The sequence below is a fragment of the Chionomys nivalis genome, chromosome 4 (assembly GCF_950005125.1).
Source record: "Chionomys nivalis chromosome 4, mChiNiv1.1, whole genome shotgun sequence".
Classification (NCBI taxonomy): Eukaryota; Metazoa; Chordata; class Mammalia; order Rodentia; family Cricetidae; genus Chionomys; species Chionomys nivalis.
This window is the reverse complement of record NC_080089.1, coordinates 76823150-76967328: the sequence shown is the minus strand read 5'-3', so window position 1 is coordinate 76967328 and position 144179 is coordinate 76823150. Positions and strand designations below refer to the sequence as shown.

General features: G+C 45.7%; 1 protein-coding gene across 4 annotated transcripts; it reads right to left on the bottom strand.

The window, feature by feature from the left end:
• Nucleotides 1-60294: 60294 nt before the first annotated feature.
• On the bottom strand, nucleotides 60295-127692 carry Elovl5 (ELOVL fatty acid elongase 5). 4 transcript variants are annotated; one of them, XM_057768444.1, is made up of 9 exons: nucleotides 120089-120243; nucleotides 114367-114493; nucleotides 82797-82862; nucleotides 79077-79264; nucleotides 69509-69586; nucleotides 68487-68658; nucleotides 65002-65126; nucleotides 63314-63448; nucleotides 60295-62178 (listed from the first exon to the last, which is right to left on the bottom strand). In XM_057768444.1, exons 2-9 carry the CDS (start codon nucleotides 114386-114388, stop codon nucleotides 62035-62037), a joined length of 930 nt encoding a protein of 309 aa, XP_057624427.1. In that variant the 5' UTR covers nucleotides 114389-114493; nucleotides 120089-120243; the 3' UTR covers nucleotides 60295-62034. The 4 variants fall into 4 exon arrangements, with proteins under 4 accessions (XP_057624427.1, XP_057624426.1, XP_057624429.1 ...); XM_057768443.1 differs by lacking the exons at nucleotides 114367-114493; nucleotides 120089-120243 and adding an exon at nucleotides 127505-127692; XM_057768446.1 differs by lacking the exon at nucleotides 114367-114493 and having other exon boundaries at nucleotides 120042-120243.
• Between the last annotated feature and the right edge of the window lie 16487 nt (nucleotides 127693-144179).

Below are 144179 nucleotides of genomic sequence, written 5' to 3'. Positions count from 1 at the left end.
CACCAGGCAACTAGTATCAACAAAGAAAGCTAGAGCAGAAGAAAATGATGGGTGATGTTATAATGTTATGAAGAACGCCCACTAATAAGTACACTTAGAATGTTGACTAAGAAAAATAGAGCCAGAAGTAGCTGGAGGAGAACTGAGGTCTCGAGATGGGGCAAAGGCCAGCAAATCAGCTTCGAGTCCCCATGCCTCCTCATGTAAACCCGCTGCGGGTAGAACCCAGGCAGCAGCTGTTCCTGGCATGGGGAACTGCTGACGTTTTCTTCTTTTTATGTTTACTTACATTTTTAAAGATGTGTGTGACCTTTGTAACAGTCTGATACTTGCCTTTTAAGTCAGAGGGTCGCAACCCAGGAGTCGCAACCCCTTTGGAGTTGCCAAAGACCATCAGAAAACACAGATACTTACATTACAATTCAGAACAGTAGCAAAATTACAGTTATGAAGTAGCAGCAAAAAGAATTGCATGGTTGGGGGTCACCACCACATGAGGAACTGTATTAAAGGGTCGCAGCATTAGGAAGGTTGAGAACCACTGTCTTAAGTGACTATAAAGCAGCCACCTACTTTTTATAGGTGCTTTATCTCTGCATTTTTCAGATGTTTTGTCCTTAGGACCAGTTTATTATCTAAACGTAATACAACTCTCCAAGAGCTTTGCTTATATGGTTATATATGATAATATTTGCCATGTCAGAAGATGGAAATTAACCTTTTTTTTTTTTTTTTGAGACAGGGTCTCACTATGTAGCCCTGGTTGGCTTAAAACCCCTATGTAGACCAGGTTGCCCTCAAACTCAAAGAGATATCCTGCCTCTGGCTACAAGTGCTAAGATTGAAAGTGTAGATTGATTGCTATGCCCACTTGAAGTAAACATTTAAAAATATTTTGTAATATAAATGAACACTGGTACTCATTACTTTTGACAAAAATTCCCATGAGTGGGTGGGTGGGGTAACAATAGCTTCAAAACAAAAATAAACAAAGAAGTACTAGTTTTGAAGATTTTCATAAATGTCTTTAGTAACTGACCCGTCAGAAGGCAAGATGATCCCTCACGTAGGCGTTTGTTTTCAGCATACTACAAATATCATCCATGTCCCATGGTCTCTGGAGGTGCCTACCTCACAAGACTTGTAGTGAAGAAAGGCAAATACCATCCCGGTGTGTCATGAAAATAGCTTCAATCTTAGCTCCAATCTCCTACAAGGGTGAAAGAGTGCCCCCCCCTCCCAAAAAAAAAAACAAAACAAAAGAAGAAGAAAAACTTGGGCAGCATTGTCCCTTTATGTTATACAAGCTCAAACCCGGTCACAGGCAAGTCTCGCTGAGCGCTCATAAAGACACTCGGAGGTTGGTGTGTTTGTGAAGAAGGACCCGAGCCCCCGAGGGGCCAGCCTCAAAGATCACCTGCTCAGATTCCTGTCTAGACCTTGATTCCAGATAACTTCAGAGCCACTGCAGAAGCTTTTCATCACACACCTTTACCCAGATAAACAACTGTCCAGAACACTCAAAAGGGTTTTCATCCAATGATTAGGATAGCTAACATTCTAGAGTGTGGTAGAGAAATGGAGACCCATAGAATCCCATAGAAGGAAGCATGATACATAGACGTGATGTGTAGACATGGCATACAGAGTGCAGCCTGGGAGGCAGGGAGTGGTTTGTGCTTTACTTTCCTCCTTGTGACTGGCAAAAGGTTTTTCTTTCTACAGCTTGGGGCTCTAGGGGCTTGCCTCATCTGCAGCAAGAGATGCTATTTGAACTACCTGAGGCACGGAGTGAACCCATTGATTGATTGCCCAAGATGTTGGCTAACGGGAGGTTTTCATTTGCCAAAAATTCCAGTCATCCAGAAGGCCAGGAACACGACTGAACTCAGATCTCTGTTCTGTTTTTTTGTGTTGGGGGTGCAGGATCAGGGCCTGGAGTCGGCTAGGCCAAGGCTCTCTCCAGCTACATTCTCAACCTGTGCTCTCCCGTTGAAAGGGCTGAGCTCACAAAGCAGCCTGGAGTCTCGTTTTTAATGAAAGCTATTGTCACCATCTATTTTCTAACTGCTTCAATTTTGTCAGCATCGACCACTTCAGACGTGAGGTCAGCGGACACATGGAGCCAGAGGGCCCCATGGGATATGTTTTGGCCATTTACTGACATAAAGCACGTATGAGGGAACTCTGGGAAGCAGGCGTCCCAGGTGCCCATTTACATGTTATTTACCTTTTGTGGCCTGCTTCGTTGTTGTTGTTTTGGTTTGGTTGTTATTGATTTTGGGGGGTGGGGGGAACGGTCTTCTGTAGCCTGAGTTGGCCTCAAACTCTTGTCCTGATCCTCCTTCTGCTACCATTTCTCAAATGTTGGGATCACAAGACTGTACCACACCTGGGTTACTTACCATTTCTTTCCTTCCTTCCTTCTTTCCTTCCTTCCTTCCTTCCTTCCTTCCTTCCTTCCTTCCTTCCTTCCTTCCTTCCTTCCTTCCTTCCTTCTTTCCTTCCATCCTTTCTCTTTTATTGTGTTAAAAACATATAACATGTCAGATGTGGTGGCAATATCTATAATCTTAGAATTTGGAAGACTGAGGCAGGAGGACGGCCATGAGTTTCAGGCAAGTCTAGGCTACAGAGTAAGACCTTGTCTCAAAAAAATAAAAAATAAGAAATTAAATTAAAAGTTAAAAAAAATCAAATGTAGAGGCTTCTGACATGGTTAAGGGGTCAAGAGCACTTGCTGCTGAGCATGGGGTCCAGAGTTCTGATCCCAGCACTCACCACACATACTGGGTGTTTTGCACATGCCTGTAACTTCAGCTTGGAGGGATCTGACGCCTCTTTCTGGCCTCCACGTGTGAAGGTGCATATAACCTCTCTGTCTGTTTCTCTCTCTCTCTCTCTCTCTCTCTCTCTCTCTCTCTCTCTCTCTCTCTCTCTCTCTCTCTCTCTCACACACACACACACACACACACACACACATTTTAAAAGTCTTTTAGAAATATATACCTATATCACAATATGTCCCCTTGAGCCATCTCAAGTACATTGGGAGAGACTTCAGCACGGTCACCCTGACGCACTGTTGCTACCCCCACCATCCACTCCAGACCCCTGCAAAGCTACAGCTGTCCACACTGAACGATGCCTCCCATTTCCAGCACCAACCTTTCTATTTCCTGTCTTCGCGAATCTGACCACTCTGCGTGTCCTGCGCAACTAGAATTGCACAGTCTTTGTCTTCCTGTGGCTTCTTTCTACCCTGGTCACACTGCTGTCCAGTCTCATCCACACTGTAGAGCGAATCAAGCTTTCTGTCTCTGAAGACAGAATAAGCCCCTTGGACATATAGACCACACAGCTGATCCACCCATTGACAGAGACTCGAGTTGTTTCCACTGTGGCTTTTGTTTACAAGTTTGCTCTTCAAGGGTCCTGGAGTGGACCCAGGGAGTCTGCGTGTTAAGCATTTGTTCAACCACCAAGCTACATTCCCAGATACAAGGTCAGCTCTTGAATACTGCCGACGAAGCCAGCTAGTATGTCACCCTTACACAAAGAAGCAGCGCAGAGCAGGTTATAGTACTCAGGGATCAGAGATGTACGAACTGAGTTATGTCAAATTTGAGAAAAATTCCAATGTTTCACAAAGGGACCACATTTTAGTCTTTGCTCTCTTTTCTTTAAAGAGGTATTACTAAACTGCTAGTTTCATAATATCAGGGACATTACTACTTTAAACTTCACATTCCATGTAATACCAGCCCAGCCCAGCCGATTCTCCATCACCTGGCGAGCCCTCTTCCCAGCAGGATGGGCTGAAAGAGATTTTCTGAGAGAGAGAGAGAGAGAGAGAGAGAGAGAGAGAGAGAGAGAGAGAGAGAGAGAGAGAGAGAAGTTGATGGGGATGGGGGCACTCATAATACAGTGTACAATTCAGAAATGTTTTTATCTAATTCACAACAGCCTTAAAAGAAAATGAATATTTGTGCTTTATTTACTTATACTGTGGGGGGGGGGGACCTGAAATCAGGGCCCTGTGCTTGCCTGGCTACCACTAACTTCTCAGCCTCTCCATGCAATTGCACAGACAAAGCAGTGGAAGATCTCAGTTGTCACTGTCGGGCAATGTGGGGTCAGGAACATCAGCTCTTTCAGTGACCCCCGTCATCTCAGGAGCTGTGACTGAAGAGGGAAACCACCTCACTACAATGAATATAAGCTAGAGACCATGAGGTCCTTTTGAGCATGTCATGTCATGTGACGGTCATAGCAGTGAGCACTTGTAAATGTGTTTGTGCGAGATCTAACATGTATGCTTAGAAAATAATAAAGGGACCCACTGTGTCCCATCAGGGATCTAGAAACAATTAGAGGAAATGAACAAAGAGATGAAAGAAAGAGGATGTAAAAATCCCATGCAAAGAACATCGTTTTACAGGCCAGTCGTGGTGGCCCAGACTTGGTGGATTCCCTAAACTTACTGATGAGCCAGTCTAGACAGTTGGGAGCTCTGGGACCTGTGAGAGACCCTGCCTCAACAAATAACATGGAAAGTACTAGAATAAGATACCTGATGCCAATCTCTGGCCTCCACCCATGTGCACACACAAGTGTGTGGGCACCCACACATGTACTCACACACACGTGTACTATAGACTAACGTACAAAAGAATAAAATTAAAAGAAAAACAATTGTTCTTGGGTCTTCGTGCTTAGAGTGAGAGATTGTGATGGCTGATCCAAGCAAGACTGCCCACAACAAAGCTGAGGCTATCCCCGGAGAGCTGCAGATGCCCCGGACTTTCTCCCCTGAAGATGGTAAAAATTTATGGGAATGCCTCATTCAGTAGCCTCAGGATGCCTAGCCTGCCTTCCCTCTATCACCATGTGAGCCCCATCCCAAATGAGATTTCTCCTCTGACTCATGAAACCTTGACTGCTGGGTGTAGTGGTACAGACACTGAGGAGGCTGAGCCAGGAGGATTGCAAGTTCAAGGTGAGCATAGCAAGACCGTGCACATGTATATGCATTATATATATATAAGCATTGGCTCTATGGTAGTGTGTAGTTGTTTTTTTTTTATTCTTTGGGGGCCCACCATCCAGCTCCCAAATAAATACACAGAGACTTATTCTTACTCATGAATGACCGGCCTTAGCTTGTTTCTCGCCAGCTTTTCTAACTTAAATCATCCCGTTTCTCTTTAACTACATTTTGCCTCTGTACTTTTTCTCTTACTTTTTTTTTTAAACCTTTCTTTATTCTATGTGTTTCTTTCCTTCTTACTCTGTGGCTGGCTGTGTGGTTGGGTGACTGGCCCCTGGCGCCCTCCTCTCCTTCTCTCACTCCTCGCTCTTCTCTGAGCCTAGATTTCTCCTCTGATTTATTCCTTCTGACTGGCAGTCACACCTATTTCTCTCTCCTGCCTAGCCATTGGCTATTCACCTCTTTGTTAAACCAATGAGGTGTTTCAGGTAGGCAAAGTTAAACAAATGTAACATAAAAGAACACAGCACAGCCTTGCATCATTAAACAAATATTCCCCAGCATAAGTGAATGTAACACATCTTAAGCTAATATTCCACAGCCGTGGTGCCGCTGGGTGCAGCAGTAGTCAGAAAAGGATGAGAGGAAGGGAAGAAGGGAAGAGGACCAAGACCATAAGCCCAGCAGCCTGGGCTACTTTTACCTGCGCATGGTGGCATGGAACTGTCGTCTGGCACGTGGGCAATAAGGGCAAGATGATCAGGAGTTCAAGACCAGGCCAGTTTTGGCTATATTGTGAGTTCAAGGGCGGTATGGGCTACATGAGATTAAGTATTGAAAGAAAGGGAAGGGGAGGGAAAAAGAGGAGGGAGAAATAAGAAATAAAAAAGAGAAAAAAGGAAGCTGTCTATTTTAAACTTTTGGAACTGGACAGATGGCTCAGCAGTTCAGAGCCCTGGCTATTCTTCTGGACAACCGGGGTTCAGTACCCAGTACCCACACAGCAGCTCACAGCCATCTGTAATTCCTGTCCTAAGGAATCCAGTGCCCTCTTCTGGTCTCCTCAGGTACCAGGCATCCATGTGGTACACAGACATATGTGTAGACTAAACACTCATGCACATAAAATAATAAAAATGTAAGAACCTGTAGTTGGTCTGCCTGCGCACACTTTCTTCCCCACCCAAATACTTTTTTTTTTTAAAACACTACACAGCATTTAGAATAGTCCTGGGTATGGCAGGAGGGTGGGGAGGAGACCTTGGTAGAAGAGGAATTTGAGAGCAGTTTGGGATGACAAAGCAGACACCCAAGAGCCATCTGCTGCAGACTGAGCCAAAGCACATGTGGAGGGAAGGAAGCGAGCTGGGTCACAGACTTGGTGGAGGACACCCTGACTGACAGGAAGGCCAGTGGAGACAAAAGCACCAGCAAAGGCTGAAGAACTGAACAGTGGGGTTTTATTCCTGCGTTGTGTATCAAGCAATAGTCCCACCCCGGCCCACATTTTCTCTTCGGGAAATGAAGAAGCTTTAGATTTGAATATATTTGGAATTTGAGGCCATAAGAAAAAGGAGAGACTGGAATGGGTACTCAGCTGCAATCAACTAAATTAAATCTATATCTAGTAATGAGACATGGGGACTTCCACCAGCTCCATCCTTGGGATGACTTCGAACTTGTACTTTGACACTTCTGGCTTTCGTGAGGACACTGTGACCCTGGAAAGAAGCCAGGATGGCTGAGGGCTCCCAGAGAAGAAGACATCTCTCTGACAGATGTTTCACAGTTTAGGAGCTGTTCCATTTCCTTGTCTCTTGAGGACTTTTTGATCCTGAGCTGACTGCTAAAGTGGGTGCTTTCTCATGAAAGAGTCACCCCCAGCAGTGAAGGAGTGTAGGAAAGAGGGAGGTGGGGAAAGGGAGAGCTACTGGGATAAAACAAACAAATAAAAAGCAAAAAGACCTTTGGTCTGGTCACGGTTTCAAGGTTTTACTGATCGTGTGACCCAGGACCTTAAACCTTAAAAATCCTCCAGTGGGTATGAGATTGACACGTTTGCTGCTGCAGTCATTGGCCACACGGTGGCACCCGTGTTTTGTGCGGTGACTCAGCTGCAATTCTTCCTGTGGCCATCGGGAGGAGTGCGAGAGCAAGCTGGGCTTCCCCGGAGGTAGCAGTTCCTAAGCAACTCTGCCTACAAATAGTTTCGCTGCTATTGGGATGAGGGGAAGCAGGAAGCAAATATTTGAGTCAGTGAAACATTAAGACGATTCTGTGCGCATGGAGAGGGTTGGGAGTTGGGTGGGGAGGGGAGTGAGTGGAGCTTGCGTCAGAACAGGTGGAGGAGAGAGGACTCTTCCCGGGTCAGTTTTCTCCTACTACAGCAGACCCAAGGATGGACTTCAGGTTTGACTGTATCTTTACCCGCTGAGCCATCCATGTAGATCCAGACAGGCTCTCTCTCACTGAATCCAGAACTAACTGGCTAGCTAGGCTGGCAGGCCGGCGAGCTCTAGGACTTCCCCCGTCCCTACCCACCTCCACAGGAGCTGGCTCCCTGAGGATATGAACTCAGGTCCAGATGCTTGCACAGCAGACTCTTTCTTTACCAACCGAATCATGCATGAGCCCAGTCAAGATCACTCCTTTGAATATGAGCTCATTACCTGCACCATAACATTGAGCTACCACTCTAAAACCAAGTTCAAAGATACCACTCCATCCTTCCACAGTCCAGTCAGGCTGATACTAGTAGCTAAATGTACATCTCCAATACATCTCTCCAAAGGTCTTCAAAACGCCACCCCGTGTGTAGTCTTAACTTCCCACCTCTCTGAATAAATGAAGCCACCAGGCAGCCCTTCCTCAAATACACCATTACGTCATGTTCATGTGGCCTGCCTTCTTGTCCCTTGTAGTAAGGCAAACAGTTATGGCTCTGGAAAGCATCCCTTTGTAAGCCTTAAATTTAAAAAGAATCCTCATCTCCATGGGAACAGAGCTCCCCTAATTTCTACCTTCTCCCCATGGGGATGCTCTCGTTTCTGTCGGTTATCCCCACTAACACGCAAACCCACAGTTTGTTATTCTGGTCCTCCCTTGGCCCCAATATTCTGTCAGCGGAGGTCCCATTTCTTTCTTCCTCCTCTGATATTCTTGGGAATTTCCATGTTCACCACTGACCGCAGAGCTTTTGAATCTCTTTGTTTCATCCTTACAATTAAGCTTTCACTCAGATCATTCCAAAGAAAATGTGGGACTTCACGGCCTCATCCCCGAAACCCGTGGTCAGCATTGTCCAGCGCTGTCCCTGCCCTGACCTCATCTGCAGAGTGTGCTGCTCCACTTGGGGACTCCCAGCGACCATCATCTGGCTCCCCCTCTGCCTCACTCTAAGGATGCTCCCTTTTCTCCCCAGTCTACGAATGGCAGGTGTTAGAAAGTTCAGTTCTCAGGCTTCCTCCCGAACACAAGCAGTACTTTGATGAGTACCACTCGGTGCCATGACTCCAAATATACTTCCTGATTTAACCAATCAAACTTCCAAACTTCATGATTTAACTTCCGACCTCCAACATCTCCACGTGGTTGCTTAGCTGACCCCAGAACTGATCCCCCTAGCCCACTGCTCTGCCCACCTTTCTGCAACAGTCTCTGGCAGCCCCATTCTTCCCGTTTCTCAAGCCACACCCCATATCAAATCCCATGGGAAATCTTGTTGGCTCCACCTTCAGAACAGCTCCTTCACCTTGCACCTGTGAGGTTTCACCCCGAATCCCACAATCCAGCATCCAGTGTGATCCTAGAGAGGCCAGAGCATTCCAAGCTCTGCTTAGGACTCAACACTTCCCCCTCGCTTGTCAGAAAAGAAGCTCAGATTCTCAGAGAACCATACAAGACCTCTCATTGGATTCATCCAATAGAAAGACAACATGACCCCTCATCGCCATATTTTACATTTCTCTGGAGCTATAATAATAAAGTCAAAAGGACGGGGTGAAGTGTGGCCTTAAAACTGGAGGAAGAGGCCTGCAGAAGTAGGCACGCACAGGGAGAAGAGCTCTCCCCAGTAGGGACAGCAGCATGGCCTTGCCATAACCCGGCATCACCTGACATCACCTCGCGGTCATCTGTTTTGAAATCCCGACCTCCAGAATTCATTTCCTAAGGGCGTCTTCCATTCACGTAAGAGAAGCTACTAATCATTGTCTTTTATTTATTCTTAGATTTATTCATTTTATTTTATGTGTGAATGTTTTGCCTGCATGCATGTATGTGTACCACGCATGTGCCTGGTGTCTCCGGAGATCAGAGCATTGGAATTCCTTACACTGGAGTTATAGATGCTTGTGAGCTGCTATATGGGTACTGAGAATTGAACTCTGCAAGAACAACAAGCATTTTTTTTTTGAGCGGGGGGGGAGGGGTGCGGGACTTTGAGGCAGGGTTTCTCTGTGTAGGCTTTGGTATCCTGGAACTAGCTCTGTAGACCAGACTGACCTCGAACTCACAGAGATCCATCTGCCTCTGCCTCTCGAGGTCTGGGATTAAAGGTGTGCACCACCACCGACCGCCTTGCAACAGGTGCTTTTAACCCCTGAGCCTTTTTTCTAGCCTTAGCCATTTATTTTAGCTGCTTGGGCAAAGAACTTGGAGTCCAGGGGCACATGCCTTCTATTTGGGGAAAAGCACGGGGATAATGTACATAGCAAACACTCACATTAAGGTGGCCTGTTATCAGTCACACACCACACTTAACCTTGCAAAAGGATGCCACATACAGTCAATACATTGGTGGCATTGTGCCGAGCTAAGATTAGATTGTATTACAAACGCAATAAAAGGGGGTATCGAAGTACACGTAGGAGGTGGCCCTGCCCTCTGGAAAAGAGGAGCTGGTGTCAATTTCCACTCCTAAGTAGCCAAAAACCAAAAACTATCCCAACAAACTGATTTAAAAATCTATTCCCCACAGAGCTCGTCAGTCCTTCAGGGAGAGCAGAGGCATCGCAGGCATCTGTAAGTCACAGCATGGAAGCTGCCCAGGTTCACACAGACAAGTTAGTTAGGAAACCAAGCAAAATTCTCCCCTGAAGACAAAGGCTTGGTGAGAAGGTTTTGCACGCACCGGTGGCTATCTCAGTCAACAGTGCAGTAGGATGTGGGGCAGAGGAGGGACACACCAGAGAAGGTCAACTTAGAGAGTCTTCCCCCAGCCACTGCACTCGGAAGTAATCATCGAATGACCCTGTAAAGAGAAACCAGAGACCACTGTGGGCCATTTATAGATAGACACTTATGCGTGGGGATTAAATAATAAGAGGTTTTCAAAAGGAATGAGAAATAAGTGAAATGTATTTTAATAATAATGTTTTTAAAGTCTTAAAGCTTTATTTATCATTTATTTATCTAGGTGTTTATTTATTTATTTATTTTTGCATGAAAACTGGTGTGACCTCTCTTCATTAAATGGATGGTCTGGAATATTCCATCCAAAGGCACTTACTCCACCTTAGTGATACCTGTATCCTTCTCACACCGATCGAAACACTGCCCGTGCATGTTCAACTCGCTTTTCTGGGCTGGGGAGTGTGGCAGCTTGAACAGAGGCAGCAAGTGTGAGAACCCAGCTCTGACTTCCCTGGCTGACTCTAGTACAGCTGCTGGGGACCCATCTATCCTCCTTCTACGGCCAATGAGGAAAAAGGCAGTAATATGCTTTAGTTAGCCCAATACCACAGAATTGCTGTTGTTGTCAAATGTCATCCAGACAAAAATAATGAATCTTATGTTTGCGTCCATTCAGCCTTTCAAATGTGAGGTGCCATCTCTTTGGACCAGCCACACTTCACGTACTTAGAGCCACATCTGGCTAGAGGTCTCTGTGTTGGCTAGAGGTGTGGTTGGAGCTGATAACCCTCTGTTTATCTCTCAGGCTGAAATCCAAGCCGCCCCTACCTTGCTCTCTGTTCCAGCCCTCAGGAAGGCTTCAGCTTCAGGGGTGTAGTGTAGCAAGCCTTGGTCTGTATGATCTTTCTGTGGGTGCCCACACAGTTATCTTTTTCATCTCTGTCTGTTCACATGGCCCAATGATTCAGATGGCAGCCATTACACTTCCCACTTGAGCCTCGAGGTTCTCTTAACCATTTGACACCCTCCCCTCCCCTCCACACATATCACCTCCAAAAGATGATATATTCTGTCACAGCTTCTCTGCTTTCTCTCACCAGAAGACAAGCTCTGGTGGCAACGTGGCCTGAAACCCACAACAGTACCTGGGACACAGTAGGCACCCCGTGGACACTTCTAGACCGAATGGATTAATGAGAAACTCAGTCTATCTTCCCAGAAGGTTTTCAAGCCAGGGCTTGGAGCCAAGATCTCACATAGCACAGCAGCGGCAGTGACCTTAAAGTGATGAAATGAGAGCCATCGAATCTACCAAATCTACCCGCTGTCACTGTGGGAAAAGGGCAATGCAGCAGAAGGCAAGGCAGGAGGCAGCTGCTAAGTGTCTACCGTGCTCTGCAGACAAAGCTGTCACGAGAACATGGCTGCTTAAAGGTTGGGGGTTTGTCAAGAGGGACACTGTGTGCTGTGACGGATTACTGGGGACGGAGTAACAACAGCAGGATAGGGACCCCACGCTAGGAACAGGTGGCGTGGTGGAGTCTCTGGAGGAGGTAAATAGGGCCCTGGCGGCGGAAGTGGGTCTCTCCTTAGACTTCATGATCATGGGGGTGGTTCCCTGGCTGCAGTAAAATGAAAGGATTACATTGTGTGATGTGAAATGAGCAATGAAACTTTCTTTACTCATTTGTATGTGTGTGTGTGTGCATGTGCACATGTGTGTGAGTACACGCTCAAATGCGTCCGTGCGTAGGCCCCTCCATCTGCTATGTCATCCCACGGGCACTCAGCCACGCCTTTTCATGCACATGTTGTCTTACATTACATGACATTACATGGTATAGAAGCCATATGACCTACATATGCCAAAACTCCTTACTCTCTGGCTCCTTAGAGAAAGTCTACTGCCGTCTACCACAGTTTCTCCACACTCCATTCCCACACCCCCCTGTTCAAGAATATCATCTTATCTTGTATCATTATCTTTTGTCCCATAAAGTCACTCCCACTCATACATCAGACTGCCTTTGCTTATCTGGTTTTTAGGAAAGAAATAGGGGAGACGATGAAGGAAGCAACAGCAGAATCTTGGGCTGGGAGCAGGAAGGAAAAGGAGAAAAGAAGAACTCACAACACTTCACTTTGACTGTCACCACCAGGAGGCAGTATTCCCCTCCACAGCAAAGCCTACCACCTTGTTGGACATAGTAGTACATGCCTGTAATCCCAGATTTAGAGGAACTGGTTCTAAGTCAACCTGGATTACAAAGTGAGACCATCTCATAAAGTAGCGACAAATTCTGTCTCCTTTAAATCTTTCAAACCACCCTGTGGCAGTTTGAATGTAATTGGCCCCATAATCTCATCTCATAGGGAGTGGCATTATTAGGAGATGTGACTTTGCTGGAGTAGGTATAGCCTCGTTAGAGGAAGATGGGGGTAGTCCTTGAGATGTCCTGTGCTCAGGATACTGCCCAGTATCTGAATCATCTTCCTGTTGCAAGATGTAGGACTCTCAGCTATTCCTCCAGCACCACATTTGCCTGCATGCCACCCTCCCTGCCATGATGATAATGGACTGAACCTCTGAAACTGTAAGCAAGCCCCCCCAATTAAAAGTTTGCTTTATAAGAATTACCTTGGACATGGTGTTTTTTTACAGCAATAGAAACCTTAACTAAGACAGAAGTTGGTACCAGGTATGAGGTATTGCTGTGATAGGGTGGAGCATTTTTTTTTTTAATAGGAATTTGGACTTCGGTACTCTGAGTTATGAAAACAATGGAATGTTTTAAGCACCGCTTAATGGGTCATTCTAGTAGGAACATGGAAGGCAGAGGTGCTAAGAGTTATTTGAACTGTCAGGGGGCTCCAAGAAGTTTTAAAGGAGAAGAATTTTAGTATGTTGCCTAGAGATCATTCTTGTGATAGTTTGGTGAAGAAAGTAGCCACCTTTGCCCTTGTCCAAAGAGTCTGTCTGAGGCTAAAGTGAAGAGTTTTGGATTAATTCTGTTGGCAGAAGAAATCTCAAAACAGCCTAGTATAGACTCTGTCATATGGTTATTATATTAACTTTAATGAAGATTTATAATGAAAAGGAACAAACTGAGCAGGGTAAATTACAAGATGTAAATTTTGAGGAGAAAAAGAGCACCAAGAAGTGGAATGGAAGATTCCTGTGTTCAAGAAGATAAACTGATTAAGAGAGAGAATAAGGGGAGTGTTGACCTAACAGCAAGATGCCACCCAGCTAAGTTTCCAGCTGTGAAAAGGAATTAAAGAAAAGCTTAGAGTCAGGTCTTTAATCCCAGTCTGGTCTACAGAGCAAGTTTTAGGACAACCAAAGCTTAGGCAGTGAAGGACAGAAAGTTGGTGATGATGTAATTGAATAAAGGGGCCATGGTCCAGCCCCAGTAAGCTGCAGAACTTGACAGGTTTGGCCACATGCTTCTAGCTTTAAAGTTAAGTATAGCAGAAACAGGTTATGGAATTTCCCTCCTCACCTAAAGAAAGTCGCTGAGACAAGCATGTGTCAGGGGTGTCCCTAAATGGAGGCCTAGTAGAGAGGCCATTGTGTGAAGCTGTGAAGTTGAAGCCTGGATTGCCTTGGGGACCCAAGATATTGGAGATGCCAGAGTTGTGGAACACCTGCCAAGAAGAACTGCTAACAGGGGGTGGAACCAGCCCAAGAGAAAGAAATGTGTTGCAGTCAACAAAGCTGGAAAGTTGGCGATCTAAAGAGCATTTTGACATCAGACATGGATATACAAAGTTAGGAGTTTGCCCAACTGGTTTTTGGTCTTGCTTTAGTCCCATATTTCCTCATTGTGCTTCTTTCCCTACATTTTGGAACAATAATGTATATCCTGTGTTAGAAGTATGTGATCTGATTTTTGATTTTAATTTTCACATGGGATTACAGTTAGAGTATATGAATCTGTGTATTGCCATGTGGCAGTGGCTTACCGGCAGTTTCCACATGTCTTACTCTAACAGCAGATCCATTGTGTCTCCCTGTCTCTGCCTTCATTCTCCAAACATTTTATCCAGTTCCCTTCCTCTGCCTACCTAAGCTCTACCCTATCAACAGGGCAAGGCAGTTTCTTTATTCATTAACAAATAAAGTCAACACATAGACAGAAGGACTTCCCACACCACGTGACCAAGAGCACCTTGAGGGGGAAAGGGTTTTTTGGCTTACCTATCCTGAATCACAATAAATTGAGGGAAGCCAAGGCAGGAAACCAAACCAAGCAGGAACCTGGAGGAAGAACTGAAGCAGAGGCTATGATGGAGTGTTGATTATTGGATTGCTCACCATGGCTTGCTCAGCCTGCTTTCTTATAGAATCCAGAACTGCCAGCCCAAGGTTGTTCCCACTCACACTGGGCAGGGCCCTCCCACATCAATCACTAATTAAAAAAAAATGCCTGTAGGTCTCCTTACAGCCTCATCTTTTGGAGGCATTTTCTCAATTGAGGTTCCCTCCTCCCAAACAGTTCTAGCCTGTGCCAAGTTGACATAAAACTAGCATCACAACCTCCATCTCTACTCTTCTATGGATGTTCTTGCTTCATCTCTCTCTCTCTCTCTCTCTCTCTCTCTCTCTCTCTCTCTCTCTCTCTCTCTCTCCCTCCTCTCTGTTTCCTAAAAGGATAGTGTCACTCCTTGGAAGAGTATATATTTCAACAGGAGATATTCTATTAGGTTCTCTAGGGTGTAGAGAGCCCAAGGGTCTTCTTGGAAGGGTGAGAAGGGGTTATGAATTAGAAGATGGGCTGGAGAAATGGCTCGGTAATGAAGAGTGCTTGTTACTCTTACTGAGGACCTGAGTTTTGTTTCTAGCACCCCAATTTTTTTTTAAATGGAGAGAGATCTAAGAACTAATTAGAAAATGATGGCTGCTCTGGACTGAGCCATCCCAGACAGGTTCACAGTAGAAGACAGTGTGAAGGAAAGAAGGCTGTAGGTAGGTTGAATACGACAAAAGGAGTCATTCAAAGGGCGGATAAGAGAATCTCAGGGGACCGCTCCCTAAATTTGCTAAGCACAATCACCGATCACAGCAGGAGTTATCCGAAGAAAGAAATCTATTCCCAAAGTGTGTAAGGTCTGGATATGGTGCTGGGCACTGAAATGGAGCCCCACTCACACTCAGCACGTCCATTTCAAGATGATGAGGAGTGTGATTTGTTTTTTTTTTTTTTTAAAGCTTCCTTGTGGGCACCAAAACCTGCATTTTACATATTTTCTGTGTCCTGAAATAGTCTCACTTTGAGTTTGGCAACCATTTGAAAATGTAAATATTATTCTAACTCAAGAGTTCACAAGAGCCGGCACCAGACTTTCTCTATCACTGTGGAAATTTTCAACAAACAGACAGTTCTGGTTAGGTGGGAATCGCCCATCCCTTCCTGGCCTTTGCACCACACAGTTACCACAGCTCACACCACAATTCTCACCCATCTCTCCATTGGCATAAACTGCCAGAGTCTTGGTTCTGTGTGACAAACTGACCCTCATTGTGGATGCTGCAGGATGGAAAACATTGGGTATCAGTGAGTCTGGGAACAGGCTGACCAATAGGAGGCCACATCTGGTCAGACTGGAGCAAAAGTGGGGTCTCCCCTGTCTGACTCAGGTCACACAGGAGAGATAGAGTACAGTACATCTGTGGGGGTGGTGGGTGGAGCACTTAACTCAGGAGAGGTCAATTTAGAAGTTCTTCCAAGCTCAAGTGGGGGACCCGTGGGCACCCAGCCTCAGTCAACAGCTCCCAGGACCTCTTGCAATTGGATATGTGGAGGGATTGCAGTGGGACCGTGTCTCTCCCGAGAGGGCCACACACCTGAAGTGGAGGCTATGACACAGGGGTAGGGGTCTCAGGTCTCACCTTACATCCTGGTGATGTGAAGTTCTCATCAACCAAACTTTTCTGTGCCGCTACTGCCTGGCTCGACCAATCTTTTAAATAGTTTCCTAACTGGCCATCTCTCTCCCCATCTCTCCTCACCTCATTTCTGTACTAAAATCTGACACTCAGGAGGAAGAAGCAGGGTGGTTGTTGCAAGTTCCAGGTCAGATTAGTCTATGTAATGAGTTCCAGGGCAGCCAGGGCTACAGAGTGAGAATCTGTCTCAAATGATAAACAAGCAAATGCCCTAAATATACTTTAAAAAAATAGTAAAAAATCCAAGTGCATCTGGCCCCATCCATGCTGCAGTGGAAAATACTCATTCCGTAATGGGATCCTAGTCCTCTCTCTCACCGATTTCCCTCAGCTACCAGAAACCAGAGTCGCCTTCTGGGCTCAACTCTAGGCAGACTCCTTTCTTCCCACTCCACTTGCCAGATCTCTGAACATCTCCCCAGCAACGGCCATTTCTCTCCTAATCTCTCCTCACCTCATCAAGTCGCAGACATTACTGCATGTGTGCCCTCTTCCATCATCTCCCTGCCTCCAGCCTGGCAGGGTTACAAACTCTCAAACAGTAGCTATAAAAACCCTTCTAAACGGAAACTGGGTTAAAACCGTCCATCTCCCGGCTTTCACTCTGAGCGAAGTCCCTCTAATGTGGTGGTTCTCAGCCTTCCTAACGCTGAGACCCTTTAATACAGTTCCTCATGTTGTGGTGACCCCCAACCGTACAGTTATTTTCATTGCTACTTCAGAACTGCAATTGTGCTGTTATAAATCATAATGTAAATCACTGATGTGCGACCCCTGTGGCCTCCAAAGCTTTACTTATTCTTGCTCTCAACCCCTCTTACCCTTGACTGTGTCTCTGGCTATCCTTTATGTCAGGCAGCACACTGGCCTCTACCCTGCCTCTAGAATCAAAAAGGCCTTCCCTTCCTGGGCCATGGCGCTGGTTGTCCCTCTATCCACAGTGCTTTTCCCTGGATAGCTGATAGTTGAATGGTTGGCCCGCCACCTTCAGGCTGCTGTCCTGTCTGTCCTCTCTTCAGTGGCCTTCCTTAGCCTCCGGATTCCTCTGCCTCGGCTGCTTGGCATTGCTCTGTCAATGCCTGACAAACTGAACATGCTTTGCTGATCAGTCAGTGTAGTAGAATGTGATCTTTTGCGAACCAGTGTGTTTTGGTCTGTGTATTCATTTTATTTCGTTCCAAGTATGTGTAGCCCTTAAATAGCCTTCCCCTGATAATTGTTGAGTGAACAAGGTGTGTGTCGCCTGGAGCACACCGTCTTTGTGTTTCTACTTCCTTCCCAGTGCTGACCATCCATCCCCGTAACTCGTGTTACCTACCGACTTTAAGTCATCAACCCACTTAAAGCCCAAGTTGCACAAATCACATTAAGTTGAAAGCTGAAACCGGGGCTCTAAGCATACATGGGATGGTAAGATTTATTGTTTGCTTATCGATCAACTTAGCAGACGTGCTTTGATCTGCAAAGGACTTGGGACTGCCGTTTAGGGTGAAATAAACAGGCCATGGTTAGGTAACTGCCCTAATTTGATGGGTGTCCTGAAGAGTCCAGGATTCCAGCCCCTCGAGACAGATGAGTGGTTTGCTGAAATCTGAAGGAAATTCCCCTAGCCCAAGGTGCTAGCAGGGAAGGGCTTAGTTTCCCCATCAGCCACCAAGCAGTAGAACAGCTGTTCGGCTGTCCGTCTTCTTTCATTAGTGCAGTTGGACTCTACCAAAACGCAAAGGACTCCAGCCTGCTCTGTCCTAGAACAGGCTGTGCTGGTTAAATCGGCACCGACATTCCAGAGGCCTGAGGGTATACCTCAGTGACAAGTTGCCCGAGTGGCATGTGCAAGGCCCTGGGTCCAATCAGCAGCATCAAAAGCTTAAATAAAAGTACACTATTGCTAGAGATGGAAACAGATGTGGAAGGACACATGCTCAATAAACACTTGTCATCGTGTTGGGCAGCTTGCTGTTCTGGCTGCCACTTGAGTAAGGACAAGTGTATCTCAAACCTGGTTGTGTTCTGGAATCAAGATCTCACCAGTTCGCAGGACTGTATGTAAGATGAACTGCTCCAGACACCTGCCTCCCACAAGGTTCTCGTTCTTCAGAAGAGCTACCTGTCTCTCAGAGGTTGACCTTTCAGGTGAGGGGAGAAAGCGGAAAGTAAGAAATGGCAGCTGACAGCTCGATTCACCCTTGGTAATCACAAAGCGAAGTAGTGCAGCCAGTGGGTCCGAGTCCAGGCTTCCCGGCCTGCAGCCAGGGCTCCCCTACCAGTCTGACACAGTGTGATGTCACAGCAGGCATCTGTCACCCAGTCAGTGCGTGGGTGCGGCCACCTGCGAAGGCTCCATGAAAAGGGTGAAAGCTGCCAAGGCAGTTTAGCAGGAAGCATGCTTCAGGGACAGCTGCTTCATTTCCAGTTTGGTTGCATCCCCTCATCCCCACCCTGCACTTCTTCAGGACAAAGCTGGCTTTTCTGGCTTGTATATCTGTGAGGTAGCGGAGGCTGGGCTGGACCCAAACCTAACTACCTGGGTTCAGGAGAAAAACTAGTGCTCCCAGCTCCCATCTGCCCGGCTTAGCATCCATGTCAAGAGGGAAAGTACACAGAGAATATGGATACTGTATGCTATTGTGTTGTCTTAGAATTGTATGACTGCTGAGGGAGGAGGATATACAGTGGTGTGGTGAGAAGGGGGAGGGGAAAGCAATGAACTGTCAAAAATGTTCAGAGCAGCCCTGGGCAGAAAAGCTAATCACACCCAGTCAAAATGTAATAAGAAAAAAAGCATTCTTGATCCTAGACTGAACTCCGTCTCCCATGCAAACCCATTAGCTGAACGTAATTCTTAGTGTTAATGTCATCATGCCCCCCCCCTTATCTGTGGCTCCATTGTCTGTGGCTTCAGTTACCTGCTTAAATGGGGTCTGAAAATGTTAAACGGGAAGTTCCCAGCATAACCGACCCCAGTGCTTTTATATAAACTGCATTTTATTCTGAGCAGTGTGGTGAATCGCTATCCTGCTCTAACCTACTCGGGATATGAATCACTCCTGCTTCCTGTCCACCTCACTGTGCACTCTCTGAGGCCATTAGTCAGCTGGCAGTACCACCACAGCATCACAGGGCTTATGTCTGGGTCTCGTGTCAACCCAGCTTCAAGTGTTCACTGAGAGCGGTGAGCAGAGAGGAATCCTAGGCCTCAGGACAGTAAAATATCTTAGAGTATCCACGAGTGCCTACTGAGGGCCGTCATATGTCCTAGGGACACTGTAACAAAATGAAGGAAGGAAGTCTCTAACGGTGATGGATACACTTTCCAGTCAACAAACTCACGGGGGGGGGGGGGGGGGGACGGGGACACACGGACGTTTTTAGGTAACATGAACTGTGAAGAGAGGATGTGACCGGGAGTAGCTTGACAGGGAAGCTGCTTTGCCTTGTGGCAGGGGAGGCTTCTCCAGCTGACATTTTGCTGAGGCCGGAGTGGGAGGAGCCAGGGAGAAGAGTGCTTATGGAAGCACAGTGATTCCAAAGCCAGGAAGTCTGAGGGACAGAAGGAGGCCACTGCAGCTGAAGCACGGGAGACAGCAAGTACAACCCATGATGATCTGGGCCAGGAAAGAAGAGTCGCAAACCTTGTTAAAGGTTGGATACTGCCTAACGTCTGTGGAGGCCACCGAAGGGGCAGCAACTGGCTATCATTTCTGTTGTTAGGACAGAATACAAGAGACCCTGGATTGTATGGTCAAAGAGGCTTATTTATCTCATACTTCTGGAGGGTGGAAGTCCAGGGCTGGTCAGCCACATGTGACAGGAGCCTCATGTTCCATTTTAATATGCGGAAAAACAAAAGGACCGTGACAGAGAGGACAAAGAGCAAGGGGCAACCTGACCTTCCAACAACCTGCTCTCACAGTGACCAACTCAGTCCCAACAGTGGCATTCATTCCTTTTTTGGTAAGAGCTGCCAGAAGTGACTTCTCTTCCTTCCTTCTGACCATTTACGAGATCTTCAGCGGGGTGGGATGGGGCTATGGGGAGTGGCAGGTGGACCCCTGCAGTCTCACTGATGCAGAATAGAATTCTCTGTATGAGGAGGAGAGCATACTTTTTGGGCAAGAAATGCTCGAGAGATTTCTGCAATACTCAAGTGTTGTAAGGAGGGATGCTTGTTTGTTTTCCGGCCGCCCAGTATCTCAGACCCGAAATAGATGATGTGAGATTCCTCTCTGTATGCTGTGAATACCATTGGTGAATAAAGAAACTGCTTTGAGCCTATACCAGAGCAGGACAGAATAGAGGTAGGCAGGGGGGGGGGAAACTAAACTGAATGCTGGAAGAAAGGAGGCGGAGTCAGAGAGAAGCCATGGAGCTGCAGCCAGAGAGAGACGCCAAACCTTGCCAGTAAGCTACAGTCATAAGGAAACGAACAAGTGGCCCTCCATACAACACTCAAGGATCAGATTGATCCTTCCTGAACATATGAAGACAGTGGCTTAGATCTGGAGACCAAAGAAACTTCAAGACAAGGCTGTAGATTTTCGTGGGTAAGCAGCTATGGGTAGATACGTAGGCCCAAAGGGCTTGTAGTAAAGGCGACTAAACCTGCTCAAAAGTGTCTGTGCAGAGCTAAGTTGCTGGCCAAGGACCCATCTTACCAGTGTAGATGTTTATTTATTTATTTTAATTTTATTTGAGTGAGTGCTTTGCTTGCATGTATGTCTGTGCACCACTGGATCACCTGGAAATGGAGTTCCAGGCAGTGGTGTATTGCCATGTGAGTTCTCCGAGTTGAACCTGGGTCCTCTTGCAAGAGCAGTTTTAAATGCGGAGCCATCTCTCCAGCCCAGTATAGAGCCTTATAATAAGGTTTGCTTCCTGTGGAATGAGCGGAAGAACCATGAGCTCTCGGGGAAACGCTCAATAAGACAAGAAAAGTATTTTAAGCGTGATCTCCAAGTCTGCACAGGAGCTACAGGTGGATAAGAGACTGCGGACACCACTGAGGGGGTTTGGTGTCTAAGCCAGTGTCCTTCCTCAGGGACTGTCAGAGAGGGCCTGGCCTGCAGAAACCGACACTGTCAACTGGCCCAACGGTCAAACACTGAAGCACTTTGGAGAGAGAGGTTGCCCATGAGGGCAGACTCACGTGATTTGGAAAGATGAGTTAACAAGAATATACTAATGTGAGGGTGTAGTAATTCCTGCCTATCCCAAGCAGATTGCTAAGGCTAGAATATAATCACTTGTGAGGATTTCCCATGGCTCACTCATCTGTCCCTGTGTTATCTATCAGACACCCGGTGCTCCAGTCCTTGGTGCAGCCTGCTCCCCACTCCGCTGGAGAACACATGACACAGTAAGTGAAGCAGGACAAACAGAACATGTATTCTGATTCAACCATGTGAAAATTCCCTAAAACTAGAGAAAGACTAGAAAGGAGTATGGAAAAATGAAAACATTTGTAGGTTTCTATGCATGTGTAAAAGTCTAAATGAATCCTATTACTTATTTAAATTGAAGGCCAGAAAGTTTGTGTTGTTGCTTTGAAACTATGTAGCCCAGGCAAAGAGGACTTTTGACTTTGATCCTCCAGCCTCTGTCTCCCTAATGCTGAAATTATAGGTCTTCATTACCATATTCAGTTTTCTGTGGTGCTGGGAATCGAACTTGGGGCTTTGTTGATGCTAGACAAGCACTCTCCCAACTGAGCTACATCCTCAGCTAAGAAGCTCAGGTTTTCAGGCAACTGTTTACTAGCAAATGACAGTCTTAATTCACCTTTGTTGTCCTGGCCAATGTCTCCAATCCAGATATGACAAGTCTCAAGTTTAGACTGTGATGGGGTCTGGGGTTTCTTCTACAGAGAAGAGTTGCTAATTTCCAGCTAAGCCTGTGAGAGCAGGTAGTAGAGAGGCCCTGGGGTGAGAATCCAACCAAAGTGTATTCTTAAGATGGGCAGGCATAGATCAACAAGGGAAGATACAATTTGTCCACTCTAAATGTCGTGGGAGGTTGGGCTGCTCTTTCAGTCCCCAGAGGGCTGAGAAGCTGAGGGCTCTTCACTCAGGCCTACCAGAGAGACTGTGGAGGGCCGCCACAGGGCCTATGCCAAACTGGAATTCAGGCCAGGTAGATCTTAGATGGGAGATGTTGGATGCTGGTGATGGGGGCGGCTTTCACTGGAGAAGCAGTGCCTATTGCCTTTTCTTTGAGTGAAGTCTTGTCCTGTGACTTGTGCTGACCAGTTTGACACAGGCTTGGTAGGGTTCGTGTGATTCCTGAGACTGAATGTTAAAATAGCCTCAGGCCCTGACTTTACTGTTAGAATGACATGTTAGAAGGTAGCTGACATGGTCTAGGGTCACTGTGCTGTGGGAAAGGGCTGTATGGTAATGTACTGAGGACTCAGGAAAGAATGTAAGTCAGGAGACACAGAGTGAGGCCCTCTATGCTCTTCTTGCCTGTCCTAGCAATCAGGGAAGTGAGTCAGGGGCTTCAGTGACCTGTGGAATGGTACTTACATTCCTAGTTCATGGAACATGAAAAAATTATAGAATTATGTAGACAGAGTTTCTGTCCTGCCCGATCCTGTAGCCATTAAATCCCAAATAAACACACAGAGGCTTATCTTTGTTATAAACTGTTTGGTCTATTGATCAGGCTTATTACTAACTAGCTCTTACAACTTAAAGTAACCCATAATTCTTATCTATGTTTAGTCATGCGCCTTGTCACCTTTTCTCAGTAAGTCATTTTGATCTTGCTTTCTCTGCATCTGGCTGGCGACTGAGTCTGCCTTTCTTCTTCCCAGAATTCTCCTCGTCTGATCATCCTGCCTAAACTTCTTGCCTGACTACTGGCCAATCAGTGTTTTATTAAACCAGCATGAATGACAAATCTTTACAGTGTACAAAAGAATTATCCCACAGTAGAATTGATATTTAACCATTATGTTTTGAGTATTTTATCCCTCAACTGCAACTCACCGCACTGCTGAAGGCGAGGTCTTAGTGATGTTTGAGCTTTAGCAATAAGTAAGATTCTCAGCATGGCTTCACACAGTGGTCTTCGAGCTGTGCCTTGCAGAGCCATCGTTGAACTCATACAGAGGAACAGAGGTAAGAACTCTGACACAGTACAACAGGTGCCAAAGCAACAGACGGAGGTTGTTCACCTGAGCATGGAGACCGTCTTGGAGACTTGAGGTTTCAGTGGTTGTATGATGAATTTATAGTATCTGAAAGCAAAGAGATTTGAGGGATAAGGGAACACATACATGGACAGCCCAAAGCATTCTGCAAGCCTATGAACTTTCATCCTTCTGCCACCGGTCTGTCATTTGACTTTAGTTTTCTGGTTTGCAGAGTGTTTCCCCCCAGCTATAGTAGAACATTGCATCAAGATAAAAGTTTCTAGAGGACCCAGACCTCCACTTCTGCTGCTCTCCTAAATATACCACATGCAAGGTCACACCTCCTTCCTGCAAGGCCTCACCCCCTCCTGCAAGGCCCTGCCTCCCTCCTGCAAGCTACAGCAACCAGCCAGGCTTCTCCCTCTAGCTTCCTCAGAGAGAGATCAAAGTCGGAGAATAGTGCCTGCAGTTCCATGCTAGCAGTTTAGTGTCCACGTCTGTTTATGCTCACTGAGTTCCGTGAAAAGGTTTATACTTTTAATGAACCAGGAACATAACATGGGGAAAGAAAATTAGCCTGTGCCATTGTTGTGGAGCTGGAGGCTCAGAAAGGTTGCCTTTCGACGTAAACAAAAATTTGCACTGCCATTGGGTAATAGTAGCAAGAATGATGAGCCTTCTGAAGAGGGATGGATTCTCCCTCTGGCCCATATCACTCAGAAAAGAAAGCCTAGGTTCTTAGGGGGCCTTGTTGGTGGAGGGAACACACATTCTTCCAGTTCAAGCCTGTCTTTGAAGAATAAGGCGTGGGGTGGGAAGAGTTAACACTTGCACAAAGAACAGTTTCTGGAGTGCTGAGCCCAGGAAGGTGGGACTGACCACCTCCCCTCAGTACCTTTCTGTGGGGTGTTACACATGGTGGCCTTAGAATCAGAGGGCCCGAGTTCTGCTTGCAATGTGAGCTACAACTAACAAAACTTCCGAGCCCAGTTTCTGTCTCTCCCACTATATCGCGAGTCTAGTATCTCATTCCGGATGCTAAAACGCTGAGGACCAAAAGACAGGCAAGGAGGAGAAGAAAGGAGGGGTCATCGTGGGAGGCAATGAAGGCAGCAAGCTTACGAAGGCGATGGGATCTGAGCGGAGATTCTTCTGCATAAAGGGCACAGAACACAGGAAGGATGTGCACAAGCTACTGGACACACGGGCTTTCCTGTTCTTCTTGCTTCTCTCAAAACCAGTGACATCACAAATGGCAGTGGTGCAGGAGAGGAAGGTTACCAACAAGGCTGGCCAGGCTGCTCTTCTGCATCTTTACCAACAGCGGGGTCCGAGCTGCCCCTGAAGCCCTGGGGAGCCGCCACTTGTCCGACACATGTCCTTTAGCATCCTCAATTCTCCCAACCTCTGCAGATTCCCCTCCCCCTGCCCCCTCCCCACCTAGGCTTGTTCTCAGCTTTGGATGGGAATGTCAGCTGCAGAGGGCAAAGGAGTCGAGCTATTAAGCGCTCCAATCTCGCTCCTTGCAGACTGCTTCAGTTTTGGAGAAAGCATTATTTTTAGAATTCCTACTGGCTTTCACCCCATCGCCTGAACGATAAACTCCTAGCATCTCCTGGATGTTTAACCCATTGCTCCCTCCAGTTGCTCCTGGGAAAGTGAGCCCTATCTCCACCCAGAGACTGAGATAAAAAAACAAATGGATTTCAAGCCCCTCTCTCTCACCCACCCCTCTTTCAGACCATTTCCTTCAGCCTCTGGCTTATTAGAAGCAGCAGCTCTGTGGTAAGTAATGCTTGGCTTTTTTGTTATAAATTGAACTCAGAGTATCACACCAGCTAAGCATGCAATCTAATCACCGTCAGACCCAAACCTTCAATAATGTTTAAAGTCCACTTTCACTCTCTTGGTCTTTTTTTTTTTAAGATTTATTTATTTATTATGTATACAACATTCTGCCTCCATGTATGCCCGCACGCCAGAGGAAGGCACCAGATCTCATTACAGATGGTTGTGAGCCTCCATGTGCTTGCTGGGAATTGAACTCAGGACCTCTGGAAGAGCATCCAGTGCTCTTAACCACTGAGCCATCTCTCCAGCCCCTACTCTCTTGGTCTTTAAAGCAGGTGACTTGGTTGAGTTATAAATAGATGATGGAGGTACTTGCCTGTGTCATCAAATACAGAGGCTCCGGGGGTGTGATGGTGGGTAGGGCTGCAATCTAGAACTCAGGTGGTGGAGTGTTAGCATCATGAGTTCCAGGCCAGCTTCCTGGCTCAACGTAAAGGGTTCAAAGTTTATGCTGAGTTACTGTCCTGGTCAGGCTTTCCATTGCTGTTAAGAGACACCATGATCACGGAAATTCTTATAAGAAAAACCTTTAACTCGGATGACTCACTTCCCGTTTAAGAGGTTCAGCCCATTATCATCAGAATGGGGAGCATGGTGGCGAGCAGACAGGCATGGTGCTGGAGTAGCTAAGAGTCCTACATCTTGCAGGCAACAGGAAGTCAACTGACACACTGGGAAGCAACCTGAGCATAGGAAACCCCAAAGTCCACACCCACAGTGACACCTCCTCCAACGAGGGACCACACCCACTCCAACCAAACTACCTCCTAATAGTGCCACTCCCTATGAGCTCATGGGGGTCAATTACATTCAAACCACCACAATTACCCCCTGACTAATCATTTCATTTTGGGGGTGTATGTCTGTGTGTGCATGTGTGTGTGATGTATGCACACACATGTGCAAGAATACATGCGTAGAAGCTAGAGAGGCTGTTAGGTGCCCAGTTCTGTCACTCTGTTTTATTTCCTTGAGACGGGATCTCTGAGTGACCCTGAGAGGGGATTCTCGTTTCGCTGTTTCATACGTTGGCCTAGTTGTCTGGATTAGTTTCCAGATTTTCCCATCTCCACCTCCCATCTCGCCACAGGAACACTGGGATTGTGGACGTACCATCATGCCCAACTTCACACAGGCCCTGGGGATTCAAACTCAGGTCCTCACGCTTGCACAGCAGCCCACGACCCATTCTCAGCCCCCTCTTTAAAACAACGTACACACTGCTTTCACATTGTGTTTGGGTGTGCATGAGTGTGTGCCATGGCTTGAGTGTGTGCTATGGCATGAGTGTGCCATGGCTTGAGTGTGTGCCATGGCTTGAGTGTGTGCCATGGCATGAGTATGTTCCATGGCTTGAGTGTGTGCCATGGCTTAAGTGTGTGCCATGGCTTGAGTGTGTACCATGGCACGTGGGGGGATATTTATATCTAAAACCAGGACTAGATTGCATGGTTGTAGTTAGTAGTTCTTAACATTGATTTATTTGAATAAACTTGTTATTTTTCAAAAAGAGGTAATTATGGTGACTAGAAAAAGAACCATAAAGGAGTTAGGGTTTCTATTGCTGTGAAGAGATACCATGATTATAAAGAAAAACATTTAATTGGGTGGCTTACAGTTCAGAGGTTCAGTCCATTATTATAGTGGGACATGGCAGTGTGCAGGCAGACGTGGTGCTAAAGAAAGAGCTGAGAGTTTTACATCTTGATATGGAGTCAAAAGGAAGTGAACTGGGATACTGGGTGTGGCTTGAGCATATATGAGACCCAAAAACCTTCCTCCAACAAGCCCATACCTACTTCAACAAGGCCACACCTCCTAATAGTGCCACTCCCCTTTGGGGGTCATTTTCCTTCAAAGCACCACGGTTTTGAGAATAAATACAAAATCTCAGTGGGCCAGATGAAATGGTGTGCACTGTAAAGCCAGCACTTGAGAAGATGAGACAGGAAGTTTTAGATCCAAGGCCAGCTGGGCTCCATGGCAAAACTTGATATCAAAAATGAAACGACTTCAGTAGATCTAAAACTAAATTTTCAGTAACAAATGGACGCCTTTGGTCACGCTCCTCCCACTGGGTAACGTGCTCTAAGGAGATGGCTCACCACTTAAGGCTGCACTTTCAGAAGACCCAGATTCAACACCTACATGGTGGCTCACAGTCATCTGTAACCCTAGTTCCAGCGGATCTGACTCCTTCTTCTGACCACCTCGGGCACTGGACACACATGATGCACAGATGTGCATGCAAGCAGCCATACAAGCATTAAAAATCTTGTTAAAAACTTGCAACAGATGTGGTCATACCCATCCTGGCTTGGGCTTCAGTCTTCCAGGTGCCAGGGATTCAGGTGGGCATCACCATGGTTACGAATTTAAACAAGCGTGTCCGTTCTGTTAGCTCTCCAAAGCAGGTTTAAAATAAAGTTTGGACAGCCCAGTCTTTAGTCAGTCACAGAAAGAATGTCTCTATTTGTTTGAAATGGCTCATGCCAACAGAAATTAACCTCCAAGATCTAAAAAACACAGCGTGAAGCTCTGTGATACAGATGACTTTAGGCAGAGGACAGGTGAGAGAAAGGTGCCCATGTGCAGTTTTCAGGGTCACATGTTGACACGATGGTTGTTAAGAACATGGGGGGAATGTTTGAAGAACTCATCATGAGACACAGAGATAATCTGATGTGGGGGTACACGTCTATAATTTTAGCACTCAGGGGTGCTGAGTTAGGAGGATCACAAGTGTGGGAAGCTGAGGTAGGAGGAGTCTTTACTATTAACTGTATTTTAACTTTAGCTATTATATTGAGTTTGAGGTAAACATGGGCTACATGATAAGACCTTGTCTCCAAAATCCTGTCTTAGGTGTTTATTGCTGTAAAGAGACACTATGACCTCAGCAACTCTTAAAAAAGGAAAACATTTAATAGAGGTGGTTCACTTAGAGTTTCAGAGGTTTGGTCCGTTATCATCATGACAGGGGGCATGGTGGCCTGCAAGCAGATGTTGTGCTGGAGTAGCTGACGGTACTATACCTTTCAGGCAACAGGAAGTCAACTGTCACAGTGAGCAAAGCTTGAGTCAAAGAAACCACAAAGCCTGCTCCCCGCCCCCCATGGCACACTTCCTCCAACAAGGCCAAACCTACTTCAACAAGGCCACACCTCCTAATAGTGCCACTCCCTTTGTGATTAAGGGACCAATTACATTCAAACTACCACATACCTTGTCTCCAAAACCCAGTATGGTAAAATAAGAGATGACGCACTAGGGGTGAGATTTACATAAAAGTTATCAAAGCTGCTGGGCAGTGGTGGCACACGCCTTTAATCCTAGCACTCGGGAAGTAGAGGCAACTGTGAGTTCGAGGCCAACATGGTCTACAGAGCAAGTTCCAGGACAGGCTCCAAAGCTACAAAGAAATCCTGTCTCGAAAAACAAAACAAAACAAAAGGTTATCAAAGCTGTGCATTGCTCTTACTTGCTTTGTCTCTCACCAAACAATACCTGTGTCTGTGTTCAAGAAGAAAGAAATGTTTGTCAAGAACACCTTCATCCTGATGCATAGGATGAGGACACACACGTGTGCGCACAGACACAATTTCTTCAGTTCTCTAGGAACCGCTAGGAACAAGTCAAAATAGACTTGTTTGAGATGATTTCTGCGACAATTCTCATGACCTCTAGGTAGATCAAAGCAGCCTTGGCCCTCCGTTCTTGGTTCCCTTCCTCTCGTGGCTTTTGCCTCTCGCCTTGACTTGCAGGCCATGGCCATCGTCCTGCCCTCCTGGGTTTTTCCTGCTCCCTTCATCTCCAGGTTTGACAAACTCTGATCTTTCCTCTACATTTCATTCAGATGCAACCACCCTTTCTACACACCTTTCTGGACCATCCTGTCGCTCAAGTTCCTGGCCCCCCTGTTCCCACACATGCTGCAAGCCTTGTACCTCATGGACGCTCAGCATCCGAACAATCTTTCTTTATTTAGTGTTTCTTTTATCATAATGCAAAGTCTGCCACACAGACACACTGGCCTGGCCCTTGGCTTAGCCATTGTTCTGTTGCTATGAAGAGACATCATGTTGGGACTTGCTTACAACTTTAGTCAGCGGTCATCCTGGCAGGAAGCATGGCCGCTTGCAGGCAGACATGGTGCTGGAGAAGTAACAGAGTTCTACATCTGATCTGCAGGAAGTAGGAAGAGAGACTCTGGGCTTGAAATGGGCATTTTGAAACCTCAAAGCCCACCCCCTATGATACACTTCCTCCAACAAGGTCACACCTCCTAATCCTTTCAAATAGTATCACTTCATGGTGGCCAAGTATTCGAATCTAGGAGCCTACGGGGGCCGTTCTCATGCAAACCATCACATGTCATTGTGTGCCAAAGAGGGTGGACAGGTTTCCTCACTAACACTGCTCCTGGCAGGGATTTGGCAATTTGAATATGAGTAAGGAAAAAAGTGATGGTTACTGAGCAGAGGACCAATTTAGATCCTGATTTTCTGCTATGAATTGTCTATTTACCCCGGAATGCTTTAAATTATTTTACTGCATATAACAATAACTGAAATGGATTAAACATTTAACATTTCTATAGCCTATCTTTAAAAATATTTTATTGTATTTTAGTTGAGTGTGGTGGCATCCACCTTTAATCAGGAGGCAGAGACAGGGAGATCTCTGAGTTTAAGGTCAGCCTGCTCTACAGAGTGAGTTCGAGGACAGCCAGAGCTACCTAGGGAAACCTTGTCTCAAAGAAACAAGTATCATTTCTTTGAGAATTTCATAGAATATATTTATATAATATTCACTTGCTTCCCCAAATCTACCTTCCAAATATACCACATCTCTCTTCCCTTACACTCTATTTTCCCTCTTCCTGAAACATTTGGAGTTCAATTCATGTTTCCAAATGCACTTGGATAGAGAGCTTGCCAGGGAGAGTGTTCAACGTATCAGGGCCCACATCCTTAAGGAAAATGGACTCTTCTCTCTCAGCAGCTATCAAGTTCCAGCAGTTCCTCGGCTGGGGTGGGAGCTCCTTCCTACTCCCCACATCTACGCTGAGAGTGTCTGGCTTGAGCTTCCCTGGGTCTTTCTTGAGATTGTACCTGGGTCTTTAGCCAAGGCTGACTTGAACATCAATCCTCCTGCCCCTGCCTCTTGATGACTGGGATCACAGGCTGTGGCATGCCTAAATGGGCTTCAGCAGCACTGTTCCAAGTCCTGCAATTCAATTGCAAACCCCTAAACCCATTCCTTACTTCTTTACAAGCTACCTTACCAGATTTTGCCCGTGGTCATCTCCTTCAGGACCAGTGTCACATTTCCAAAGTTCTAGTGGATATTTGAAGGGAAAACTGTAGGGCAGAGGCCCACTGTCCTGGCGGGTTTGGGGTGTCAACCTGACACAAGCTAGAGTCATCAGAGAGGAAGGAGCCCCAGTTGAGGAAATGCCTCCATGAGATCCAGCTGTAAGGCATTTTCTCAATCAGTGATCCATGGGGAAGAGCCCAGTCCATGGTGGGTGGTGCTATTCCTAGGCTGGTGGTCCGGGGTTCTGTAAGAAATCAGCCTGAGGGAGCCATGAGGAGCAAGTCAGTAAGCAACACCTCTCCATGGCCTCTGAATCCGCTCCTGACTCCAGGTTCCTGTCCTGTTTAAGTTCCTGTCCTGACTTTCTTCAGTGACGAACAGTGATGTGGAAGTGTAAGCCAAATAATCCCTTCCCTTCCCAACTTGACTTTTTGGTCATGGTGTTTCATCTCAACAACAGAAACCCTAAGTAAGACACCCAACAAATCAGCATCTTTTTAGTGTTGTTGTTCTTATTTTTGAGTCTTATTCTGCTGTCCAGGGTAGTCTTGAACTTACAGCAATCCTCCTGCTTCAGTGTCCCTAGTGCTGGGATTTATAGATGTGACCTACCATACCCAGCCCGAGTTGACATCTGAGGCTGACTTTTGACACCTTCTAATGAACCAAAAAGACCAATAAAAAATTTAAAAGTTATAGAGAATGCCTTTAATCTCAGCACTCAAGAGGCAGAGCCAGGTGGACTTCAGTGGGTTCAAGGCCAATCTGGTCAGTCAGAGCTACATCATGAGAAAGAAAAGGAAAACATATTCAAGAAGACGAAACCTGCTGACATTGCTCACACACCCACCTCCACCCACCTTTCACTCCAGCCCTGCACAACTTGCGCAAACACCCACCTCCACCCACCCTTCACCCCAGCCCTGCAAGGCTTGTCATGTGGACCCGAGTCTGGGACAGTGCGATCTGCAAGTCAGCAGGGAGAGAGAAAGGAACAATTTTAGAAAGATCCTCTCAGGAGACTTAGCAGGCTTCCTTTGAAGTAATGAGTCTAATGAACTCTTGAACTGGAGAGTGGATGTCCTGATTTCGCTGATCATTTGAAACGCAGTCTTGACAGTCTCTGTGTAGCTTAGTAGGCAGAGAGAAAGAAGTGCTTACCAGAGGGACAGAAGTTGTGCAAAATCTCATTAGCTGCAATCTCAGCCTGTTTTGGTCAAGAAAAAAAAGGAGATACATTTTTGCTTTAATCCTCATGTAATAACAGTAACCATTCATTGGGTATAGTATGATATTTCAGGAGACAAACACAGGGTGCAGTGGTCAGACAGAATAATTGGCTTCTCCACCACCGTGGTTATTAAAAATCTTTCCTTTGCATTGGGTATTTTCAAAATTCTTCAGTGAATATGGTGGCACAGATCTGTAATCCCAGAATTAAGGAAACAGAGGCAGGAGGATCATGCGTTGAAGCCAGCATAGTCAGACCCTGTCTTAAAACAGAACAAATCCCTTCTTTTCTACCCACTTTGGAATATATAATAAGTTATTGTTAACTTTGTAGATAGAAATTGTTGAGTCAACCCAGAATGTTTAGTCCGATGCTATTTTAAAAAAGTCCCTGTATCAAACATAATTAGTACATTCAAATGAGCACAAATACTTAGAACATTTTACCTTAGCCATCAGCTCTGGATTTCAGACAACCAGGCTGAGTCTTGCATGGTATTTGGTACAGACCTTCTGAGCTGCGTGATGGGACAGCACTAGAACCCAGTGGTAGTTCAGTCTGCCTTTGTCACCCTGGCCACCTCACTTCACTATGAACTTGGTTTCCCACACTTGGAAGACCACTCATTACTCCGGATTAATCCATATCCAGATAAATGAGATATGTTTTCTGGTGTCCCCAAATGCCACTTAAATAGCCTTCCCCTTGGGCTAGTGAGATGACCCAGCAGGTAAAAGACCTGACTTTGCTCCCCAGAACCCAGATGGTGGTAGGAGAGAGCCGAATAATGGAAGTTGTCCTCTGATCTCCATACATGTCACATGCATGCATGCGTGTGCACGCGCACACTCAGAGCTATATAAAATATATTTAAATGTTTAAAAAAGTTCTTAAATAGCCTTCCTGAATCTCAAAACACATGGAAGTGCCTCCAACATCCCACCCTGGAAAATTCCAATAAGCAGTCACCAGCTGGCTGACTGGTCTGCAGCCTGGATGGCCCCATGACTTGCAGGCCCTTGGAAGCAACAGGGCCGTGCCACTGTGACTGATCAAGGGGAAGGGTGAGTGCTCAGATCGCTAGCCCTCACCTGGCACATTTTCAGGGAGGATGGGCTGTGAGCAATGGTCTCAGAAAGACTCCTCCAGGCTCCTAGCTCTCTGAACAGAGCCCATCCCCACCTCTGGCTCTTCTGCATCTCTGTTACCTGCTTACCTATTTCCCTTCTGGCTAGTGCCCGCTTGCTCCTTGGTGGTTCCTATAGAAGATAATACACCTAAGTCATTCCCCATCACCCTCAACCTTCTGCACATTCTTTGTCTTTAGAACTGGGTTTTATGCAAGGGAACCCCAAAGCCCATGAGACTAGGTGAAGGATTCCCAGGCATGGACACATCTGACTATTGGGGTGTCTATGACACTCCAATCCTCTTAGCCTACTTATTCACAACTGGTACAGGTGAGGCTAGTGATGCGCTTCCAGTCAATTGAGAAGCATCTGGGAAAACCATACTGTGACATCTGTACCGTGTGCCTGAATGCCACTGTCACCTTTTGAAAACAGAACAATAATCTAATCTTCAGACAGGCTGAGTGAGGCCAGCTGAATTGCCTGGATCCTGGGGGACACAGTGTGCCGCTGGACGTACAACCCAGAGACATGCTGTCTCCTTGACTTCAGGTTACCGTTGACCGGGAAGCCTAAAGCATCTTCACACTGGTGTGGTGCACTGTAGGAACCGTGAGGACCTCCTGCTTAGAACTGCACTGCTCTGGTTTCAAATCTTAGGTCTTCCACTTGGCCGTTGTTATTGTGGGAACAAATTAACTCAGAGCTCAGAGGCTTGAAACACAGCGCCTCCACCTTGGCAGCACATTCCAAGAAGCCCTGTGGATGCTGGAAACAAAGTGTGTAGACTTCCGTGCAGGTAAAATACCCATACACATAAAGACAAAGGAAAGCCCCAAGCCAACGTGAGCACACACTACTTAGCAGAGGCAGCACCAGCTAGCCTGGCGAAGGAGGCAGAACAGTCAGTAAAGGGTTATTATAGAACAGTCTTTTTATCTCAGAACTAAAAAGCTAAAATCATGGCGTGAAAAGCAACGTACTAGCAATCACTAAACTGGTTCCACGGTGTTTTGCTTAAAAACTTTTCCTTACAGATGTGTTCTTATTTATGATGTGTGTGTGTGTGTGTGTGTGTGTGTGTGTGTGTGTGTGTGAACCGAGGCTCTCTTCAAGAGCAGTATGTGACCTTGACCACGAAGACATTCCAGCCTCTCCTTAATTTTTCAGGGCGAGGTCAGAGCAGGCAAGATCCTCACAGAGCTGCGGCCACGCAAAGAATTTGGAGTTCAAGAGAAACACAAGGTCTACATCCAAGGAAGAGTAGATTTGGGACCGTGGTTTTATTGATTGTTTGAGGGTCAAAAAAAGAACAAGAGCCAGATCCAAGAGAAGGTGAGCACGCGCCAGGACTTTACAGCCTTGGCTGTACCGGTAAGCTGGGACAGAGTCTCCATCCTTGCGTGGACCTGCTCCGTTTGTCACAGCAGGGTTCGCAGCGTCGCTGGACTCCATCTGTCCGACTCTCTGCCTAGACTGTGCCATCCCAAGCTATCGGAATCTGGCAAAATTGCTGCAGGCCAGGCGAGCACGCGCCAGAAGGTGGAGCCCGAGAGTCTGGAGGGGCGCTTTGCAGGAGTTAGGCGCCACTAGGACTGTTGAGCGCGGCTTGCTCTCTCGTGTGTCCAGAGCAGCTCAAGGTCGGGAGAACTCTAGTTTATTCAGGCTTGCGCTGTGGGTGGCTGCTCTCTATTATGCCAGCCCAGATTATCAAAGGCAAGTTCACCTGGGCAGGTGACACGCTTGTTTGCAATTTAAACAGTTTGGGACCTCTTCGCTTACATGGTTGCTGTACTCCATCTAGGTTAACTGCCTGTTCTCCTGACCCTGGGGTTGCAGAGAATGGAAAGAGGACGACAGCGGAGAGGGACGGAGGCAAGCAGGCCATATCCAGCCTGTGTTGATGCTTCTATGTGATTTAGAAAAGCTGCAAACCGGAATGTCCCGTTGGGGCGTCGGTAACCGGATTCAGTAGATGGCACCGGCTCTCCAGCAGTCCTGGGAGTGCAGAAGGAATGTCAGCCCAACACAGCCTGGCACCTTGTGCAGTGGGCACCTTCAGGGTTTGTGGGGACAAACCCCCGGTCAGACACACACGGCTTATTATAAATCCGTGATGCAGGCTTACACGCAAGCATGCGTGTGGCAGCTTGGGCACGGTGTACAAGCGCTGTGAGGCAAATGAACTTCCTGACAGGCCGGATTGGAACTCTGATGCAAAGAATGGCTAGAATACAAAGGCCTTGGGTTCCAAAGGGATGGAGACAGAGGGCATTCCGAGGGTGGAAAGGCACAAAGAACCGCAGCTAGAAGCGAAACCCAATGACCTCTCTGGGTCTAGCTGGATAATTTTATTTACTGATAAATTCAGTGTGTAGGTGTGGAGGGAATTCGAAGAGCTATGTTTTAGAACTTAGAGTCTAATTTTTGCCCCGAGGCTGGTAACTACGTCCAGCTCAGGAGCTGTAAGCCATGAGGGGCTGGGTGAATGCCCGGCATTGGGTTTTATGCTAAGAACTTCCTTCATGGTCCTGGAAGGCTGGCCATGCTCATCTTCTTCCTAGGCAGGCTAGGTGAGCAGTGCCACCATGGGACACAAGGGGAGAGAGGCTCAGGCAGGTACCACTCAGTGCATGCAGATGTTCCTCAGCCAAGGAGCATCTGAGACCTGTCACAGAATTAGATGCTGGGGAGACACATCAAGTATTTGCCAAAGCAAATGCTGGTTCACGCTTGGAAATGCGCCTTTACAGCAAAAAGAAGAACAGAAGGAGGAATAGATGAATTTTTTTGTTTGTGAGACAGGGTTTTATAGAGGTGAAGCTAGCCTTGAACTCCTGATCCTCCAGCCGCCAATTCTCAGATGTTGGGATTATGTGTGCATTGGGACACTTGGCAATGTAGTGTTTTTATATGACTCTAGGATGTCAAAACCGAAAGGAAATGATATTACTGTTGCCCACTCCTGGATGTTCTGAGTAATAACAGACACATCATTCATATATCACATATTTACCAAAAATTAGTCATGGCTTTAATAGAGTTGCTAATTACACTGTTATAATCAATATTTTTGAGTCTCGGTTTGCTAATTTTAAAAACCTTTTTACTATTTTGAAAAACAGCACCAAAACAAAGAGAGGGCAGTAACTGAAATTGTCAATTTAGTTCTTTTCCAATTTTTTTAAACTGAGGTGGGGGTTTTATGTAGCCGAGGGAAGACCTTTGTGGCCAGGCCTTGGACTCCTTGATCCTCCTGCCTCTACTTCCTAGAGCTGGGATTACAAGTGCTCACCACCATGCCTGGCTTAAAGCAGCCCTCCTTTAAACACGCTGGCATCCCCTGCTTTCTTCATCGCTGGGACAAAAATGTCTGACCAAAGCAACTTGGGGGTTTATTTTGCCCACAGTTTGGGAGGAAGCCCATCACGGTGGGGAAGGCGTGGCAGCAGGAGTGGAGGGCTGCTGGCCACTCTGATCTGCAGCAGGAAGCAGAAGACAACTGATGCTGAATCTTAGCTTGCTTTCTCTCTTTTACTCACTCTAGGGCCCTGCCCCACAGAGTGACACAGCCACAGTCAAGGCAGTTCCTCCCTCCTCGGTTAGCCTAGCCTAGGTAATCCCCTCACGGGCATGCCAAAAAGTTTATCTCCTAGGTGACTTCAGATCCTGTCAGGTTGACATTACCCATCACTATACTTTAAAGTGTGTGTGTGTGTGTGTGTACACGTGCACATGTGCATGTGTGTGCCACTGGTGATCAAACCCAGAGCCTCACATGTCAAGCAAATGCTCTCCTACTGAGCAACATCCCAAGTACCTGTATAACTAGTTTCTAGTTGACAGAGATAGGGTGTGGTGTGATATCCCAGTCCATGAACACAACGTATAATGATCAGAACAGGATATTTGATATATTTATCATTTAGATGTATATTGTTACTTTATGACTGGAACATTAAAAGCCTTCTCTATTTTGAAGTGTATAATTATCAAAGACTGGACATGGTGGCACATGCCTACAGTTTCATCACAGGCATGGGATAGGTCTTGGAGGGACAGAAGCCAGAGGATCACAAGTTCAAGACTAGCCTCAACTATATAGTGCATTTAAGTCAGCCTGGAGTACATGGGAACCTGTTGGAAGAGAGAGGGAGGGGATGGAGAGATGGCTCAGTGGTTAAGAACACTGCTTGTCCTTTCTGAGAATCTGGGTTTGATTCTCAGCAAACACATAATGACTCACAAACATGTTTAACCTCTGGTTCCTGGGGGATCCAAAGCTTCCTATCTCCGTGGGAACCAGTACAAGCACACATACATACAGGCAAAACACTGGCACACATAGAATAAACATAGTGTTTTTAAAAGAGAGGTGGGAAGGGAAACGAAGAGGAGGAAGGAAAAGAGAAGGGGAGAGAGGATCAGGCTCATGAGAGCTGAAGATCAGGTGGACACACATATATGCAGAGATGGATTAAAGCTACAAAGAGGGCCACCATTCGAGTCAATCATCTCACTACTGGACTTATAGTCAAAATAATGAAAACTAGCACATTAAATAGTTGTCCTGTGATATTTATTAGACTAACTCAAATTTGGAAATGAATCATGAGTTTTTCATATCAAGTATTGTAGTTAGGGTGCATATGATACATTATTATTATGGCAGAGGCAGGCGGATCTCTTTGAGTTCGAGACCAGCCTGGTCTACAAGAGCTAGTTCCAGGACAGGCTCCAAAACCACAGAGAAACCCTGTCTCGAAAAACCAAAAAAAAAAAAAAAAAAAAAAAAGATAATTTATCTTTTAAAAATATGTTTGTGTGTTCTGCTGTTGCGTGTCCTGTGCACTACATATGTGCAGTACCCGAGGTGGCCAGAAGAGGGCATCAGATCCTCTAGAACTAGCGAATGGATGGCTGTGAGTTGCATAACTGGATCCTCTAGAAGAGCTGCCCCTGCTCTTAACCACCGAACCATCTCTCCTGACCAGACACTTTAACCTATGTCATTAGTTTTTTGTCATTGTCGTTTTGTTGTTTTTAACCTATGTCATTTGTATCATGATTTCCAAAATCTCTTAAAAGCCTTTTGTAAAGAGTTTCTGTGTTTCATGTGTACAATGTATGAACCTGGTGTATGAACTTCCAGTCACTGTGACAAATACTCCAAAGAACGGAGATGGGAAACTTCTTTGGGCAGTTTCATGGTTGGCCATGATGGGCCTATGACAAGACAGAACAGCATGGCATGTGGGGCAGGCTGCTCGCCTCATGGTGGCCGGGGAGTACCAAGCAATAACATGACTACATTGGGAAGCTTCCTCCTCCTCCTCCTCATTTTCTTGCACCCCACTCTGTAGGTTGTTGTGGCCACATCCAGAGTCTTCCACTTTAGGTAATCTTCTTGGGAAATGCCCACACAGACATACCAGATGGTATGCTTTGCTAACCTAAGTCTCTTTCAACCCAGTCAAGATGGTAACAAGATTAACTGTCACACACGTACAGACACTCAAGAGTGACAGGCCTAGAGTCCCAGCTGCTTGGAAGGCTCAAGGCAAAGGATCATTTCAGCCAAGAGTTCAAGGCCAGCCTAGGCAACATAGTGAGAGTATCAAGCAACAGTAAAGCCCGGGTAAATGACAAAAAGACCCATAAACTATTGTCACCATTCTTTAGTGTAACTCCAGAATTGTAAGGTGGAACATGAAGAGAAAGGATCTGCAGCATCCAGTTCCTCAGAGAGGAAGGTTTTGGAAGGCTTGGAGCCCTTGTTGCCCCAGACTTCCTCAGGTTCCACTATCTGTGTGGAGTCAGCAGGAAGCACAACCTACAAACCTTTGCATCATCGGTGATGTTTGCTTTTGTTTGGAGAAGACAAGGCCAAGGACACGGACGTCTCCTGGGCTGGTTACTATGCCAGAACAGTGTTCAGGGTCAGAGCTGGGTGACAAGAGACAGAGGTCTTATGAAGCAAGAGGTCCAGGCTTTATAAGGGACAAGAGGAGACAGGAGGATAGGAGAAAGAACTGTGGACACAAGACAGAGGAGTGACAACTAAGCCATCAGAGAAAGGACTTGGGACCCTGAGACAGCCGGGCCGTCAGTATCTCGAGTTTAGACATCAGGTGCTGTGGAATGGTTTTCTGTTGTTGTAAGCCACAGGTTTGTAGTGTGACCATCTGAGGCAGGTGGGATCAGTTATGCCCGTCACCCATGATGAGTACCTCCCAGGCCTGACGGTGCAGCCACTCTGCTCTGAGCATGCTGCAAGCATTATCTCATTCAAACCTTGGAGCTGCCTAATGGTGGCCGTCATCATTATGCTTAGGTGACCCATGATGAAATAAGTTTCAAACAGGCCAAAGGACGTGACCACATGGCCAGTAAGTGGTAGGGGTGTGATTCAAGACCAGTGTGTCTGACTCCAAAGAGTTCCTCTCATCTCCCATGAAAGCATCCCCGCCTGGTCACATGTTCTTGTGAGAAGCAAAGCCCATGCTATCTTGTGGTTTCTTGTTCTTGTCCCTCTACTTAGGTCCAGCTTTTCTTAAGCCTATATTATGTGTGTGTGTGCGCGTGTGTGTGTGTGCATGTGTGTGTGTGCACACATGTGCTGGTGTGTGCATGGCATGGCACTCGTGTGGAACTCAGAGCGCAACCCACAGAAGTCAGTTCTCTCCTCTACCATGTGAGCCCGAGGGATCAAACTCAGGGTGTCAGGCTGGGTGACAGTCACCTTGATCCCCCGAGTCATCTGACCACCCAAGGTCTAGTTGGTCAAGCACCTCTTCTCTGGCCCTCCGCTCTTTACCATCGCGTGAGATGGGAGACACAAATGATAATCAGGCATCTCTTTAGATGGGCAGATCACAGGAAAATGGATTTCTTGCTATAAAGTGATACATTTGAGATGGAGCTTTACATAGCCCAGGCTGGTTATGATTCTCCTGCCTCCCTCTCCTAACTGTAGAGAAGTGTTTTCTGCAGTCACACAAAGTTCTCTGCATCTCTAGGTCATTTGGCCTTATCGGCAAATGTGGCCAAAGTGAGTCAGAAATCTGGGAAAACAAGATGCCCTTGTGAAGGACAACAGGAGGTGCCTTTTACTGGTAACTGTTTTTGCTGATTTTGAATTTGTGTGAAGACTATCTCACTGTCACAGGGGAACTATTTAAAGGGGAAAAAAGGCTTATTTTCTTAAGTTTTAAGATGTTCTCTGAGTTTAGGAACCTCCCAGAGTATTATCCCTGGGCTCTGGCTGACAGCATAATTTAGGAAGTAAGCATTTATTTCTACTTTCACCCTGTCCTTCAGGAACAGAAGACACTGTTCTCTTCATCAACAAGCTTAAAATCTCTCTCTCTCTCTCTCTCTCTCTCTATCTCTATCTCTCTCTCTCTCTTTCTCTCTCTGTGTGTATGTGTGTGTATACCAATCCTAGATAAGATTGTTAGTTTTGTTAATCTTTTCTTTCATACAAAATCCACATCATTTTACAGGTGGAAACGTGGAGTTTTGGTGAATCTAGAGGATTTTCTCTAAGATGATTCAATCACACACACAAATATAAAGGCTGTGCATATCCTTATGAAAACCCAACTATTCTATTTAGTGAAAGCCAGAACCATTATACAAAGAGTTTCGAAGCCAATTTTAATGCAAGTCACGTGTCCTTCCCATTGATCTGACTCAAATACAAAGCAGGGAGAGTCCAGGTTAGTGAGTAGGCTCTGCATGAGTGATTGGCTTCACTACAGGAGCACAGGCCTCTTTTCCAGTCATTGCGGTGCTTTCCCCAATGTGAACCCCCAAGTGTGACCCACGGGGAAGAAACACAGTCCTCAGCCCGGACTGATCCTACATCACCTGGTTCCTTGGGCCCAGGCTTTCAAGGCAGTGAGATGCTAACCTCTCACTGAGATGTCTCTGAACTGTACTAACTGATGGGGATGGGAGCAGACAGCACCAGGGCTGCCAATCATTCAAAAGGCAGCCTAGGGTTGAGGGGCATGTGTGCTGGTAGAAGGCAACAGCCTAAACAAAATGTTAGTTCACCCCGCAGTTCCATTCTGATGAACTTTTTTTTGTCCTAAGTTTGCAACCTGTGGGCCTCAACCCCTTTGGGGAGTGAATGACTCTATCTCAGGGGTCACCTAAGGTCATTATAAAACACAGATATTTATGTTACAATTCATAACAGTAGCAAAATTAGTTAGGAAGTAGTGATGAAATAATTTTATGGTTGGGGGTCTCCATGATATGGGAAACTGTATTAAAGGGTCACAGCATTAGGAAGGTTGCGAATCACTGCTTTATACAAATGAAAGGCGTCCTTCCCCTCTCTTTTCTCTAAATTAAAACCTGCTCTGGTGGTGGTGCATGTCTTTAATCCCAGCACTCGGGAGGCAGAAGCAGGGGGATCTCTGTGAGTTTGAGGCCAGTATGGTCTACAAGAGCTAGTTCCAGGACAGCTAGACTGTTACACAGAGAAACCCTGTCTTGAAAAACAAAACAAAACAAACAAACAAACAAACAAAAAGTTGCTCTGGGGAGATCAGAGTTCAGCTGCACTGTGGTGAGCAGCTGCTTTCTGGCAAACTTGCCTTTGAGGACAATCTGCACCTGAAGCCGGAAACCACAGTCACTGTCACTTCAGGGGCCATGGAAGATGAGCAAGAGGTAGGACTTGCTCTGGGGGCAGAAGTCCTAGCCAGCAAGAAAGCTGGTGATTTATCAAGGTAAGAAAGGGAGGGCAAGGGGCTAGGAAGAGACTGGACTTGGTGGAAAGAGCAGACAACCATAAGAGCTCATGCTAGAAACTATCTGCTTCTTCCTTTGAGAGAAAGACTAGAGAAAGCATGTAGGCGAGTTGCATTTACTTACAATTACATTTATCTATCTGGACATGCCTCTCTCCATCCATCTACTTATCCATCCAATCATCCATCTACCATCCGCCCATCCCTCCCTCCATCTAACCATCTATCTATCCACCCACTCATCCATGCATCCATTCATCCACACATCCATCCATCCATCCGTCCGTCCGTCCGTCCATCCGTCCGTCCGTCCATCCATGCCACCTCTATATCTATCTATCTATCTATCTATCTATCTATCTATCTATCTATCTATCATCTATCTATCTTTCTATCTATCTATCTATCTATCTATCTATCTATCTATCTATCTATCTATCATCTATCTGTAGTGGGAGCTGCGGGCTGGTGTTCCTGCCACCCAGCTCCCAGCCGCCTGGCTAGCTCATGCCCCAAAATAACAACACACAAACTGTATTCTTTTAAACACTGCCTGGCCCATTATATCTAGCCTCTTCTAGGCTAATTCTCATGTATTAATTTAGCCCATTTCTAATAATCTGCGTAGCACCACTAGGTGCACTTACTGGGAAAGATTCAGCATGTCTGACCTGGTGGCTGGCTGCATCGCGTCTGGCTCTGAGAGGAGCTGCCCTGCATCTGAGCTCACTTCCTCTTCCTCCCAGCATTCTGTTCTGTTTACTCCACCCACCTATGTTCTAACCTATGAGGCCAAGCAGTTTCTTTATTAATTAACCAAGGACCTTCCTCCATCATCTATCTATCTATCTATCTATCTATCTATCTATCTATCTATCTATCTATCTATCTATCTATCTATCATCTAGCTATCTAGCTATCTTCTATCTATATCTATCTATCTATCTATCTATCTATCTATCTATCTATCTACCCACCCATCAATCTACCTATGCTTCCATCAATCTATCCATGTGTCTTTTCTATTGCTGTGACAAAACACCACAAACTTCTTTGAAAGTGTGTCTGAAGATACAACATAATAATGCACTGACTTTATGTAATTCTAAAGTTTTTACTGGCTCTTTAATTATAAACAAGAATTCATGCACATTCATTGTCTTTTTTTTTTTTTAAGACATAAAGATGTTTTCACCCAGTCAGTGCTTGGGTCCTTAAGGACACAAAATTAGAGGAAAAACAAGCTAACAGATACACACTCAGCATCTGCTGGTCTGTTGGAGAAGAAAGAGTTGAGGCTGCAGGTTTCAAGTCTCCAAGAGGGTTGTTTCCTGTTTGCTGTCATTTTTGCCTTGTCTAGCTCATCTCTTGCTCTGCTTATTATCCCCATTTCTGTTGTCACCTCCCAGCCTCCACCTTGTGGCTTTCCCCACTGAACACACCTTCCTGCTGCCTGATGCCATCAGCAAATGCTTTGTATTTCTGAGAGAGTATTTCCAAGGGCAGCTAATAAAGGCTTCTTGTCAGTGTCTGAGGCTGTGTCCATGACCTCTGACAAATCCCTGCACCATTTTGCCTATGGGTACATTTCCACAACAAGTGACCCCAGAAATAATCTTCAAGATGATTAACAACGAGAGGATCTTTAGAATCCTTTCAGCTCTCTCTCCATTACAGGGTCTCATAGAGCCCAGCTGACCTTGAACTTACTATGTAGCTGAGAATTATTCTGAACTCCTGATCCTCTGAGGGTTGGGATGACAGGAATGTATCACCATTCCATTTTATATGCTGTGGGAGATGGGACCTAGGGGTTTGCGCATGCTGGGCAAGCATTCTACCCACAGCTACATGCCCAGCCCTTGGCATTTCTTGCTGGATTGAGTTACCATCCTCCAAATCTTCTATCAGAGGTTGTTTTGTGATTCTAACAATTGCGAAAAAACCTGGGGTGAAAATCATTGTCAGACTACAATACCAGAAACAGATGGCAGAGGTAATAAAAGTCGTAAACCTCAACCAAGTCTGAGCATCAGTAACCCAACTCCCCCCAACACACAAACCATCTATTTGCTGCAGGTTCTAAAAATAGTTTCCAATGCTGTCCTTCACCTTGACAATTATTTTTGTCTTCAGTTCTAAATGTGAATGGCCCGGAGCGGCAGAATCTGTGCATTGTTTGGAGGAAAACAGAGAGTCCATTAATCTGAACACTGGCCAGTTCTGACTGGTCACCATCATGTGCTCATTCCGAAATAAACCTGGGCGCACTTTTCTGGGATGATTAAGTAGTTTTACTGACAACCTCAGGGCTATTAAAAGCACAACACCCTTCATATCTGAGACAAGGTGGACGTCCTCAAGGAAGGGTGCAGGTGACATCTATACAGAGCAGCTCAGCTCATCCACCCGTAAGTTAATTTACTCAAGGATAAAGACACATATGCAGCAAGTCAGGGTCTTCTAGGAGGAAAACAAAGAAATAAAAACAGCGCACAAGGAAAAATGCCACAAAGAACAGGAGTCCAAGGAGAGGAAGGAGGTGGGAAAGAGGAGGCTAGGGAAAGCCTCTAAGGGTCAGTGGCACTACAGTGCAGGGACAGGCCACCCAAGTATGTGCAGCGGAGCAGAGCAAAGGTTCCAGCATTGCAAGCAATTCCTCTAGACAGCCTGTAGCTGAGTGTGGCTGGATGTGTGAGAGGGAGGAAGGCAGATCTGAGAACGGGTGGCCAGCTCAGGAATAGCATACAGGGAGGGATGTACTGGACTTTATTCCCCATGAAGCAATGACCCAGAGGTGGCTGGAAGGCAGAAGGAAGTATTTGTTAGGTATTGCAAGGAAAAGGTCCAGGCCTTGTGCAGTGAAGCTGTCTCCCAAGCCCAGCCTATGGGAGGCTTCACCATTCAGGCGAACTGTTCCAGCACCCAGTCAACTAGAAGCAGACTGTATTTACTTACCACTGACTGCTGCACAGGGATCAAACATTTTGAGTCTGCCCATGTGAATCACGTGAATTGGTATATTGTTTCTCTAGTGCCAGAGATCTTTGTCAAGGAGGTTAGGTTGGTGGACAAGGAAGGTCACATGTTTGCTGATGGGTGGAAGTATTTAAACTCAGCTCTGACTGGTTAGAAGGCCTCTTTCTCAATGTGCACGGTGGTGTTTAGTACTTCTCAATTCCCTCCATCCATCAGAACATTTCTCAAAGCCAGAGTGATCTGAAGTGTATTAATTTCAGCATTTAAGAAGCGGAGGCTGGGGGATTTTAATTCTGAGGCCAGCTGGGTGACCCTGCTTCAGATAGATTTTACTGAACATCTGGCATGTACTGGGTGCTATGCTAAGTATACAACACTGATGGAGGGGTGAGTGACACGGTTCCTTGTGTCTTGGAATTGAGTGTGTTGTCTAGAATCTGTGTGATCTCCTCCAGGATGGTCTAAGAACCCCCCCTCCATACTCACACATACAGTACACCATTTTAGATGTTCAGAAACAGATTTATCACATCATCTTTCCCAATAAAGACCTTTGCCAGCTACTAGGCAGAATATGATGTGGCTGTCATCTGTGCCTGTGTTAAATCATCTGTCAATACATTTGTCATTTTGTGACACTCTCATGTAGCTCAGCCTGCTCTTGAACTCCTGGTTATCTTGCCTCACTGACCAAGCTTAGTCCGTTTGTCTTGAATTGACACTTGATGGAGGAAGGTCATTGGCTAATAAAGAAACTGCCTTGGCCCATTTGATTGGCCAGCCGTTAGGTGGGTGAACAGAACAGAATGTTAGGAGGAAGAGGAAGTGAGCTCATACGCCTTAGCTCTGCTCTCTGGGGCAGACACGATGCAGCCAGCCGCCAGGTCAGACATGCTGAATCTTTCCCGGTAAGCGCACCTAGTGGTGCTACGCAGATTATTAGAAATGGGTTAAATTAATACATGAGAATTAGCCTAGAAGAGGCTAGATATAATGGGCCAGGCAGTGTTTAAAAGAATACAGTTTGTGTGTTGTTATTTTGGGGCAAAGCTAGCCAGGCAGCCAGGAGCCGGGCAGCAGGAATGCAGCCCACAGCTCCTACTACAGAATGGCTGCCCAACGTGTGGACAACTGAATCCACAGAAAATCTGAGAAAGCTTGGGAAAGAATAAAGCATGTTTTCTTGGTATAAGCAGCATAATACCATTGCATAATAAAGCAGCAATTTCTCGGGTCTGCTTATACCTCCTGCTTAACTACCAGCCAGTCAGCTCTTTACTAAATCAATCAGAAGGTGCCTTGTCAAAGACATATATCTACAGTGTACAAAAAGATTATTCCATAATAACCAAGTATTCAAACATATGAGCCTAGGGGGCATGCTCGTTCAAATCACCACAGTAGACAACATATAAATTTGGATATCTAAATTATACTTGAAAAACTCTTCAAAGGGCACAGTGTAGCTACAGCACTTGCTGTGTGAGTCTAGCAACTTGTTCCATCCTACAGCCCACATGAAGGCGGAAGGAGAGAACCAACTCCACCAAGTTGACCTCTGAACTCCACACGCAACCCAAGACCGGCACATCCCAACACTCATGCACACATGCATACAAAATTAAAAACAACAAGAACCCCAAACAAAAAATGTCATAGAGATTACACTATGCTACAGGGTTAAAATGAAAAGTCCTCAAAATAGGGCACTGCCTGTGCTGTGCTGGTGATGCAGAAGCAGGGCCAGAAGCTGCCACATCTCCTAGTGCCCCAAGAGTGCCAGACCAAGGGCAGTTAAGTGAGGTGGGGTTGAAGAACTGTGTCTGAGGTGACAGCAGACAGCTCTATGGTAACCTTCTGAACTTTAAACATTAAACTTCCAGGAACAGGTCATGGGGCTCAGGGTGGCTCAGTGTACAGTGTGTCCTTCAAGGGTTCAAGGCTATCGGCTCAGTCCCTAACACTGATACAGCAAATGCTCCAGCATCTCTCCATGAGCTTTAAAACTGCCTGCATGAGTGGCTAAGAGCATATACAGTTCTGCTATACTCAGAGAGTACAAAATCCTGAAAGTATAAAAATGAGTAATGTCTGATGAGACTGATGTGATTACTATGATTTGATCAGTTTGCTTTATATGTGCGCTCATGCGCACGCGTGCGTGCGCGCATGCGCACGCGCGCGCGCGCACACACACACACACACAAAATCAAGATATATTATAGTTTATTAAATGGCAAAGCTTTAAAGATCAGGTATTATGATATTTGGGTACTTGAGGGATTCTCCTGCCATTTCTTTCATCCATGGATCAGGCATCCTCACTTGGTAATGTGGCTTTCCCCGGCAATATGGACACAGGTCTAATGTGTCCAGAGGCACCAGCTCTCTGATTTCTTTCTCTCGCTACCATTGGAGCAGGAACCACTCCGTGATTTCCTTGACCAGCCATTTCCTCATCCACAGTGAGAAGGCACCAGTACCTAGATAGTGGTTTTCAACCTTCCTAACGTTGCGACCTTTAACACAGTTCTTCCTGTTGTGGTGACCCCAGCCATAGAATTATTTTCATTGCTACTTCGTAACTGTAATGTTGCTACTGTTATGAATTGTCACGTAAATATCTGATATGTGACCCCTGTGAAAGGGCTGTTTAACCCCAAGGGGGTTGCGACCCATAGGTTGAGAACTGCTGACCTAGACAGGACCGTAGGCACACGAAGCAAAGGGCCTCTGCACCACCCTCCGCAGGAACTTGATTCTCTTCAAAAAACTTCCTGTCTGAGTCAGGGAGTCCTGCCAGCAGCTTGGATGGCCTCTGGGAGCACCACTGACAACCGCAGATCTGAGGGAAGTTCCTGTCTTTAGGACACGCCCATACTCTTTCAGCACGGAACGCAAATTCCAAAGCTTCCCTCTTCACTGTTCTATCCCCACCTCTGCTTCCAAAACTGCATAGCTAGGGGCTAGGACCCAGTCTATGTTCGCTTGCTCTGTAGCCCTCTTGATCTCATTTCCAAAAGGACCACATTTGTAATCTACAGGCAGCACGCCAGCAATCCTAGAAGTTGAGAGGCTGGGGCAGAAAGATCACAAGTTCAAAACCAAATAGGACTACATGCCGCGTCGTTACCCCCTCTCCCCATCCTGGTAACACAGGAGAGGCAAAGGGGTCAGGCGGGTGCTATCAGGGTGAGGGCCAAGGTTTCCACGGTGACTCATTCTTCTCCTACAGTTTAACAACTGAAAAGGCAGGAGAGTGAGGTTTGAGCACTCTGCCAGAATTTGATTGAAAGCAGGAGCACACAGCAAAGCACACACAGACAATTTTCACAGTCAGAGGTCCGGAATCCCAGTCGGCCAGGAGTTTCGTGGGTTTGGGAATGAATTCTCTCTTCCCCTGAAGAGGTTGGTTTGGGCTCTTCGGACTGGAGAATCCAGACAAGAGTAGTTGATTAGTTCCTACTACAGGATCCTCCCACCCCTGATGACACCCTATTTGAAGATCCCCTTGAACACCTCCCTTTGGAAGAGAAAGGGGAGAGCTCACCAAGCCTGTCCTAGAGAGGCCAAAGCAGCAGGAAGTTGGCCATGCTATATGTCTAAGTAGCCTAGACCCTCAGAGACTCCAAGGCTTCCAATCTGTCTTTGAATCATACAAATTCAAAGCTGCCTGGGATACATTACATGAGACTCTCTTAAAAAATGAAACAAGCCGGGCGGTGGTGGCGCACGCCTTTAATCCCAGCACTCGGGAGGCAGAGGCAGGTGGATCTCTGGGAGTTTGAGGCCAGCCTGCTCTACAAGAACTAGTTCCGGGACAGGCACCAAAGCTACAGAGAGACCCTGTCTCGTAAAACCAAAAAAAAAAAAAAAAAAGAAACAAATAAAAAATCCAAAACCAAAGTCAGAAGTTAAAACATGCCGTGATGATGGCTCTAGAAAACATCATATTGAGTGAGGTAACTCAGACCCAGAAAGACAAATATCACATGTACCCACTCTTAAGTGGCTTTTAGACATAAAGCAAAGAAAACCAGCCTACAATCCAGAATCCCAGAGAACCTAGTCAACAAAGAGGATCCTAAGAGAGACATACATGGATCTAATCTACATGGGAAGTAGAAAAAGACAAGATCTTCTGGGAAAACTGGGAGCATGGGGACTACAGTAGAGGGTTGAAGGGGAGGGTAGGGTAGGGATGGGAGTAGAGAAAAATATATAGCTCAATAAAATCAATAAAAAATAGTCATAATAAAAAATGCTTTGATGAAGTTATATAAACTTCCCTATAAAATGTATTCTAGGGCTGGAGAGATGGCTCAGTGGTTAAGAGCATTGCCTGCTCTTCCAAAGGTCCTGAGTTCAATTCCCAGCAACCACATGGTGGCTCACAACCATCTGAAATGAGATCTGGCGCCCTCTTCTGGCCTGCAGGCAGACACACAGACAGAATATTGTATACATAATAAATAAATAAAATATTTAAAAAATGTATTCTATGAAACATTAAAAATGAATTGAAAAGAGAACAATTAGTAGAAAGATATTTAGTCCAGGGAGATGGGTCAGTAGTTAAAGTGTTTGTCATGGAACAGAGTTTGGGTCTCCAGCACCCACTCCAGATGGATATGGTGGTCCAGCTGTCATTCCAAAGCTGGGAAGGTAAAGATCAGGGATCTCCAGAGCAAGCTAACACACCAGGCTAGCCAGATAGGCAAAATCTGGGTTCAAACGAGAGACCATACCTAACCACTGAGCGAGATGTCTAAAGTTACCTTCGGGCCTTAATACAAGTGCATACATGTACACATATTTGTACACACAAGTATCCCCATAGGAACATGCATACACATGTACACTCATACATATGAAAAAGGCATTTTTAATTAATTATTTTTATTTTGTGTGCATTGGTGTTTTGCTTGCATGTACGTCTGTGTAAACTGGAGTTATAGACAGTTTTGAGCTGCCATGTGGGAGCTGGGAATTGAGCCTGGTACCTCTGGAAGAGAAACTAGTGTTCTTAACCTCTGCGCCATTTCTCCAGTCCCAGAGAACGACACTTTAAAAAATTTAAAAATTATTTATATTTTTTAGTTGGCTGTTCAGGCTGCTTTTCTGAGAAGCACTCAGACAACTCCAGAAGGGACCGCTGACCAGACAGAGGCCAGGAAATCTGTGCTGGAAGTCCTTATCTCTCGGTGCATGGAATATGATGTCAGAAGCGTGTGGGGAGCAAGATCTCTCATGCCTTCCAGAGGAAGGAGCGAGAAGGAAGTAGATGGAAAGAACTGGGGCATGCCTGCAACCGCCGCATTCACGCAGTAGATCCTGGCGTTCTGATTCACCGTTACAATTACGTAGCATGCCATTGTGAGAACAGCTTTTCTGGGAATCATCTGTGATTAGGCAATTCCCACATTCACATACTGTGAGTCAACTAAGTTTAAGACATCTAAAATCTCTCTTTAAAATCCTTTATGAAAAAAGGTAGTAGTAACTACATTTCTAAGACAATTGACTAATACTTTGCTTTGGGCAAGAGTGACTAATGTCTATCTTCTTGGCTAAAGTATCATCTGGTAAGAAATGACCCTGACAGCTATCGTGAGGCTGTGTTAGAAGTTCCCTACATCCTGACTTAACTTCAGCCATCTGGGCTAGTGTCTTAGGTAGGGTTTCTATTGCTGGGAGAAGACACCACAACCATCGCAACTTTAAAAAAAAAATTTACTTAAAAAAAAAACTATTCTTTCTCATTTTACATACCAATCCCAGTTCCCACTCCCTTCCCCCCCATCCCACTCCCCATCCACTCCTCAGAGAGGGTAAGGCTTCCCATGGGGAGTCAACAAAGTCTAACACATTGCTTTGAGGCAGGACCAAGGCCCTCCTGCCCACTCTAGCTAGACTGAACAAGGTATCCCTCCAAAGGGAATGGGTTCCAAAAAGCCAGGACAAACAGTAGGGATTAATCTCTGATCTCACTACCACAGCAACTCTTACAGAGGAAAACATTTAATTTGGGTGGCTTACATTTTCAGGGGTTCAGTCTATTCTCATCACGGTGCGACATGGTGGCGTGCGGGCAGACATGGTGTTGGAGAAGTAACTAAGACTCCTACATCTTTCAGGCAACAAAAGTAGACTGTCTCACTGGGCGTGACTTGAGCATATATGAGACCTCAAAGTCCACCTCCACAGTGACACACTTCCTCCAACAAAGTCACACCTTCTCTAAAATAGTGCCACTCCCTTTAGGGGCCATTTTCTTTCAAACCACAGCTAGGCATCCAGGGCTCTTTCACAGTTGAAGAGAAAAGCAAGGCTAACTTTCTCGAGGTCCCCAACAGAGGCCTCGGCCCTACAGGGCGCTATGCTGCCAGCAAACCTGAATGGATGGACCCCACCTACCATGCGTCCTTTCAGCCCCAGTTCTAAAATAAGGGTGCAATTCTGTGTCTCGCTTGGGGCCATCATCTCTCTCCTCCTCTCCTCAGGGAAGCAGCTTTGCTTGCAGGATTTGGCTGCTAGCTGACCATTTCCTTGTAAGGGCATGCAGTGACTTTTGGCCTTGTTCTTAAAATACCTTTAACCCAAATAGCAAAGGGCAGAGAGCCAAAGCTTCACACTTGGCCAACCCTACTTCATCAGGACTCAACGATGCCTGAGGGCGCAGAGTAGGGCCCACACATGTTGGAACTTGGTGTTGACACACCGTTACAAATGAGCATCCATTTCATTGGGAGGAAGGCATGGAGCTTGCTGAGAAGGGCTAGCTTGGTTAAACCTTTGTCAAACTCACGAAGGAGAGTCACATCCGTGTCTGTTATTTCAAACAATAACACTAGCAGCGTTGACATAATCATTGAATAATTTTTTTTTTTTTGCTTACAGTCAACATAGAGCTGGCTTATTTACAAACCACACACCACCTATCCCCCTTCAGGTGCCTAACAGGTTCAGACTTCAGACGTCATCTCTTGGGTTAGGAGGGATTTTCTGACTCATAAGCCTTCCATAGGTTTGCAGCTCATGTCCAAGTCATGGCAATTTTCACCAGCACCAGTTCTATGCTCCCCCTCAGCACCGACGGTGAGGACAGGAGGCACAGGCAGAATGATTCTTTTCCAACATGATTATCCCTTCTCCTCCGGAAGGCTGAGTAAGACACACCTTTCCTCAACGAGAACACACCAATTCCACCCTCCTCTCACTTTCCCTATGAATTTTAAAAACTATCAGTTTCACCCACACGCGCACTAACTCCATGCCATGTGTCTCTGCCTTCTACACATTTGCTAATGTGGGCTCCTGGACTGGAAATGCTGGCTCCCAGACAACCCCCAGCCTGCATCACCATCAACCTAGACTGTCGGAAAGCTCAGCCGAAAAGTCCTTCATCATCTTGACTGGGAGAGCCCTCCCCTGCCTGAACTCCTAGGAGCTTGCACGAGCCACAAACCGTCTCACACTTAGGGCATCAGTGTATGTGCTTTTGATCCTAACCGAGAGAAAGCTCCACTGGGGCCTTCAGTTTGCTTCATCCACTCAGCGGAGACCCTTGCGCTACTCACTCCCAATAAACAACCGCACAAGTTTGGTCAACACAGCGATGAAACTGGGCGACAAGACAGGGTCCAGACTATCTGGGAAAGGAACAACTGGCATCACATCACTGGCTCTCTGCCTCTGTTTCTCATCCCTACAGCTCCTATCCTGGACATCTTCCATGACCTCAGACCAAAGCCAAGTGCAGATGTCCTATGTGGACTGTGGCAAAGACAGGCCTAAGAATTACTCCTGATAGACGCTGAAAGGAGAAAGACAGATGAGGTGCAAAAACAAAACCCCATCAAGGATGACAGACAGGAGTTTTAAATCTCCCTGGAAGAGGTGGTAGCCAAAGAGACAGCCAAAGAAACCACTGTTTCTCCCCTGAGATCACCACTCAAGTCTAGAAGTGTAGATAACAAACTGGTTAGGTCGGTCCAAGAGGATAGTGGGATACATTTGAGTGTCTGTCAGACACCTCAGGCATGGATTGAACCTGACTGGAGTATTGCTGTCAGAACTCTGGAGAGACAATGACCAATGGGCCAAGTTGCTATGACATTGTCTTCCAAAGAGCAAGGGAGATCTTAGAAACATTAAGAATGTTTTGGGGCTGAATGTACTGGGGCTGGAGAGAGGGCTCAGTGGCTTATGAGAGGGCTTACTAAATGACCTAGGTTCAATTTCCAGTATCCATATGGCAGCTCACAACCACTTCTAACTCCAGTCCAGAGGTTCAAATGGCCTCTGCTGGCCTCTGTGGGCTCCTGTGTGCATGTGGTACACATAAACACACCAGGGCAATACACACATGCACATTAAAACAAACAAAAAGAATAGCAAATCTAGACGATGGAGATGGCATATAGGCAGGTTCTGTTTGAGTCTTCAGGAAATAAACTGGGCAAAATCAGATAACAGCTTCAAGAAGAGCTAAGCGATACCCAAATAGTTATGGATTTTTAAGCCAAGGTAAAAATGGAGAACTTTACAAAGCAAGAAAGTTCAGAAATGCACCCCCAAGGGATTGATTGTATCAGCAGGGAAATGCCCTATTCCCAGAGGGAAGGAATGGCAAGCGCACACTGTGGGAACTATGGCTTATGAGAGAGAAGCCCAGAGAATCTGCACTGCTCTTTCAGTAAGAGACAATTTACAGATCAGAAAAAGGCGAACGGGGAAGACAGGAATAGTGATAACTGGCAGAGGGAAGAGAGACGCCAGGAAAAACCTCTTTCTCAGCTCTTGACCGGGCAGCCATGGTGCACCATCGTAAAAGACCCTTGCTGAGTTGGCAGCTAGGTGTCCGGAAGCCTGTAGCCCATGTGAACTGTCAGCAAACTCAGAGCAAGTGTCAAAGATGATGCATCAAAACCCAACCAGCAGAAAGGCTCAAGTCTGCAGGAAAGAAGACCCAAAGAAGGAAAAAATGCAGTGTTCCATGAGGCAGAAGTCTGGCTGGAGCCAGACTGCAGGGGAATATCAGCTTGGGTTCCATGTGGTACATCTCAAAGCCAGAAGAGGATTGCCTGGGGGCAGGGCAGCCACGGAGTGGTGACCTGATTGGTAAAGATTGGAGTACCATCTGTGAACCCAACCTTGCAATGACCTGCGTGGGGCTATGCCAGCACTCCCAACTAGACTCCCAAGGGGCTACTGAAGGGTGCGCCCAACATCAGTGGCAGGACCACACACAAAGCCAGCCCAGAGGTGAGAAGATTATTTGTGCCGACTTCCTGACTCCTCTGAGACTCAACCTTACAAAGGAACACCCAGGGGGTGTGACAGCCACCTAGGGTGTGACAGACTTAGAAGCCAGGGAAGGAATGCAGAGACTCACACTGGAACCAGCAAACAGGCCAGACTGTGCTCATAGTCTGTTGGGAGGCCTTGCTGGTCAGAGGTTGCAGTCCATCATGGCCTGGCAGCTTTCTCTGAGCTTGGCAGCATGAAGGACTCCCTCTCCAGTGAGCTGCCTGCTCTCTGCCTGCTCTTATTTGGAGGATGTCTCTAGGCCCTGATACCTGACCCACCTCTAGTGTGACCCTCGGCATGGGTCCCTGCTAGAAGCTTTCCGCTTGCTGCCCAGATGCTCACTAAGACCTCCACCAGGAGCCCTGCTATAGGACCTCGCTTCCATATGAAGCCTTATGATAGGAGTGTGTTACTTAATGAAAATTAGGGTTTTGTTCCAGATTTTCCAATCCTATATATTTCCTATACTCTAGAATAAAGGTGAGCTGCCCACTGAAGGCATCTCCCAGAGGGCTGTCTCTGTTGTATCCACAGCCGTCTGAACCCCGCTCCCCACTCTGGCTCCCTCCACTCTAGCAGATGATGGCAGCAGCAGATGATGCCACGGAAGGAGAAGCACAATCGTCCACAGCCCTCGGCAGCTCTCCACTGCTCACGTTTATTCTCCCCTGTGTAACATTATTTAATATCCAACGGCAGCCAGCGTGGCTGGCCAACTGCTGTTGGTGTTCTCTTCCTCCCCTCCTCCTTTAAACAGTTTCTCCAAAGAACAAAGCCCTTGTGAACCTCTTGTAGCTCAGCTTCTCAGTTTGCCTGTTTAACTTCACCCTACTTTTGGCTCAAACAGGTCTTATCTCCGCTGCCCAGTCCCTACCGATCCCCCTTCTATTCCTATTGCTCCCCCCTTTATTTCTATTTTCTCTCTCTGCTTTTCTCTACAAAGCCTGTACTAATCACTGGTCTCACTCTGCTTCCCTCTTCCCCCTCAAGCCTGCAGTGACTAACAGAGCAGTGCACAAGGCAGTACCAGCGTTCCTTACTTCATGAAATGACTGAAGCTAACGGGTGAATGTTTTCAATTTGACTGTATTTTTATAGTGGGCCTACCCTTTCGATAAATGAGTTTTGTGGTTTTTTGTGTTTGTTTGTTTGTTTTTCCAGACAGTAATCTATTCTCATAGAGTACTGGGAATTGAGCCTGGTGCCTCGAACACCAACCTAGCAGAGAAAATGACACCACGCCTACTACCATCAAGTCCCTCTTGAAGGCACTGCAAATACTTACACTAAAATATTTGTAAAACTCCAGAATGAATTCTAAGAGAACACACACAGAGCAAAAGGAACAAGCAAGCCCATATTTTAAAACCATAAATAATCAATTCTATTTTAATTCTTGGTAGTTTCATCTAATCTACTTTTATTGGAGCTCCATTGTTCTGGGATCGATACAATCTTTGGAGGAGTCATGCTGTCTTATATTTTACTGCCTGGGTTCTTGTATTGGAATTTTTGTATATAAGATAAGGTGTTGAATTTTTTGTGTATCACCAATTTTATTAAAAATATTATTATATATAAAGATACAGATTAACCCCAACATAATAAAAGTAGGTGATTTCAGTACCCCAATATTACCAATAGACAAACATGTATTAAGCAACATTATAGATCAAATGGTCTTAACAGACTCCTACGGAAAATCTCATCAAATACTGCAGAATACATAACTTTTCTCAGCAAAACTCAAAAGCAGTGGATGGGAAAGAAATAAGATCAGGGCAGAAATTAAATAAAATAGGAATAAGACAAAAAAAAATCAATACCAAAAAAAAATAAAAGCTGTGAAGATAAACAAGATCCCTTATCCAAACCAACCCAAACAGAGAGGAGTCAACTTAATAAAATTAGAGACGAAAAGGGAGACATTACAACAGATACTAATGCAGTTCAGAAAACCATAAACATGTAAGTTAGAAATAATATTCCACAAACCTGAAAGGAAGAGATGAATTTCTAGATGGGGACTGACCTACCAAAGCTAAGTCAAGGGGGAATAATTTAAAGAGATCTGAAACAAGCAATGAGGCTCAACTAGTAAAAAACAATCTCCCAACCAACAAAGTCCAGAACTAGGTAGATCCGCTGCCCCATTCTACCAGACACATTTACTCTTTCTAAAAGGAAGAAACATCAACACTTCTCAAAGTGCTCCAGAAAACAGAAAGGAAGAAATGCTACAAAGCTTTCTGCAAAACTAGTACTGTCCTAATGCCCAAACCAGGACACAACACACACACTGTGAGAGCCAGAGTTATATTTTAAGTTTTAATTATTATCCTAAGACAACCAAGAAGCAAAAATGCCTCTGACCTATAAGTCCCTTGCCCAAAGACAGAGCGTTCCTGAAATGCTGGCGCTGTTGTCTATGGGAGAGAAAAGCTGCATGTTTTCACTCCCCAAAACAAGCTTGTTTGACCCATCTGCACCAGATGTGCTTGGTCATGTGGGCAGGAGGTTCACAGGCAGGAAACACGTCAGGATGTATACACTTGCCCGTGACTGTACCTCATGGGAAGTGGGATGAACTGTGGGGTTTTTTTAAGCCCCTGCAAACCACAAGGGGTTATTTTCTGGAAATCCAGAGATAGACCTGGCCAGAGCCCATTCATCTGTCCAGTATTTAATTGAAGCTTGCTTCAAATTTGACTTTAAACTGTGGTAGTGGTTTTATTGTCAACCCGTGGGGTTAACAACAACAACAACAAATTATAGACTAATCTCCCTGATGAAAATAAAGGCAAAAATTCTCAATACTTTCAAACTGAATTCAAGAACAAATTAAAAAGATCATTTATCACGATCATGTTGGCTTCATTCTAAAGATGTGGAAATAATCCAACATATTCAAATCAGCAAATGTAATAAACAGATCAATAAATGCACTCAAGGATCATCTCAATAAATACAGAAAAGGCTTTTGATAAAATCCAATATCCCATCAAGACAAATGCCCTGAAGAAAAGGGGGTAACTTTTTCAACATCGTAAAGGTTTTATAAACAAACCAATAGCCACCATCCTACTAGGTGGGGACTCAATGCACTTTCACTGCAGTGAGAAGAGCATGTGCTTTCTCCACTCTTTGTAAATAAGTGCTTTAAGACAAGAAAGGAAATAAAACCAACAGCCTTCCTGTATACCAAAGGGAAGCACAGGGTAACGGTCTCATTCATAAAACAAAACATCCACCTTGGAATATAAATAACCAAGGAAGCTGAAAACACTAAAGAAACTGAGGGAAACACTGTGCTTATGAATTAGAGGAATCAATATTGGCTAGACTACCAAAAAGCCCTGTACACATTCAATGCAACACCAGTGAAATTACAATGACCTTCTTTATCAACACTGAAAAAAAAAATCAGTCTTAAGAAATTCACATCTGCCAGGCGGTGATGCTACATGCCTGTAATCCCAGAACTCAGAAGGTAGAGGCAGAAGGATCTCTGTGAATTTGAGGCCAGCCTGACTATAGAGTGAGTGAGTTCTATGACATCCATGATAGAGACCCTGTCTCAAAAAACAAAAACAAAAAACAGACATACAAAAAACTCAAAACAAAAAAATCCCTCCCCCCCCCCCAAAAAAAAAAGAAATCACCGTCCTTGACGTCCACCACCAACCTCCAACAGCAGATTTTCCACGAGACCCAGCTGAACTGCTCCGGGTGTTTAACCAAAGGAATCCTAGTCAATATTTGAGAGATTATGTGTATCCCATGCAGCACCATTCACACAAACGTGTCATGAAGCCAAGCTGGGTGCTGAAAATGTAGCGTGTGTGTGTGTGTATATACAAAATGGAACCTTTTAATTTTTAATTTTTTTAGTCATAAAGAATGAAGTCATGTCACTTTTAGGAAATGAACATATTAAGTGAAGTAAGCCAATCTCAAAAAGACTCAAACTGTATTTTCTTTGTTTCTTGGGTTTTTGCAGATACATAAATCATACTCATTTATACACACACAAATATATGTCATGAAAGTAGAATCACACTGTCTAGGGAACAAAGAAGACTAAGGGGAAGGGGCATAAAGGGAATGAGGGAATCTGGTCAATGTATAATATATACTTGTATGGAAAAAATTAAATAATAAAAAGGGAAATCTGGTAAAATTGGGAATGCAGACTGAACATTTTGACTCGTAAGGCTTTCAACTCTGATTCAACAAAAGAAACACCATCCCTCTGTGACAGGGAACTGGAGCAGTCAATTAAGGCCCCAGGAGTAAAGGTAGCAGCTTGTACTTGGAAGCCATGATTGGGGTGCTTAGAGAAGATCAGTCTTAGAGGCTAAGAGTCCCTGTGAGCCCCAAGCTGGACTTCTCCAATTAGGCTACATCACCTTCCATATGAGTAGGAAGGCTGCAGGGGGAGCGGGGAGGAGGCTCTGTCTGCACAGGGAAGAGAACTCAGTAACAGAAAAGGACTGTGCTTGGCCTGGCTCTCTTCCCTTGTCAGCTGAGGAGAGAGACTGAGCGCAAGCGCCAGGAGACGCAACTGAACACTGTCTTGGCAAAGGTCAGCGCCTAGAAACATAAGAAAGGGAACCTATGCAAACAATGGGGCTAACCTTCCACATGTTTTGATAACCTGGTAAGCAGAAGACCAAGAAACCAGTCAGCTCTGGTGTGAGGATGGCAGGCACAGTCCAGACCACTGCTGACGAGGGAACTTTAGACTGTGGTTCACCAAGCTGGTCTTTCCAGGAAGATGGGCTACTACTTCCTTCTCTCCTTCCTGTCCACTGTCTTCTCTCCTCTCCTCACTCGGCTTTTTGGATGAGAGCGTTTTCTATGTGATGCTGGCTGGCCTGGAATGCTAGGCTGGCCTCATTTGCCATCTTGCTCCTCACTCTGCCTCCTCTGTGCTAATATACTAGGCTATCTTGCTATAACTCTAATATCTGGGTCTTATATTTACTTTTGTTCTAGACATAAAGGGGAATCTGATCTGATTCTTTATTACCACTAGCCAATCTCCCCTCGGTAATCCTTTAACATGCCAATGTAGTTTTCAGGTGACATTTCAAAGTACTATTTATATAAAAGCTCCAGCCTATATTTCAGGCCATTGTGTGAAGGGAACAGGAGAACCGGGTGTTTGGGCGACCAGTCTCATTGTGAAAGAAGACGAGGCATTTAGATCATCCACCTCACTGTAGACAAGAATGAAAGATAAAAGCCTGGGGTAGGTTGGGAGGGGCAGGGATGATGGAGCAAACATATTACTCTCCAGCAGAACTCAGCAATCCATGGCACACGCCTTCTGTTTTGTACACGGAGCGTTATGACAGCCACACCCACTCGTTTACATGGCTGTGGCTGTTCTGTACCCCACAATGACTCAGTCGAGTGGCTTCCATGTGAACTGAAATGGTGTCCAGCCTGCTCCTCACAGAAAAATGCTCACGTACGGTCTACAACGAGAAAAGTAACTCAGCCAGATGAAGGGAGGGGACGGGAGGCCAGGAAGAAAGGACGAAGGAGTGTGTTCGAAGCTGGAATCTCTAGTGGGGGCGGGGCAGGAGGAGCTGGGGTTGGGAGACACTGCTTCATCTCATGGGGTCCTTCCTCGTGGGAAGTGGGATGGCAATCCTTGGTTGTCCACTTGACTACATCTGGACTTAACTAAAACCCAAATGGCTGGACACACCAGTGAGGGATTTTCTTTCTTAAATCATTCGGGGACTGGAGAGATGGCTCAGTGGTTAAGAGCACTGGCTGTTCTTGCAGAAGTCCTGAGTTTAAATCCCAGCACCCCATCTGCAACTCCAGTTCCAGGAGCGCCAACACTTTCTGACTTGATTGGGCACATGCTACACACACACACACACATACACACACACACACACAGAGGCAGGCAAAACACACATACACATAAAATAAATATAAAAAAATTTAAAAAGTTGAATTAAATAATTTGAAGTGGGAAGACCTACTTCTAATATGGATCTTTGGGGTGGAAAGATCATTTTTAATCTGGGCCACACTTTTTTTGCTGGCAGCCTATAAAAAGGACACAGAAAAAGGTCCTCTTCTCTGTGCCTGCTTGCTCTCATTCTGGCTAGCAAATCCATTCCTTCACTGACATTAGATCCTACTGCTTTGGGATTCCAGTACACACTAAAGAGCAGCTGGGATATCCAGCTTCATGGGCTCAACAACTACTGGCTTCTTGGGTCTTCCATTTGTAGACAGCCATTGTTAGGCTAGATGGACCTCAGCTTGTAAGCCAGTCTAATCAATCTAAAATAAAGATGTATGTATGCATCCTTCTGTAAGTTCTGTTCCTCTAGAGAGCCCTGACTAATACAGCCACTGTCACACGGTGTTATTCACATCCACTCCCTAAGTTCCTATAAAGTGACAGAATCGACCAACCTCCAGTCTTTCGGAACGGGCTGCCCATCGAAAAATGAAAACACGGAACTGGTAATCAAAATTGTTTTAATGATTAATGTTTAGACATTATTAACAGTGTGGGTATATCCAGATGAGCTAAGCGCACTTTGACAGCACACTACTGAATGTTATAGTCTTTGTACTGAAATACGTAAAGACACCTGCAAACTGGTACCGAGGATGAAGACACACACAAATAGACACATTCTAAATTTGATAAATGTAAACAGATGCTGCAACTCCTTCCAAACAGAAAACCCACAAGACTAATTAGGACCAATTGGCTCCTTATAATATGAATGTGCAAAATTAAAGCATGGTAAACTGATATTTACATAAATATCAAACCCACAATTAGTTTATACATTGTCAATCATCTGCGAAGATGTGTCGTGAGTGGTTCAATGAATTTCTTTTTTCAATGCAGAAGGTATTCAAAGGCCAAACTTTCAACACTTTAAAAAAAAATGACACACATAAGAGTCCCCATCTGTATGACCACTGCCTCAGGTGCACGAGGCACGATTTTAAAATAAGCAGTCTGTTACTTTTAAACAAGCGCTTTAAACCAATCTTTAGATGCTAAGCAGAAAAAAAAATTACAGACTCTGCCAAGCTTTACACTGAATAAGCAATCACTCCCCAGATGCCCGTTCCTTCATGCTCTAGCTATGTCTTTAATTTTACCTCAAAATACTTAAGGTGCTTCCTGGTCTCGTGGTGAATTAGGCACATTTAAAAAGGAAGTATATGTCAAAATAGTACTACAGAAAAACAATACAAAATTTGGACCCAGGTAACCAGTTCCCCATCGTTGGTCCATGTGACTGTCACATAATGAATATCTGGTCACCCTTCCTGAAAGGTATTTCTCCTCTTTCCAAACGGCGGGAAGTAGAGTGGACTTCTGTCTCCTGCATATAAACACTCAGCACTTCCGAAGTGTAAAGTGGCCTGCTCACCCTCCTATAGTCACCCTAGACTCAGGAGGGGGGTAGGGGGACCAACAAGAGATATGTAAGTGTCTCAAGACATCTTTGGACCCTTTCCCCACCTCTTTAAACACACTAATAGTGGCACTCAAAATAAAAAAATAAGATCTGTTAAAAAGTTAAACTGACTGTCCCACTAGACTTGGGCCTATTGATGAAAAGCCAGCATTATAAAACCGAAGGTGCCGTCAGATTCTGCATCTCCAGGACACTTGAGTCACACATCACACTCTAGTTTCAGAAATCACATATTCGATTTTTTTTTTCTAAACAGAGCTATTACAAATGAATACAAAGTTGAAACATACCCTAATTAAACTACTAAGCTTTGGGCCCTGCTTTTTTTTTTTTTTTAAGTCTTAAGGCATGTGTGTTTTTCTACTGTTAACAACATTGTACAAATTTACATTCACAATCACATGCATGGTCTACACTTAAAAAAAAAAGTTTGGATTACAGTGTTTTAAATTGTGAACCACAATTCAGCACCTATCATGTTAGAACTAATAAGGCAACAGCAGTGTCGTATACTACAATAACACTCTCTTTCCACAGTCTAGTGCAGGGGTCGAGGAGAGCCCAGAAATGTGAGAGGTTGTTTGCCTACTTGTATAATCTGTATACATATTCTAGGGACTTTGAACTGATGAGAAAGGTCCTACGTAAATCACACTACAGTAGGCCAGACTAGTGACAGCAGCTGTTACGAGCGAGCGTCAGGGCACAACTCATACTGTGCTTACAATCACACGCCGTGGTCTGCAGGGTTCGGCTGTGCCGTGTCAATCCTTCCTCTGCTTCCTCTGCTTCGCGCTGCTTTCCAGGGAGGTGAAGCTATTGCTGTGTCCGTTGATGGCAGCCATGGACCCGTTCTGGTGGCCCTTCAGGTGCTCTTTCGTCCGAGAGGCCCCTTTCTTGCTGTAAGTCTGAAATGGACAAGGCAGGTGAGTGCTGGCTAACCAGGAGAACTGTACCAGGCTGCACCTAATGGGGCCTGCTTTCCTTATCTGATAAATCTTATCAAGGGATTCCTGTGCTCAAATAACCATTTTCTACTGCAATCACACTTCCGTGTTTTGATTTTTTGAGGTTTAGCTTATAAATTCTCTGACTCCTAGGCCACAACAGAAACATTTATATACAATAATTTATATATAAATTTATAAAAACATTTATATATAAAATTTATATATAATACAGAATTAATGTCCATTCTGCTTCGCCTCACAGGACCTAGATGGTGGAGCGACGGGCTGTGACTAAATTGGCTTTTCCCACTGGATAGTAGTTCCTGTAACACACAAGCCATTGCTTGCCATTAATTTTTTTTTTTTTTCTTATTGCCCCAGCTCCTACCTCAGCTCTCTTGTACTGAGTACTATGCTGCTAGGAGCAACTAAAAAAAGGTCCCATAGTCAGGGCCCAGCAGACCAGGAGTCACCAAGTCACAGGCAAAGAAGAGAAACAGTGGCTGAGCCTCCACGGGGCTGTTCCACACTACTGGCCCCTTCTCAGGACCCATTTTCTTTGCCCTTCTTCCTGACCTCCTGCCCAGGTCAGTGGGGGCTGATGTCACTTGGCGCTGGCCACAAAAGCAGGAGAATCATCAGTGTGTTCCAGGTGGTCAGGCGCCCCAGAGACAGCCTGTGAACACAAACCTCTACCACATGCTGTGACCAAAATCACGCCCTGAACTTGAGCAGTGCGCATGTAGGAAGAGTGGGACAAAACGGTAGGTTTCAATTCCATCAGAGGACTTCGATGGAAATGTCACTTAGCTCTCTAATAAGCAGGGCAGTGGGGCTGAGACTCTGACTGAAAAATCACCTCTTTATATCTCTGCACTAGGCCAGAGGGCAGGAAAAAAAGCGCCCCGCTAAACGTGGCATTTCCCACCTGAGTCCCAAGATGCCCAAGTCTCAGTATCGAGAGCAAAGCGGGCGGTTCCTCCATCCCTACAAAGGCTCCTGCAGAGCACAGGGCCAGCACCCAGCGGTGGCTCCACACAGCCCTACTGAGAGAAAGGCTGACGGTCAGGGGTCAGCTCAGGGTGAGATTTACCTGAATATAGAAGTTTGTGAAGAGCGTGATCAGGGAGATCATGTATCCGATCTGGAAATACAACCACCCGAGGGGGAAGCTACACCGCCAGAGGAGTCCGCAGCTCGTCTGAATGATTGTCAGCACAAACTGGACCTGGAAGAGCAAGGCCAGCGCTGAGCAGTAGCAGAGAACACACGGGGTTCCAGCTGGGGCACTGGGATCAGAGCACCCAGCCAAGTTTTGGAGCCAGCATTTGCCGGCCTTTCATAACACCTTTGATCCTAACCCCTGTACGTCTGTCCCCTCTCTCCTCAAAGCTATTAAAACACCTTTCTCCAAAATTCTGGGACTCAGCACAAAGAGATACCAGAGAGAGGAGTGAACAGTGTGTTTTAAGGGTCACTGATTGCATGTGTCACACATGATCTGACACACTTCCTACTCCGTATGTGTTCACTCTGACGTGGTGAAAGCTGTCCTGAACATGGAAACTCTTCTTGGCCACAATGCTAGTTCTATAGCAGACTTCTAATGGGCAACCTTGAAAAACAGGTGGGTCTGCACAGAGACACGCTGCAAACGTGTTAAAGGCACGTGACGACTAAAGCACCCCCAGGAGGAGCAACAGGAATGAGGCCAGCGCAGGGATATCTCAGAAATCCCACCAGCTCTCTCTTTCCCTCTATTTCTTCAGGCTAGTTCTTGGAGGAAAAAACAGAGCTAGGCAGACGACACAGAGCCCAGCAGGACGTCAACGCCCAAGGTTCTTCCACATTCTGTCTGACAGAGCTGTGACTAGGCACAGCTCCGTCTCTGCATCCTTCCCTCTCTGCTACCAGAGGAGACCAGAGAATAATCACCCTTCCTCACAGGTGAGAAAAAGATTAACAAGGACCCCCGAGCAGCTGGCAGAGGTGATAATGAAACACCAAATGCAGAAGGAGCTCAAGCTTCTCAGATTGTTATTTTTAAATTTTGAAAAATCAAGATTGATTCAGGGGGAATCTAAATTAGATTCATTTGGAACAAAGGGATGTGGCAAGCCTGGGCTGGAGGGCTCAGTTCCTGTCCCTGCAGCCAGCCTTAGCCTCCTGCCTCAATGTGTTCACCTACAAAAGGGAGAAACCATTTTGTGCTTGGCATCCAGAACAAAACAGGCCCGTGTGGAGACATAGTATCATTACTAATTAGCTCAGGAAGCTTTCACGAGGGGGAAGGACGGTGTACCTATGATATACTGGCAACTGGCCATGGCTCAAGAAAGCATGGTGAAAAGAATCATGGACCAGACCATTACTGGCCCGCTTCTGCCAGGGCCCATCATGCGGGGTGCTCTGCTCCAGGGGGCCAGAGTCATCACCTTGAACCTCAGCCAATAGGCTCCCTGAAATTCCTGGCAACACAGATAAGCAGTTCTCATCTTCATTTTGGAAATGAGAGGGCATACACAGGTACACGTGTGCACACTATGTGTGCTTATACACACACGAGTAAAAACTAAGACTGACCTGAAGGTGGGAGCTCAAGACTTGAGGCATCCCCAGTTCAGAGCAGTCTCCCCGTCCTCTAGAAACAAGAGCATCCCCGAAACCTGCCTATGACAAGCTGAACCACATCAACTGGATTCAATTAAACAACAGTATGGCCTGGAAGAGGACTGTGTCCAGCAGGGAGCCAGTTCTGGGCACAGGGACGAAGTTACTCACCAGCTGCCCCTGAGTGATGTATTTTTTCCACCAGAGGTAGGGACGTATGGAAGGAACAGAGGATAAACCATAGTACGAGTACATGAGGACATGGATGAAGGTGTTGAGCGTCGCACCGAAATAAGCTGCAAGAACAAGGGAGAGGGTGCATGAGGGTGCATTACAGGTCTGTAAGGAAGAGCTGGGGGAATCCAAGACACTTTTGGAGGTAGAGAACTTCCTCTCGACAGAGGACAACAAACACCGCAGCTATCCGGACTAGTCGGACGTGTAATGAAAAGTCACTTTCCACTTGAGTGGGCCCATGACTATTTGTGCCCCAGACCTGGTACCTGCATGTGCGGCTGGCAGACCGGGAGGCAATCTCCTCCCAGATGCCTACGATGTACCATTCTGAAGACCGGGCGAGGATAAGCAATGGACAGAATGCTCTAAGAAGGCTGTTGCCACTCCTTTGCTGAGGTCTGGAGGAGACTTTGAAGTTATGATTACTCCCCAGGACTACAGTTAGGGTTTTATTTTTTATTTTTTTATTTTTTTTTTTTTGGTTTTTCGAGACAGGGTTTCTCTGTGGCTTTGAAGCCTGTCCTGGAACTAGCTCTTGTAGACCAGGCTGGTCTCGAACTCACAGAGATCCGCCTACCTCTGCCTCCCAAGTGCTGGGATTAAAGGCGTGCGCCACCACTGCCCAGCCAGTTAGGGTTTTATTAACAGAGAATCTACAGCCAGTTCCTTCAAGATAAAAGATCCATTTTATCACATGACTTTCAATTTTCAGTACAGTATCATTTTTTTATACTTTCATCAACAGTAAATAATGAACCAAAGCTCCCCGCTCCTTTCAGACACACGGGATTATATTAGTAGGAGTTTTTACTGGCTGTGATAGAAACTGGTCCTATAGCCTTGCATAGGTCATGTATACTCTCTAGTTTTCAATGGGCCAGGTGGGGCTAGCTGTCCTGAGATACCTTGAAATGTAAAATATTCTTCAAATGTAATCAATGCAGGGCTGTCTTCGGGATAGCTTATCCGCAGGTGATGAGGGAGAAACACTAGTTCAAGAGTGTTTGAGCTCAACCCTCCCTTCTAGGTCTCACTCTTCTCCCAAGTCCAAAGGCACTGCATTTAGGAAATCTTTTCTAGTTATAAACCAAATGGAGCCATCAGTCTCGGTGGGCAGAGTTCATCAGCAACCATGTTGGGGGACAGGGTGCGGCCCATGAGCAGATCCAAAGATTCTCAAATTCCTCCATGGCAGGATTAAAAAAAAAAAAAAATCACATGACTGAGATATCTGCTGGAATCCTAAACGAAACCTGAAGATGCACTTGACAGCACCAAACCCATCCTTAAAGAACTAGTAAGCTTGAGTGGATGCTATGGAAACCGCCCTGCTAGCCCCACTCAGTAAGAGCGTATGGGAGCTTCATGACGTGTGGTGGAGCCACGAATGTCTCGCTCACCGACGCACACCTACTGGATGAGACAGATTCCATCACTTAGCAGGCACACGCCTTCCACACTAGACAGAAAGGGCTTGTGGGAGTTGGTTCTCTCCTTCCACCACATGGGTGGTCTCAGGCCATCAGGCCTGGCAGCAAACACCTTTACCTGCTGAATCAACTTATCTGCCCACCATCCCCCGACTTCTTACTTGAACAAAGCAAGACACTGGCTGCAAGAAAAAGGTTCTGTGCCCTTAGGCTACATGAACTCATTGAAAGCAACCCAGGTCCTCTGCAAAGTCCTTGCCTATTTCTGTATCTTGAAGCCACTGGTTTCCTCAGACAGGTTCAGAACTTCCGGTTTTACTTTAAAGCCTTTGACCCAATTAGGATTGATTTTTGTGTGGAGCAAGAGATCTGTGTGTCTTGTTTCACTGATTTACACTTGGATTTCTGGGTTTTCCAGAACCATCTATTGAAGAGGCTTGTCTTTTAATTATTTCAATTTTAAATTAGCATACAAAGTAATGGGTTTCATCGTGGAATCTTCATACATTTCTGTCAATGTGCTTTGTTCTCGTTTGTTCCCTTCCCCCTCCCTTAAGCTCTCTTCCTCCTCTCTCATGACCCTTTTCCTACTTTTGTGACCTACACATGAACACATACAGATACAATTTTATATTTAGGTTCACATATGATATACAACATGTGGTATTTGAGTATGGTTCATTTCATTTTGATGTGAGAATCTTCTTCTACACGCTGAAGATGTGTCTCTGCCGAGGCACCTTCTGAGGGGTCTAATACAGCTTTGAATGGCCAGCAGCTCGGTTGGAGAGGCTAGGCGGGACCCCCAGGCAGAGACAGGAACTCTGGGAAGGAATCAGCAAGGCAGAGATTTGCTAGGCAGACACTGAGTGAGCGAGAAGCACCATGCACCATACTGAGCAGAGGTAACGATCCACGTGGCAGAACATAGATTAACAGAAATGGGTTGAGTTTTAAGAGCTAGTTGGGAAGAAGCCTAAGCTAAGGCAAGTCATCCATATTTAACAGCAAGTCTCTGTGTCACTATTTGGGAGCTGGCGGTCTAAAGAAAGGCCGGCTACATCCTGTTGCCTCCGTCTTCCTACAAATGCCATGATTTTTATCTGTATAAAATTCCACTGTGCACTGTATATTTTCAGCTGTGTTGGCCACCCAGGCTGGTTCCATTTGTTGGCTCTGGTGAAGAGAGCAGCAGCAGTAATTCTGGATGTGCTTGTATCTCTGTGGTACGCTGACTCGGAGTCCTTGGCTCTTTACCCAAGAGCAGTACAGCAGGATCGTACGTACGGCAGTTTTAGATTCCTTCTCTTGATAATTATTCTGACCAGAGCAAGACAGGCTCTCAAAGCAGTTTCAATTTGCATTTTCCTGATAGCTAAAGGACACTGGGTGCTTTTAAAAAGTATTTATCGGGCATTTGCGTTTCCTTTAATGAACTGTGTGTTGAATTCAATAGTCCATTTACTAATGAATGATTTGTGGGGTTTTGGGTTTGTCTTTTCAAAAAAACAATGACGGTTTCTGCTGACACCTTTGTCAAAGCTTATGTGGTAGCTGTGTGTTTTCTGGTCTTGCAGTCTACTCTTTAGTCTGTATGTCCCCTTTTGTGCCAGTACTAAACCGCTCATGTTACTATGGCTCTGTGGTATAATTTGGGACTGGACCTTGCGATATCTTTAACACTGCTCTTTCTGCTTAGGATTACTATGTCTACTATATGTTACAAGAAAGTAGAAAGGAGGGGACCAAAAAGGGTTAAAGGGAACATGAGAGGGTAGTGGGAGGAGGGACAAATGAGAAAAAGTATAATGATTTGAAAATGTCACAATGAAATAATTAATAATAATAATAATAATAAATAGAAAAAGAAAAAAGCCTGAACACAAATTCAAAAGCTTAACTTGGAAATTTACAGAGACAACATCTTCCCTGAGTGTCTAAGCTTCTGGTCTGTCTCTATCACATGTCCCCAAACACCCTAGTACTTACAATGGCCGCAGGGAACCCAGTTCATCACAAACCACCAGATGTTGAACATGGTGGCGTGGTGGTAGACATGGAGGACTGTTATCTGGTGGTTGTTCTTGCGGAGGATGAAGAAGAAGGTGTCCATGAATTCTATGAGTTTGGAGAAGTAGTACCACCACAGGACACGGATGACCTAAAAGCAAAGGGTTTATGGTTTATAAAATCTCCAGTGCTTTTCTGGAATGTTACCCGTGACATGTCGTACACACATATACCCAACACAAAAATAAAGCCAGCGAGTCCACTAGCTCCTGGTACCTTCCAGAGCCTGGGCTCCAGCCACTGTTGGCGCCTTTAATGGATGAACATGCTATACTGGGAACCCTGAAAACAGCTGCAGGGAATGCCTTCAAAGGGCTCTGGAACTCTGGCACACTCTTAACAAGAACAGGAAGGTGCACACCTGCAATCTCAGGACTTGGAGGCAGAAGCCAGAGAATTGAGAGGTCAGGATCATCTTTAGCCACGCAGAATTTGAAGCTATAAAGGACCCTATCTCAAAGTGAAACTAAATCCAAACAAAAGCACCAACCGGTATGTCCAGAGGTAATGTTGGCCATGCTGAGCTTTTGACTGTCAGCCTAAAACTCCGGTCCTTAGAGTGGAAGTTGGATTTTATCTTTACTGTCACAACCCACAGGGCTTATTCTATATTATTCTAAAGTCACTTACAAGAGTGACTTTAAATCTGAACATCTCTTTTGTGTATGTATGAAACCTGATAAATACAATCTTCTCTTGTCAACTGCTCACAAGAGCTTCTCTTCTTCAGAGAGGGAGAGGCCTAAGTTCTTCATTCTGTTTATGTCTTTTCTGTTCAAATATACCACACACCCAGCACTTCCTTCTTTCCCTTTTCAAAACGTCAACAGAAATGATCACGATCGAGAGGGTATGGTCTTCTTCATCTTTTGTATAAGTTCTTTATTGAAAAACCAAAGACACCCAGACACACCCACCCACCCCCACCTCTGAAACAGTACCTTCATGTCTGCCTCTCCTGCGGAGTGTGTTCCCTGACAGAAGAAGTTGTATTTGCCTTCCCACACACCTGTCACCAGCTAAAACAGAGAAGAACAAGTCGTTACTGTATCAGGGCCCTGTTCAGCTTCATCCTTTTGTGAAAAGTTACTTGTGGCTACACTGCGGCGAATTCACTCAAAGTAAAACAGTCATTCTAAGGCTTGTCTAAGGCAGACAGCTGTGGCAGCACAGAAGGACCCCAGAAGTGGGGTGCAACCTTCTGCTGGTCCTGCAGTTTTCACTGGCTCCCTTAGAGAGCCTGTTTCCTCAAGAGCACATAGTGAGACGAGTGGCCTATGATGAGACCTTAAGATCTGCTCTAGTGGTCGGGATAAAAAGTTTATGTTAATTACTGTATTTCCACGGTGCCCACCTGTTATGTTCCCAACACCCATGGGATGCCATTTGTCTATGAAAACCACAGCTCCAAGTTTGTTTACTTTCTTCTACAGTCTAGAACAATCTTGAGTGTTCCTGATGATCACAGAATGCCAGGTGCTGAGACGGCACGCTTTAGGTCTCATCTCAAGCAAGCTTGAGACACACAGGGACCCAGTCACCTGCTAAGTGTGTACTCCCGTCCAGCACCACCAGCAGCATCCAGGACCCTTGAACTACCCCACCCCTTCAGAATTTAAAACCCATCACCGGGTCATAAATTCTTGAGACTCGAATGAGATGTTGCTTCAAAGTATTGTTCCCCCAGGAGCAGAGCTGACGCCACCCAGGAACCTTTAACAATCTTGGGCCCTACCCTAGATCTCCTGATTTTGAAATGTATGGGCAGAAAGCCCGATGTGTGTAGGAAGAGAGGCAGGGTCACAGGTTGAAGTAATGATCCTCCTGCCTCCACCTTGACTGCTATGATTTTACCAGCTGGCCAGTGTTTGAATAGGTGATTCCGACCACATGAAATCTGGAACAACTGTGGGTGCCATTGAGTCTGTATAGCATGATAACCCCGGGAGCTTTTAAAGAATTATTAATCCCTGGCCTCACCCTGACCATGAAACAGAACCTCAAGGGGCCTCTCGTAAAGTTCTCAAGAGAATTCAGTGTGTGGTTGAGACTGTAAGCTGGTGGTCTCGGGCTACTGATCTCAGTGAGAGAGCATTGGCGGGAAGGGGTAACTGGGAGCCAGGATCTAGGGGGCTCAAGGCCCATTGCCCTTGAGACAACAGCTCAGCCTGGAGAACATACACAGATGCCTACCGCGAGCAGCACGCTTGGATAAGGCTAGGAAGACACACGGCCATATATCCATTCAATTGAGTGTGAGAAATAAATGCCAAGCGTGGTACGCTCGCACGGATGCTGAGTTTAACGTCTGATGTTTCTTTTAACTTCCCTTCTGCTGTTTTTCGTTTTTTAACCTTCTCCACATGAAAACAGAGTTTATAGGTCAAAGAGCAGCACAGGATTCTCACACAGCGACTGAGCGCTGTGGGCTGGGAAGGTTGGACAGGGATGACTGTGGTTTTCACCGCCCGAGTGAGGCTGGACGAAATTTACTCTAGAGGTTTTCTGTCCAAGTTTTCAATAATTTCTATGCTCTACTTCATAACAGACCACACCCAATACTATTTTCTCTAGACCGGCACCATGAGGTAGCATCCTAGGCGTGGATATATTTTTGATCTTATGTCGTCTTTCAAGGCCAGTTAAGACCATCACTCACAGATCTTTTAGAACTTCAAAGACTCAAGATATAAAGCGGGAGTGAACGGGGAGCAGAAAGCAGGGTGAGGAGGTGGGTGTGGTGTCTGCAGGAGACCCAACTGGAAAGAGGGCCATGTCATCAGAGGGCACTGATTACTGTTCCGCCTTTCATCCCACGACAGCAACGCTAAGTATCTGAGACACGAAAAGGGAGCGCTCCTTGTCAAAATGTCACAGGTAATGAAGTCAAGTTCCCATGAGGGTAAATGTGTACAATAAAAACTGGCTATGGTGATTATCTTCATTTGCTGTATCTTTTGAAATTTTACCATATTAAAAGCATTACATTTAGCAGGGTGTGGTGGCACGCACGTTTAGTCTCCCCTGGGAGACAGAGGCAGGCAGATCTCATTGAGTTTGTGGCCAGCCTGGTCTATAGAAGAAGTTTCACATCAGACAAGGTAAATAGTAGGGCTATCTCACAAAAACCAGAACAACAAAAAAGTCAGATTCTAGACCCTCCCATCACTTTTCCCCAGCATTGGTACCCTGGGCTGGCTGACCATGAATACGACACCTAATCAGGTACCAAGGGCTGCTTCTAACTCCCTGTGCAGGGTGGGGTTGCTCTGTAGGAAAAAGGGTAAATGCCTACCCCTTAAATTCTGCAGGTGCCTCTCAGAAAGGAAGGTATGTACCTCGTTTTCATGTTTCTTTCAAAAAGAATCCAGGTGGGACTTCCTTCAATAACAACGGGACTGAAAATCCTACTTGCTCCTTCCTAGGGCCCGGGATAAAGAGGAAAATCTCTACGTAAAGCGCCTTTGGAGGATAAAGAACTCCAGTGTGGCCACTGGGTGGTGAGCTCTGCAAGCATCAGTCAGCTATACCCAGCAGAGGTGGCTTAAGTGGTGGCCATGCTCCTGGCCTGAGGCTACCACTCCTTCCCCCTCTCCAGGTCCTTGCGGAGGCCGCTGTGGCTGCGGCATTCCTTCCACTGAGACTGCCAGGATGCTGTACGTCAGCAGTGGATCAGGAGGGCCCAAGAGGAAAGACACGGAGAGATGCTGCAAAGACTGCCATCTACCTCCAGCTTCTGAGACTCAGCTAAGGGACTGCTTCCGAGTGACAAAGCAGGCCACAATGGCCTCTATCTCCACACTCCCAGTACCACTGACTGGTCCAAGGACAACAAAGACAGCAGTACTGGCATGGCCTTCCCTAAGTAGCCAAGATAAAGCCATGTGTGCTTTCTATTAATTAGGCCAGGCGCTGTGAAGAGCTGTAATCAAAACACAGCGAGCAGCTTCCTCCTCTGCTAGGAGACACATTCAATAGACAATGGAGGTTTTGTGCACCTTTTCACCTGAAGAAAAATGTAGGTGGGCCTCAGTCACAGCGAGGTCCCGGTGATGCAACCAGGGAGCAGATCTTTAATGGTGAGGTCTGCCTTCTAACCACAGATGAAGCATAACCTCCGCACAGTTACTTCTTGGAACGCTACCAGAGCCTCTGAGGAAACAAGGTCGTTTGACGTACTTGTGTCTAGTTAGAAAAGCTTTTTCCTCACAGCTCTACCACCCCGTTACCCCAGCGCCTCAAGACGTTCAGAAGGGCGGTCTAGTCTGGGTTAAAGGTGGCTGAGTTATGTGGAGATCATTCCCTGAGCAGAGACAGGGGAAAGGGCAATTCAGACCGACTCTCGGAACTTGAACACAACAATGGCACAGCCTGAGGACTGTTCCTAGGAGCCATTAAGATGGTTCACACATTTGTTTGCTGGGACGTGTGCGCTTCTGCACCTGGCAAAAGTGAGCGTTTTAAGTGAGGAAACAGACTCAGAAATGACATGGGGACCTCACTCGGCAGTTCTAGGCCCCTCTGTCTTCTGGTCTGTTTCTGGGTTCCTGACTAGTCTCCCCATGGAGAATGCTAGGGGGAAATTAGACCCTTACCTGTATCCACCCCTTCTTAGCAGAAATCTGATTTATAACCAACCAGAAGCCATTCTGAATCCAAAGGTACCCATTTCCTCTACAGCATAGCAGGTCACTTAGGGTGGTATTATGAATGGAGGCACATTGGTAGGTGGCTTTCAATCAGAAATCTCAGGTCCAGAGCATGAGGAAGCCTGTGAAGAAACTTTCACACCCACGCCCTCCAGAAGTGTTTTTCCTTCTTATGATCATGGACACAGCTGAAGGCACTCCCCTGTTTACGCATAAGGACCATTCGGGCACACTTGACAAATCTTTAGCACAGAGCAAACAAGCTAACCCAAAGCGGGTATGCCTGGCATCTCCTGAGTGCCAGCCCCCGCCCTCTTATACTGGAGGTCTTTTTTTTTTTTTAAACAGTTCATACAGTAAAAAGGGACAGGAATAAGGAGACAGAACATTACATGAGGAAGTTGGGTGCAGAGCCTTTGGGTAGGTACCACGTAAGTCTGATAGGACTCCAGCTAAATATGTGCTATGTCTGCTTCTGGAACTTGAGAATCTACAACTAAGGTGGAAACAGGAGCCCCTGCCAGTGTCCTCTGCATAGGTTAAAACTCTCCAGCCAACCTACTTCAGTCTTGCTTTGCAAAGCCCAGCTTTAATGAAGGACTTGTATGGCAGGACGTGATGGTACACCTTTAATCCCAGCACTTGGGAGGCAGAGGCAGGAGGATCTCTGTTATAGGCCAGCCAAGTCTACAAAAAGATACCCTATCAAGAAAGAAGGAAAGGAAGGAAGAAAGGAGGGAGGGAAGGTTAGCTCTGAGGAGTCTACAGAATCAGTTCCCAGGCCTCCTCTCTGGCAAAGGCATTCCCTCCCTCCCTCCTGGGTGAGGAAAGAGAAGGAGTTTGGACTGCGATTCCCCTCCTCTCTACTATGTGCAATCCTCTCAGGAGAGTTTTAGCTACACTGAAGGGCACGTATAGTTCCTTATAATCCCTCAGTAGAGTGTTTCTGAACAAGGAATTTCAGTTGTAAGGGAACAAAATGTCACCAATTTTGGGCAACGATCCAGCAGTGTCCAACCTACAATTGTGCACCCCATGTTAGCTATGAACAGACCCCAACCTAAAACCATAAATGTAGTGACAATGGGGCGGGGGGAGGTGTTAATGATTTCATGGTGTGAACTTTGTAGGTGGCAAAGTCCTGTCACAATGTCAAAAGGCTGGGCACACCTAGCAGAGCTTTCTTACAAATACTGGTCTCTCCAGTTGAGCCAACTCCTCTACACCCTCCTTAAGAAGACAGAGAGCAAAAACCCTTTTCAAACTATTCTGGGAAACAAAATAACTTTCTCCAATCTTGTTTCCCACAATAACGTTTATCTATTTTAGGAAAGCCTGAACCAAAAGAACAAGAAGACAGTTTGGAATATATTTCTAAAGCAACTGCTCTCTGGCCACATCAGAGCCCCAGTCAAGGCAGAACTCAGAGGTGCCGAGGGAGGTGCTTAATGGCTCCCAATTACAGAGGACAGAAGGCTGCAGCGCCCTGACACACCGCATCCTCCACTTTTCCAACGGAGACCGCGATTTTCAGAGCACAGTTCAAAGAAAAGGCAGTGTGAGCTCCTGGCCACCTGGTCCAAGACAGAAGCCACCCAGGTTGGAAACACAGCTACATGACGCACACCCAACTCTACCAATGTCACCAACCAGGAAACTTAAGCTTTTATCCCCCTACCCCCTAGCTGTAGCTTGTATTCGAGTTCTTCCATAATCTTTCAGACACTTGGGGGAAGACACTCATCTCCTACAACCCCAGCAATGCTACTATGGGATGCTTATCTGGGACATTCAACCAACACTTTTGTTTCAAAGTTTAAAAAAAAATACATAGGTTAAATCGTAACTTCAGAAGCATGACCTCGGAGATGCAGCTAGAGCAGACTTCATTTTGTTTTGAGACGGGGTTCCATGCACCTCAGACCCAGATGTATGGAAGCCCAGCACTGGCGGGGAAATAAAGAATAAGCTTGGGTGTTGTGTTAAACCAGGCCTGTCTTCTCAGGAATAATTATTTTTTACACGAAATTTTAAATGTTCTGATGTTGGAAAGATCATTTGAGCACACTTTTCACTAACATACAGTTCTACACACAGCTGCTAGAGAAAAAGACATACTCAAAAAGTAATCGTTTGTAACCTGTAATTTATATCTGATTATTAAATAGAGTAACAATGTGGTGCTGGAATTTGGCTTTTCTGTATTGCTCTACAAGGACAGCTTCTGTGGCACAAACAAGCAAAATGAGCAAGGGAACAAAGTAGAAGGAACCTGTTCATTATGGGTGTCTGTGAGTCTGCGCTGGGGTGGAATGAGATGTTGATGGGCGTACCATGAAAGCCCTTCAATTGGGGACAGATTCTGAAGAGGCTGGGGGGCAGGGAGGAAGAACAAGGGGCTGGGGCTGGGGGTGGGGTTTAGGCAGAGCTGAAAAGGACAGCCTGAGCCCAGAGTGTATCTTCCCAAAGAGAAGCAACCCTGGGGTGATCAAAGGCAAAGGCACTGTAAGGCTGTGATCCTGTCTCCCTGACAGCGGCTGCTGAGTCCAGGATCCGTGTGTGAAGCACAGGCTGAGCAAGATGAACGTGCCCTTTTAGACTCCATCAAACTACACAATTAGATCCTCTCAGTGCAGGGCAGCGGAGGTCAGAGGCATAATGGGAAAAGAGCAGACACATCAAAACAGCTTCACGTTAGAACAGAGTGGCTGTCTGAGAGAGACACCTCGTGTAACACTGTAACAAAGGAGCAGAAGTCGCTTTGATAGCTTGCTGCTGCGCTGACAGGGAAATGCAGGCCCAGTTGGTGCAGAAACAGAATAAGGGAAAGACACTTGGTATCAGGAAGGCAGGGTTTGTTTTTGTTTGTTTTGTTTTTTTTTTATCGGTTCTTTTCACCTCACAAAAAGCAACTTGAGGGAGAAGTGTTTATCCTGGCCCTCACTGGTCGGAGCAGCTTGCTCCACTCTGGAAGTAGGGAAGGGAAGACCATCACTCATTTGTGTCCCTCCCTCCCCACCACCCCAATTCAGGTCAGGGATGTTGCCATCCACTGTCGGATGGGTCTCCCCTGCCTCCACGTAAACCTCTCCATAAACACGTGGAAAAGTAGGCTTCATTAATGCCCTAGGTGGTCCCTAATCCAATCAAGCTGACATTTAGAATTTAGCACCACGGGGTTCTCACCAGGAACCCTGATGTGGATAGTTTGTAAGAGCCGTTCACAACACTGAGGAACAAGGCAAATGGTTTCTCTCCTACAGTTTGGAGCGTCATTCAGATCTTCACCACTGTCTGGGACGCCAGGTAGCAGTGCCTTCCTCAAACCTAAAACACCCAATACTTTCAAACTAATACATTCTACATCTCAAATACACTCAAAAACCAGGAAAACCTGACGTTTTTCCAGGCTACCAGCATTAGGTCAATGAGATAACTGAAAGTACAACCTTTTTTCTCCTTTTAACTCCGCCCCCACCAAATGCATAGACTATAAATATACCTATATGCCTTCTACATTTTGAGCCAGTTTCGCTTTCAAAACTGATTCAGCCTTTACTTCACCCCTTTCACCGTTTCTGCGGCTCCTCCTCTGTGCCCCCATCACCCCTTCTTTTCAGACTTCGCTTTCCTTTACCCAGCCATTCCTTCTCCTTGTGCTGATGTGGAACTTGTCAAGGCAGAAACCTATTTGCTTTAAAAATTCTTTACAGCCGCAAATATGTCAATAAGCAGGAAGGTAACTAGAGATGGATATGCGCGACACTGCACCCCATGGGCTTCATGACGCCCTCAGCTTAGTGGCTAAGGTTTCACGGCTGCCCTACTGTGTCTTCTTAGTCAATGGAATACAAACACTAGTTCCAGAAAACAAAAAACAAAAAACAAAAACCTGGAACTGAACTGAAATCCCAAGCTTGACAAGGGGCACACTACAGTCGTATCACTGCTGAAGAACTGAACAACAGCAATCACACACAATGATCACACTGGAGAGATACAAGCACAGGCTTATCCGTTACGTGTAAGTGATCAAATATACATTCACAACCTGATTTAATACAAGTAACAGCTGCCTGTTGTGTGCTGCCCCTCACGTCCTGCCAGCTTAGGAACTAAGGGCAGGCTTTCCCTCTGTGTGTTTCTCACATCTCTTCTCAAGGAACTCCCTCATCCTCACCACACTGCCAGAGGAAGAGCTGGGCTTTTGATCATAGGCTGTCCAGGAGCCCCTCATCAGATGCACAGACCGTCAGCTTATCCAGCAATTTTCTTCTCTTCTTTACTCCAGAGATATCTGCACACACAGCTAAGGTGCATAATGGCTAAGTCGCTAAGGGGTTGTGAAACATGAAACAGTCCCTAAGGCTCAGGTTCTTTAAAATCCAATCACCGTATATTACTAAATTATTTTTCTAGAACATATTACGTCCAACATTAAAGTCTCTAGAAGGTTCCTTACAGAAATGACTCTATTGTCTTTAATTATGTGAGAAATATTTGCTCTGGAACCGGCAATCTGCCCAGGACTGGGGCCAGGAGTCCACGCCCATGCACGGTCCCTGCCTCCAGGTCTCTAATCTCCATCCTGGAGGCTAAGTTGCCTTGGTTCTGGAATGACTCAGAGAAAAGAAAAAGCGTTTCTCTGAGTATTAAACAAATATGAAGCAGTGCTACGGCTGTTCTCATCCCGTCTCACCATCTACACCGTGGGAGAGCGGGGCACACACGAGGGGTCAGCTCTTCCAGCTATGCCTCTTCCGGTGGTCATGGGAGTGTCTACTAACTCACATCCCCGCTCAGTGTGAGCCAGGAGGTCACCACCACAGTTCACCATCTACCCCATCCTCTTCTCTACAAATCCCTGAAGAATAAAAGCCATAATAAGAGAATCCAAAGATGTCCATTTTGTGTATAGACAGGAATTCTCTGTCCAAGGGGATTTAGGAATAGGTTAATGTGAGTCTGGAAAACAGAGTCCTGCTCAAAGATGCACACTGTGCTTACCAATAGAGGACAGTTTCCCCCTTCCTTCCTGGCTGCACAGTCTGGGCTTACCAATAGAGAACAACTTTTCCCTTCCTTCAGGCTGTATTATTATCCCTTGCAAAATAGGGAGAAATAAAATGTTGCATCTGATTATTTGCCTTTGAAGGCAAAACACTTCATTTGAACACTCTAGTCACGTAAAAGAAATTATTGGGCCTGAACTCACACGGACCATTAGAATTCTAAATGAGGATCTTACCATTCATGTGTCTTTTAAAGGCTTTTAAAATCCGCTTATACAGATGGTGTATACTCATGTAAAAGTATCCTCGTGTTAATGCCGTGCCATGTACAATGAATATGCACAGCAAAACTTCAAAAACAAAACTTGTGAGATCTGACAAGTTACCAGGTCAGAACAAAGGCTGAACTGCCACAGAATTTACCAGAGTACCACCCACTTCCTTCCTCCTCCACCTCCACATGAGAAACAAGCGTTTATCAAGCCCTTAATAATAAGATGCCCACAGTTCTGCTTTTCACATTTTGTTCATTTTCCAGACTGCATTCTGCATGCATACGAATGTTTTTGGAGGGTATTTAGTTTAGTTCTGAATGCCACATGAAACATGAGTAACCAAAGAATCAATAGCAAAGGCTTCTACTTTAGGTATTCTAGGCAACATCTGTACCAACAACTTTGTGTGTGTTAAAGATCAATTTTATAACCTCTTCCAAATGCATTTATAGACTAACTGCCCAGTTGTCTCGCTGAGCGAAGCAGGTGCCTCTGCTCACCTAGGACACAAACTCAGAAGAGCAGCACCAGGAAGGCACAGAGGACGGAAGTCCTCGTCAGTAGCTGACCTACCTCATAGAACATATAGAGAGACAGCAAGGTAAGTCCAATGTTATACACCACGAGAATTCTCCGGCAAGAGAACGGCTGCTTATTCTTCATGTATTTTGGTCCCAGCCACACAATGAGTAAATAAATGACAGAACAGACAAATGTGGGAATGTAATTGTCCAGAAGAAACCATCCTTTCACCCTCGTATCTGAAAAACACCGGAAGAAAACCATTTGGTGATTAGTAAGGTGCACATAAGAAAACCCACCCTCAAAGCCTCATGACACTAACGTCGCATTTAGTCTGCACAATGCAGAATCATATAGATACTCATCAAGCAAGGCAAAAGCTTTTTGATACAGGTTTAGCATGATTTATTACTTGCGTTTTCGCTAGGTAAAATAGTAAAATAACATGCTTTCAAAACACCTGAAAGAAACGTAAAGCTAAATCACCCACCCACTTTATTATGTTTATTGAATTAACATGGAGTCAGGTGGGCAGCCTGCACTAACAAGCCCTTCAGCCCAGTGAGTGCCCAGCATGTGCAGGCCCGAGCTCTCTGCCCCGTAGCCAGGTTAGGGACACTGTGCCGGACGACAAGGCCAGCAGTAGAGGGTCAATGGGTAAAAATAATGAAATGCTATTGGCTCAGCCATGATCAGACAGGAACGATGTAAGATACTTAGAGCACCCTAGGAACTTGAGACCATGCTGAGTCACGGAGGCTTCCTGTGTAGAAGAGGACACTCCACTCCTACCCTCCCCTAGGCCCACGGACCTGCTAGTACTGCCTACGGCTCTGCCCTCTGACTGGACTGGAATGCTCGCCTCCTGCATTATTTTTTGCCTTGATTTCACAGGGAGGAGGAAAATGCTCAATAAAACACATGCTCCCTTTGGGGAACTAAGTGCCAGTCTTCCTTCTGGCAGACACTCTGAGCCTTCCCAGCCTTGTCTTTCTTTCTTTGGCTCCAGCTAGAGACGCTGCCTCCACATCTTGCCCGCCAGTTATGCTTGAGTGGTGGGGGATGGTACTGGCAAGTTCTCAGAAGTCCTGCAGGGAAGTAGCTGCAACAAAGGCAATCCCAACACCTTCTGTTCTCAGCTCTGCCCCTTAGCAGTCTGTTCGGAAAGAGTAAGTTACCACTTCCCAGCTAACATCTTGTGTGTACATCTATATTATAAACATAATGAATATACATATTTACCTACAAATTTGCCATGTCCACTTACTTCAAAGCCCAGTCCAGCACCTTGCTCTTTTGTATAGTATATTTTTAGCAAGTATCCATCCCCATCTCCCAGGGTACCCATAGCAGCTGGTCCAACCCCTGGCCCTAGGTGAAGAGTTCCCCAGGACCCAGCTGATCATGGTAGCTCATTGCTCTGTGTGGTAGCCAGTTTGGAAATGGGATGTGGGACAGTTGTGACCACTAAGCTTTGAGGTGAAACCCCCTTTCTTCTTCAGCTCATACAATGGACAAATGTCTTCTTGTGTTGGATGTACAGCCTGGAGTTGCTGCAACCATACAGGTAGCCACCCTGAGGACTGAGCTGCTCAGATGCGGGTGGCAAAACGGACAAACACAGAGAACAGGGTTCTTGGTTACTACCCTAGAACCCTCGAAATTGCGCAGCAGTTACTCTTCCTTGCAAAGTAAGATCATCATTTTTATTGTTATTTCAGACAATTAAAAGTTGGATTTTATCTATTTATTTGTTTGTTTGTTTTTTGCCGGGCAGTGGTGATGCTTTATCCCAGCATTTAATCCCAGCATTTGGGAGGCAGAGGCAGGAGGATCTCTGTGAGTTCGAGGACAGCCTGGTCTACAGAGCAAGTTCCATGATAGGCTCCAAAGCTACACAGAGAAAACCCTGTCTCAAAAAAAATAAAACAAAACAGAAGCTGGATATTTTTGTCTCTCATAGCCAAGGCATCAATGTCTCGACACAGGCTGGGTACAGATGCAACTAACTCTTCTTTTTCTTTGTCTCCCACTGTACAGCTTGGTATGTCTCGGAACTTGTTACTCGCTTGTGCTACCCTCAAACACCTGAGTCTCCTGTTTCAGCTTCCTGCGTGCAGGAGTGCAGGCTTGTGCCACCACTCCAAACCTAACTTTTTTGTTTGTTTGTTTGTTTGTTTGACCACCCTCTTGTTTAACCTGTTCCTAATGAATGGGAGACGAGCTGATGCCCGGTCTTGACAATTCTGCAATGAGCATCCTTCATGTATCTTTGCATAACTGATCAAGAATCACTGCAGGATAACAGCTTAGGGTCACTAGTCAGGTGCATTTCTCCTGCCAGGGAAGAGGTTGCACCAAGTTAGGCTGCCCCCACCCTTATTCTTATTACAGATGGTATCAGACACATTTCATCGCTGACATACCGAGAGGTGAAGCCCTTTGTTGTTTTCTTCTGTGCTTTAAAAATCACTAGTGAAACTGAGAATCTTTTGGTCTGATAAGATGTTCACGGACAGCTTCCTACTTAGGGCTTTGGGGAAAACGACTGGATTATGAGGCCCCTGACATCACTAATGGATGAATCCATTGCTGGGTTCGTTGTTGCTAGATTACAGAGAGGTGCTGAATATTGTAGGCGGTGAGACCTGATGGACAGTATAGGTCAACAAGGCTTCCCTTTGAAGGGAATCCTATCCTTGGGTCTGCACTTACAGCATCTGCCACGCTCTTCCAACAGTGACAGTCAGCGTGATCACAGGCCTAGAATGATAGGTCCATGACAGACTGGAACCTCTAGAACCAGAAGCCAAAATGACCTTTGCTCCTCTAAGCTGATCTTCTCAGTTATTCTGCCACACTGACAGAAAACATCTAATGCATCTCTGTGAGCCTCTCAAAGGGTTCTTTTCTAAAGACATCATAAACAACACTACAAGGCTGTGCAGAGCTCGTTCACATAAAAACAATGGAGAATGAAGACCAACAGAGAATAACAAGGGATTTCAAGCATATGACCTGAAGTCAAATGAGTTAGAAACAAAGACACCAATCCTTAGAGCACGATGGGAGACATGGAAGAGGACAGGTGACAGGGAGGGGACAAGAGAGGGAACGAACACAAACCAAGGACAGTCTGTAGACATGGAAATGTCTGCAAAATTAACATATGCTAAAATAAACATAATTAAATTAAAATTTAAAAATATTTACATCGTATATAGCTCAACAATAGAGCACTTGCCCAGCACACATGAAACTGTGGGTTTCATTCCCAGAACCATAAGCATATACTTCTATTGGGATGTGGTGCCACACACACAGCCCAGCTCTTGGGTAGCGAAGGCAAGAGGATCCCCAGGGGTTCAAGGCCAGTCTGGGTGATACAGCAAGACCCAGATTTCAGAGGAAAGCAGCCCTCAGGACTCTGCAAGGGAGGTAGCATCTTATTGCCAGACTGACTGCAAGCTTGGAATGCACTGGCCTGGTTTCTTCTAGGGAGTCAAGATTTAAGAAAAGTGTATCCCCATTAATTCCAGGCTGTAGGCATGGCAGCCGATGCCAGCGGAGTGATGGCCACAGCAGCTGAGTGTCTGTTCCAAGAGCCGGTGGACAGCATTCAAATTTGCAGGCCCCCTGGTTACTGGGGATAAAGCTTGGATCTCATCACAGAAAACATTTTCTAAGATCTCCTCATGCAATATTTACAAGAGGCCATAAAGGAATGGGAGGGAAGCCAAAGATGGTGAGCAAAACCTAAAACCACCTTACCTCGGGGGCCCAGTAATGCCCTGAAATAGGTACTGTGTGATGCATCAAAGTGTTCCATTTTAAAACCTATTAGAGAGAAAAGGAGACATTGATCAGTGTCTACTCAAAATACTTCTTCTATGCATTTTCCTAAGAGAACAAGAACAAGCCAGTCTCCAAGGTGCGGAGGGAAAGGTTGAATTCCCTCCGCCAAAACCAACACTGTTAACTCCTCCATGCAACCCATGTGCTAAGTCTAATTTGAAAATCAGAACGATGACGCATCCTGCGAATTCACCTTGAAAACCAAGTCCCAGTTTCCGCAACTTCTTTTCTCAGTTCCATAAAAACCATCCCTGCGATGCTGAACCTTGGCGTGAAAGGATGGGTGGGGCTGAAAGGAGGGAGACATCCATCCCCACAGGGAATGACACTCAAGGACAGGAGGAGAGGAGGAGTATCTGTGCTAGTCACTATATGTACACAATATTGTATATAATATAATAGATGCAATATAATTTAAAATATTCGTATTGTATTTATTTAAAGAGAGTGTAGGGGGACATGGAAGTCAGAGGACCAGTTCCAGAACTGGTTCTGTTCTTCTATTACATGGGTCCATGGGGCTCGAACTCAGGTTGCCACATTTGGAAGTAAGTACCTTTACCTGCTGAGCCATCCTGCTAACCCAATCCTTCCCCCAATGTTGTTACTATAGCATTTTTACACGTACGTCCACCCCTTCACCAATGTCGCTCCTTTTGCTGGTCCCCTTCCTCTCTCCCAATCATATATTCCATTACCCACTTCTAACCCTGCTCCCCTCTTGAAATAACTTGTACTCCAGAATATTAGTTTAAGATATGTTATATTCATTTATGCTATGGAATATCTGTTTAATGATGCAAAGATATGTTGCATTTTTTAATGTTGCATTTTTTTAACTCTATAAAGCTGTGTTACTCTGCCTGTCTAAATACCTAATTGGTCTCATAAAGAGCTGAACAGACAATAGCTAGGCAGGAGAGAGATAGGCGGGGCTGCCAGGCAGGGAGAATGAATATGAGGAGGAAGGAGGATTGAGAAGAGGAGGAGAGGAGGATGCCAGGGGACAGAGGCACCAGGCCACAGAGCAAGCCAGGGAGTAAGAAGTAAAGAAAGACACAGAATAAAGGAAGGTAAAAGGCCCAGAGGCAAAATGTAGTTAAAGAGAAATGGGATAATGTAAGTTAGAAAAGTTAGCTAGAAATGAGCCATGCTAAGGTTAGGCATTCATAAGTAAAAATAAGTCTCCATGTATTTATTTGGCAGTTCTGTTCAGTTAAATTTAACACAACTTTAGTTTTATGGTTATGAACTTCATAAGCATGATGTACTTAGATGTGCTGAAAATAGAGTTGCACTGTTCCAGACAGAAGTAGATGCAACAGCCCTGCACTGTTCCAGACAGAAGTAGATGCAACAGCCCCTAAGGCAGCACCTTGTATTCACCTACATCTTCCAAGAGGCTGTAGTTGCTAGCATGCTCTTTAACATAAGGTGTACGTCTGCAGACTGAAAAGGGTCTTTTCCTCTGTGTCCGGTTTAAATCCTTTTTATTAAAGTCAGGAAGACGCATTTCCAACTTTCTCTATCCCTGTAGTAAGCTCTAATGAGGCGTTGGGAGTTAATGGTGGATGGATATGTGCTGTGGAATAATCCTTCTGTACACTGTGAATATGTATTACTCTCAATGGTTAATATAAAACTGGCCGATAGCAAGGGAGGATAAAGTTAGGAAGGACAATCAAATGGAGGACACTGGGAAGAAGGGCAGAGTCAGGGAAGACACCAGCCAACTGCCAAGGAAGCACAACATGCAGAAAATGAGGTCACAAGCCACGAGGCACATGGTGAGGTATAGCTAATAAATATGGGTTAATTTAAGTGTAAGAGTTAGCCAGTAACAAGTCTGAGCTACTGGCCAAGCATTTGTAAGTAGTATTAATCCTCTGTGTCGCTTATTTGGGAGCAGGCAGCTGGGACAGGAAAACTGCTTACAGATCTGATCAAAATATACTCTATCAACGCATGATATTTTCAAAGAACAAATACGGTGTAAAAAAGAAAACATCACCAACACTGCGACTTCCAAGGGCAAAAGCGAAGCCTGATTCAGTAACTGCTAATCATTCAATGGTCCTCCCCGCACTTGGCTTGCCACCCAAGTATTTGTGCTCTCTGGCTGATTTCCAGGTAAACAATTCTATGCATGGAAATGCCTGATAGCTCTAATGATTATGATTAAGTCAATATGGCTGGAATATGAAGGGGAACTAAGAAAGACCAATGGAGGAATGCAGCAGATCCGGGGCTGTGTCCGAGCATCTCTCCTGCTCTGGGAAGACACCAACTCCCTCAGCCTGTGGTAGACACTGAGAACATCAACTCCCGCCCAGTGAAGGGGTCCCCAGTTCTGAAACAAAGACTATGACTACCGAACAGTCAGTCTCCTTCTCCCCGAGACATTTTACCTCTAGATCTTAATATCCCGATGGGCATTCTTACACTGGGGGGGGATAAAGGCACAGTTTAAGCTGATCAATGAGTGGATCAGGACTGGTGCTTTATAGGCAACTAAGCCTTGAAACCCATTTCTCTACTCAAAATGTGGCAGGCAGATTGTTTAACTTCCAAGCTGTAAAGTGAGAGGGGCAGTAAAGTTACTGTCTCTAAGACTAGATGGTGGACTGACAGGATTTAGTTACTATACGTAAGTCTTTTAAAGCAGTGTTGGGGCAGGCAGTAAGCCCTCGGTTGTCTGCTACCAGTCAGCTACAGCAGTCTGTACTGCTCTGGGTACCACCGACATTCTGAGGGAAACCATCCTTGTCCAGTGTGCTGTGGATCATGGACCCATCCCTGGTCCCTGTCCACCAGACAGTATCACTGAGGCTCAGGTTCTGATAACCTTCAAAACCATTTCTAAGAATTGCCAAACCTCTGGGGGAGAAGCAGGGCATGGGGATAGGTAATAGTTCAGGTAAGAAACTTGTAAGAACAAGAAATTAGTCAGGACTTGAATGAAAACGCTAAACATTACTTCCTGTGTCCAACTGAATGTAAACAGGGATGAAGGTTCAAGATCAAGTGATGTGCCCAGAAGGTGTAAAGAACCCCAAACCAAACCCAGGTCTTAAAGACAGCCACTGTTGGGATGCATCTCATGGTAGCTGCATGCACACACTTAATGCTACGCTGTAGAAATAAAATTCAAGTAAGCAATTCTAACATCAGGAATAGTTCCCAGAGAGACACACAAGAGAATAGTACAAGAATCATTGCGTTCACTCTGCTTGTTTTAGCTAAGGGACTTTACAGAAGGCTGGAAGATTTGGTTTTCTAAGCAGAGGCCAAAGAAAAGCTGGAAACAGGAGTGAAGAAAGGCTTTAAATGATACAACGCTAACTGGTTTGTGGGGGGCAGGGTAGGAGAGCCATTAGTGGATTGGGAGAAAAAATAAGTTCCGGGAACTGCTCTGAATGACCCATTATTTCAAGGACAACAGCCTAGGACAGAGTCCAGTTTGAGAATCTAGGCTAACGTGGCCAGAGAAAAGCGGCTTGATTAAAATGTAAGGTCAAATTTCAGTCCACGAGCACTGAATCCAGCAGCGGACTACCAAAAAGACTGGTGTTTTTAGTATTTGGAGACACTGAAGACAGCGTTGGTCCTGGATCCTTTGTTTAAACTGCTCTGCTGTGAGGCCTGCAGGAGTGGGCGTGCACAGGGGCTCCCTTCAAAAGCACACGGAGAGGAAGGCTTTGCTAGCGCACCACATCTGTTCTGAGGATGCTTTTCTTCTCTCCCCAAACTCAGGACATAGTGAAAAAGCAGCCAGTCTTTAAAAGATCAGACATGAGAAGCAGTCAAGAGGGATATACTTCGCAGGACGGCTTGCTGGGCCTATGATGAAAGGGGAGTGGGGAAGATATCTGTGACACAGGCCCTGATTGCGGAGGAGGGGACCGACCCATGACTCACCAGCCTGATTGACATGTCAGGTATCTTTCCCAACTCTCCCCCAACACACCCAACTGGGTCCCTATGCTCTTCCGGGCTGAGGCTGTTTGCTCTCAGAGGGGACAAAGGCAGGTGTCACCAAAGGCCCTGAATGCCACACTTCTGCTCACTACTCACCAATCCACGCCATTCATTTTTTTCTTTTTTTTCATTTACACCTATACTGTCTACACCAGCTGCTAGGCACTGGGGCCTTAAAACCTTACGAGATACAGTAGTTTAGAAAACAGAACTCAAGGCTGGGGAGAAAGAAATACTATAAACGCAAACAGTAACCTACATGGTTTTAATGACTTACAGTCAACTGCGGTCCAAAAATATTAAAGTGAAAACAGCAGAAACAAATCCTGGTTTTTGAATGAGGAGAGAGGATCGACTCACACCATCCCAGAGGGAGCACACATTGCCTAGTGCAGGGCAACCCCACCAACGACACGCTTCCCCCGAGACAACCGGGACGACCCCTTCCACATCTACTTATCAGACCAGCTGCTCACATGGCATTTGTTTATTCATGGATCTAAAGAATACTGATGCTGGCAATTTGGAGATGTCAAAATACGCCCTTTAAAGTGTGTTTTGTAAGAAAAGGCCAAAGTCTGTTATAATGTGAGTGTATGGGAGGAGAGGAGAGGGGAGAAGGGAGGGTAGAAAAAGGGGGAGGGGAGGGAGGGAACCCAGTATGTATAGGGTTTCATAGAGCCTTTGGCTTCTGGCATTCAGTGGGGGTCTTGAAGTAGATCCAGAAGGATAAGGGGACAACCTTATTACTGACAAATACACAGGAAATGTGATACACTCTCACAGGAAGACTTAAAGCAGAGAGAAGAGATAGAATGGATCTCAGAGTGGGATATATTTTCAAAAACACAGAGAGGGCTGCCTGAGAAGCTGGAAGCAACGGGTGTGTGTGTGTGCTAGGGCCAGCCTTGTGTCCATCAAGAAAAAGGGCACTGTACTCACTACACAGGGGCACAATGGCTCAGAGGGTGCACCTGGTCCGGCTCAGCAGTGGGCATGTGCCGAATGACTTGGAGCAGTAGAGAGGTGCCAGCTCTATGATGCTCACACCGCCTCTGTCCCCATGCTCCTGGCTGCAGACGACCTGCTGCCACTGTGCCCTTTCCAGCTTCATCTCCCTCACTGCGCCTCATCTGTTGCGCCAGAGGACCAGAACAAACATCTTCACTGCCCGGCTGGACTGGCCCACTGCTGAGTGGCCTGTGAGCTAGACTGCATAGGCACGGAACCGTGAAGGACCCTTGACACTCTACCTAATGGCTGCCATGACCCGATTTGCAACGACGTCCCATCATGTTGCCAAGTCTGCAGCCTGCCTATCTGCTGCGGTTTCCAGCTTCCGAGCTGTGTGGCCCAGTGACATGACTTATCCAGGGTGTTGGGCCAAGTGTGAACACAGCTGCTCTGTCCCACTGTGCTAGCAGGGACCAATCCAGGCTCTGGTGATTTCCTAACAGGAGGGGCTTTGATCCTCTGTGTACCAAACAGTAGGCCTTTCTTTGATCTGCCTGGCCCCCCACAAATTAACAAGAGGGATATGACAAGAATGGATTGCTCTCCCCAGACACTGGACCTTGCTGACACCAAACCAAAGCCACAGCCTCTTCAACACAGAGTCTCAGACCTCCACTCAACCTGGATGGCCTCGCCGAAACTGCATGCCATTGCTAGGTATACCAGAATCCATTTTGAAAATTCCAACTACAGCAGTACCCCAGAACTATTGAGGGGTGCAAGAGCACACATGAAACACAGGGACCAAGAAAAAAGGAAGCGAATGAAAAACGATAAGTTAGAAGAGATCTCGGGAAACCTCCTGAGACAAAAAAGTCTAGGTAGACCTCAAACTGGAGATCTTTCTGCCTCGGCCTCCCGAGTGCTAGGAAAACAGGCGTGACCCACCAGAATTCCTTTTTGATGCACACATTTCCCAGGAGACAATCTCAGCTGAGTCATTTCTCACTATAAAATCCTGGACCACTTTCGGTAACTTATGCGACTACACTGTGTCACATTTTAAATATGACACCGTGGGACACTGACTGAGGCTGGCACTCCCTTCACTTGAAGGGACAGCTGAGAGAGCATGACGGGAGAAAAGAGGCCAGTACACCGTCTACATCACTCCCAGCAGGTGCTTAGAATTTAGAATCCTTAGGCCCGAATTCAAAGAGTGAGCAGAAGCACCACAGCATGAAATACTGTACCCTCTGAACCCAAGAAGGCAAAGTCACAACCCCAAAGAGAACCCCAGCTCTGCTGGTGTGGAAAACCCACCCTTCATCTCTCTCCTCATTGGCTCCCTTCGAATGGAGTGTAAGCCCAGGTGAAGGACACAGCAGAGCTACTAGGAGCATGTTCACAATGAAAAATTACACTCCAACGGTATTACAGCGAACCTGTCCCGTCTGCTTCCCACGGGGTTCCCAAGGAGGGCGAAGAAGTGGGGCTGGGGGGCTGGGATGGTAAGAACGGCAAAAGCTGCTGAGTAATCAGATCTGAAGTGTGTGAGCTCTCCCGGGCAGTCTGTGTGAAGAAGGTACCAAGCATGGCTGGGACCTAAGGCAACTGTCTGAACAGGTAAGACTTAATAAAAACTACATGGTAGAGCTAGACCACAAACCACAGCAAGAACAGCTGGTGCCCTAAACCCAAGCCAGGACCATTCTGGAAATCTGGCTGCAAAGGTGACGCTGCCAGGTGGTGGTCTCCTTGTCTGAGCAATCAGTCCAGTCAAATTCTTTTGTCTTAAAATACATCACGGAAGTGTAGTTGTCTACTACGTAACCCCAGCACATTGGGTTTTTGTTTTTTTTCCCTGAATGGTCAAAGCTCACCTACAAATAGCCAGGAAGCTGAGCTAACAAACCTCTGACCCGAGAGGCAGCAGATCTAACGGCCTGCACTTGGGCTCGTCCATCCCTTCCTTTTAATGGTCAACTTGGGTCAGCAGACGTGGAATGCTCTTTGTGTCGGCTGCCAACACACACACACACACACACAACACACAAACACATACTCCCCCTGAACTTTAGAGGTGTTCTACACTGAGAACATTAGCACCCAGAGAGAATAAGCAGCATTTTTTTTTAAAGAAATGTTAAAATACAGCCTCAGGGCATGTGGGCTCTGTGAGACCCCAGCCAGTTTATTCTACAATTGTAAGGCCCTGTCTCAAAACAAACAAACCAACAAACAAAAAAACCAAAACCAGAAATGTTAACTACACAAGTCTACAAGTACTAACAAGCTTTAAAACACGAATATAACCTAACAACAAAATCCCTCAAAAAATCTGGCATTTAAATAATAAAGTTGGGTTAAATCCCGGCTACAGAAAAATAACCCGCCACCTTAGCTCTGTGCCTCCTCCAACTGCGCGCCACCGTTCCCACACACACACAGTGACACAGTCTTTGCTACCATAGACTTCCCATACGCTCTCCCCCTCACTCAAAGACGGCAACTCTTCTAACCACCCTGGTGACATCTCTCTTTCTGCCAAACATGAAGAAAGCCGGCACATCCCATTCCAGGGCTCAGATCAGTAACAACAAGGCATAGATGTGTTCTTTAAATTGGGGCCACAAATCAGGCCATTGTTAAGAAGGTAAAGCCTCCCTACTGTTTTAGGACGTAATGGACAACTTTGGGACAAACATGTTTAAAATGTTGCCACAATCAGTAGTCCTTTAAACCAAAATAAGATTAGATGTTTCAAATGGGAAGCCTCCACCTCCAATTCCTGTTGCTGCTAGTTAGTATTAAAAAAAAAAAAAGGAATTATTTTAGGGACCGAGGGCATGCGACATTGACAGAGCACTTGGGTTGCACACATGAAGCCCTGAACTACTCGATCCCTGGGACTCAAGAGCGCACCAGCACACAGAAAGGAAGGCGTAGGGGCAAACTACTCTAAACTACTCTACATACCGCTAGAGGACACTTTTCTAACAACAGCTACTCCACTGGCTTTGCTTTTTGCTGTGGTCTGCGGTAGTAGTAGTTTGGGTTTTTGGTGTTTTTGTTTTTTTCCCCTGAGGTAAGGTCTCACTATGTAGCCCAAACTGACCCCATAATCCTCCTGCCTCAGCCTCCAAGGCACTGGAACCGCAGACTTTACCCACAGGCCCAGCTGTTCTGTTCTTAGACGAAGCATCTGCAAGCCTCCCTGCTCTGCTTTCTTCTCATTTATTTCCAACCCTTCCTCTTTCCTCTGACCCAACATCAGGCACCCTCCGCATAGCTCCCTGCAGCTCTGCTATCTGGACCACACATTTAGCATGCAGCAATGTCTTCGTGGCAGAACCTGGTTATTTCCCATTAGGTCTTATGAAACCCAGCACTGTACCACCTTGGGTTAATTAGTTCTTCCAATTTCTGAGTAAGATAGTCTACAGACATGACACCAGAGAGGGAAAGACAGACTTGGTATTACAAAGGAAAGAGGAAGACCCACCCACAACAACGGCTTCCTAGAATCCTAGTTACAGAGGCATTTTCCCAAGGAGTCCTTCCTCAATGCTCTGTTCTCCTCTCTGCAATATGCTCAGCAAAGACATTCTGGAAGGTATGAAACAACTTTAAAAATACAAACTCATGCACGTATCCCTCTTTCAAAATCAAAAGGAACTTCTTTCCACTCAGGACAAAGAGATGTGCTTTTCTGGTCCTTAAAAACATTATATAAAAACCAGACACAGACAATTTTCACATGTACTCACTCATAGGTGGTTTTTAAACACAAAGCAAAGAAAGCCAGCCTACAAACCACAATCCCAGAGAACTTTCAACAATGAGGACACTAAGAGAGACTTACATAGATCTAATCTACATGGGAAGTAGAAAGTAGAAAAAGACAAGATCTCCTGAGTAAATTGGGAGCATGGGGACCTTGGGGAAGGGTTGAAGGGGGAAGGGAGCAGAGAAAAATGTAGAGCTCAATAAAAATCAATTTTAAAATGTAAAACACACACACAAAAGCGTTACATAAATAACCTAAGAAACTCAGGTGTAAGAAAAACAGCCGTCTGAAAGGGAAGTATTAATGGTCCTAGAATTCAATTCTAAGTAAATTCTTAATAGCGTGTACCTTTAAGCCCAAACTTCCTCCCCTCTCTCCTAACAGGGATTTTAGCCTTTACGTCCTCTAACATGGACTCCACATACCAAACTATTTAGCAAACACTCAGAGACGGGTTCACTGCTATAGAATTGCCTCTTAACAGTACCAAGTTCATTTCCACTTTAAACCTCAGAACTGGTGATGACTTCTGGCTTCATCAAAACACACTCTGTCGCTTGGAATCAGACAATATCTGATGCACAAAATCCTCCCTGCTGGCCAGTGAACATCAGACTGCTGCAGGTTGACTTAGAACTTATTCCCACAATAACCAATCAATGCCCACGACGCTACGGTGCAGCAGTGAAACCCATGTATCAGTGTGGGAATCTGGCCGCCCCGTGACTGGGTTTGCTTTTGCTTCTGCACTTCACGGCTGCCTTTCATGCTACCGGGCTTTTGAAATGGAGCCGACTCAGGCTAACAGATTTCTTGAGTTGCTGTGTGCAAAGCCATGCACATGTCTGCCTGCACGCTACCATACTTCCCTCCATGACGATACATGTCTGCCTGTATGCTACCATGCTTCCCGCCATGACAGTGATGGACTAAACCTGAACTAAATGTTCTTCTTTATAAGAGTTGCCATGGTCATAGGTCTCTTCACAGTAATAAAACCCTCAGTAAGACAATCACATCTGTATCTTCATAGAGAACCTGGATGGGACATGACAGCCCGTGTAAGCCTGGACTAGTGCGGAAATGAACATGCCCTCGTGACATTCCAGTTTCCTAGTCATGGCTTTTTAAATGTGGCCGCACCTCACAGACACCCAGAAGCTTTAACACACAGATGTCTAGAAGTTCAGGGCCGTCCTTCAGGGGGCCGAGAAACCTCTCTGAGCAGCTCCGCAGTTCTCTGAGGAGCGGTCTGCCTGGGCCACTGGTTCATGAATGAAAGGGCTTCTGCACTCTGACAACACCCCTACAGTCACAGCTGCTGATGCTCCGTCACCCACGCTGCATCCGTATATTGTGTTACACCGACAAAGCCGAGCTCCCAGAGCTGTCTCAAGGACAAGTTGCTTTTCATTGTAACGGATTCTGGCGCAATTCCTCATTTGCTGTAATTTTACCAGCTAAGAGGAAGGAGGACCTCTTTTATTCAAACCATCTCTCCAAGAGAAACAAAACACTCCCAATATAGAAATTATTTCTCATGTGTGCTAATACTGCCCTGCCTCACACTTGATGTATACACAGCATGCATTATACAGAGCCACTATCTATCCTGCAAAGTCCCCAAACTGATGTGATTGATGTCCACGAGAAGACCCCAGCTGTTAGCTCTTAAAGCCACAAAAGAGGGTCTGAATGGTTCTGAGAAAAAGAAAATTTTCTATCTTAAATGAAAAAGTTTTCCATGCCATTCTGTGTTTGAACAAGAACAATTCTTTTCTTTTTAAGAGGAAAAAAAAATGCAAGTTGTTTTTTCCCCTTCATTCACAGAAGCCCAGAGGCAGTCAGCTGGGTTCCCAGGGGGCATTCGACATAAGCAGAGTCACTGTGGTTGTCACATGAAGGGGCCTGCAGAAAAAGATCCATAGAACAGACACTATGATAAGCTATACCAAAAGGCAGTCAAAAACAGGTGCTGGTAAAGATACGGGGAAACTGGGGTATTTGTGGGGGGCTTGTTGTTGTTCAGTTTGTGGTTGTTTTGCTTGAGACAGGGTCAAACTTCCAGAGACCCAACTACCTCTGCCAGGTTCAGAGACTCATGTTAAATGACAGTGACACTGTGTGACGGTTTAGGTGTCATGGGAAACAGTCCAGCAAGTTCTCAAAACAAGAAAGAATTTCATGTTGCCCGGCAATTCTAGATAGTCACGCAAGAGATCGAAAATATATGAGATATATTATTTCTAACAGCCCCCAAATTAAAACAGCTCCAGAGTCCGCCAACTAACCAAGGAATCAACAAAATGACAGACGGAGCAGAAAGACAAGAAGATGTTCCTCAGCACAACACACAAGCAGCTACCCATCACTTGGTTCCATTACATTCAATGTCCCAAACAGACACATGATTAGACAGACACGAAGTACCAACATGGCGGCCAATGGCAGGGGGTTGGGGGAATGCCTACTGTGTGACTCTGTGTGTGTGTGTGTATAATTTTTTTCCAGGACGTTACATGCTCCAAAATTATATTCAAATATCTTTTTTATAAAAGTTTTAAAGGAGGTACTTAAATACTCAAACTTTTTGGGTATTTATATAAACTTCTAGAAATCAATACCAAAGAACTAAAAACAGTTGTGTATTACAGTTTCCCTAAAGATCACCACCGAGGTAATATTTAGAACTGCAGAAATATTGAGAGAAGAGTCGGCTATTAAAATCCTACCTGGAAATTAGGAACTACAGAAACTGGACACACTTTGGTTGCAGGACAACAGAGAAGTCAAGATGGAATTGATCCAAAATTTCCCGCCTGCCGGCTAGCTTTCATCATAACAAAAGGTGTTTTGAGCCACTGGAGGAGAAACATCAATGGCTTTATCCAGCAGTGAACCTTGAACTGAGAGTACTAACCAGCCTGGCAAACATGGTATGTCTGCTGGAAAAACAGTGCAGAAAGGTGATGGAGGCAACCAACCACTTTCTGATTGAATGTGTGGAAATCTGGTCAAAAGCCCATGGCTCAGGGTGGGTAATCAAGGCGTAGGGACTGATGGGGGGAAGAATCTGGTACTGTTGTTCTGCTAGACGGACATGTATTCAAACTGCCTCCTCAATTAATTATACTCATATCCACTGATAAGTGTGGATTATGCTTATCCCCACTGATAAGTGTTAATTATGCTTATATCCACTGATAAGTGCTTTCAACCTTGGCCAGAGAAGTCAATGTAGCAGGTGGGTAAGTGCTGAGACTAAAGGACCATGAGTGCTTGGTCCGAGGTAGGACACGGTCACCCTCTACTGCTCAGGAGACACCATGGAAGAGGGAAAGAAAAGAATGGAAAAGCCAGAGGATGGAGAAGGGTGCTGCGCAATGCTGTCTTCTGGACATGGCGACTCAGGAGCTCACTGTAGCTAGAGTTACCAGCTTGAGACCTGCAAAGAGTCAGGTCAACACCAGCAGTCAATGTCCCAGCAGGCAGCATTAACTGGACTTCCTGGGGCGGGGGCGCGGGGGGAGGGGGGGACAAAGAAAACAATAAGAGAGGATAAGAAGGTGAAAGGGGACATGTTGGGAGACACCCAGGGGTAGTGGGAGGGGAGAGTTGGGGGTAAAAAGAATCAAGATATATTGCAATCATGTCTAAAACGGTCAAAGAATAAAAGACAGTTTTTTAAAAACGCCGACTGATGTACCAACAACCTAGGTGAACTTCCAGAGACTTAAACCGAGTCGAAGAAGTTGATCCACTTACATAACATTCTGTAAAGACCAAATTACAGAGCTGGAGAAGAGCCTAGGGGTTGCCAAGGGTTAGAGGCGGAGGGAAAAGAGGAGGCAACCAGAGCAAACTTGCACTGATAGTACCATCCCCTGCCAGACTGTACCAAGGTCAATGTCTGCAAGGGATTTTCTCCGAGTAACCAGGTGAAGGGTATCTAGGATGGCTGTGCTCTCTCTTTTATTTTAAATTAAAGTATAATTAGATCACTTACCACTTCTCTTCACCCTCTCCCATGTGCCCCTGCCCCTAGCTCCCTCTGGGTATGCTTGTGTATCTTGTGTGTATGCGTGTACTCTTTCAGCTGCATATGAATCTACAACTCTCTCAAAAAGCTCAATTTTTAAAAATCCATAACTGTTATAAGAAAAACTAACCAGGTCGGGCAGTGGTAGCACATGCCTTTAATTCCAGCACTTGGGAGGCAGAGGCAGGTGGATCTCTATGAGGTCGAGGCCAGCCGGGTCTACAAAGTGAGTTCGAGTTCCAGGGCAGCCAGGGCTGTTATACAGAGGAAGGGAGGGAGGGGAGGGAGGGAGGAAGGAAGGGGGGGGAGGAAGGGAGGAAGGGAGGGAGGGAGCTCAGAGGTGACTGTTGCTGCTTGGGGAGAGCTATCAGCGAAACCACCTTATTGTAACAAAACAAAGGAACATCGGTGAAGGCATTAACTTGAAGCCCATTAAGGCTTAACCAACGGGTCCCCACAGGAAAATCAAAGAGACTCGAGGGGAGTAGACCCCATCTGTGTACAGAAGTTGTCAACAGCTCTTCCTAGAGAAATCAATTGGGTAAATTTTAATACAAGATGCTCCAACACACGTCTTTCCTGGGCATCAGATTTCTTCAGGAGCACAGCACAAGGTGGTGATCAAAAGTCGGCTTCTCTCCTGGAAACTCAGAGAGCTAACCGTTGTCTTTATTGTCTTTATCAACAACATCCTCACTCAGCACAAATTCACAAAGTACAAGACAGACAGATGGACAGACAGACATACACTGAAGGGTAAGACTGACTACCTGGCAGGTTACAGAAATAAAACGGTGCATAAATATCCTAGCTGATCTATCACATTTTCCCCTGTGCACAAAAAGCTGAGAAATCGAAACTGTTAAAACTGCGTCTAAAATAGCTTGTCATTCCCTCCAGTGCTTTCTGCCATACACACGAGCAATCAAATGAGGTTCAGCAGGCTGCAAAAGTCTACAGCCATCGTGGGCCACTGTGATAAATACTCAAGACTAAAAGGCTCGTTAAACCTTTTCTTTCTCATACTTCTGGAGGCTACACTGTTCAGACCTTTTTGTACTACTTTTTTGTTGTTGTTTTGGTTTGTTGAAACAGGGTCTCATTATGTAGAACTATGTAGACCAAGATGGCCTTGAACTTACAAAGATCTGCCGGCCTCTACCTCCTGAGGATTGCAATTAAAGGTATGCGCCACCACACACAGCGTTTTTTCCTATTTTTGAAGACTTATTTTTAATTATATGCTTATATAATTGTATTATATGCTTATGTGCAGGTATATACACATGAGTACAATGCCCACTGATGTCAGAGGCTTCAGATCCCCGGGAGCTGGAGTTACAGAGAATTGTGTAACACCTGGTGTGGGCTCTAAGACCTGAACCTGGGTCTCCTATAAAAGCAACAAGGGCTTTTAACAACTGAGCTGTCGCCCAAAATTACTGTGTTTTTTTTTTTTAAATACACACAATCTCCCCTTTATGTAAAGGTGTATTACAGATATTCATTTGTCTTCTGGCTTTTGAAAATGCGGACTGAGCAGGGTGATGGCACACCTTTGATCCCAGCACTCGGAAGGCAGAGGCAGGCTGATTTGTGAGTTTGAGGCCAGCCTGGTCTACAGAGCGAATTCCAGTAAAGGCTCCAAAGCTACAGGGAAACCCTGTCTCGAAAAACAAAAACAAACAAAAAAGACAATGTGGACTGTTGAAAAAAAAATCTTCAAAGAGAGGGGTCCTGTAAAGCAAGAGTAAGTTTGGTCTGTGAGAGAGGGTCATAAATCCATTTTTTAAAAGTCAAATGTCCTAAGGCGGGGAAAAAAAAAGTCAAATGTTCTGTGTATTTGAGAGGACACCACTGCTCTGGTTGATTTCCTCACTGTGTGCACAGCTCTCTGCAGAAGAGAGGAGTCAGCCGAATTCTGTTTACACTCTTAGTTATCACATGAACTAAAGCAGTATAAAACAGCTTGATTCTTCCAGGCCTTGCGCAGGTGCTGATGAACAGTTAGGGAAATATTTTGATTTGATCACTGAGAAATTGTATACCCCCGTCAGCGGACACACCCTGAAGTGTCCTCTACCTGCCACACACAGACTAAGGTTTGGGACACAACAGCTTCAATTTAGAATCACCCAACTCCTACCTGGGTCATCATGGCCTCATGGTGACAAGCGGCCTTCTGTCTGAGATCTGTATCACTGGAGGAAACTTTCTGGCAAGTCGGGAGAAGTTGCTCTGAGTTTAACAGGATGAAGGGGCATGAACTCTGGCCTAATTTGCCTGACCATCAAACAAATTCTGCATTATTACAGACTGCAATGCTTCACTAGTGAGTTAAGAAAATTCCCGTATGAAGCCTGAACGCTCTCCCTTGGACGACTCTGGCTTCAGGAAGGGACCATTAGTAACAGAATCACACCAATGACCACCCCAGAAGGAGCCACCACTGTGTACTTAGGACTAAGAACCATACCACGCAAACTGTTCAATGTAATCTTCCCAACAGTCCCTAAAGGGTTATTTTCTTATTTACAGACGTGGAGACTCACACACAGAAACCACAGAGCCTGTACCAGGTGGAAAACAGATCCAAGCCTGGATGCTGAACTTTTAACTGTCACTAAAATGAGAGTGAGTTTAATCTGGTCTGCCAGAAAAGCAGGAGAGAGCATCAAACTAGCAACCTGTAGACACCTGCGACCAACTACCGGCTCTGAGGCGTAGGGTAAAGTTTGGGAAGAGCGTTTTCTATATAGGGCAACCTGATCCCAAGACAATGATTCTGTAAGATGTCAGAGAACCGGCCTTTGGAGGCAAGCTCGGTGGCACACACACTCCTCCTTCACTTCAAGTTTCCATTCTTAAAGCATCAGATTGACTTTGGTACCTTTGGTACCTGGGCAGCAGGCCTGCTTCGAAATGGTGGGTGTTGTGCAATAATGCCTACGGGTCGCGAGGAAGTTCTTGAAGGACACTAGGACATAAGGATGTCCACTGTGCTCAGCATGCAGGACCGAGAACCAGGATGAGTCAAAAGCCTCTCCTATGTTCCTTTAATATACTTACACAGGGGCTGGAGAGCTGGCTCAGCGGTGGAGAGCACCGGCTGCTCTTGGAGAGGACTTGGGTCCTATTCCCAGTACCCACATGGTGGCTCACAAGTCTCTGGAGCTGTAGGTCCAGCAGAACCAACACCTCTTCTGGCTTTTGTGAGCACTATATACACATGGTGCACACGTATACATGCAGGCAGAACACCCACACACACAAAATAGAAATAAAGTGTGGTATGAAGAACATAGACTCAATTATAAAACTATCTATGGGAACTAATTATACTAATCTATGTAATTAAAATACACATCTAAAATGTGTATTAAGTGCTTAATGGCAATAAAAAGGCCTATGAGAAGGAGTCCGAGATAATTATCTTGCCTTAGGTTAAGACAAAAAGCAAAGGAACTGGTGACAGTTAAGTTTTTAAACAACTTTTTCAGAATACATTTCTGTATTTATTGGCGTTGTGTGCGCACACATCGATTGGTTACTGACTTCCACTATGTGGGTCCAGGGGATGGAACTCTGGGCGCCCGGCGTGAGGCAGGCACCTCCACCCACTGAGTCATCTCCAGCACACTAAGGTTGTTTTTCACGTGTCTTCATCTCCCAAGCCAGCTGCAAATAATGAGACAGCTTAAAGAACTTTCAGTGGAATGTGCAACCAACAGGCAGGCTGACGGAGACAGTGTCTCCTGAGCTGGCAACACAGGTTAACTTGAGGTCAAAGACAATTGGGGACACCGATACCCTGGCCCCTGCAGACTAAAGCGAGGTAGACACGCACAATACTAAATGTCACTGGTCTCTGCAGCACTGGCCCCACGCTCAAGCCTATTTTCCAACTAACGAGGATGTCCTATCTCACCGTTAAATTCTCCCAAGAAGGTCAATGTATAAACGTGTCCTCCAAAATGCCACCTGCCAATCACATACTACTCAGTAACTTCGAGTGTCCAAGTCTACACGTGTCTGTTTAGTTGGACAGAGTGGCTTATACCTTTTATCTCAGTGCTTGGAGACAGAGGCAGGTGGATCTCGAAAAGTTCTTGTCAGCCACATGGTGAGTTCCAGGCCAGTAAGAGATACACAGTTGAGACCCTGTCTTGGGGAGGGGGGGGGCGCAGGGGAGAGGTACCCATATGTATCTCAGAGGATGATGAAGCTGGGGTGCCATCTGGGTTGTTTTTCAAATACCGAATATTCAAAAGTGCTGTTCTTGATAGAGTGACCTAGGCAAGCTTTCAACTGCCCAGCACAGCAGGGAACACATATCAGAAGGTGAGCAGTAAGAAGCGCACAGGCACCCAGCAAGACAGAGAACAGGGTAAAGGCTGCTGTGTGAAGATAGGCAGCCAGGCCTGGGGCATTGTGGGCATTCACCAGAGCTTCCCCTGCCACTTGAGATGCCGGCAGGTGAGAATAGGCAGAAGCAGTTCCCATGGAATGCAGGCTGCTGTGTTGTAAGTACACGGCGGTGGGGCCTGCGACATTGCTGATTCTGCCTCACCCTTGTAACTGCCACGTGTTGAATCTGCTTCACCAGAAAGCCAGGTCGGCAATGATTAAAGCGGTGCATTAAAACATGAGGACATGCTTAAATATTTGTTCAGTGAATTCATTCCAGGCAGTGCACCCAAGAAGACCTTAAGTGGCACTTGGCCAAGTCAGTAAGAACTTTACAGGACAGAAGAGCCTTCAGACAGAGTGCTTGGTGGGTATCTAAAGCAGAGGGCACAGCATGGGAAAAGCCACGGAGGTATGAGAGGAAACAGCAGCGTTGGGGCATTGGTAATTCAACCACGTCAGGGCCCAGTGATGTTACCTCCCCAGAACTTTGTAGAACTCAAGTCTGCCCACTGTGTCACCACCACCAAACAAGGCTACTTTCTTTGCTTTGTTTTTCTACTATGTTGCCCTTGCTACCCTGGATTTTCTATGTACAACAGGCTGGTCTTTGCCTTCCGAGTGGTGGGATTAAAGGCTTGTGTGATGGGCACATCAACCACTGTCACATGAACTCTTAGGTGGCTCCAGACATCCTCTTTATTGTTATTATTACTATATTGCTATTATTTCTCTTTGAGAATGGCTTGCTACGTGCCCAGACTGGCAGTGAATTCACAACCATTGTGCCCCGTCATCCTGTGTGCTGGGATTATAAGACGTACCATACCATACCCACTCTAGATGTCTATTCTTGCGCCCTCCTACCCATAAACATATTGTTCCAGTGTATTCTTTCTACATTATCCACCCACACTGATAGGACTGCTCCTGCCTAGAGCCTTTTGTTCTCCTGATCTGTGGACAGTGAGTGAGTTTGTACTCCTCTTTGGGCACAGAGGCTCCTCTGAGATCTGGCTGACGTCAGCTTCCCAGTCCAGGTTTTGTCGCCAAAGCTACCAGCAGCAGCAGCAGCAGCAGCACCGTGTCCTTTTCACCGGCTGTGCACCCTTTCCTTAGGCAGATCCCGGAGCCCTGACAAGTCTTCCAGATGCCCTACTTTACTCCCATCTACACTTCTGGGCAAAGATCGTATACCACACAGTATGAACCCCTGGGGACTCCTCCCAAAGGCCCCAGCTTAGGTTAGTCCCACTGTCTAATCATACATTAGACACCAACTACGGGGCACGAAGGCAAAGGCTGTGGCTGTCATCTGATCTACCATGAGCACACAAAGGAAGCCCACTACATTCCTATGCAATGAACGATAAGCTGCAGAGTAACACCAGAAAGCAGACGGAGAACACAACAAGGTTGATCAGTTGGCCAAAGGCACCAGCAGCTATAGCTGCTGACTCAATTTTCCTCGCCTTCATCAGAGTAGGCAGAAAGTAACTCAGGTCTGCTGGCCACTGAACTGCTTCCAACTGATTGAGAAGCCCTCCAAGCAGGGACACTGCATTGTCACCCAACCTGCCCGTGGTGCTGCCTTTAAACCTCAGGGTGCTCATCTGTGTACTGCAGCAGACAGTTGGGGTGATCCCCACGATGCACAGCAGAAGAGAACACCCTAGTTTAGGTGAGCTTATGGTTCCACAGGCATTCTAACTCGGGATCCCACTTTTCATCCTGAAACTAGATACCCCTCTCTCTTTAAACACTAATTCCTAGCCAGCCCGTCCCCTCCCGGCTCTCCTGGGGATTCAGTCTGCTTTGGGGAATGTCTCCACAAAACCCACACCTTCGGTCCCACCCATTCCAGCTTTGTTTTTCTAGTCAGGCTGGATCCTAGCTAGCCATTCCTGGAAGACTCTTGGCAACACACCCATGGGGCCTGACTCCCAGGAGAAATAACTAGCAGAGCCATACTTCTGCCAAATTCAGGGTTCATGTGAATAGCACTGTCTTCAAATATTGCTCCACACAACAGAGGAGAGGAGTTGCAGAAACACCGTGCATTGTATGAATGCATCAGTAGGCAAGTCTGCAGATACACGAATGGAGGTGATCAGGGTGGTGCGCAGAGGTGGGGAAGAGCTGTGGTACAGGCTCTCCTTTTGGAAGAGGGAATGTTTTGCAACAAGACAGCCGTGTCTGCAGAACACGGAGGATACACCAAATCCCTCTACTAAAACTTCGGAGCCTATAATTGTTTATTATGTAAATCTCAGTAGAAATTCACATATTTAAAAGAAAAAAAAAACCTCACTATTCCCCACTCAGTGATTAGGACGACCTTTTTATTTTTAACAGACATAGTCACTACACACTTAACAAGTGCAGTGTGACATTCTGTACACATAAGCAACATGTGATGGCAGTCATGGTAACCGCACGCATCATCCAGGATCCACATCTCCACACTAGAACAGCCCAAATCTCGGTAGTTACTTTTATGTATGTCACTGTTGTCAACCACGGTTATTCCATGCTACCACCGCACCTGTGAACATTCTCCCCACGTCCCCCTCCTCTTCCTAGCCCTTAACCCCACTAACAATCTCTCCTATGGGATTAACGATTTTAGCTTCCTTGTCCGTATCTGTATCATAGTAAGTCTGGGCTTGACTTACTCTCTTAGCATCATGTCCTCCAGCTCTATCCATGTTACAAAAAGGATAAGCAGTAATGCACTGCACACACGCATCCTCTTTTCTTTATTCACTACTCAGCTGATGGTCAGTTTGGTGATTTCTACTTCCTGGCTTTTATGGATAGTGTAGCGATAAACCCGCAAGTACAGGTTCTCTTCAGCATACTGATCTCCTTGCTCTGGGACCATCAGTGCGCAACAGTGAACCTGTTTCATGGTCTTTTCATCCCTCTACTTTTGTCTGGATTCTTTCCCTTTCAAGAAGAATTTATTCATATCCCATTTCCCACGTCACTTCTCCAAAAGTGAGGCTGACCCTGCCCAACCTTAACAGTCACTCCCTAAACCGTTTGCCCACCAACATTCATTCTTCAGAGTCTGTAATCTGACTTGCTTTTAATTTCCTGTCTCTGCAGTTCCACGCTCCTCAATACGGCAGACTAGACAGTAAAACATACCTGCTACAGTACATCTGAGGTGGGCAGGCGAGTGGACAGAATAAGCCTCAGGTCAGCAGTGAGACAAGGAAACAGCATAAAGAGTTGCTGTTAGGGACAACCAGGCAAACTGAAGAAAACACTTCATGAGGGACTGTCCCAAGTACAGAGAGCTCAAGCCCTCAACAACGAAAGCCAGATTTCTCTCTTTAAAAAGACAGAAATGTGCACTTCAGCACATGAGCTACGCAGCTCAGCCCTTTCTGCAAGGACAACACGTATTTGTGAAACATTCCTTATTTTTATTAATCCTCTCTTCAAAAAGTGGGCAAGCAATCTGACTAGACATTTCTCAAAAGAAAATGGCAAAGAAATATTCGAAAAAGCACCTGGTGTCAACAGGGACACTGAGAAACCACCGCCTGCCAATTAGAACGGCTAAGATTAAAAAGACAAAAGAAACACAAGTGGGGAGAGCGGAGAGGGAACACTAACACTCTTGGTAGGAATTTAGATAAGGCTGTCACTGATAGAAAACAGGAAGGAAGAAGCACCTCAAAAAGCTAAACTCAGAACTACCATATGAGCCAGCCAACCCATTCCTGGGCATATCTCCAATGTCTCCGAAGGCTAGGAATTTGCCTGTCACGGAGCATTCAGACTCTGCCTGCAGGATGGCCTAGGCTACATCCTAAGTGTGTGTGTGTGTGTGTGTGTGCGCGTGCACACACGCGCACATGCTCATTCATGACCATGCACTTCATAGCATCTCCCCAGGAAGTCTGTCACACCACACAGAGGAAGGCAGATCTGTCTCAAAAAAAAAAAAAAAAAAAAAAAAAAAAAAATTCATTAAAAATAAAAGTAAAAAATTCCTTCAGTTCCTCAGTCACATTAGTCACCTTTCAAGTCTTAGTGACAACACAGAGCAGGAGACAGTGCAAATGTAACAAACAGAAAAGCCAGCAACTAGAAACTAACTCATTGCGTTGGGGCCTGATTCAGCACAGAAGCAGACAGACTTGCAAGAATGACTAGGATCTAGAGACTACACATTATAGAAAACAAGGGTTAAAAAGCTATGCAAGTCTTTGTAGTAAAACAAAGGCACTCTCCAATGTCAACAGTAAAAGCGTAAAAGCCCCAATCAAAGAGAAATTATGTATTTTTAAGCGATTTCTAGCCAACTTCAAGGTTCAAAGATTGTAAAACAAAGATATCCCATAGGAAGGGATAAATTAAAACAAAAATAAAATGAATTAAAAAAACCCAACCTATTACTGCTACAATGACATTATTCTCTCTTTGGCTTTTAGACAGGGTTTTTCTATGTATCCCTGGCTGACCTCACACTCACAGAGATCTACCTAGCTCTGCATCCCGAGTGCTGGGATTAAAAAGTGCACCCCAACACACACATATCACCACGACCTTAATCTTATTGGCTCCTTTCTTCTCAGATTTTCCCGCACTTACCCAACAATGTAGGGGAGAGGGGGGAAAGGAAGAAAGAGGAGGACAAAGGGAGAGGGAGGGAGAGGAGGGGAAAGAGAGAAAGGGGGAGGGAGAAACTGGGAGTGGAAAAGAAAGACGTGACACTCTTCCAAACTAAGACTTTGCAAGCGCCATTCCACCTCCCGGGCATGCTCTCCTGACTTGGGAATGTATTCCTTTGCAAGACTGCAGTGTCGTGAGAGCAAAACTCTGTGCATCCAAGAGCACACACTCCCTGCTGTGCTGGGCACAGCATATATCCCTTGTGTTGTGAACAAGAGCTCGGAACGTTTACCACCAGGGAACAGCCACAAAACCGACATCTGCGAGCTTCTCAACACAAGGCTTTCTTAGTTTGGCAAATAGTACAGAGCAATGCCTATTAGCCAGGTACACTATCTAATTAAAGGAAAACAATGATCTGAAGACAGAAGAAAAAGCTTGACTGTTCACAGAGAATAACACAACCGACGTACTGGCAGTGAAGAGCAGGGCCTCTCTGCATCCTAGCTCAGCCTGGCTGTGCTCAGCCTGTGTTTGCAGCATGGCTGGGGGAGGGAGACTGTCTCATGGGGATACTGATTACTGTAAATGACAGCCCACTGTCTACAACATATAAATCTATTTAAGCAAGCGAAAAGGCAGAAGAAAGAGAGAGCAGAAAGTTTGGCTCGTCACCTAAAAATAAACTGGCTCTCATTTCAATCCCGTTTCCCTTCCCGGAGAATAAAACAGAAGTAATGATGATTGCAATTAAAGTGATTTTCATGTGTGGCATATGCAACTACTTTATTAATAACGTCTCCAGATAGGTGGAAAGGCAATGCGGTGCCAGAGAAAATAAGCTCCCATGCCAAAACACTCTACGGTCGCTCTGGAGCGGCTTCCTCCCCCACTTCTTGGGCAACACTGCAGTTTTAATCGCTACATCAACTTAATTATGAAAAAGAAAGGGATTTAGAAACCAAGAATTTAAAAACAGAAGACGAAATGTGGTAACAAGTAGCATCCACCTCCCTCCGAGCACAAGTCATCAAGCAAGCCGTGATTTCTTTCTGATTTCTTTCCTCCGGGACTCTACTGGTAAGGTTCAATAATGTTGAGCCCAGAGGGCAGACAGAGCCTGTGACCTTGGGCTACTCAGAGAGGGAACAACCAAAGCCTGGAGTGGCTTCTGGGAAAGCTGGGCAAGCATAAGGAGCACTAAACAGAAGCAGCAAAGAGCCACAGAACTGCCGTTTTGTTTGTTTGTTTTTTTTTATTTTAACTTACTAATTAAGTTGCATTTACTTACTTTCTTACTTAAAAAAAAAATGGGGTACTGTCATCAGAAGTGAGGCCAAGGCACAGATGTGGCCTGGTATCTAAGCAACACAGGCCTTTGTCTCTGACCCCGGGTGGCCTTGGCCGGTCCATGGCTGTGGCAGCTGCATTTTCAGGCTCAAGATGGCTCCAGTAGAAGGACCAGGGTCTTCCGAGGCCGGGATGAGCACAAAGGCAGGCAGACCAGTTTCCGGGGCCAGAACACAGGCTTAGGCCTTTAGGGAACTGAGAGGGGCAAGCGCATGTCCAGGAATCGCGGGTGAGACCCTGGAGGTGCCCCAGGAGCCTTTGGATAAGGTGAGGATGTAAGTGGAGAGACATATGGAAAGCACCTGAAACAGAATGTTGTCAGCTCCTTCCACTAGCAAGGGGGGGGGGGTTTTAAACATCATTTGAGAGGGATGAGCAAGATTCACTGACCTGAGTAGGGCTGAGGGTGGGGGTGGGGTTGTCAGGTCAGGCATTAGATTTCACAGGCTGCAGTCAAATTCATGCAGCCTGCAAAGTCACTGACTAAAAGGCTCAGAACATCCGTTATTTAGCCTGTCTACAGACAGTATGTTCAGCACAAACGGTAAGCTGTAATCTTATTTGTTCAAGTGATTTCTGGTCGCAATGAAGGGACAGGCAATTTCTCCCTGGTCAGAGACAGGGCTGGATCTAGATGGGAGCTTCTCAACCTGTGAACAGAGAGGCCCCTTTGGGGGCTGCGTATCAGATATTCTCTGCCTATCAGATATTTATACTACGATTCACAACAGCAGCAGAATTACAAAGTAGCACTGAAGGGTCGCAGCACTAGGAAGGCTGAGAACCACTGATGTAGATGGTGGTGAAGATGCATCTTGCTCGCGAGGCAGAAGAGAAAGTATTTCCCAGAGGTCTGCTGTCATGGTGTGGGGGGAAGCTCTGCTCTGGAGGGACCTGAGTTCTGTACCTGTTTCACTAACTCAGGATTACAGGATGCTGAATTGATTGAAGGTGCCTTGTCATGCAAAATAACACTTAGGAGACTGGGGAACACTTCCTGGAGAAAGTGGCAGGCTAAACTGAGAGCTTAGGTAGGCTAGACAGCAGAAAGGGGGATCAGGCTGTTTCAAGCATTAGGCTAAAGACATAACCAACAGAGAAGACAGGAAGTGAGAGTCCAGGCTGACCCAAAATCTAAAAGGAGCAATTGTAATGAGAGAGAATCAGGTCAGGAATGGTTGTGCATACCTCTGACCCCCAGCAGTTGGGAGGCACAGGCAAGGAGATCTCTATGAGTTCAAGTCCAGCCTGGTCTAGAGTTCTAGGAAAGTCACCAGAGCTATATAGTGAGACCTAGTATGGAGGGAGGGGAAAAGAAAGAGGAAGGGAGGAATGAAGGGGGGAGGGGAAAAGGGAGGCAGACTTCCCCCACCCAGGGTCCTTGAGATAGATGAACCAGTGTACACATTCTCCCAGAGATGACAGACTGGGCTCAAGTCTTGAAAAACAGGTGAGGACCCAGTGTGGCAGAACCTAACAAAAACTGGAGCTCACCAAGGGCACAGACCTTCAGGGAATACACGGCTCTGGCCTTCAAGATTTATGGGCAATGAAGAAGCAGACAGACTGACACAGGGGTGAAGCTGTCTCAGGACAGAGTCAAGCTACTGGACACTCAGCGAAACCCAAGCCCGAGCCTCCTGCTTCTACTCCCTAGTGTGGACAATGGCTGGAGCTGCTGCAGGAGACAGATAAGACAGTTTTCTATTCAGTCAGGAGGGCACTGCTGTGTCCCAGGCCCAGGCTTGAGAAAGTCTGAAAGCAATGACCGTCAAGAACTGATAAAGATTTCAGCACTATGGCTCTATACTATTCTCACTTTTAGTTTAAGTCGGGCCCAAATTTTGAGCTTTGATTTTAATAGAGAATAAATAAAATGTTCAAATTTATAAAAAAAAAAGGGGGGGCTATAATGTAAATTATAACAAAAATAAATTAGACTAAGCACTAGAAAGAAGGGGGAGAGGTGGTTTGCACATATACAATCATCCATCACAACAAGCAATTTGCTCCTTCTATAAATAACGTTTAGGGTGGAACTGTACATTCCAAAACAACGGTAAGGGCCACACACATCTCAAGCTAACCACATCTCTTTACCGTACTTGGGCCACGATGGGTGACTGTCTTAAACAAGAGGACACACACTGAGTACTGGAGTGATGAAAAAGTCGGTAACAGTAAAAGGCTTCCGAACACACGAGGACCAAAAACTAATTCCATATCAAATGTGTAATGAGTCCAAGGTGCTTCTGCCTGGGCCCCTGCCCCCTTGCTCCAGGACCCTTGCCTGCAGCCTTGGTTCCGAACACACACGTGAAGGCTGCACGGCCCACACCATTGTGTGCCTTACAACTGCAACCGATGCCGCCTGAAAGCCCTCGGAGCAAGACTACAGCCCATGACAAACTGTAATTCTGTGGTACAGTCTTCCACTCTTCGGGAAACGTAACAGTTTACTCGGGGAAAACAAAGACGTTTAATATTTCCCCAGTCTCACCCCTCAGCCTGGAAATCCTGGTATGTCTTTGGAGTCTATGGCTTTCGTATGCTCGACTGTAAAAACTGCTGCTGAAGCCGCTGACACGGATTTCACTAAAGCCAAAAATTGCTGAATGAATTTTGGCTTGGGATTAGGACAGATTTCCAACAATTTCCAAAGGGGTCCTAAATTAACTTCTGCCATGTTGTATGACATATTTATGCAAAGCAGAATTCTCAGTACTGATGACGACGCAATGAAATCAATCAACTCCGAAGAACACTGAGGTTGCTCTACAGCTGGTGCTGTTAAGGCGCTCCTGGTTTCCAAGGGCACCCACACTTCCTGGTGGTACCCAGTATCACTACAACAGCACAGAACTGAGGGCACGGTCTCCCACGCTGCTCTCCACAGTAGAGTAGACCCTCTATAAGGAAGCCCCCCCCACAGTAGGCCCTCCACACAGGAAGGCCCCCCCACAGTAGGCCCTCACCACTCTTAAGATTCGGTTGAAAAGCTACCCACCTCCTAAGTCTAACTCTCCATACCAAAAACGAAATCTGCTTCTTCAAAATCCCACAGAAGCTGCAAGTGGTAGATTCCTCCTGCAGATCCTAGGCAGAAGCAGGGAGACGTAGTTCCAGGCCAGTCAGGGCTACACAGAGACCCAATTTCAAAACTATCAACTGAGGGTCAGAGAATAGCTCAGTGGGTAAAGTGACAACCTGAGAAAAACCTCTGGAACGCCCCCTCTCTCCCTGCCCCCTCTCTCATTCCCTCCTCCTCTCTCTCTCTCTCTCTCTCTCCAAATGTAAAAAAACAGCCTAGCCTAGGACCCTGCTCTAGCAGCTGGGATCACTTCTGGCTGACTAGGATTAACGCAGCCCTCACCCCTATCAGGGAAGTCTCTCTTTGTATAACGGATGGAGGTTAAATACAGAGAGTCACACTGATCAAAGTACAAAGAGTAGCTGACTATGCTGTGCTTGTCCCTGAACAGGACATCTAAATCACCTCTCCCTCAGAGACTCCAGGAACGGCACAGGTCAGAGGTTGGATGGCCATAAAGCAGGGCCTTCTGGACATAAGGACTTTGTGCTCGTGAAATCACACGATCAAGCCAGCCATGAGTGTGTGTGTGGTGGGGGGACCACGAAACCCCACCCCTAGCTGAGAGATCCTGCAGCTGATGGCTGGGATGGGAAAGTCGGTTCTTTCTCAGAGACGCAGCCCTGGCAGAGGGGCCTAGGCTCCAGGGGATGACCCTACACGCATGTGTATACTGTGAGCACTAAGTGGACTCGGGGGGTGTCGTGAGGGTGACCTGGGAAGAGGTGAAGGTACGATCAAAACATATTGTACATACGGGTAAAATTTTCGAAGATTAAAAATAAGATGAAAATACCAGTGTCCACAATGCCCTATTCTCCCAAATCAGCACATCAGACAGGAGACATGAAAAGGCTTTGGAGAAACAGTTTCCTGTACTATTTTAATTTCTGTGAAAACTCCAGGAAGCCATTTAGGTTTCCAGCCCTGGCAAACTATAACAGACCAGATTATTTCTAAATTCCTCCATGGCCCCTAAATTCTATAGATTGTTAAGACTTTATCTACTTCCACCAAAGCCACTGGCTACCTGAAGCTATCTCCCCTGGACTCACGCAACCCCCCTCAAATGCAGCTGTTCTACTCTCAAGTCGGGCATTATCATTTTCTTCTCAAAACCAGTGGAAATCTCGGTAGAAAAATGTTCAGACTCCTCAGGGTGGCTCCATGGCTGGCTTTCCTGACTCTCATTCCTCACACGCCTCTCCATCTCCAAACAGCCACCTATTTCCTCTGACTCCAGTGTCATCCTGGCTTTCCAATCTGATGAAAGCATCCCTGACGGTCCCCTGGCACTCTACAGCATCCTACTTCAGGCCTCACCGCTATCTGTGCATTCTGTCCCTGCCCTCCATCAGACCTGGCCTAGAATCCACTACACAGACCAGGCTGGCCTCAAACTCAAGCTATCCACCAGCCTCTGCCTCCCAGTGCAGGGTTTAGAAATGTACACCGTCACACCCTGCTCAGATCCACGTTCCTCCGATGGTAGAGCCATGCTGTGATGAGTGGCTATGCAGGATCAATGAATTCGTTAGCCTTATCACCACTTAACCACCTCGGTCCACCCTTACCCTGGGCACAGTGCCAACCGAAATAAGGTTAAAAAGATTGGCAAGCCCACTATTATTTTAACAATGGGTACCTTCAGTACTTAGATACCAGAGTTGACTTTATTCCTTCTTTGGGAACAGTGCCACCAGTCCGCTCCACGGCAGGCACATTCAGCCTTGAAGCAGATAATGGGGTATGCAAATCAACAACATCTTTAAAATAGCACTCATTGCTCCTGGTCCTAGGCAGGTGGGATGAATGTCTGGCGGTTTGGTGCGTTCGCTCTGAGAGCTGTTGCTAGTCCACCCTCTCGGTCTGGAGACGTGCCCCAGTTCCCCGGTCAGGAGGGTTATTCAACTGTGAAGCATCCTGCAGCCCAGTGTTCTCAGGGATCCCATCAGCTTCACATGGCCTTGGGCAGGGTCAAGCACACACCTGAAGGACACTTTGGAGAAGTGTTTATGCAAAGATTGTCCAGCTACCTGCACGACGCCCAGAAAGCACACTGGTTCTGAAAACCCAGAGGGAGTCTCGCCAGGCAGATTCTGAGCAACTGTGAGAAAAAAAAAATACCAGCCATTCTCATTTTAAGAGAAAACTGAGACACACAGAAGTGAAATGTTGGGCCAAACAGTCAAGAAAGGGTCAGAATACACAATTAAGCCAGAAAGATCAAAGAGGAGAGGTCATGCCTTATGAAAAACAAGGCTTTTCTGTTATTTTGTTTTGCTTTATAAGTAGCGGGAAATAGATACTGATAGAAACGAGAAAGTTATCCACATAAAACGTGAAACAGAGACAGGAGCAAGTGAACATAAAGCCGTAAGTAACCAGATTGTGAGATACAGGCAGGCCATGGTCAAAGAACCGGCCTGAGGAGGCCTCCTGACTGACTGAAACGATGTGTCAGAAAGCCGCTTTGGCATCAGAACACAAGGGGGACAGAAAGGAGGCAGAGAGAAACTGCAATCATCTCAGAACGAAATGGCTGAGAAAGCCGAGGCAGCTGACAGAAACAGGACAGGCTTGAGCAGACCAACCCGGTGACTGATAGCGGTAGGCGGGGTGAGGGTGGCTGACGGGAGGGTTGCTTCTAGCTTAATGGCTTAGGCAACCAGGTATAGGTGGATGCCCCGCACAGCACTGTACGGGTATAGGCTGATGACCCCCCACCGCACTGTACGGGTATAGGCTGATCCCCCCCCACCGCACTGTACAGGTATAGGCTGATGCCCCCCCCACCGCACTGTACGGGTATAGGCTGATGCCCCCCCCACCGCACTGTACGGGTATAGGCTGATGCCCCCCCACCGCACTGTACGGGTATAGGCTGATGCCCCCCCACCGCACTGTACGGGTATAGGCTGATGCCCCCCCACCGCACTGTATGGGTATAGGCTGATGCCCCCCCACTGTATGGGTATAGGCTGATGCCCCCCCCACCGCACTGTATGGGTATAGGCTGATGCCCCCCACTGTATGGGTATAGGCTGATGCCCCCACCGCACTGTATAGGTATAGGCTGATGCCCCCCCCACCGCCACCGCACTGTACGATAGCAGAATTTGTAGGAACAGACACACAGACTTAGATAAGCCAAGTTAGGGGACAGGAGTGCAGGAGGAAGAGCTGGACGCAGAATACATAGCTGGAAGGGACCATCAGTAAGCAGAGCATTGAAACCCCACCAATGGATCAGCCGTGAGCTATGGGAATGGCTACAAATGTCTATTATCTCAAGCTTAGATTCTGGAGCCCCTGTAAACTACATCAGCCCCATTTCTCAAAACCATTTCTGTTCCACGGCTCAATGAAAAGCAAGTAGGTAGGCTAGGGCACACCTACACTGGCAATATCAACACCTGGGGAGGAGAAGCAGAATAAAAGACCTTGTCACCACCTGGAGTTACACAGCAAGTTCCAAGTCAGCTTGGGCTCTGTCTCAAAAACAAACACAACAGCCCCTACCCTAGACAGAGGGTGTAGCTCAGTGGCAGAGTGCTTACACACATGACTTAGGTCCTGGATTCAATTCTAGTTCCAGTAAAAGGGAAGAGAAGGGGAGAAGGCGGGCGGGCAAGGGAAGGCGTCGGTGTTCCCCAGTCACAGCCAACCTCTCCTTTGGGGTCTCTAAGCTCATTCCAAACTCCACTATTTCTTGCTTTGAAAATGAACCCACTACAGTACTGGTTGCATTTCTAGAGACACGGAGGTCCTGGTACATCTGAAGAGCCTCCTTGGAGGTGATCCCACCCATTCAGAGCAACTACCTTCTTGTATGAAGAGCACTTGTACAGCAGCCAAGACAACCCACTGACAGCAAGATAACGCCACTCGCCTCCCCTCGATAGCTGCCTTACAGGCTGGGCTCGGTGGGCTCCACCTCAGCAGAGCCAATGACACTGGAAACTGCTACATGAACAGGCTGCAGCAGCAAAGAGCTGGGAGACCAATTTCCAAGAGGCTTTTAAGCAATATTTCCTTCTCTGGATAGCTACTTCAAATTCCTATCTGATTGCCGTCTCATGGTTGATGTGATTACTTGAATATTCAAAATAAATTCTAATGTTCTCCAGGCTAATTTGTACAGAGCACACAAAGGCTGCATTAACGCCCAAGTTAAAATTAAGAGAAGAGGGCTGTAACAGAGCTCTCCAGCTCCCACCCCCCGCCCCCGAGAATGACCAAAAAGGTTCCGTTCAGGCCTGTGCATCTCAAGGCATGAGATATGAAAACACATCTCTTTGTTAAAATTCAACTAAACCTCTATCTCATAACTATTATTTGATGTGGAGGTAATGCAGTATGGGCCACAAACGAAAACTGCAGGGTATTTTTCAAAGCCTGCTGTGATGCTGGTTTAAAAAAAAAATAGTATTCATTTCTTTGTCTCTTCTGCAGATGCGGCCAAGGTCACGATGGTTTTATTATCCGATTCCTTGCTAATATATAAGCCATCATATGACCTGTGATTTTATTTTAGGAACGATGGCACTTCCAAGTCATCACAGTTCTGTCAGACAAACTCAGTGACTCAACGCTCACCTAGAAAAAGGACTCAGTGCTGAGAAGCCGGAGGGATCCCAAGAGACCTGAAGGAGAAAGGTGCTTACTGCTGCAACATGGGCTCAGCATGGCGGTCCTCACGGTGCCGGTAGCAGAATGACCTAGTGTTCTCAAAACGCTCAGGACTTCCACACCGAGAGGACGCTCCCTGGGGACTCTGGGTGCCTTTCCTACCCAGCGCGGCACACACCTCTCAGGTCTTACACCTTGTAAAGGAAACCTAATGGGGCCAAGGCCACATCAGGACATCGAGGCTGGGTTCCCTAGGCCCGACGGCAGGAGACTAGGCGTCTCCACACAGGTTCCTTACACCAGGAGAGCCCTGGGTCTGCGCTCCTTGTTCTCTTTTTCTCTTTTCTTCTTAGTAACGAGACCAGGGCCTTGGGCACACTTAAGCAAGCGCTCGGCTACTTCTCCAGCACTGCACTCTGATTTCACAAGGAGGAGCCCTCACATTGGAAAACCTAAACAAGGAGGAAGGGGACACATGAAAAGGCCACCACCCTCTTAAGCCCTGACCGCAAGTGTTGGTATTCCCTGTCTTCTAAAGCTCTGCTTAGCGACTGTCAACAAAAGCTCTATGCTGTCACCAACCTCCCGGAATGTGGTGAGTATGACCTCCACTTGCCTTCTGAAGCAGAGCTGCCCATCCAAGTGACTGGGTCTCAGAGGCCAGAGTCCTGCAAAGGCCTCGGGGACTCCTCAGCACCCTTCTGGACTTGAGACCTCGCTCGATGAGCTCCGGAGCTATAAAGCTGTAAAGAGCGAAGGAACATTCCTGAACCTGACTTCTCGTCTGTCAGGCTCAGGTTCTTACCTTATAAGGTTCAGTGAGCTGGAAAGGAGTTCAGTGGCTCATGGTAAAATAAATAGATAAATAAAAACAGTACCATTTAGCACACACCAATCAGGGTATCCCCTTGCCAAGCTATGGCACAATTGATTCTGCCGCAGGACATCTGCCATAGTGGCTCTTCTAACCTGGTGCTATTATAAACAGTGTGCTGGGTAGTATCCTGTACAGAGGGAATTCTTACTGCCCTTACCAGTCAACAGCCTACTTAACTTTCACACATAATACTGATGGTTCCAATGCCATTCAAAGTGGGTGCAACTATTATCCAAGCTCTCTGTGCAAGCTGGGATCTTGGGAAGGTGGCGTAACTTAACTGCCACAACCCACACTTTGATAAGTGTGGAACCCTACATAGGTGTGTGGCTGCTCACTCAAAAGCCGCTGACTCTAAAATAATCCCGACAGCCTTCCTTACTTAGATGCAGACGATATGCACCTCAGATCATAACGCCAATAATCCTAACATCGAAGTCAGAGGCAAATGCTACTTTTCGAGTGGGCTAATCACCTAACCAGGAGCCGACTGAGGTGTCAGCAACCTCTGTAAATATTAATTTGTTTCTTCTCCAAAGGAGCAGGTGTGCCTTGAACACTAGCCCTGGGGACACACCGTACTGCTGAAATCCCAGAGAAACAAATGAGCAATTACTGAATTTGGTACCCTGAGAATATCCTTTAAGGAAGGAGAATTCATCACAATCACTTTGTCACGGCTGTTACTGTGCCAAGACAAGGGGCACTAGTGTTTCCCTTATTTCCTGAATACAATCACAACTCAACACCAAACACAATGGGTGGGGAAGGAAGGGTCAGGTGCCCTCCTTTGGGTGTGGGGGGCACAACAGGGTCTCTCATTGGTCTGTAACTTTCCAAGGTGTCAAGGCTGGATGGTCAGGAGCTCCAGGGACCTGCCAAACAATGTCTCCCCAGTGCTATGAGTAAAAATGGGTGCCATCACTCCCTTCCCCACTCACATCCCGAGTCATGGGTTCTGAGTATTTAACTCGGTTCCTCAGGCTTGCAAGGGGAAGCCATCTCCCTAACCAGGAACTTAAATCTCTAAAAACTCACCAAGTAGGACTGTTTTAAACCCAGGGCCCACACAATGCTTAAAAGAGATGGCTATAAGTCAACTAAAAAGGTCCCCGTGGGGAAAACATGCCAATGGGAACCACAAGCTTGGTGACAGTAACATTTATGGTTGCAATCAGGGACTGGGAGAGAGGGTCCTATCACAGAAACTCAACATTTGGTCAGATGTGTTTCCTTAACAGTTTGCTTCACTAGGCTGAACTCTCTGCGAGAGTAAGGATTCAAGCTCCAGAAGTCAAAACCAGCCAGCAGCAGTCTGCTTCCACTACTGCAATTTGACCACCAGTTGCAATGCCTTCCTAAGACCTAAAATAGCTCAATTTTCATTCTCCGCGGTCAAAGAAAGGGTTTATTCTTGGCAAAAAATAAAACTAAGAAGTGTTCACTTTTTCCTTTCATTTTTAAAGGAAGAGAGAGAGAGATCGATGCTCAGAGCTAATCTCTCATGTTTGGTGGCATGTGAAGATGAGGGACCATGCAGTCAGTTCAACACACCAATGCCCTAACACGCATGCCTTTTCACACTTTAACACTAGTTAGCACACACGTGTGTGCTTTACTCAACCCTGCATGCTGAGTCTGTGTCTTTATAGTCTGTCACATGTGCTACAATGTGGGGTAAGGTGGACTGTTACCTCTCCACATTCATCCAGAGCTTCCATCCCTGCCCACCCCTGCTCACCCGTCCTAACCTGTTGATAAGACTCCTATTTCTTAAGCACAGCACTCAATGTACTCCTTCTAGTTAAACAAAACAAAACAAAAAAAAAACCTTGTAGCATTCTGTTACTATCACAGGAGAAAAAGCAGGATCCAGCATAAGAAACATCTAGGCTGCATGAGTTGTGACCTTGAACAAGAACTGAGCATCTTCTTCTTTTAAAAAAACAAAACAAAACAAAAAACACACACAAAAAAAGTTTATGTACACTGGTGTTTTGTTTGCATGAGGGTGTCCAGTACCCTGAAACTGGAGTTACAGACAGTTGTGAGCTACAAGTGGGTACTGGGAATCGAACCCAGGTCCTCTGAAAGAATAGTCAGTGCTCTTAATCACCAAGCCATCTCACTAGTCCCAAGCATCTTATTACTAAGTGAGAATGTTCTGGTATCAAGTAATAAGGCCTGAGGTCTGCTCTCAGGAAGTGATCTAACAGTCTGACACAACTCAATAACTTAATAATATTTGTTATTAAAGCAAAGCAAGACTAACGTTATACTGCTGCGTCTCTAGCAGCTTCGATAACCTGTACTTCCTTCTTGCCCAATGACCTCACACTTGTTCACACTCCAAACTTCCTCGAACTAATTTTCGACACACCGGTGTGAATGCAAGCACTCCCGAAAGGTAGCCAGTTAGGTGAGGCAAGAGTTGGAATGGATACCAGGTTATCAGATTCTTCTCAGTTATTGCTTAAGTAAGCATCTCAAGGGGGAATCACGACAGTTGCTGGTAGTCATCTTGCAAAATGAGCCCAAGGACAGAACCTGTCTCAGAAGACTAGTGAAGTGGGGCAAAGGTCTTGCTTTCAAGGCCTTCACAGGCATGTGAGGTTGCGCTTATCTGAACTGGGTTTTGCTTCCTGCACCAAAAGCATCCTGACCAATTCAGCACCGCTAGAAACTGCAGTAACTGACAGACAGTTGTGCCATGAAGCACACAGACGCATGCCCCAGAAATCTACCTCTGACTCCCTCTTGGTGCAGCGTATAAAATAAGTGTGTACAAAAAGGCTCAAAATGTAAGTCAAATCAAGGAGTGCTTTGGAAACAGGAACTGCTTGACTCATCTTTGGATCCAAACACACCATCCATGCACACGTTTAATACAAACCAGCTAATGAAAGTCAGCAAGGTGATAATAAAACACAGACTGGGGAGATAGGTTGGTTGGTAGAATGCTTGCCTAGTATGCTGAAGCCCTGGGTTCCATGCTGTGCACAGAACCAAGCAGATGTGTTAGCCTATGCCTACTACCCCAGTACTCAAGAAACAGAGGCAAGAAGACCAGAAGTTGAAGGCTACCCTCAGAAACCTATAAGCTGAGGCCAGCCTGGACTACATGAGACCCTGTCTTAGAACAAATGAACTAAGTATAGGAAAAATAAAGGAACATATTTTAGGTGGGTTTGAGAAACAGCACATTGTTAATCCTGGATGGTTTAGGAGTTTTTAAAGTTAACAAATAGCACAATTACATAAATGGCCTATAGCTGACTAGACAAACAACCCAAAAGCACAAGGACATTGCAAGGAGGGGGAATGCCGCTTGAGATAGACAGAGCTGTATGAATTTAGAAAAGTCAACATCGCTAGGCTTTAACTCCAGATTTTTAAACAAACGAACAAAAAGATGGGTGATAAGACTCCCCCAGAGGCCCCAGGTATGTGGAAAGAAATACTTGGCAAATCCATTCTCTTACCATTAGTCCATAAAACAGGGTTGATGGAGTAGCTCAGAGGCAAGGTTTGTTGAGCACGTGTGAAATTCTGGGTTCGATTCCCAGCAGCAAGAAAGGCAGGGAAAGAGGCAAGGAGGAAGGGCAGACGAGTGAACTGTCCCTGAAAGGGGATGCATGCAGTGGGAAAGACAGACAACCATAGGGAAGTGGTCTGTGGTTATCATGTGTTAGCAGGCCAAAGCAGAATCACACATGTATGGGGAAGGCTAGTGAATGGCAGAGAGAAAGGCAATACATGTGCTCTACAGTTCCTGGAAGACAAGGGATGCAATTTTGCCTTGATTTGTGTATAAACTTCACGATGGAAATAAAACACAAGGGTGCATTCTCAACCTCTAAAAGCAGCACAAGCAGTAATTATGGCTAAAGCAGAGGAGGAAGTACTGGGGGAAAAGGCTTCTGCAAACAACAGACATCCAAGGGCTAAGGTCCACGCCAAGAGAAACACTGTTAATCCCAGGAAAGTAAAAGGAAACATTTATCAAACCACTATTTAGCAGACCCCCAGTTTGGTTCTTTCATTTATAGTCTCTTGAAACCACCTAAGAAATTAGCAACATGGAACCCGGTTTACTGACAAGAAAACTAAGTCAAGCAAGTACAGTGTTTGAACTTACTAGATACCTATTTTGAAAAAAAAAAAAATCTGACAACCACGCTTCCTTCGTTTTTCTTTCAAGTTTATCCTACATCCCGTGAAAGTGTCTAACATTCCACCTTTTGTCTTCAGTTTGAAAGTTAAAGATGAAGAGAAAATGCAAAATGAGACAGCGTGTAGAAAAAGTTCCCTGCAGGGATGTTATCATCGGGAGAAAACCTCCAAAGGGAAAAAAGCAGCATTTCTTTCAAGGTCGCAGGCAAGCACCTGGGCTGACTAGATAACGATCCACCAGTGCCCAACTGTAGACAGAAATCTCAAGTCTGCGTTCGCCTGATGCAAAGCCAGCTGCAGCTAAAGATTCTGACTCAAATGCTGTGGTCTGAGTCTTGCATGCAACAAAAGTACAAACCAACAGGTTGGAACTGCCAAGCGGTTAGAGGAACCAATTACAAAACCAACAGGCAGCACTGGCCCTCCCGTACAACAGCATGAAGCACTTCCTGCCACCGGCCCTGACATTAAAAAACAGAAAGAGTCGGAGCTGGGGAGAAACTGCCTGCTCCCCACAATTTCTTATCAGACACCTCTCGGGTGTCCAGCTAATGAGTTGCGCATTGCGTGCTTTCAATCGCCCCCTCCCCTTATGAAAATTTGGCCAATGCATCCTTCAAATTTGCAATCAAGGAGCCTAGAGACAAGCATAACTCATAATATTGAGCGGGGACGTTACCAAGTTCAAAGGAGCTGAAGGGCTTCAAGATCATTAAAAAGGAACAACTCTCCATCTGGGCGTTAGTTACTATCTTCACCCCAAAGATAGGGGAAGGGGAAGCCTTGCTGGCAAGGAACAATTAAGGACACTTGCCCTAAAACTCCGAGAAGTGCTCTCTATGGATTTGCAGACTCCAGGCCGCTGCCTGCAGCTGCAGCGCCTGGATCCCCACCCTCGCGGGGCAAGCAGGACAGCTAATACCAGGCAGAGTGGTCTCGGGCTAGTGAGCGTCCCTGGCAGCGGCAAAGGGGGTGGGGAGAGCAGGGAAAGGCCAGCGCGCGGCCCCGACGCCCGGTGCCGCCCGGACCCGCGCGGGCTCCTGTGCTGCTGCCTCGAAAAAGCTCTGCGGAAGATCCTAGCGCGCCGCCATCCCTCCCTGTGATCTCTGCGCCTGTCAGCGCGCCAAAGTGGCTGCCACCCACGAACAGGTTCGAGAGCATCCCGGCAGAGACCCACTCGGCCCCGGTGCCTACCGTCCCCACCACCACTACCCCACCCCGCCTGCCTGCCCAGCTCGGACCTCACGGCGCCAGCAGCCCGGCCGCGCCCCGGTGCCACGGCACCCACCAAGTTCCTGGAGGTGGCTCACTTCTCGGTCTGAGCGGCGGCTGGCAGCACCAGGCGATAGCAGGACCGCGCGAGCAGGAGGATGTGCAAGCGGACGCGGGAAGAGCAGCGAGCTGCAGCCGCGATGCAAGAGGAAGGCGCCGGGCAGCTTCAACCCCGGCGTGGGCTGACCGTGACGTCACAATGGCGCGGCCAGCCAATCCGGGCCCGGAGGCTGGATCAAGCGCTATGATGTCATGCGTCCTTGGAGCCAATCCTGAAGCGGTAGAACTTTCGTGACTGTAAATTCCAGACTCCGATGCGGTGAGCAGCGGAGGCCAGGGTTGGTCCCCCGTGGTTCACGTGTCTCAGGGCAGTTTTCTGGCTTCTTCCTAATAAGCCTGCGTGGGACGCAGAGTCTGCGCAATAGTCATAGTGAAGTTCTAGATGCCCAGGGCTCTTTCCAGCATCCGAGGATAAGGCTGGCGCGGTGTATTTTGGCAGGTGCCCACCTACCTAACGGACTACCTAACGGGCCACGATTCTGAAAGGGACCCAGTTCACGATTTGGGGTTGCGGTTGAACAAGATGAAAAAGAAGAAAAAAATCACTCGGGAGCTTTGTAACGGTAATTCTTGGATAGAATGATCACACATTATTGGGAAATTATGTTAGTCTTGTAATGGAAAAGTTGGTAATGTCTTTCAGCTGGGCAATTTAAACACTTAAAATGGACTCAGGCACAAAAGCAGAAGGCTTTCTGGTTTTCGCTGCTGTTTGATAATGCAGGGCCTTCGTCCAAGTATCATACAGCTTCTCCCATTTCAAGCACTAGAAATTTAACGTGTGTGTGTGTGTGCACGCACACACGTGTGTGCTTTAGTTCAGGGCCCCACACCCATTGCCATAACACATCCAACCGTTCAACGTAGGCACTTTGTTTTAGAGGGTAATGTTTATCATGTACCAACAATGTTCCAGGACCCAAATCTTTGTGATAGGCATACAGATAACCAAACTGTATATACACTAGATAATTTAAACCAAATTGTGGTAACAGTTAGTTGCCATTCGTTTCTACAGAGACAAGGGACTGCCTTCCCTGCAACAGTACAGAGTGTTAACCTATCCATGAAGTGGGTGTCTACATACACGAAGCTTTGCTGTGCAAGTGGCATGTGAAGATGTATTTTGATGGCACAGGAGTAAATCTCCTTGACTAGCCTGAGAGCTGGCTAACTTCTCTGTCCCTACATATTCTGTCCCTTTGGGGTTTTAAGTTTTCAAATTGAAATTAAAATACCATCTCAAATTTTATATCATGCTCAAATGTTTATATCGTCTCCACCAATAAAATGTTGTAATCCCACATAGCCAAATAATTACTAACAAACAAGGAAATGCTTCTGCCTTAGAGTTTCTATTGGTGTGAAGAGACACCATGGCCATGCAACTCTTATTGAATTGGGGTGACTTGCTTATAGTTTCAGAGGTTCAGTCCATTATCATTACGGCGGGACATGGTGGCCTGCAGGCAGATGTGGTGCTGGAGAAGTGGCTGAGTCCTGCTTCTTGCAGGCAATAGGAAATGGTCTGTGACACTGAATGAAGTTTGAACAAGAGACCTCAAAGCGGGCCCCCACAGTGACAGGCTTCCTCCAACAAGGGCACACTGACTTCAACAAAGCCACACCCTCTAATAGTGCCGCTCCCTTTGGGGGGCCTTTTTTTTTTCAAACCACTACCACATCAAACACTGAATAATGCTTTCTTACTTTAAAATAAAAATGAAGGGGAGCTGGAGAGATGGCTCAGAGGTTAAGAGCACTGGCTGCTCTTCCAGAGGTCCTGAGTTCAATTCCCAGCAACCACATGGTGGCTCACAGCCATCTGTAATAACGTCTGGTGCTCTCTTCTGGCCTGCAGGAATACATGCAGGTAGAACACTGTATACATAATAAATGAATTTTTAAAAAAGATTCTGTCTTTTAAAAAAGTAAAATAAAATAAAAAAAAATAAAAATGAAGTAATGTTTTCTTTCCCTCATTTAAAGGCTGTCTCTGCACACGCAGTTAGCCCATGTCCATTGTATTTCACAGCTGTACAGTCTCAGTCTCTAGGGACCACGTTAAAGACCACCACTTGAGATTACTGAAACTGCTACTGTTTCATTAGGAGATATTTGCATGACATAATGAAACCTATCTTTAAAATGTTAGTCTCTGGACATTTCAGAGTTAACTAGAATCTAGGACGGCTGTTGTTTAAACTAAGGACGACACCGGTCCGTCTATCGAGCTTGCTCTTGCTCCCCTTCCCTTTCCTTCTCTGCTTCTCCTCTCTTCTTCTCCTGTCTTCTCTCTGCTTTCCAGTTCTGTTTAGCACTATCTACCAACTTCATCTCAACAGAGAATTAAAACCCACATCCTAACAACAGCCTTTGGGCCTTAATTATTTAGCATGTTGCTATTTCTCCGTCCTTCTAAAATTATCTGTCTTCTGTGGGGAGCGAGAAGCCTTGAGTGTATGTGTAAGGACTAGATGACGTCCCGAGTAAACGCGCACTTTTGACAAGGACTGACGCCTCAAAACCAAGGGAACTGGCAAAGCCTTCATCTGGGTGAAGCTCAGAGGCATAACAAAAGCCTTTCTCTGGTCCAAGTGTGCGTGCATATGAATGATCGACTGGGTATACGCAAAATTTAGCAACTGCAGCTTCCTCCTCCCGGATGACTGCAGGGCCTTCAGAGACCTTCCCTCAGACCAGCTAGCCTCTCTTTCTGTGCATCATAAACAAAGCAAGGAAGGTTCCAGGTTATTAATAGTTGGTGCGGGTCCATCAAAGTGACATGTTCCACCCGATGCCAGCTTTTCTGTACGTTTGTCTACCCATTCTTCATTCCCTCATCACACCAGTCAGGTTTCCAGGACCAAGCCATGATGGACACCGTGGCCTTTCCCAGAGGGTAACCTCCTTATTCTTTGAACTTAGCAAGCTCTAGACCACCGCAAGACTCTTGCTCTTGTTTCTCTAAGCCTGCAAGGATTTAACCTAGAAATCTCCAAGGCTTTCAATTTTGTTTCATTTTGATCTTTGTATCAACACCACCTCCTCAGGTGGTGTCACTCCACACTGCCTTCTTCTTTGTCTCCCGTTTTCTGGAACCTTCTGTCTCAGTTTTTCTCCTTAGCACTCATCACTATTTGACACACCATGTTTGCTTTTTAATATTTATTATGCTGTCCTCTAATAAGCTTATTGAAAGCACAGATGCTGCTCTTTTTCTAACTGTATCCCAGGACTCAGAATAATACAATTAGGGTGATGGCAAGATTAATAGAGAGATGGCTCAGCACTTAACACTTGCTGCCCTTGCAGAGGACCTGAGAGTAAATGCCAGCAATCACATCAGGCAGCTCACAAACACCTGTATTTCCAGTCTCAAGGGATCTGATATTCTCCTCATACACACGCACACATGAAACACACATAAACTCATGTGAGCACACACACATACACACACACACATATATACATACGTATATATACATATATATAATGATTCTAATTGGTCTTAATAGTGAAAATGTGGAGTCAGATATTAGGGGGTCAAAGCTGAAAGATCAGAGAAGCAGAGCAGCCAGCCACAAGTTCTTACCTCTACAAAATCCTCAGGCTGAGTGGGTATCCTTTCTCTACAAGTTCTCAGACTGAATGCTTTGAGATCCTGTCTCTTCCTGCCTTATATTCATCTCTTCACCCAGCCATATCACTTCCTATGTTGGATTAAAGGCACGTGACTCCCAAGTACTGGGATAAAAGATGTGAGCCACCTCCTGGCTCTGTTCTCTTTCAGAGTGGATCAATCTAATGTAGCCCAGAGTGACCTTGAACTCCTAGAGATCCGTCTGCCTCTGCCTCCCAAGTGCTGGGAGTAAAGGTGTGTGCCACCACTGTCTGGCCTCTATGGCTAACTAGTGCCTCACTCCACACTCTGATCCTCATGCAAGCTTTATTTGTTATAGCACAAACAAAATATCACCATATATACACATATAAGTAAAAATATCTTTTAAAAATATTTTGTATTAATCTGAATATCAAACCCTTTTCCATGAGATAGAAACTATTATATTTATTGCAACAATTAATCAAATTTTGGGGGCTGGAGAACTAGTTCAGCAGTTGTGGTGGTCTGAAAGAAAATGGCCCCCAAAGAGAGTGGCACTATTAGGAGACATAGCCTTGTGGGAATAGGTGTGGTCTTGTTAGAGGGAAGTATGTCTCTGTGGAGGCAGGCTTTGAGGTCTCATATATGCTCAAGCATGCCCAGTGAAACAGACCACTTCCTGTTGTCTGCAAGTCAAGATGTAGAACACTTGGTTACTTCTCCAGCACCATGTCTGCATGTATACCGCCATGTCCCACCATGATGATAACGGACTAACCCTCTGAAACTGTAAGCCACCCCACAGTGAAATGGTTTTCCTTCTTAAGAGTTGCTGTGGTCATGGTATCTCTTCATGGCAATAGAAACCCTAACTAAGACAGAACTTAAAGGACCCACATGGTAGTTCACACCTATCTGTAAGTCCAGTTCCAGGAGACTGAACCTTCTGGCCTCTGCAGACACCAGGCATGCACACGGTACATATACATACATGCAGACTAAACACCCATACACATATTTTTACATTAAAATAAAAATAAATTAAAAAATATTGGTACCATTTTTTTCTTTTATTACTGAGATATTTCTAAGACCCTTTCCCAGTACAGTTTGATTACATTCATTTTTTAAAAATTATTCTATGAGTGTCTTTGTTCACATATATGTCTGTGCACCACATGTGTGCCTGGTGCCCCAAGCGGTCAGAAGAGGGCATTGGATACACTGTGGATAATTCAGAGCCACCATGTAGGTGCTTGGAATTGAATGCCAGCACATGGCAAGAACAAATATTTAATCTTAGCCACTGAGCCATCTCTCCAGCCCCAATTCTATTCTGTCGTCAACATAATGATGAGAAAAATCAAGCCATACAAGACTCAAGTGGCATACCACATGGCCGCAAAGCCAGTTGGCAAAAATTAAGCCTTGAGTTGGCCACACTCAGTTTTCAACTTCTTCACATGCTTAAGTTGTATACTTGGCTGAATTTTGTGGTTTATAAAGCAAACGTTAATAAAGTTGTGACCAAAATGAAAATAAAGCTTTCAACCAGGAAAAATTATTATTGTGTCTTTTGCTTTGCTGGATATCAAGATAAATTTTAGAACTAATTTATTTAATTCAATAACACATCAGAGAGCTAAAGATTAGATAAAAGCAGATGATAAGCTCACTGTTAGCCAAACATTAGCTGTGTCAACTGGCAGAGCCTAGTGCTGTGGCTTCTGCTGTCAGGGAACACACCCTGGCTAAGTGGCATGTTCTCAAAGTGGTTTCTAGTCAGTCAGAGCTGGGGACATATACTCAATATTCTTTGCCCTGGGTCTAACATTTATAAAGATAAATCCTCTAAAATTTAGCCTTATCAGATGTAGTCATTCCAGGTCGTGGGCTACTTTAGTTACCTGACAAAGGGTTTGATTAAAAGCCGTGCTTTTGTGCATCTGTAGGATCAGGCGTTCCCTTCACATCGGAACATGGTAGCAGCACCATTTCCTCCCACAGTCTCAAGTTCACTTTTTACCACTCAAGACTCAAGTGAAACTCTGCAAGTTTGTGCAGCAGCTTGATTTTTTTAATGAGTTTTTTTTTAAGTTTTATATGTATAGGTGTTTTACTTACGTATATGTGTGTACCGTGTGCATACCTGCTGCCCTCGGAGTTCGGAAAAGGGCATGAGATCCCCCTGGAGTGTAAGACGGTTTTGAGCCACCACCATGAGGTACTGGGAACCAACACCCTCCAAGGGCAACAAGTGCTATTAACCGCTGAGCCATCTCTTTGGCACCAGCTTGATCTTTTTTTTTTTTTTTGAAAACGACTGCTTGCCGTTGCATTACATAGCCAATTGTTCTCTTATGTCAAGGTGCGGTGTTGTCTTCTAATCTAAATGATTCCATAGCATCCTGCCCTTCACCAGGTTATTTCAACAAATACAGAAGCTGTTAAACAGATTCCGTCTGAGCATAAATTTGGGGCATTCTTAAACTTTTTAAAACTACAAAATACAGAATACCATGTTATTACCATGCCTCTTAGTGATATATAAGACAGACTTTCATAGAGTTTTAATGTGCATATATTTAATCTTTTCATTTTTATTTTCCTCTCTCCCTCGGCTTTGCTTCACAGAATGTAAACCAGAACAAAATGTTTCTTTTTCATTTTTTCCCGTGACTAGCACACGCTGTCCTGCTCTGTATCACTTTATTTTTTCTAGTATCTCTTTTCCTCAAGGAAAGGGCAGAAACTTCTAGTAGGGTATGGTGCCAGATACATAAAAAGCAAAAAAGAAATGGATGTTTACTGAAGTAGACTGGTGGAAGACTGTTTATTTTAAACACACACACACAACAACAACAACATCCCAAGAAGACCATTTACTTTCTTCATAATCATAATAGCAAAATAGATTCAGTCGACCGTTTCAAGATACAGTAAGGCTTTGGGAGTCTCAAATTCATGCTATGAATGCTTGTTTATTTGCTTGTTGCTTTCATTTATTACTGTGGATGGAGGCATTGCGGGTAACTATGGTAACACAAAAAATCAAACACAAACATCCTCTGGGGTGCTGTGCTTTCATCTCACTCAGACAGTTTATCGGTCAGCCAGTTCGCCAGTAAGCAGTAAGGGTCTGAACACCCAGAAAGCTGTGTTGTGGCTAAATATTCAAGAAAGCCTTCCAAAGAGAGAGATGAGCCGTGCCCACGCTGGGTGTGTGGGATAAGCATAAAAAGAATTGATTTTTATCGAACATTCACAAATGTGCAATTCGTTTTAAGAACTACCCTCTGCATCCAGCCAGAAACCTAGACAGCAGTAAACATCATGTACATATTTACTGTCTTTGGGGAAAGTGCTATACTCTAGGAACTAAGATAATAAACAGTACCTTATGAAACGTGATGCACTTTCAGCAAATAAAAAAGTGCCTTGAGAATTGAGATGTTGAGAGAACGAGGAAAGAACACCGCAAAAGCCCGGCTTTTTAAAAACATGTTTGTACTCTTGTCTTCTCCTTTCCTACCCCATCATACCCCTACCGAATGCCCAACTAGGCCGGCATTACCCCCCCCCCCAAAAAAAAACCCACTCTCTTCTCTAGTTCGCTTCCTTTCCAGCACTTCTCACACTCTGTAATGATGCTGCTTATTGATTTTCACCCTCTACACTTTACCGCGGCAGTGGCTTCCTTTACTGAGGTCTGCATGGCGAAAATAGTGCATATCTGGTATGCTCAACCCGCTGAACCCAATCTACCGTGTTCAACAGGGTCCACACAGCAAGCTCCAGGCTGGGCCAGCCCAGGCTCAGGAGCGAGACTCAGCGAGGCCCGGCCCAGGCTCCAAGGTGCTCTTGCAGGTGGGCGATCGGCGTCGTTCCAGGAGGGACCCTCGGGGCCGAAGGGTCTCTGTCCGAGAGACGCATCACCCCCCCCCTCCCCCAGCATCCCGGAGCACCCTACGGCCTCACTTCCGGCCCGCAGCGAGGAGGCGGAACGCGGACGGACGGGAGGGAGGAGCGGGGTCACCCCATTCACCCGCGACGGCGTCCGCCAATCACGGCACCGTTCCGAGCAGCCTGTGCAGAGGGGCGGGCCCTCAGGGTTACTCCCGGGCACTGGCCTCCGCGGCCGCGCGCTGACCCTCCGGATCTGGCGGGACAGGCGACCAGGCGAGGCACGGAAGGCGCGAGCCTTGGGGAAGCGCGGGACGCGGGAGCCTGGGAAACGAGGCTGCGGGATCACGCACCTCGGACCGCAGCTGCCGGGTCAATCCGCGAGCTCTGGAGAATCCAGGCCTTTTAAAGCCAGGACAGGCTGTGGGCCTGGATAGGAACCAGTAAAAAGCCGGTCTCCCTGAAGCTGAATTTCACTTGGCTTTTGTGAACTCAAGAAAAAAAAAAAAAAAAAAAAAAAAAAAAAAAAAAAAAAAAAAACGGGATAGCGAAAAGCGCCCTCGGCATATTTTAAAGACCTTCTGAGATTATCTGCTGTGAGATCTAACCGTTCTGGACAGGAAGAGGAAACAGTGACATTTTCTTTTGTCAACTAAGGGTCACTCCCTTCCTCTCCTCTCTCCACGGGGAAACCTTAAAGGCACAGAAAACAGTTTGGTCATGAACTACTGCTAAATGTTTTCACTTCTCAGTTAATCATCGCCAGTTTTAGATGTAGAAACAGGCTGAGCAATTTATCCTTGCCAATGCTGCAGCTGGAATTGAGTAATTGAGTGTGGGACCCCTTTCATGCCAGGTTTTACAGATCCACGGGGGAAGCCATTCAGGAAAGCTTTTGGTGTATAAGTCAACAGGGTGCATCTGGCCAAATGCAAGCAAGCACTTCTTCCTTGAATGGAAGATTGTGTTTAAGAATTCTTTCAAGTACACAGTTAGTTCCCAAGCCAGAACTTTGAAGGGGCCAGGAAAGTTCAAGTTGTTTAATCACGGGGCCACACGGGGGTTGCTGAGGCAATTTGTAACCTGTCTTAGGGAGAGTCCTATTGCTGTGATGGAACACCGTGACCAGAAACAACTCTGAGAGGGTGGTGTTGGTTTCACTCACGGTTCCATACAACAATTCATCATCAAAGCAGCAAGGGCAGGAACTCCAGCAGGGCAGGAACCTGAAGGATAGGACCAGATGCCTTGGCCAAGGAGGAGTGCTGCTTACTGGCTTGCTTCACTGGGCTTGCTCAGCCTGCATTCTTACAGCCCAGGGGTGGCCTAACCCACAATGCGCTGTGCCCTCCCACGTCAGTCATTCATTAAGAAAATGCCCTACAGTGGAGGCATTTCCTTAACTGAGGTTTGCTTCTCTCCCATGAATCTAGTTTGTGTCACGTTGACACAAACTAGCCAGCACATCACACCAACCTGGCGTAAAATGATGTCCGGTTTCGGTAGGCTGGATGCTGGGGAGAGAATAGGGGGCAAGTCTTGTTCGTGGTCTTAAATCTCTGTGGCAGGATTAGTTCTCCCCACTTTTGTAGCGGGGAAGCTGCAGTCAGGTTCTAAATAGTCTGTTTTAGCGGATGATGCAGGTATGTGCCTCCTGCTCTATGCATGGTCACACAGTAAAGGAAGCCACTCCTAGACTGAAAAAGCTTGCCGTTGGAGTAAGGTCTGTCCGTGGGTCAAGTATATGTATAATTAGTAAAGGAAGACAGCCATGACGTAACCATTGTAAGTACAAAGTAGGAAGTGGGGGACACAGGAAACCTTGACAGAGCGGCAGAAGTTAAAATTCAGGAGAAGAAAGGCCCTTGCCGGATTCAAGCTTTAAAAGACAGACCAGCCTTTTAAAGGAAATGCCACATAGGCATGGTGGGGCACTCAGGAGATAGAAGGATCACAGTAAGTCCCCAGGCCAACCTGGGCTACACAGTGAGTTTCAGGCTATCCACAGGGATAAAGTGAGACCCTGTTTTAGTAAATAAATAGAAAGTAAAAATAAATAAATAAATAAATAAAGTGTTAACCCCAAGTCTTTACAATATAGTATTTGTCTTAATTCTTTATGTATTTTGACCATATTCACCTCCCACTCATCCCCTAACTTCTCCGGAACTCATACCATCCCCATACCCACTTACAGCTCCGCCCAACTTCACATCCTTGTTTTTTGTTTTCAACTTTTTAAATAATCCACTGAGTTCAGTTTATGCTGCCCATGTATTTTTGAATGTGGGCGCATGGTTGACCTACAGGGAGGGGGGACACACCCTTAAAGAAATCTGACTCTTTCTTCCCTGACTGTCTGCAGACAGACAACCACAGCTGCTGTTAAGTTCATGAGAGCAGTGGTCCCATGATGTTCAGGAGATACTGTCTGTTCCAGACGCCTTCCCCCCCCCCCCGCCCCACACCAACCCCTGGTTCATAAGGTCTTTCTGCTTCTTCTTCCAAGATGGTCTCTGGGCCTTGGGAGGAGAGTTGGGATTACAGATGTCACATTTGTGGTTAAGCAGTTCATAAACATGTCTTCTCTACACTTTAACCATGTGTGCGTTTCTACTACACACAGAAACTTCTCTGATGAGATCTGAGAGATATACTAATCGAGTCATAAAAAGATATGGATTTAGGCCAGGTGGTGGTGGCGCATGCCTTTAATCCCAGCACTCGGGAGGCAGAGGCAGGCGGATCTCTGTGAGTTCGAGGCCAGCCTGGTCTACAAGAGCTAGTTCCAGGACAGGAACCAAAAGCTATGGAGAAACCCTGTCTCCAAAATCAAAAAAAAAAAAAAAAAAGATATGGATTTAGAGAGCAGTTTTACATCTATTTAGCAAAATAATAGAAGTAGGTTCAACCCCCCCACCCCCAGTTCTTGGGTTCCCCAGCCATGGGTTCTTGGCCAGGCTTACATTATGAGACGTGAGTTTCTCTGTGTGGAGTGGCCTTGAATCCCACCAGAGTGTGGCGGGACACTCCCACACTTGTGCCACTCTCGCACTCATGAGCACACCCTGCCACACCAGTCATTATTGCCACTCAGGGCATTCACAGTTGGATAAGACTGTTGATGACACCCTCAACCCCACCCCGTCCCCACCCCCCGCCCCAGCTGCCTACATAGCACTCACTGTTACTCCAAAGGCTCCCTGGTAGAAGGAAACTTCCCAATACCAACTGGATTTCTCCATGTCCTATGACCAAAGTGTGTGGTTTCTTCAGCAATAGAATCTTACCGTCATGTTCAAGAGGACAAGCAAAAACAATGGTAATAGCTTGTATTATTTCAAGCATCTCTGAGACATCCCTAACCAACAGCTCAAGGAAGGGGGATAACCTATACCCGGCACTGGGATTTTTATTTGGTAACCTATGGCTTCCTGGAGGAGCATTATCCCCTGTGTAGGGTAACTCCAACTAAACAGGGAGCTTATAAATAGCAGCTTAAGTTTCTAGATAGCTTTCCCAAACATTCTCAGTGTTAGTTTCACTCTGCCCTGCCCTCCCAGCCCTCTCCCCACCCCCTTTAGACCCCCCTTTCCTCCTCATTTCACCTATGTTCTGCTCTCCCTCCTCTCTTAAGATCTCTGTCCTCCCTCCCCACCAGCGGCCCCTCTCTATTGTCCTGGAAAGGGTAGAAGTACTGCAGGTACTCCGAGCTAAACACACAAATTGAAAGATTTAACACTAAGACACACTTAAGAGTGAGAACGCATTTTGTCTTTATGAGTCTGGGTTACCTCATTCAGTATAATGTTTTCCAGTTTCGTCTTACCCAGCATCTTTAATTTAAATCAGCTTTCATGCCGTAAAATATGCTTGGGACGATTTGTGAATGTGAATCTCCTTTTCTAACTATAAATTTTACGACATCTAAATATAGAATAAAATTTCGCACCTAAATGGAGTGCTACTATGAATGTACCAGATTTTGAGGCTTGATACAAAGCCCCTCCCCCCCCAAATTAATCATTCAATTGATCACATGTTGAAATGGAAATGCTTAGGTCTGTTAAGTAAAATACATTGTTAGAGTTCATTTCACGGTAGTAGAATTGAAAGCAAGGATGCAGATCCTCAGACGCCAACACTCATAACAATATTCCTTTTTGAGGTTTAAAGTGACTTTTAAACTTATTACTTTGTGCGTGTGGAAGAGAGAGGAGTGTGTGAAAATACACGCGTGCTACTGTGCATGTTTGGGAGTCAGAGCCGTTTTCCTCCTTCCACTGTGGACTCCGGGGATCGAACCCAGATCATCAGGCTTGCATGGCGAGCTCTATTACCCAGTGAACCCATTTCACCAGTCCTCCTGGCAGCATTCTTAAACACAGCTCCAAATGTAGCACTCAATGTCCGTCAGCAAACAGGTAAATAAAATGTGGCGTAAGTAGTAAGTTTTACGTTGCGTACGTTTTACAATAAGAAATTTTAAAACTTGCTTCATGTATCTCGACTTACTTTTCTACTAGAAAAATTTAAATTATAGGCATGGCTTCCTACCAGGGCTGGGAGAGCTTTTGCTAGAAATGACATTTTGCCATCACTGAAGTGGTGGCCAGAGACCACATCATCAGGAAGATGTGTACTGGGAGTAGACCTAAGGAAACCTGCCGCTCTGGCACCCAGAGAGACCTGGAGATCTGCTGGGAATGTAATCAAGACTCCAGAGACATGCATTAATAAGAAGCTAATAAACCTCTGGGTCATAGGAATAAGGGATGCATTTCAGGCCATATATAGTTGTTAAGGAACCAAGAAGATAACTTGCCAGACTCTATCGGCTGGCTAAAGAGATTCCAGTTGGCCCAAGCACGGCAAACAAGGCCATTTTACCTTGCTAAACATTCCTTTTACCTTGCTAAAACCAGATTACACTCCTAAAGTTAGCCACCAAGGTTTAATCCCTTATCTGACCACTTCCTCCTCTTGAGGCTGACCACCAAGGTCTATCTACCAAGGTACCGAGATCCATCAATTAAAAGCTCCCTTGTGGTTGCCCTAATTAACCTGTCAATCAGATCAAAATTAAACACCTCCTTCCTAACACGGGTGTCCCTTTACCTTTGTAAGCTACCATTTGCCTAGTTGCCGCATCTGCTATCTCTATGCTGAGGCAGTCCGTTGTCCCCCTCCAGACAGATACTGCTTCTCCATCTCCCCTGTTCCCTCTCATTTCCCCCTCGATCTCCAGTCTTACTCTCTTATTCCCTGCCCTCTGTCCCTCTGGGGCAAATAAATCTGTTTCCCTTACATTGGCTACCTGGGTACTTCTTGACACCGAAGGACAAACACTACCATCAATAGGGATGAGAATTAACTATGATTTTAATAATTTATAAACCCACAAAATTAAAGTAAATTAAAACAATGCCCCTTTCTCATATTTCTCTTTGGCAGAACTAGGTCAGACAACTGATTACTCTGGGAGATTTTACGTAAATTCCTGCAGTGAAGAGATTTGTCAAGTATGGGAGTACCAGGAAGGTTGCTTAGGAAAGGAAAGGGGGGAGACAAGAGATAGTAACGAGATAATCATGAATCCATGGATTTAAGATTTGGTAAAATACGGCAGGTATAAAACAGTATATGGAAAACCCTGGAGGTGGGGAGCAGCATGGGGTGGAGTCCCTGGGGCATAACTGGGAAACTGGTAGGTATATCGTTTGCGTAATGGGACTTGGCAGAACATCCAATGTGGTGTCCCTCATTTGTTGTGAGATCGGATGAATTGCTATGTGTGAAAGGGCCTTCGAATCTAAGTCACACAGCCCAGATAGGGTGTCAGTGAGGTTAAACACGACATCGGATCTCTCCAGGACGTTCACAGTGTGAGCCTGCTGTTTTCGACTGAGAAACTGTAGCTTCTGGCTTATTTTTTTACCAGTGACGCATATTTTTTTCCTTTATGTAAATATACTTGAAGAATTGATTATTCTGGCTGGCCAATATCTCAGTATGAAAACCCGTTCCTCCAAAATTGCACCATTAACCACTTTCAGAGCGTTGTTGTTAGGGAATGATGACCTTCCAGCCATCAGCATAGTTTGTGTTGCCAACAGCCAGAAGCCAGGAAAGCACTGGTGAGGGTTCAGGAGTGCCCATGTGTCAGAAGACAAAAAGCCCAAAGACAAGGCTAGAGCGTAAAAGCTAAAGACAGACTCAGATGCTCACCTGAGTCTAGTGTTCGAGTATGAGATCAGGGATGTGGCAGGGTTCTCATCAGCTTCAGACCACCCTGGGAACCCAGAACTGTTATAATACATACTAACCAGCCTCTGTATGGCTCAGCAAGCAACCCAGGCTACCCCATGAAGAATAGCCCCTGGCCGAGGCTCTGATATCATTTCTACCGTGGTCAAAATTATTTATGTACCAGAATTAAAATTTCACTTATGTTGGGTGAAAAGTTGTTCTGACCCTGGGAATACAGGAGCCAAAATTATGCTTTGATAGAGAAAAGTCTCTGACTCGGTATATGAATTTAATATATCTCTCTTAATATCACACACACACACACACACACACACACACACACTTTACTGTTTTTTTTTCCAGTCTGAACAAAATTTGAAAAGTAGTAACATTTGAAAAGTTTGCACCAAATGAGGTTTTTCAAAATTTTCATATATCTGTCTGCCTATCTATAGATCATGCTTGCTTTCATCTTTAGATCAGTTACATATAGCATCATTCTTTTTAATGATCCCTATATGGCTTTAAACCATGTCTTAGTCTGACAACTTTGATAGTTATCAAAATACATTTCCTGTACCAATCTAGCTACGGCACTACCACCAGCCTGGGTAAATAGCATCTAAATTCCTACGTCTTATCCTTGGATGCCTGGATGGTCTCTTTAGATGTGTGCATGTATGTGCAGACTGGTTCATTTGCATGTGTATGTACAAGCATGTGGAAGCCAGAAGAAAACCTTTGAGTATCGCTCTTCAGAAACCCTCTGCCCTTTTCCTTGAAACTTTAGCGTCTCTCACTGGCCTGGAACACTCCAGATTGTCTGGGTTAGCTAGCTAGGGAGACCCAGGGTTCCTCCTGTCTTCACTCCACAGTGCTAGAATGATAATTGTGCTTCACAATGGTTGGTATTTAAAAACGTGCATTCTGGGGATGGAACTCAGGTCCTCACATTTGCCAGGCAGGCACTTTGCCACCTGAGTTCCCTCCCTAGCCCTTGACTGGTATCTTTGATGGAACTGTACTTGTATCTCTCCTCACGACTGTGGGAACTAGGTGCACTAGGCGTTCAAGGCACTCCTGCGGACCCTCCAGGAACATTTATTTGGGAAGAGTAAACAGGTTGTTTTCAACAACAGTATCAGGAAGGACTGTGGAACAATTTTAGGCTTTCTTTCTTTCAGGGAGGAAGCTCAGTCTGGTGTGGAGAATTCCTCAGTCAAGTTACTGTGAGCATTGTGGTGCTTCTCCCAGCTTGTAGTTCCTCAGGGGCCAAACATGGCTTCTCTGTGCCTATAGCTGTCCTCAATGTTCACGCACGGACAATGATGGAGTGGTGTCACATAAAAGATACCATGTTAAAGGCATTTTGAGCTCAACCTCTTTCAAGGGACAAAATGCCTTGGCAGTTTTCATCACACAACAGGGTGTGTGACAGCCACTCAGAAGATGAGGGGACAAAAGAGATAAAACTCTTGACAATTCCAGAGTCAAAACGTAAAGTCATCATTTGGCTTTCCAGAAGCTTGGTAGCTGTGTGGCATATTTCACAGGGATGGTCTGACTTCCAGTAACCAATGAAATGTCAGCTATCTCCCCTTCCTTCTTCTGTTAATGCTAACACAGGCCTAGAATGACGGAAGAGTGCAAAGGGCAGGCATTGGAGGGTTCCCGGGACTGAGCGTGGTGCTTGTAGACCCTTCAGCTGAAATGGTACTGGAAGGGATTCAAGCACAGAGCAGAGGGCCCGGGAGAAGTCGTTTAAGGCTTTGATAATTGAGAGAGTTTTCAGGTTTTTTTTTTTTTTTTTTTTTTTTTTTAAAGATCATGTATGCTTTGGAAGATATGAGAAGAAGGGTTCAGTAGATGGGGCAAGGTTATTTAGAGTCATCTTACCCACGGCCTGTGACGAAACAATGAGCCTATAGAGCGAGCCGGCAGTGAGAAGAAGGAAGGACTGGTGTGGAGAAGAACACGCAGACCTTGGTAAGACAGACCAGCAGATTCCTGTTGGGGATAAAGAAGTGTGTGGGAGCTTGCTGGTGCCGTGACTCATTTAAAGTGCAAGCAACAAAGACACTTTAGATTGATGAGTGCAGTGACACGGAGCGCTCATCAGCAGGCTGTGTCCCAGTGTCCTAGCTATCAGCATGATCATAATTCTTGCTAATTAAACAATTGTGTTCAGCCGAATACGGAGTTTTATTATTCCCACATTGCCATGAGATCGTACAAAGATGAGTCAGACCAGCCCTGCATCTCAGCATGATGAAGGAAGTCGGTGCAAGCAGAAACAATAACAGAAAGCAAACTGCAGCCTTGCTTGAGAGCAGAACAGGAGCCAGCCGGATCTGGAGGAGGAGAGCTTTCTAGTGCTTTGGAGGCAGGCTGTAGGTAGAAGCTGCAGAAACTGGACGCACATGTGATAGTAAACAAAACTGTCAAGCTGGAAAACGATGATGCTTTTTTTTTTCTCTTCAGACTTCTGTGTGTTTTAATAATCAAATTTAGACACAGCTGCTGGAAGTTGACCCGATGTGCCCCCGCCCCACCCTGCAGCAGTGCTGTGAAAATCTCAGGGAATTCTTCAAAGGGAGTGGATGACACAAGGTGTGTAGGTAAAAGTTCACACCCATAGACAGTAAAGTTAGAGATCGACAAAGATGTGGTCCGTCAGAACGGATTGTAGACTCTAATTACAGACGCGAGCTGATCACACACTGGCAGTCTCTTGATTCTATTCCTGGACACTTTGAACTCCCACAGCTTAGACCGAATGATGGACGGGTTAGCGCTGGAAAACATGGCCATTGAAAGGGGCTTCTCTGAACGCTGGAGCAGGCTTACACTCCAACAAACCTCATTTGGTTTTTCTCTTCTACTTTCCTGAGTTTACTTCATAAGAACATATAAAGATTTTTTTTTTTTTAAACCATCATTAGTAAGTTCTTCCAGTATGTGACAGGCAGGTTGTGGCCTCAAACTGGCATAGGCGTCTCTGGTACTTTGTGCCTGGATCAGTTCAACACAGTGTAATTTTAATTTTGTGTTGAAAACATCAGCCATTGACTCAAAGAGGAAAACACTCCAGCCTAAAGTTGTGTCACAACCTGCTTCCATTCTTCCTGAAGGCGGGTTTCCACCCAGCAGCCTTCTCATCCTGTTTCCCTCCATTCTATCTATCTATCTATCTATCTATCTATCTATCTATCTATCTATCTATCATCTGTCTATCTATCATCTACCTATCTATCTATCTATCTATCTATCCATCCATCATCTATCTATCTATCTATCTATCTATCTATTTTATTTATTTTTGTCTGCTTGTTTCTGCTTTTATCTTTTCCAAATGTCAAGTTGGTTGCTGTCTTCTAGCTGGGCAACCTTTTATTCACTTCTCTGCTGCCCTAACTTAGAAATATATTTCCCATGACCTGACTCTTCTTTATTATAGAATATTCTGTGCTACTTTAACACCAAGAGGCTGGCTTCCAATACCTTGTAGCTCATGAGCTGCAAAGAGTGGTGGACAAAGGCGCTGTCTGGTTCTCTCTCTTTGCTTTCTTAAATTAAGGTTTAAATATTTTTATGAGAATGAGGGTTCTGCCTTCATGTATGTATATGCACCACCTATGGTCCTGGTGTCTTCAGAGGTCAGAAGGATTGAGATCCCCAAGAACTGGAATTACTAATGGTTATGAGCCATCATCATGGGGTCTTCTTCAAGAACAAGCTCCCTTAACCTCTGAGCCATCTCTCCAGCTCCTGTTGGTACTCTCTTAATTGAACTGACAAGTAAGTAATTGCTTCTTATCTGAATGTCGTCTGACCATCAAAGAACTTTTACTTAGGAACTTAGGTTGTGCTGGGCAGTGATGGTGCATACCTTTAATCCTAATGCTCAAAAGACAGGTAGAAGGATCTCTGTGTTGGTGGCCAGCCTGGAATAATGTGAGTTCCCTGAGAGCCAGGGCCTCTGAGAAACAGAACAAAACAAAAGAGAAAGAAAACATTTATTCCTCACCTCAGGTGAGGGAGAACTGACCCTGCTGGTGTGGGTATAGGAGAGCTGGCTCCACTCCCTGGTCCCTGCTGGTGTGGGTGTAGGGGAGCTGGCTCCATCCCCTGATCCTTGTTGGTGTCCATGTAGGGGAGCTGGCCCCACCCCATCTCCTGAGGTGGGCAGGCCAGTGGCCTGGACTAACTAGCTCAGCTCCTACCCAGTCCACAGCCGGGTCTTGTCCCACCCTAACATCTACCCCACCTAGGACCAGCTGAGGCCAGCGAAGAGACTGGTCCACTAGACCAGTACCCACAGTATCTCCATGACTTAGGAGGCCGTGGGATATCCCAGAGCAGTTCCAGTGAGGATCCAGGGATGATGATATCAGAAACCAGAGGCCTTCAACCAGACCATTGACTCGTTGTAATGTACATTTGCTGGTAGAGCTGATTGGATAAAAGGTAACCTAGGTGATGAAGGAGCCAGCCACGATAAGCTAAGTATGGACAGATCACCCAAAGGAAGTTCTTTACTTCCAACCATCATCACCTGCCAGAGTAGGACTCAGCCATCGATAAATTTAAATGGAGGCCCGATTCTCAGTAGTTTACCCTGAAGCAATACCTGACAGCAGGAAGAACCACAAGCTGAGATTGCATGAGCACCACCCAAAAGCAGACCATCTAAAGGAAATGCCTAACATTCCAGCCACTGTAGATAGAACCATCTGCCAGAACACACTCACCAGGACACACCTAGACAAATGTCAGCCAATCAGGGGTCCTGGACCTCAGAAACCCCTCACCCCGACCTTTACCACTATAAAAACCTGACTCTAATTGAGCTCGGGGCTCTCCATTTATTCCAATACGTTGGACATGCGGAGAAGCCAAGTTCGCAAACTTGCATAAAATAAAGGCTCTTTTGCTTTTACATACTCAATCTCCTTGTTGGCTTTTGCTGCGACTTCGCGGATTTGGGCATAACAGATGACACACTGCCCCCAGTACCACCAGAACAAAGAGAAGAGTTGGAAAGATGGTAGAGGAGAAGTGAAGAGTTTTTGTTTTGTTCTTGTTTTTGTTTGTTTGCTTCGTTTTGATTTCTTTTTAAATTTTCTTTTAGGGAGACACTGCAGAAGTGAGGGGGTGTGGGAGGACTGGGAGGTGAGTGGAAATGGGGTGTATGATGTGAAATTCCCTAAGAATTATATTTTAAAAAAAGGACTTGGGTTTGGTGGAACCACCAGTTGAAGCTGATTGTTTTCAGCTTAATTTAGAGGGGAACTCCCCCCAGCTCTGTCCCAGATAGGCTTCCAAGTGTGGGAATTACAATCACACTTCCATCAGAAGGGAGTGAGTGTTGACCTATGAGGTGGTTTGAAAGAAAATTGTCCCAAAGAGAGTGGCTCTATTAGGAGGTGTGGCCTCATTGGAGTAGGTGTGGTCTTGTTGGAGGAAGTGTGTCACTGTGGAGGCGGGCTTTGAGATCTCACATGCTCAAGCCACATCCACTGAGACAGTTCACTTCCTATTGCCTGCAAGTCAAGATATAGGACTACTTGGCTACTTCTCCAGCATCATGTCTGCCTGCACACCACCATGTCATGCCATGATGATAATGGACTAAGCCTCTGAAAACATAAGCTACCCCAATAAAATGTTTTTCCTTTATACGAGTTGCCATGGTCATGGTGTCTCTTCACAGTAATAGAAATCCTAAGATAACCTGTTTCCATTGACAGTTTTTGTTTGTTTGCTTTAAGAACTGTCTTGTTTTTTAATCTTATGAAAGTAATATAGATTCTCCACAGAAAATTTGAAAAATCCTCTTACCATTCACATTACAGCTCATTGCTAACATTTTATTTTATTGTCTTCCCATTGAACTCCTTTGTTTATGAAGTATAATTTACAGATACACATCTTGGTTATTATTCATATAGTATTTAAGTATATAGACTCCTAGTTTTTCACTCTAGTTTTGCTTAGCAAGTTTTGTATATTTAAGTTTGAACAGTAGACCCTTTGCATTCTCTACCTTCTGAATGTCTTCGTTTCTCTGTGTTACACATTAACTTGACACAGGATCTTTGTGTCTGGTCCATGTGGGACCTTCGATCATATCTCATTTATCCACCAATGCTCAGGAGGGAGGAGGAAGGACACCACTTCTCTAATTCTGAACGTTGCCCTGCATTTGCTGTCACTTTACAAGTCTAATGTGTAGTTGGAGTCCTTTTTTTTGTAGGACAGGATAGAAAGTAGCAATCACAGTTTGTATCAGGGCTGTGGGTGTCATCGAACACTGGACCTGATTCCAAGCTATTCCATGAAACATACATGTGCAGTGGACTATACAGTCCTTAAACATTCTTTGGAGAAAAATCTCTGTTTACTTAGTCAATGGTCATGGCTGTGTTTACATAACCTAATGACCTGCTGGTGCTTTCTCTGGGAGTCATGATTGACAGCAGCTGCTTGCCAAGTGTTTTCCAGGAGTTGCTAATTAGGAGAGAAAATGAACCTCACATAATCTGATTTCCTCCCATCTTCTCTCTTTTCCAAGGGTGTAGCTAAGTATTTCCCTAGCGTATCCAAGGGCCTGTATGGGTCTCCAGCACCGCCAAGACGTTTAAATGGCCACTTTGGTGGACCTGGCTCTGGCCATATCAATTTTGTCATCTTTGTTTCCAGAGTTATTAAGGAAGCACTAGATAGATGCTTGTCAGAGTCAGCCAGAGAAAGAAAGAGAGAGAGAGAGAGAGAGAGAGAGAGAGAGAGAGAGAGAGAGAGAGGTAACTCCCAAGCTACACTGATGTGGGCGGGGTTTACTCAGGTACGCCAATCGTGAAGGCAAATGATCCAAGAACTCAGAGGATTCCATTTTGTCTCAGCCCTTAAAGAGCAGGCTGGCTGGTGGAGAGGGATTCTTACAGCCGCTCTCCATTGGTATCATACACATTTCCTGTCCAGTGAGCTACCAGTATGTTGTGGAGACCTCCAACCATAAAATTCTTTTTGTTGCTACTTCATAACTAATTTTGCTACTGCTATGGATCGTGAATATTTTGGGGGATAGAGGTTTGGGACCCAGAGGTTGAGACCAACTGCTTTAAACCTTTTTAGTAGCTTGTTTAAATCATGAGTGGTTGGCTAAAACCAAAACCAAAACCAAAAGAAAAGCTTCACTTCTGACATGGGAAGACCCAACCAAGCCATGCGTGGTTAGCAGCCGTATCCTCTAACTGTAACTTTTCTATATCTTAACTTTAGAAGTTTCTTAGAGAGAGTGGCAATAGAAAACTGTTCGCCAGCAATAACTTCAGTTGATAAACTGATGAGACACACCCAGCACCGCATCTTGCAGAGCCTACTTTAGTGTGTTTGCTCCGGGCGTGTTCCTATACGCCCAGCTGCAGTGAACCATCAAAAAGATGCATCACCTATGCTGCATGGAATTTTATGCAGCCATAAAGAAAAGTGAAATCATGGCATGTATAGGAGAATGGACACGACTAGAAGTCATTATAGTAAGTGAAATAAGCCAGGCTCCGAAAGACACGTACTCACTCATGTGTTCTCATGTAGGTGGGACCTAAATTTAAAAGCGTGTGTGTGTGTGTGTGTGTGTGTGTGTGTGTGTGTGTGTAGGTCATGAGTAGAAGGGGGATCGTGAGAAGTAAGGAAAAACAATGGGAAGTATATAAGGGAAAAACAGAAAGGGGGTAACTGGGTGGAAGAAAGGAGAGTGATTAGATGAGGAAAGGGGACAGTCAAAGGGGGGACCAGCGAGACCAGGGTGTATGAAGTGTCATGCTGAAACATTTTACTCCATATTCTATAGTAAATTCTCTCTTTTTTTCAAAAAACTGTGAGGAAGAGAAGTTTCACCAATGACTCTCTGACCAGAGATCACAGGCACTAATGCTGTGTGACATTCTCCAAAAAAAGACAGAAAGTGGCTGAGGGCAGCGTGAACAGACTGCATCACTGATCATGGAAAAATGTAGATGCCTCTCCAAGCGGGTGCCTCAAACCTCTTGTGGTGGCTGTTATCACAAGCGACAGATAAGAAACACTAGCAAAATTGTGGAGAAATGGGGACAATTATGAAATACGATAGTATTGTTGGGAGCATAAAATTATATCACAATCATGGAAAATAGTATACAGTTTCCTTAAAACACTAAAAATCAAATTAACATTTAATGCAAAAGAATTAACAGCGTACCAAGGACAAACAAGCTTGTGCCGATGTGTCCAAACATGAGAAGACTAAACCTCAACCAATTAAAAATACACTAATGTAGCTGCTGCTTGTTTAACCAATTATGTTTGAGATGACCTCACTGTCCCCTTAGCCATGCTTAAAAGGAATCTGCACGCTCCTCTCGGGGTTGTCGCCATTTTGTACAAGTTTTCTCAGACCCTCGACCATGGGCGATGCCTGGTCGGCCGGCCTCTTTGAAGGCACTAACCTTGCACTCACTACTCATGCCAAATGTGAAATAATTAGGACAAGACATCTTTCTAGAAATCCTAAGTTCATGGAGGGCACGCTGGAGAACACCATGGCAGGAAAACAGTTTGTTCTAAAAACCGTTCCAGTTGGTAGTGTTTGTGAACACTAGATAACATTCCCCCACAGGACCAAAGGTGCTTAAATATGTGATTGCTAGGAGAAAAGAGAGACAGAAGGGAATATCGGCCACATTTCCAGTTTGGCTTGTGTGTGACTTTAAGAATATAAGTGCTCACCCAAGTCAAAGTGTCCGTGAGCATTCTCCATCAGTTCTGCAGCTATACATGATTAGCAGAACCATTGCACATTTCCAGGCAATGACAGCATTTGGACTTTTCTTTAAAACTAAATTTTTAACTGAGGGCAACAGAATGGTATGTGTAGCATCTTTTTCTAACCACACAGTAGATCCCACGTGCTCACTAAGCTGTTCCGAGTGGCCCAGCGTGCAAGAACACGATTTTGGTGTCTGTTTTCCCTACTGTGCCAGTAAGACCACTATTAGCATGCATTATTTTAAATATTTTTCATCAACCAGAAAAGTTCCTCAGGCTTGGTCTCTTCTAGAAGCAATCACTGTTCTGATTTTATCACATTTTTTTTTCTCCCCTGCAGAACTTCACATCCACAGACACTCTTGCAACTGAATTTCTTCCCTGAGTGTAGACTTTAGAGTTCATTCATGTTTCTGCTTGTACGAGCGGTTTGCTTCTCTTTATTATTTCATTGCATTCCACTGTCTGAGGACATCACAGTTTATTTTTCTGCTCTGTTGATGGGCACCTGGGTTGTTTCCAGTTTGGGGCTATTATGAATAAAGCTGCTATAAGCTTCCTTACACAAGGCTTTTTGTGGGCGAATGTTTTCCTTTATTTTGTATAAACACTAGAATTGGTATTACTGAGTCATACGACAGATGTGTGCTTAACTCTTTAAGAAACTGCTAGGTTGCCAAATTTTCCATTCTTACCAGCACGGATCTAAGTTGTATCTCTTTTATATTCTTGCTAACGTTGGGTGAGTATCAGTTATTTAAACTCTACCCATATGAATGAGTTTCCAGTATTATATTATTGTAGTTTTAATTTGCATTTCTCTAACAACTAGAGATCTTGGGCTTTTTTTATTGGACATTAATGTACTTTTTGTGAAGTTTCTATTCACATCCTATTTTTAAAAATTGATAAATGGGGCCTCATAAAATTAAAGAGCTTCTGTACAATTAAGGAAGCAATCAATTGAGTAAAGAGGACAGCCACAGTGTGGTAGAGGATCTTTGCCAGCCATACATCTGACAGAAGATTAACAGCCACAATTTGTAGAGAACTCAAAAAACAAAGAATCAAAAAATGATCTAATTTTTAAAATGGGCTATGGATCTGAATAGGGAGTTCTCCAAAAAGAGAAATAAAAATGACTAAGAAATAGCTCAAAACCATTCATTATCCCTAGCAACTCAGGAGGTGTCGGTCAAAGCAACCATGATAACAAACAGTGGCAAGGATGTGGGGAAAGAAAACCCTCACTCACTGCCGGGGATGGGGGTGGGGAGTGCTGGAGCAGCCGTTTTGGAAATCAGTGAGGAAAACTCTCAAAGCATCAAAAATAAACCTACCATATGATCCAGCTACGCCATCTCCAAAGGACTTGACATCCTGCATCAAAAATAGGTCTTAGTGATGTGTATTGCTTCTATGTTCACAGTAGCTAGCTAGCTAAGTGTCCTTCAGCAGATTAACAGGAATATGCGCTATGGGG

Bases quoted from the DNA above. Each gene is read 5' to 3' on its own strand.
- Elovl5 (XM_057768444.1), bottom strand. From the start codon at position 114,388: ATGGGCAGCTCTGCTTCAGAAG. The intron at 68,659-69,508 runs GTACTGTTTCAG...CTTTGCTTTTAG, and splicing joins CAGGAGAGGCAGACATGAAG to GTCATCCGTGTCCTGTGGTG. The intron at 65,127-68,486 runs GTAAGTACTAGG...TTGTTCTTGCAG, and splicing joins CTGGGTTCCCTGCGGCCATT to CTTATTTCGGTGCGACGCTC.